General features: G+C 31.4%; 5 protein-coding genes across 11 annotated transcripts; 1 reads left to right on the forward strand and 4 right to left on the reverse strand.

Moving 5' to 3' along the window:
* Nucleotides 1-3,927: 3,927 nt before the first annotated feature.
* On the reverse strand, nucleotides 3,928-99,000 carry LOC108729104 (nucleolysin TIAR). Of its 2 annotated transcripts, none has more exons than XM_018458046.1 (4): nucleotides 98,809-99,000; nucleotides 96,894-96,990; nucleotides 5,267-5,362; nucleotides 3,928-3,977 (listed from the first exon to the last, which is right to left on the reverse strand). In XM_018458046.1, exons 1-4 carry the CDS (start codon nucleotides 98,832-98,834, stop codon nucleotides 3,945-3,947), a joined length of 252 nt encoding a protein of 83 aa, XP_018313548.1. In that variant the 5' UTR covers nucleotides 98,835-99,000; the 3' UTR covers nucleotides 3,928-3,944. The 2 variants fall into 2 exon arrangements, with proteins under 2 accessions (XP_018313548.1, XP_018313549.1); XM_018458047.1 differs by lacking the exon at nucleotides 3,928-3,977 and adding an exon at nucleotides 4,780-4,832.
* On the reverse strand, nucleotides 26,895-27,776 carry LOC108729103 (peritrophin-1). The gene is made up of 2 exons (XM_018458045.1): nucleotides 27,691-27,776; nucleotides 26,895-27,264 (listed from the first exon to the last, which is right to left on the reverse strand). The coding sequence occupies exons 1-2, from the start codon at nucleotides 27,695-27,697 to the stop codon at nucleotides 27,017-27,019; spliced, it is 255 nt and encodes an 84-aa protein (XP_018313547.1). The 5' UTR covers nucleotides 27,698-27,776; the 3' UTR covers nucleotides 26,895-27,016.
* On the reverse strand, nucleotides 53,646-61,915 carry LOC108729101 (uncharacterized). The gene is made up of 2 exons (XM_018458042.1): nucleotides 61,670-61,915; nucleotides 53,646-57,290 (listed from the first exon to the last, which is right to left on the reverse strand). Exons 1-2 carry the CDS (start codon nucleotides 61,682-61,684, stop codon nucleotides 53,862-53,864), a joined length of 3,444 nt encoding a protein of 1,147 aa, XP_018313544.1. The 5' UTR covers nucleotides 61,685-61,915; the 3' UTR covers nucleotides 53,646-53,861.
* A 2,342-nt stretch (nucleotides 99,001-101,342) lies between the features above and the next one.
* On the reverse strand, nucleotides 101,343-118,668 carry LOC108729118 (phospholipase DDHD2). 4 transcript variants are annotated; one of them, XM_018458077.1, is made up of 10 exons: nucleotides 118,585-118,668; nucleotides 109,780-109,782; nucleotides 108,586-109,029; nucleotides 106,766-107,949; nucleotides 105,476-105,961; nucleotides 103,605-103,782; nucleotides 103,090-103,511; nucleotides 102,604-102,970; nucleotides 102,057-102,384; nucleotides 101,343-101,974 (listed from the first exon to the last, which is right to left on the reverse strand). In XM_018458077.1, exons 1-10 carry the CDS (start codon nucleotides 118,598-118,600, stop codon nucleotides 101,716-101,718), a joined length of 3,687 nt encoding a protein of 1,228 aa, XP_018313579.1. In that variant the 5' UTR covers nucleotides 118,601-118,668; the 3' UTR covers nucleotides 101,343-101,715. The 4 variants fall into 4 exon arrangements, with proteins under 4 accessions (XP_018313579.1, XP_018313578.1, XP_018313576.1 ...); XM_018458076.1 differs by having other exon boundaries at nucleotides 103,605-103,755; nucleotides 106,169-107,949; nucleotides 118,585-118,667; XM_018458074.1 differs by having other exon boundaries at nucleotides 106,169-107,949; nucleotides 118,585-118,667.
* On the forward strand, nucleotides 112,637-118,200 carry LOC108729119 (uncharacterized). 3 transcript variants are annotated; one of them, XM_018458081.1, is made up of 7 exons: nucleotides 112,637-112,751; nucleotides 113,638-113,853; nucleotides 115,554-115,642; nucleotides 115,731-115,994; nucleotides 116,113-116,444; nucleotides 117,377-117,660; nucleotides 117,758-118,200. In XM_018458081.1, the coding sequence occupies exons 2-7, from the start codon at nucleotides 113,754-113,756 to the stop codon at nucleotides 118,120-118,122; spliced, it is 1,434 nt and encodes a 477-aa protein (XP_018313583.1). In that variant the 5' UTR covers nucleotides 112,637-112,751; nucleotides 113,638-113,753; the 3' UTR covers nucleotides 118,123-118,200. The 3 variants fall into 3 exon arrangements, with proteins under 3 accessions (XP_018313583.1, XP_018313582.1, XP_018313581.1); XM_018458080.1 differs by having other exon boundaries at nucleotides 112,695-112,755; XM_018458079.1 differs by lacking the exon at nucleotides 112,637-112,751 and having other exon boundaries at nucleotides 113,582-113,853.
* Nucleotides 118,669-122,058: the final 3,390 nt, after the last annotated feature.

The raw sequence follows: 122,058 nt of genomic DNA on the forward strand, positions 1-122,058 counted from the left end.
TCAATGTAATATTTTATTTTTGTAAAAGTGAAATTATGAAACTTAAAAGTTTACTGACTTACGTGTGTATGATATGTTGTCATATGCGAACCAACAAAAGAAAGACATGTTCGCAATGAAGATGAAGTAGTATGAAAGCAGGGCCTCATTGTGGGCAGAAGAATAGAATCTCAAGGGTTGGGTCCTGAGGGAAATCAAAAGGCAGTGGGCCTCCGGGATAAACCAGCCAGATCTCAGTGGAGGTTCGCCAAAGTAGCTTGTCAATAACTTAAATCTCAATCGTAACTTGGTACTCCCAACTGATTTCCGTTTCTGCGACTCGTATCTGCTTCTCGTCGATATTCATAGCTGACGTATCTTCCTATGCTCGGAAGAAGTAGTGCTTCTGGAAATTCATTCGTCCTCTGTGCTCTTTTTCTTCTATTTTCTTGTTTTATATTACTACTTATATGTCCCACGCATAGAGTGATAAAAGCTGTTCCGAAAAGACTTTATGTATCTTAAACTACGCCTTCTTTTCTAAATATAATACTAAAAGTATTTCCCAACAAACATGCTGATGTTATTTGTCGTTAAAAACATCATTTAACATCAAATTGACGACAAATGGCATCAGTCTTGCTTGGTTGTTAAAATGTTAATTTGTAAAAAGTTAATTTAGAATCTTTAGCTCCATTCTAATCTCATGTCACTATCTTATTTTACTTTATTGTATCTTAAAAATTTCTCCCATACTAAAATTCTTTACAACACTTCTTACACAGCATATTTTTTTATATTACTTCGATGGATCTTCTTTTTTATATTATTTCGATGAATTTTGTTTATATTTGGTAGCTTTCTCTGCGGTAGACGAAATATCATTTTGTCAGATTTCTATCGCTGTGTGAGTTGACCGAAGAATGGGGCTGAAAGATTTTCGAGGGCAACTGAGGAGACAAAACATCGCAGACACGACGCGCGGTACAATACCCATCCACCCGCAGAGAGATTGGCTTCTACCATTCATAACTTCGACACATTCTCTGTCAAAACGTTAGCACAGATTGTCAACCGTTACATCACCAGCCATCGAGTACAAAGAGCGTAACGCCAGTAAACACGCTTCTATCCTTCTTTTTGAACGCGTTGTTCCGAAAGAGTGAAGGCGGTACTATATCATAAATCGTTTCTTTCATCTAAGGCGTAATGTCGTTTTAACTTAAAGTCGAATAGAAATATTAATAGCAAGATAAAATACGAGGGCGGTTTGAAAAGTTCGTGCAAAGTCTAAAATATGACACTACCAGTACGTATCGAGATTATTTTTAGTATCCGGCAACTCTTGGAGGATCACACACCAAATTTCAGTGAGATAGATCCACTACTTTGTGTTTGGCGTTTATTTGAATCAATCAAGTACCGTGATTTGCGAAAAATGAATAAGAAAGAATTTTGTGTAGTGTGATCACAAAATTGTTCGATTTACGCTACGAAGTCCAAATTTGGAGAATAGGTAGGACTTCGAAAGGACTTCGTAGCGTAAATCGAACAATTTTGTGATCACACTACACGAAATTCTTTTTTATCTCGATATGTACTGGTGGTGCCATGTTTTAGATTTTACACAGACTTTTCAAACCGCCTTCGTATTACTTAAGTTTAATCACGTAACTATTATTATGTTCGTAACTAAATAAAAGATGTTAGTATATCGATATCCTTAAATAGAAGCTTTATTTTTATGAAGCAACATTTTACGATATTATGTTATATTTAATCAAATTTTTTTGAAATTTATTTGTTCAACTTTAACAAAGATACAGTAACATTTCATAATAACACTTATTGAAGTAGTAATTGATTACTGTTGCTAATGTTCCGCACATTTCATGAATATGTTTCTAAACTAGAGAAGATATCAACATCCGTTGCTGTATTCTCGATTGCTCTTGTTAAGAGATTGGTGCAATTGTCAACCAACCCGTGTACAGGCTTCTCGTTTAGGAAGCACACTGTATTATTCACAAACAAGACAACGATGATATCCATAAACAAGGTGGAGAGTAAAGCCGAGCTAAAGTTACGAGATCATATATACCTACTGTCCTCTCCTTACCATCTGCGTCCACGTTGTGAACATCAGAGAATGGAATTGAGAAGCTATTTGTTCATCATTTGATGCCAGTATTTCCTATATAGCTATAGTTAGTTAAGTAATGATACTATTATATGCGAATGCATTACAGCATCAATTCATACTAAAAACGCAAATAAAAAGTAATTGCATATATGTGAAAACATCATTTAAATTGATTTAATATTAATATTTATTGTATTTTACGCTAATAATAATTATAAATTAATAATAATAATTGATTATCTAAATTAAAGATATATATAATTATTCTTATTCTGGAACCATTACACTAGTTTTATGGTTTTATCAAACTTTTATATAATTAAATTATTTTAAAGCGATTTTATGGGATTAATATGGTAAAATTATAATTTCAGGATACATTTATCTTATATATTTCACATAATGAAGAAAGACTGATAATTCAAAGGAAGAAGCGGAAGCTATCAACGAACGATGCATCATTCAAAGCTGTGAGTGAAAATTAGAAACATCAGCGTGACAGCCAATAAGTTTCCACAAACAGCCAAGGGAGGATTTACATCTTCCTTACTTCCGTACTTGGAAGCTATTTACAGCCGGTACATTACGGTGTAAAGTTCCCGGGCAATCGACGTTTCGATACATTATCAGCAAGAAAGACAAATGTTTCACCCACGCGTTGGTAATTGATACTATCGGTATCGATTACCATTACCGCTGGAGCTAATTACCTCCGGCATCGTAATCGAATACAATGAGGTAAACAGCGGGCTATTCGCGTTGCAGCAATACAACCGTAATGTCGTTTACACAAAGGCCTGTACATTGGTCCGTTCGCTACGGTCACATCAGTTGAAATATCTAGCACTCTCTGATGCGCGGGTCAGTTGAAAATTAAACGCTGCATATTGAGAAACGAGGCGCACCATATTAATAACCCTGGCGGAGAATTACTCGCCACGCACGATCGCGCTCGTTATAGCGTTTCTGGCAAAGTCACGTGCAAGTATAATTCGAGCTAACGAGCGACGCAGAGACGGTACTGTATGAGGCTTGCGGAAGACGGGAGGAAACAGTAGCGGCAACGGTGGCGAAGGGGGTAAAATTCAGTGGTGTGGGACACGGGTAGGTAAGTAAAGTAAAGTCGGCGGCTGTATCGCGCTTAAACTTGGGGGTTAATTCCGCTCGTTACATAGCGAAATGCCGGCGCGCTTTCCTTAGCGATCGCACCGCTCGGCTGCACGCTTAGGACCGCAATGCGGAATAGGTATTCCGCTGCGCATAAGAAATTCTTCTTTTGGCCGAACTTCTGCTCCGACTTACTTCCGAATTCCTTTCAGCCAGGTTGCTGGCGAGGTTTGTAAGAATTTTATTCTCAACGACGCTAGAAATCTTGCGAGGTTCTAATGAGAAATAAAAAGTCTATTCGACACGAAAGGAGATTGTTCCCGCGATTATCGTCGCTGGGAAGCAAATCCTACGTTTTACTTAATTAAAGCTAATTTTATTCAGTTATTATGATCATGGCTATTATGATATTGTATAATTGCATGGTTATTATAATATTGTATAAATTATTAAAGTATTAATACTATTTTAGTTTGTAAGATTTCCAAAAAAAATTTTACACAAATGTATTTTAAAGAAGATTACTTTTTTGCAATAAATCTGTACATACGAACTAAAATGAGGAACTATAAGAAGCAACCATTTTTCAAAAAAGTTTAGTTAGCACGGCACGTTCTACTTACGTTTGCCGAAGTACGACATACGCAGAAACGTTATAGGATGGTGGATGAAGAACGAGGGGAGAATGACGAGCGAAGGGGGTTAGTCTGCTACATTAGTTGGCATATCCAAGTTCTAGGCATCCAATCTATTACGACCAGTTCGGCATTAGTAATGTGTCGGCGGTAATAGCGAACTCGACGGTTCTTTGGAGAAGACGGAGGCTCAAGAAAAAGTAAGATAGAAAGCGAATGGGAAAGAGGGGGACAGAATAAGATAGAGAGAAAGAGAAACAGAAATAGATACGTAGATAAATAGATAAATAGATAGATAATTAGATAGAGAGAAACCTGTAAGTAACCTAGCTAGTGAGTGACTCATGGAAGCACCAGAATCTCCGAAGAATATTCGTTGGCCAGGAGATAGGTGGTCGGAGAGGATCACGGGATAGGCGTGCACGACATCAAAACTTGCTTGAGCGAATCTAAACTAACCGAGTAACTCTCCGCGTTACGGGCTACGATATACATCGCGGTGGGATGGTGAATTGGAGGGTGTTGATGGTGGTGGTGTGTACGAAATGGAAGTCGCGAAGACCGCGAGCAAGAGAAGGAAGCGAGGTCAGGAAGGACCGTAGAGATGAGTAAGTGTGGTAGGCATGGGGATCGAAACGACGGAGAGACAGGGTAAGAGTAGGAGAAGAAGCAGCAGGAGGTGCATGGTAACAGGAGAGCAATGGAGGAGAATGAAGTAACTTGGCGTATATATCGTGTAGCATGTATAATTCTGACCACATCCCACCAAACTATGACATATTCGAACATTAGCTATTCCAGCCGGATCCCAATACCTTCTCCCAAACCTCGGAGCGGACCCCTTGAGCACGACCCCGCTTCACCCCCGACCGCAGACTTGTCCTTGCGCGCTACCATCGTTGATTCACTCGCAACCGCCGCCGACGTTCCCCGCGAACTGCTGGTAACCGTCAACCAGCGAACTTTAACTGCACATGGAATTCAAATATAATGCAGGAAGACGAAGGAGAACGTGAGAGGAAAGACCAAACGGCGAGAGAGAGACAGACAGAGAGAGAGAGAGAGAGAGAGAGAGAGAGAGAGAGAGAAAGAGAGAGAGAGAGGAGCACGGTCCAACACAGTTTATTATATTCTACATGTCAATTTACAATTATTGTGTTTATAAGTTATAATTTGAACTTTAGTAAATTTATACATTTGATTTCTGTTATTTTTAAATATTATCTCTCTCTCTCTCTCTCTCTCTCTCTCTCTCTCTCTCTCTAAATATTTAATAAAAAATAAAATAAAATTATTATTCTAAAAAAATAGTAAAATTTTAGTACAATTAAAATAAAGCATAAAAATGACAGCTAAAAGGATTGTTAAGATTTGCAGGATAAATGAAATAGCTGCCACATACCTTTTCTAGAAAAAGTCGCTGATTAAGAGTTGTTAGTGCCGCGGAAACTGTTATGTGATCTTCGAATTCCACGAACGCATAGGTATCACCTCCAAGCTGGAATAATAATTGATGTATTGTACTCTATATTGCATGCATAACATAATTTATGCAAATAAAAAGAGCATCAAAGAGAAGTGAGAAAAAAAGGAATAATAAAAAGATGTTATATTTAATTAATACTCATTACGCGATAAACGTAATTATAGTTGCTATGCAAAACTTTCTTTCTTTTATAATCCATACTAAATTATTTGCAATAATTTCACCGCTTTTTAATATATAAAGTATCTTTAAATATATTTCTGAACACACATTTATAAAAAAATATTTAGTATATACAATAATGTAGATTGTAATTATCTTAACTAATATTATTCGTTAATGATAGATAGCGTAGAACTATGCATGCATATAGAAGAATGCAGTATCAGTATAACTTTTACTATAAAGAAATATGATAAAAGCTTTTATATTGTAACTTTAATATCGTGAAAGGCGAAAGTTTAGCAATGCGCAATATATAAGAGAATTGCTAAACTTTCCGGAATTGCGAACAGAAATGTAAAATTATGTAGTGATTTAAAGTTATTCATCAAACATATGAATGGACAAATCCAGAGGGTCCTGCTTCCTTTTTTAAATTTTTTTATTCAGGTATAAAAAGGCAGAAGAATTACGATGACAAGTATAAAAAAATTGTACATAAAAAAATTTGTATCACGGTTAAATCTGAAGCTGTGTCCTACAGCTTCAGATTTAACCGCGATATACATTTTCTTTTTCCTTTCGTATCTGTTATCACTGCAAGATTAAACATGATATTATACTTTATTAAAAGTTTGTATTAAAAATTTTCGATAAATTCAATAAATGCAGGATAAGAATTCAGGAAGTGATCATGTTTCAATATGATGGCAAAATTAGTGATAAGAAGCTTTCAAAGTGAGACACAGCGGAAATTTCTTCCGTAAGTTAACTTCATACAAAACTTGTTGTCTATTCTATATAGGCGCGCCACAGATAAGATATATATATTCTCGTCGGAATGTACGTCGTAAACCTTATCTTGTACCAACGCTCTTACATTTATTTGCAAGGCACATAAAAGGATAGACATAAATGTAGAATATATGATGTGAAATAGCGCTTGTAGATAATTTATCTTTGTGTAGATAATTATGAATAAAATTTATTAAGTATAATATTGCGAATAAAATTTATTAAATTCGCCTAAATTAAATTCATCTTTATGTATATTTATATCTTATGTAATAAATCTCATGTATGATACATATTAATTATTATTGTTCTTATTGATGATAATTCTATCATTGTGAGAAATAATTATTTTTAAGTATTCTTTCTAACACTTCAGTTCTCTCTCTCTCTCCCCCTCTCTCCCTCTCCCCCTCCCCCTCCCTCTCTCTCTCTCTCCCTCTCCCTCTCTCTCTTTCTCTCTCTAAATATTATACATATATATTATAACAAGAGAAATTAATTATTAATTATCTTCTTGGACAATCAATAAGCTTTATAAGTCGCAATTTAAAGAAAAGAGATATTACATTAAATGCAACATTGTCCATTGTCACTAAATATTTCCACGTTTTCTGTTTAAAAGGGCAGAAAACGCAATTCTGCAGTCTATCTGCAGTCTACAACGATGCGGTCGAGAGAGTCTGGAATTTCATCTTTTTCAATTCTCTTTTTTCCGCTGTCCAACATAGTCAGCATCGTGCCAGAAACCGACGCTGGCTTAACATCGAAAAATAGGTGATAATGGGAAAACGCAGCTGCACGTAAGTTAATTATAAGCAAGTGCTTGCGGAGGTACTAATTACTTATTGTAACTTTTGCGTTAATTGCTCTCAGTAATTGCTCTCGGTGGTAATTGGCTGTCCTCCCATCTCATTTACTTAAGGCAACTCTAGTGGTCGCGAGGCGGACAGTAAAATTCTGTCATCGAAATCGCCACGTCGAAATTGTATTTACTTACACGAAACGATTAAGTTTTCTATAACTCTCTGTAATATCTTGAAACCGTTTGAAAGGGGCACGACGACTAGTATCGAGCTGGATGTCCAGTACGAGACGTCCAATTTCACAAGTTGGGAGATTGAAAATTACTTCTAACTTGTTTAACAAGACTGCAATTAGTTTTTAATTTCTTTAATAATGATGTCTTCGTTTATATTTGTCTGTTAAAAGCAACGAAGGTCGAGAAAAGTGAATACCGAAGCAGGAAAAATAAGTTGGTTCTAGTAAAAACATAGTATAGTTTTTCCTACAAGATTTAATATTGTTAGTATAGTTTTTATTCGTGATAAAGTTTTTTTAAATTGCACAAAAATACTTTTTTTATGCTTATAAATACTTTTAAGAATTTCTCAGCGTTGTGTTTACAGAGAATAATTTTATATTTAAAGTTTTAATAATGTGCAACTCCTACTAAACTTTTGAAAATACTGTAATATAATTAATTTTTTATGATTGTTTTTATATAAAAAATAGCTAGGAGTTGCTATAATTTATGGACGTTGCATATTATCTGGAAAATATGCGATATTTGGCGCCATTCGTTTGCAGCGTCCATTAATCTGGACAATGAAAATTGGCTTGCATTTCAAAAAGGTACCCTTTCCCTATATCCCCCGTTACTCCTATCTCAGCTTCATTGTCCGTCGGTTGAAATGCTGTTTCGAACTATAGCGTAATATATTTTTTTATTATAACTTGCGGATTACTCGATTCGCTTTGTAGGCAGTTCACGATAAAATGCTTTTCACTGCGGGTTACAAATTGCCATTTATAACAGCACATATTTATGAAAATAATTAACTAAAATGTTATATTGTATTTACGTACTGCACTTACATTTAAATGATAAACCAAAAATTAAATTTTCGCTCGTGGAATAATAGCCATAGACTAAATAATGTTAAATGTTAAGTATTTATTGGAACATTTACCGTACAAAATATTAAATCATTATTTATAAATTTATATAAATTAACTTTGTATATTAGTGAAATACAGAACACCTAATAATTTCAAATTTGCACCACTGCTTTTAAACATTATTAATCTTACCACACAGCTAAATTCTAATTTTTTATCTCGATAATTATTTCAATATGTAATGTTTACTGAAACATTATGTTATACATAAATACTGATATTTGTTGTCTAGTTTATTTAATTCCTTTTCTCTTATATATATATTATCTGTTTTTCTATTATTAAAATAGATAAACTACTATTTTTTATTAATTAAATAGAGTAAGTGAGAATAGAAAACTAGTATATCTACTATATTGGTTAATTTACAAAATAAAGTCTATACATTCTGCTTTCAAGTACCAAAGAACTACAAATAGGGATTAGCGTAAGTCAGTTTCATCTATAGGCTGTATAGGCAGCGGTAAATACAAACGGACTTGTAACGGCTATCAATATCGACAGGTATTGACAGACCGATGTAAGGTGCGATCGGGCAATCTACCTTTCAGCTTAGCAATGGTGCGTATTGGCTTCGATGTTTGTATTTGGAGAGAAGCGTTAGCCATTGTAATTAAGCACGACATATCATGCTTCGGCATCCAATCACAAGGTTTCGAATCTATATGGATCTATTCTCGAACTATTTATTCTGATATAAATTTTACTTTGTTTTTATAAGTCAGAATTCTACGTTTCTCTAACCGCAAATGAAGGATACGTGAGAATAATGGTTTATATTTTTCAATAAAATTCTCACATTATGCCGACGAAATATTTGTCGACATTATATAACTTATTTTGGGTTTTAATAAAATTTTAAATAAGTTGTTTCGTTCCTTTCTTTCTTTTTCTTCTTAAAACTTTTGTTAAATTAATATATAAATGATATTTAAAAAAGTCATTATAATGTTATTATCTCTTGAAAAATGTAAAATATTTAATACGTATATAATTATAAAAAATATATACATTTATTTATCTCAGATAATTTATCTCAGATAATTTTGAGTATTTATTAATTTCTAAGCTAGAAAAGGAAAACACTATTGAATCTCGCAATTCAATCAAGAAATTCTTAACGCATCTCTTATTCAATTTAATATAATATGAGACAATGCATGCGTTTGCTATATAATGATGCTAACTATACAATCCCGGATCAGGTATACACGTACATATATACAAGATTTGTACTAGTATTAAGGATGATGGTGTGGTGACGCGTGGAACCATGGCGTGGCTAGTATGGCGCTGTCTGAACGGTGGCAGAGAGTGCTCGGGGACCGTCGAGCTAAATCACTCCCTAATGGATCGAGCCGCTAATCTCTGATAGACTGCACGCTACCAGGGTTTCCCGTTCTGCTGTATTCTCCCTCTCGTATTCCCCTATGTCCACGTTACATCACTCCGCTTTGTATAGCGAACTATGCAGCGGAATCAAACACGCGCGCATTGAAGGGCGCGAAATTCCTAGCAATAAAGAAAAAATATTGTAGATAATTGTTATATATGATGTTCTATAGATCTTAATACGTCCAAGGTTTTTTTATTCAACGACGGTTGCAATTAATTAATTAACTTATTTATCAAGATATATATTTCATTATTCAGTTTACTGTGTGATGATGAATAATTCGTATTGCTATTTATTTGAAATGCAAATGAAGTATATTGTGAAAGAAATAATATTTGAGTATAAATATTATTTTTGTAATAATATCTTTTAGTTAGCATATTCTTTATAATTTAAGATTACTATAAAAATAACCTTAAAAAGTGTATACGACAAATGAATAAAATAAGAAGAAACTGGCTATCATGGTAAAAACTAAACGTCGAGGTATTTGAGTTTTGTGGAGCATAAGCCGCAAGCTTAAAAAGCTACCTCAGAGTACACGAAAATTTCAGAATAAAATACCTCCACGCCAACTACGTCACGCAACGTAACATTCCATAGAGACCTTTAGACGAGAAAGAAACTTTCACGCGCCTGGGGTACTGCCACACAATTTATTTATTTTTTTTGTCCCTTGCTGTAGATGTGACTACATGCGCGTCGAAACCATGTGTACTTTCATAGAATCCATGCAACGCATACGATGGCGTGTCGACGGACAGTAAATCCTCCCTCCATGTGCAAGACCTGCATAAAATTTTGCAAACAATCAATTAGTCAGGAGGAAGCTTCGATAATCCGTCCGGTCAATTTGAACGACGGTTGAATCTGAAATTTCCTCTCACGGAAGCAACCAGGAAGCTCTACTGTACTGTAGGGATAATAGGGTAATCTCTATCCTTATCGTATTTCCGATTCTTTGATTTACTCATTGAATATTAATAGCTATACAAAAATTGTTATGTATTGTATGACATTTCACAAGTTCAATTCAATGTAAAAATTACTCAACAGAAAAATATAATTAGAATATATATTAAAAATTAAATGGAGGATTAAATCGGTTCTTTAGTAATTCTATCGATAATGAAATTATATATACTCTTTATAAATTATACTGAAAGAACGATTTTGCTGAAGTATGTAAAATTTTAGCTAAATACAAATCTGAAAATAATTTCGTTGACCCATCAAAATAATTATGTAGGCACTAAAACTGATTGCTAAAATGTCAAAACTTTTTGCAGCATTGCTCATCATGCTTAGGATTCCTATAAAATTATTTTAATAGTCCAATGAAATTATTTTCATATATATATATATATATATCTAGCTAAATTTTTAAATACTTCAACAAAATTGTTCTTTTTGTGTACTCGTTAAATGGAAAGAGATCGTGCGAAATTGTATTGCTGGAGGAAATATTCAAGGAACGTTTAGTTGTTAATCAATGAAAGTCTAAAATTTACTGTAATACCATGACTTACGCCGGCGAAATGTGAGATAAAGTTTTATTCAGTGATACGGTTTGTGTGCCCCAGTTTCGCGTTCTGTTAGGTGCGAGAAGAGTGAAATCGCACTGTAAGATGGGCAAGGGTGGACGAACTGAGATCTGGCCAAGCGATCTTTACTACCGAAAATCCATTATTTTCCCCATTAGATCGTCCGTCCCGATCTTCCAGGGCAGGCATTTTCGTTTAGCAGTTTTTCTTCCGATTCACGTCGTTTATGACTAACCCCACCCCCTCAGGGACATCCAACATCCACCATTCCGTACCGCATACTCCGTACGTATCTCGCACCTTCAAAAGCATCGGTACGCTCTCGCGCACTTCAAGCTAGAGAATCTCGTCGATCTCGTTTCTACTTCCATCTCTTCGCTGGTTTTTATAGCTGACGCTTATAGTAGAACGTAAGCAAAACAGTCCGCCTACCTTCCTGTCACAACTTTTTTCCCATGTGTGTGTGTGTGTGTGTGTGTGTGTGTGTGTGTGTGTGTGTGTGTGTGTGTTGAGATTTTAAAGGAGATCACTTTGTTTAGTGTAGTGATGCACGGAAACTTTCAGTTTTTTATACTAATTTTCATCTTTTTATACTAAATAGATACTTAAAATATCAAATATGATAAACATGATATCGCTTTCTTTAAAAGTAACACATCTTAAAAAAGTGATTTTTTTAATTTGTGAAACAAAAATGACAAAAATGACATTTGATTTTGTTAAAAATTATTTTTCATCGATATTATTTGATTAGTCAGTAAATTCTATCAAGTTGAAAAATAATTTCTTCCCTTTTTTGGAAAACTTAATTATTGAATCGTATCACTTTTGAAGTAAGGGAACGGTATTTTAATTAAATATTAAGAAATTATGCTATTACAAATATCAATATTTGGAATATATAAAATCGCTTATTTAATTAATGAAATAAATAAATTGTAATAATAAAATATACATAAAATATATAACTTAATTTGTTATACAAAAATGTTTAATAAATTAAAAAGTAGATTACGTACATTTTTTACATATATACAATAATTTTAAACGCAAATTTTAGAAAAGTAACCTATATCATCACTGTTATCAATTCTGATAAAAATAAATACGTCGTGTCCCAAGCAAATTGAGTAAATAGATTTTGAGAGAACTGTTTGTTCATTCTCTTCTTTCCGCAGAAGATAAACGCGTTATCAATAAAATCATATAATAAATCGATCACTAATAAATCGTCATCGCTCAAGATTCATCGTTTCAAAATATAACTATAAGTGTATAGGTGTATAGGATAGAACATTCCATGAACATTCCAGATAACTATCACACTAGTACACGGAAATGCCTTATATGTTTGCCCAAATGCGCTACGCGACGTTGCGTTGTAATTTGCGTTTGCGTTGTTTAAACACGACGGATATCGCACTCGTAAAGATTCGCAGTCTGATATGACTGCACATTGCATTTTCCTTAATGGCTTCACAAATAAATTGGTGATTATAAAATATTTGTGCTCCAAATTATTCTGATATTACGGAAGGCTTTATACATAATGATATCTGCATATCGAAATCAGACACTTCAAATATTATGAGTTTTATGCATCTCAATGCATTAAATATCTGAAATATGTGAAAATATTACAATAATATTTCGAATCAACAATTTATATTAATGATAATATAAAATCTCGTAATGAATACTCGACATTAGCGTTTCTTTTACTCATAAATTTGTAATACACAATACTTAGGTATATGGTTGTATTAAATTTAAAAATAAATTATTTTACTTCATGTTTAGTTGATATAAAACTTTTTATTGTAATTTTTTGTTCCGCAAAATTTTTCTTAAAAAGTATACTTTTTAGTATATAATTTTATTATTAAACGCCTCTTGAGGTAACACATTAACGATAAAACGATGCAGAGCGCCGTTAAGAGCTCTCTTGTTAGCCGTAACGCAAACGATAAAAGCGTGAATTATGTCATCCTGCGATCTTTTTACTCTCTTGTTTCAATATAACCCAAAGTTAACAAATACGTGTATACATGGTAACAAGTTTTTCGCTTACTAGGCAAAATATATTAGAGTTCCAGAACAAAAGATCTCATTAAACAAACAATCGATGAATTGTGTAGGATTCTGCAGAATTTTGTAAAATAGAAAGAAAAATAGAAATATGACTTATAAAATTTTCAAGCTGAAGAAGTATGTCTAAACGCGCGTAAAGCTTCTTATTCCCCGTGTTTTAAAGATATTTATTTCGTAATGCAATATAAATATTTATATAAAATTAATATTAATATATAAATATTCATATAAAATTAAAGGTAATATATAAATATTTGTAAATAATAAAGTAATAATCGCTTCCTGTAATAAATAATACAATTTCCATATTGGCTTTTTAACTACATCAGCATTTCGCGCATAGGATACCTTGATGTACACAGTGACGACATGATACAACACACCAGTGTAAAATATTATGAAAATACATAATATCTGAGGATGGTTAAGCCGCGGATACGAGGCCGTCGTGCTGCTAGGTATTGCTGCCCGCCCGCCACCCACTAGGAAACAGGCTTTTATGGGGTTTTTATAACGTCATGTTACTGCGTAGATGATACGAGCTCGTGCATAACATTTGGCCCACCATGATCCCGGACCAAAGAGCAAAAAGTTGTAATAAAAAATGGCAGCACTGTGGTTTGAAATGCTTGCATTATGAACTGTATCTAAAATGGGTCTCTCGCCAGCGCCTGTCATTCACCTCGTTTTAGGGGTGCAAATACGTATACCGGCGCAGCGAGATAAAACGTACGTGACTTTTACATGAAAAGTGCACGCACATATCCTTTTTGAGGCTCGGTTCGTTTTTAAATTTATCCGAGTAATTCCGGTCGCAAGCGCTTCATTAGCTTACAGATATGTTAAACGCGTAAAATTATCATATACCATTTACCTTGACATTTTGTTTTTAAAGATAGAAATTACGGTGTACAAAAAATTGTGATTGGCACAGGTCCATCGTCAATCGAATTAATAATAAGTGCTAATGAGACATATATCTCGAAATAAATTGCATACGCGACTACAATCGATTATTAAAATGAAATTATACATCCAATAATAATTACAAATACCAAGTTTAACTGTACTAACAAGGAACTGATGTAATGTAAAACCATGCTGTTTATGAAATAATTCCTGTCATAACCAGTATCTTCATTTGATAGTATTGATCGCACCGCGCATTCTATGCAATTCAGCAAGGTGTGCTATTTGTTGCCCTGCAAACGTGCGCCAATTAAATTCCAAAGTAATGGCTCGCAACAAGCTATCCATACGGTTTTCGTATATGTTGGATACGACGCAAGCAAGACAATGCACGCGACACGATACGTTATATACCAATTAGAGGTCGGGGTAATTGCTTGCGAGAGATTGTGTGCTTTTTATGCACAAAACTATAGGCACGTACGATTGGATTTCATGTTGTAACGATACTAATGTATGAAATACACGAGGACGAAAATTACCGCAAGTCGAAACGCTGGAGGTGTTGGAACTGCAAAACCATAGCGATATTTGGAGAAAAGAATATAATTATTGCAGCCACAACGCGACTAAGCGAATCCGATACAAATCTAATTAAAATTTCCACAGTTTAACCTCATATGAGAATTCTATGCAAAATCCATAATTAGATTGCATCAATATAACTTATACAAAGATTTAATAATCCCAAAGCTCAGTAAAAATAGATGAATATATTATAATGTCGAAATAAAGTTAGACATTATTTTATTGTTCCCTTATTTCAAAAATGATACAATTTAAAAAAATTCAATTTTTCAGAAAAGGGGAAAAACTATTTTTCATCTTAATAGAAAATTATTTTCTAATCGATAATATTATCAAGAATATATTCTTAGAAACATAATCAAATTTTTGTCTTATTTTTCGTTTCACAACCCTTAAAAAAACAACTATTTTTAAATTGCGATGATTTTAATATCTTAAAAATCTTATAATAAATCCAGAATAATTCATCAAAAGTAACATAACTCGAAATATCACGAACAGTTTATATATATTATCTTGATTAGCCAAAAATAATTGACTAAATTAGAAATAAAACAATTTCTTTTATCAGACTTCGATCACCAAACTGTTTTAATTTTAAATATTCTCTTTAAACGATCTTTTTTTTATTTACAAAATGTAAAAATGTGTTACTTTTGTATAAGGCAATATGATCTCTTTAAAAATCTTAAAAACGACGTAAGTGAAATTTGACAGATGGATTGTGAATTGAAATTAAGTTAGCTTACCTTTGATGATCGATAAAGTAATTTTTACCTAATTTATTTATGGTAATAATTTGAAAATTATATTTTTTTGATTGTGTCACTTTTAAAGCAAGAGAACGATATATTAAATACATATCACATTTTATTCATTTAAAAATTTATCTGAGGCATTACACTCTTCTTATTGATTAAAATCGTGTCTCTTATGTTTCAAAGATTTTAAAAGTTCTTAAGAGGATCCTAAAGTCGTTTGTATTACTGACTAAATTGTAATTTTTGTATAACAATTACTTTTTTTCTCTTTTATAAATCCGAAAATTCTTATCCAGGATAAAGTATACGTATTAATATGTGTCTGTGAGGTGAAGTTTGTGCCGAGAATGACAAAAAATTTTTCTTAAGATATATATATATATATCAATTTCGAAATTTTTTGTTGTCTCGGCATAAATTCCACCTCACAGACACATATTAATACATAGGTATACTTTAATCTTAGAAAAGGATTTTCGAATCTGTAAAAGAGGAAAAAAGTAATTGTTATAATTACAATTTAATCGGTAATACAGACGACTTTAGAATCCCCTTAATCACTTTTATTATGTTGCCAAAACTATTAATTTTTATTACATTATTTTCTTAAAGTAATTTAAAAAGTAATTAAAAGTAATATACTGTAATTGACATGAAATAAGATTTCTAATTGTAAATTAAAAATATATTCACGTCTCCATTATTAAAAATAATTGTTTAATATATTTAGCTTTTGTGTAAAGTTGAATAAAAATCTAACTCTGCGCATAATGTAGAGATGCAAGTTCGTATATTTCGATCAAAGTAAAAATACTGTAAAGATCGAATCGTGGACGCTACAAAGCTGTTGGTATCGATAAAAGTATCGTCGTTTTTTCGCTCTATCTTTCCCTTACCCACACCTTCACGCTCGTCGATCCACGCAACATCTTCCTGCTGTTCCAGGAAGGCTCTGGAAACAACCCTATCCCCTGCCCGCTCTCCACTATCCTCGAAATCTAAATGATTCGGTTATTTCTGGAAGGTTGCTCGAGGCGCTTCTCTTCCATCGACCTCATTGCAAAGTGATTTTCCTCGTACCTGTAATCCTAAATTCGATCGATCGTGTTCCCCATGTCGAGATAAGTAGTGCGGAACGCAGAGAGAGAGAGAGAGAGAGAGAGAGAGAGAGAGAGAGAGAGGATACTTACAAAAAAAGTAAGAAAATGTTTCGATTGCATTCGTAAAACAACAAGAGTATGAATTAACGCGCTGTAAATCCATCAACGTTTGCAAGTTCTAATAGTTTTTAGTTCTAAATGTCTAAACAAGTTTTTCCTGTTAGCAATTAAATCGGTGAGACAATGTAAATAGTAAATAGCAAATATAAAAGATACTGTACGAATTAAATGTAAAAATGTTGCAATAAATAAATTTACGAAAAATTAAGTATTTGTGATAAGTAGTGCGGAACGAGAGAGAGAGAGAGAGAGAGAGAGAGAGAGAGAGAGAGAGAGAGAGAGAGAGAGGAGAGATAATTCAGAAAATTATATTACTAAGATGATGTGAAAAATTAATTTCTAATATATGTACAATTTTTTTTATGTCTAAATTAATTCTTGAACTATTGTATAATGTAATATGAATTTATTTAGAATATAATAATAATTTACATATAAATACATAATACACTTATTATATATGTATAATACATTTATTAATATAATGAATCCTGATCTTTCTCACAATCCCGCACCAGAAGTCTAAGTACAAGCCTTATGTTCTTGACGAATATATATATATATATATCTTGATCTGTATACTATATGTATATAAGTATATATATAAATCAAGCAACTATGTCCCGTATAAATTATATTTCCAAGCCCACAGCTGTCACAAACAGGAAAGGTCAATTATAAGAGAAATTCAAACTGTGAGAATGGAATAAAATAAAGAAGAGCATCAAGGAATAAGAATATTTATTTGTTTAACATTTAATTGCTACAGTCTTTAACACGCGGCATCGACGTCTAGTATCCTGAGTATAAAAAATGAATATCATTTGAGTTTTATTATGTCATTTGCCGTGCTCAGCCTACACCTACCCATCGTATCTATTGCCAGAAGTACAAATCGCAGGTGGATTGCGAAATCCTGATATATGTATGCATATGTGTATATATATATAGATATATATGCATTTTTTAGGCAGAGAGTCCAGTTAAATGCCTAGAATTGCCTCGCCTCTTCCATGTTGGTGTCCACTGCGATTCATTACCTCTCTATTCATCGACAGTACCGACGCAACATTCTGCCGGGCCCTCGAAAACCGACCTGTGTCTACTCCCGCTGCCTTTCGCCTCTCTTTGTCTTTTAACACCAGCCCTATATCACGTCCTTCAACATCACTTCTATCGCTTATATCATCTATTCAAATGCAGAGAGCTATTGACCTGTGGCAATATCCTTGAAACTTTACCTTGTTTCGTAAGTACTTAACTTTGAGAATAAACGATTTCAAAATAATTAACGTGAAGGCAACCGTCTCCTTTTTCTTTACGCGAAAATATTAATTAATCGATGATTGCATCTAAAATATATTAATTGAATATTTTTTTCAAACCGTGATTGCATCTAAAATATATTAATTGAATATTTTTCTCAAGTCGTGTAATATATATTCTCTAGATCATCGTTTTGCGTCTTTTAATTATTCCCTCGAGGCTGTCGAAATATATCACCAGCAATCATTCTGCGCTTACGGCGGAATAAAAGTACTAATCTTCCATCTCGTGAAAGAACGACCCTTTTAGCGAGAAACTTGAATAATAAGCAATTGTAAGCAAGGATATTTTTTGCTTCTCCTGCAATATCCTATACGGATCCATGTCTTTTTCGTCCTTGTCGAGACAATACAATAAACAAATATTAAAAACTATGAATTCATTCGTTTCTCTTCGCGGACTTTCTCTTTCTCTCTCTTTCTCTTTCTTTCTTTATTCGCTGCTTTTAATGAAATTCACACCAGTACGCAGCAGCTCGGCTGTCTACTACCCCCATAGCTCCTAACAACAATCCGCCCTTACTTACTTCCAAAAGCCTTTTCACGCAAATGAAAGTTTTTCGTCTCGAAATTACCTCGAATTATTCAGCGTTTAACCATACTCTCTCATTTATGCATTTATTCAGTGTTCTGATATGATTTACTTTGCGATGAATTTTGATATGCATTCCCTTTATTCGAACGCATGTCTTCCTTCCTTTTTGACACTTATAAAACGAACTTTATCTTTAGCAAATTTAATATTTATATAACCTTATTATCTTACAAAGAATTATCTGCTTAACAATATAAAAAGCATAATTTATGATATTCAATATGTCTCTCTTTCTCTCTCCCTCATTTTATTATAACAATCTATTATATTATTAAGTTACTATCAAGAAATATATATGTATATATTAATACAGATATTAATACATGCTACAATTTTCTAAGAGGTAATTTAATTAATATATACAGATATTAATACGTGCTACAATTTTCTAAGAGGTAATTTAATTTCAAAACGTGTGTTAACAGATTGTGTTAAAAAGATAATACGGCGGTCGCTTTCTACCGATTTAGACGATGGAATATGTCGGTGTCATATGATTATTTATCGTGTCTTTTTCATAAATGAAAATAGAAAATATGCTTAAAAGGGAGAAAACGAGAAGATGCGGAGGTAAACGTGTGCAATATACATACGTACTTGCGGTAGATATACTTAAAATCTCATTTATATTGCTTTCACTATCTGATAGTACATAAATTCCCCTATTCGAAGGGGATTTTATGTGTTATATGAATGCACCCGATCTATCTAAAGTGGTAGTAACGCAAAGAAGAGAGAAAAAGAGAGAGAAAGAGAAAAAGAAAGAGAAAGAGCATTCAAGCAGAAGAGAAAATTATTTACTTAATGAAATCATAAGTGAAAGATTTTAATCCAAATTAATATTTATTTATATATTTCATATATACAAAATTATAAAATATTTATCACATGTAAACTTACACAAAATGAGACTGCTTTTGCAGAAAGAAAAGCTACTTTTTTATTATAAATCGGAAAGGAAGGGATTTAAGGCATAAACTGTAATACAAAGTATCGAAATAAATAAAGGAAACCAATTCAACGCGCGTGTGGGGTAACGAGCCAGTCTGAGATAGTTTAAAACAAGGTTGGCTGCTTCGGGTTCAGGTGCTGTTGCAACTAATATCGTAAATCCAGATCGAGTTCGAGGAGAGAAGAGCTCCGTCGCTCTTTCCTTTACAGCCCTTGTGCTACTAGTTCCATCTTTTGCATCTGCGCAATATCTTTATAAAAGAAAAGCAATAGGATTATGAGCGCGGATTCCATGCGAATGGCAAAAGTGAAAACAGCCTCTGAATACTAAAGTGCTAACTTAATTCTAGAATATCGAAAGAAAATTTCAAGTATTCAGTACCAATCTTATTTGCAATGTTGATATGAAAATATCACTTTCATGGCGATTGAGCGTATTACGCGTATACAGCTGTTAAGCAATCATACTAATACAATGGTGAAGAAATTAATCAAGTGAAATAAAGTTTAAACTACTATATATATACGATATTAAAGACGTTAAAATACAGAGCAGAAACAAAAAAAAACGTAAAATTGCCAATTTATAATATTTTATTTTAGTTGAAATAAATATATTTAGGTCGCGAAATTTATAATCGTAAATAGTTTTCAATCTTTGATTGAGAGCGTAATTATTTACAGATTTATGTTTTGGATTACTATCTCTGTTTAACGAATCTGTATATGAAAAATTATTTTTTTATTTACAACTCATAATCTCTAATCTTCAATTACTAGCTCAAATAATTAAAGATTTGCCAAGTAAAAACCTTATAATTAACAAGAGTTATAATTAATAAGAGCTTTTCTGTTTAACATTTTTGTTAACACTTTAGAGAGAGAGAGAGAGAGAGAGAGAGAGAGAGAGAGATACAGTAATTATTTAAAAAATATTTATCCAAAATCAAATTATTTAATAATTTGTTATGAATGATTATATGTATGATTGAAGATCTATTAGGAGAAGGAAATAACAGGCTGAATGCTTATAAAATGCTTTATAATGCTAAATAAACAATGATTAAAATCTACCATTCATCAGTTTATTGTCAAAATAATAAATAATTCATTGTTTCATAAATTAAAGAATATTTGAAGATTATGTATCCTTGTAAAAATTAAATGTATATAGATTGATGAATAACCAGGAATTTATGAAACTGTAACGTTTTTGTCAAATAATAATTAATTATGAATACCGGACTCAATAATTGTTTATAAATAATTATATTTTCAGTTAATCATTTGTAATTATTTACAAAACTTGGTTAAGATAACAATGCTTATGTCATTTGTACGAAACGCGTAATATATAAAATTGTTTTGGAAGAACATATTAATATTCTGATATTATATCTGTCGATCAATCGTTGCGTGAGTTTCAATAATCTGCTGGATTATTATCAACACCGTACATAAATCGGAATATCACACGACGTACCGACGTTAACCGATCGAATTTTAATCGGGGTCTCCGCAAAATAGTTGACGTGTGATCTCCTCGAAAATTCCGAGTAAAATACGATATGCCAGAAATCAATTCCACAGACGTCATTATTAACTTTTGTCTCATAATACTAATTATATTGGTATTTATATAAGTAATAAAAACAAATTAGTAAACTAAGCACGATATTAGTTTGCCCTTATGTTCAAAAATGTTAGTAAAATAAGTAGTAGTATTATCAACTTTTATTTAATTATTTATTTTTAATATATTGTTACAATAAGAATAATCTATGAATTGATACTTGAAAACTCTCTTATATTTTAAATAATTAATATCAAGTTAACTTTAAATTCGGTATTCTTATACTCTTTAAATTTTTTAAAATAAAGATAATATTTCTAGAAGAATGTATTGAGCTGACCAACGTCGCTACGAGTTTACGCCGTGATCTTCAGACCGAGAAAATTGTTTTCGGTCAAACGAAACATTTATAAGCCATAAAAAGTCTGGCGTTGCATTGGGGCCGAACGATCTATTAAATTTTTATGAGCTTTTTGTCGGAAACCTCGCAGAGTGTCCGAGCAGCGTGCTGAGAACCACCGTTAGCTCTAGATTTCTAGCCATGCCTGCATATAAAGAGTGTTATATAAAAAGGCTGATACACGAAAGTCGTATAAAGTTAATCCCTATCTGATTGAAATAAAAGAGTCATTTTATATACAATTTCTCATCGTTCTCGGCAGTGATGAAATATCCCAATGCCGTAACGACAGCACATTAAGATATCAAAGGTCTGAATTAAAAGAAGATGTCCTACTATATAATTCAAGATCTTATCAAACCGAACCAACACTATCGTTAATTTAAAACATCACAGTTAAAAATCTGATTAGATAAAATTCGATTGATGATTTAAAGAATGACTTCATTCTCTTTATCTTAATAAATGGCAAAATGCGCGATGGCGGCGAGTATAAATAAAAATTTTTTTGTAACCAATAAAGTATATTAAGTAAATAGTTTTCCTGTAATTAGAATAAAATAATATCCAAGAAAGATAAATAAATATCTATTTATAATTTTAAATCATATTTTTAATTTCGAAAATTGCAACAGGTTTTTAGTAAAATTAGTAACTTATTATCGTTCTATAATATTTTCTGATGATTTATAATAAAGAGAAATACACAAATTATTCTTGTTATGAAATCGATAATACATGATAATAAAATTTCATGAAAGATACCTCAATTTTTATACAATAATCGAACAATGTATACTTCATAATCCGTTTCTTCATTCGCAACTTCATTCATGTCTTATAACGTGTATACTATGATTTGTATTGATGTTATCTATTATGCAATCGGATATTTGAGCATAACTATTGTACTCAATGAGAATTTATATTCACAAGAGAAAGGATTTTTGCATATTAATTGCTAAAATAAAAAATTCAATATTTACTTGCGTTGTAAGCAGAAGGATACCCTGTGGAACTAAGTCTATTTCGAAAATGTTTACTTGTGTTAGAGGAACGAGAAAGTAAAGACAAGAGGCAAAGAGCGAGAGGGAGAGGAGGAAAGAGGGTGAATGCATCCAACTCCGCTTGTAATGAACTTGTGAATATTTAGTGGGGTAATTGCCCTTCGTAGCGAGTCTCGCTTGCGTCTACCGCTGTAAGGGGTGTCCGCCAAATCCGGAAGCAAAACCAATATCAGTCGGCCACCTGTGCTCTCAGCTTGCACTTCGTCATATATACGTTACGTGTGCACATCGGTTCCACATATATCGATAATTTGATTTCCTCGGGGACACCGTAGGACGACTGCCAGCCGTTCAGCCGACTTTACTCTACTTTTTCATTCCGTAATATACCAAACAAAAAGATATCTGCACTTCCCATAAAGCTACAGCGACATTGCTGAAGAAACACACCAAATTTTCATAATCTTATATAGAGGCTTAAAACATAAGAGTGCTCGATGAAATCGATATTTTTCCCGATACATTATAAGACAATTTTTTTAATAATAGAACCGAAAAGAAATGAAAATTTATTATAATACGTGCTAGAGAAGTTATCCCGTATAGAACAGGAAAATAGAATTTCTTGTTATTTCCGTAAAATTGGATCTTTTAAAAAACAATATTTTTGACAAGTTTATTTTACTAAAGAATTCTAGAAAAGCGATCCTGTCACGGAAATTGCCTAGAAATTCCATCTACAAAACTCATATTTCAAAACTCATAGGAAACGATCGCTTATCTTAATAGTTTTAAACTGGTGTAAGTTGCTATATAACATTGTTGTCAGAAAGTTAAAAAAGATAGCTGTAAAATGTCCTATTTATATCATTTGCACAAACATACTATAGATATATAATCTAAACATAGATTGTGTTGTTAAAGTGTTATTTTATTTGAACAAATCTATGAAGTGATGTGTTAAATTTTCACATTGTTTTCAGTACATTCTTCTTTCAGAATATGTTACTTCGCAAAAGTCTAGATTTATGATATCGTTTTCTAACTTCTTTATGCTTCGTAAATTCTAGACGCATATACTAAAATAAAATGCGAATACGATCTTAACGGTACAAGTATGCATTATGTATTCTGATAATCGATTACTTTATGTTTCGTGCCAAATTGTTTCCGATATACTGCAGAAAATGATTTGTTATTATTTATCGAAGACTACGTCGCAGTTCTGTAATTGCGATTATCAGTATAATACGAAAATAATGGTTACGATTTTTAATTTTTTTATTTAATCATAATTTTTAATTCATTGCTTTTAATATTAGAAGATAAAAAAAGTAATGGTTGACATCAGCAATTTAATATCAGCAATTGAAAAGCGATAATTCTATTCAATAAAACATGCCAGTAACTCATGTAATAAATGTACAAGTCCAAAGAGAGACATGCAACAAGACTGTAATCTGCCGACGAAGCCTAAGCTTACTGCACGTCTCGTGCAAAAGAGGCTTCCGCGTTCTTTGCACGCCATCTGAACGTTTTATAATCACTGCTTCTCTCTTTCTCTTTCGTTATCCCTCCTTACTTTTGCATTCTCTATCTTCCTTACTTAGAAAAATGTCTGGCTATTAATTCACCCTCGCCTCCTGCCGCGCATAACGCCTTGACGGAACGTACCACCTGGTAAAACAAGCTACATAAATTAAATGGTGGATTATATATCCCAAATTTTCTTTATTTTCCGAACAGCGGAGAAGAACGGCGCAAATGAGTAAAGGTTAAATGCAGTTCGTGTTAAAATACAAAATTGTAATTATAAACTACATCTGCATTTTGTGAGAAAGATAAATACGATTTTATGAGAATTTATATTTAGCAGCTTTTTAAAAACATGATAATGATAAAGAAGTGTTTCAAAATTATTTTATACAGTAATAATTAATTTATCTTTTGACTTCTCAATTAATAATACTTTCGTGCGTTTAGCTAAACTAACAATTGATAACCACAAAAATAGTATATCTGCAGATATTTATTTTACATTTGTCAATACGATTAAAAAATAGTACCTTGGCAATTATAGGTTTTTTTTTGCCTCGGTAAAATTAACAAATGATGAAACGCTATCAGATCGATCATTGATACACACTTATCTCGCAGCGCATCTTATGACAACGACGGCAACCAATCGGTTTCCAATTTGATACAGAATAGAATCCATTAACGGCGTTCTCCACTGACGCTTCCACCGACCGGATACATTTCGGCGAGTGTCAAGGTGGGAAATGGCAGAAGTAAAGCGAGAAGCCGGTACGGAAGTGACGGAAGAAAAAAGGTATTGCGGACGAGAGAGCGCGACGAGGGTGCAAGAGAGAGAAACGAGGGATGAAAAGGAACATACGAGATGCGCGTAAGCGAGCTAGCTGGCAGCCGGTAGCTGACTCGTACCGATAAGAAGTCTCGATCCGCGTTCTCTCCCGCAGTTCTCTGTCCGACGCTTCGTTCGTACCTTTCCTTTCACGCGCTTCTTTCTCCAGTTCTCCTTTTTGCAAGGAGAATACGACATTAACTGACAGACGAAGAGCGACATCGGCGCGACATGATCTAGCACGGAGAGCAGTAGCGGCGTAGGCGATGAAGGCGACAAACCCTATCGGAGTATTGAGCTCAAAACGAAATAGGGAATTTAAGTGTAACTGTTCAATGATGAGATCTTTCCTAGTATCTATCCTCTCTCATTATTCTTCTTTTATCTTCAGTTTGTCATTTTTTATTTCTATTTACATTTGAATTATTTCAAGAATGTGTGTGACGTTTACTTAATTTATTTGACAATTCCTAATATATAAATTTTTATAAGAAAAATATTATATACATTAATAAATACGATTTAAACGATTAATAAATACGATTTAATGATTTATAATAGATTTATAAATCTATTTATATTGTGAACAATTCATATAAAGCATAAAGAATAGAAATGTAGAAATGATTTATGTTTTACGGATGTACGTGAAATAAAATACATGTTTTTTTTTCTAATAAGTCAAGACAAGATGAAGAAGTATTTAAAGGTTTTTAACCTATATAATTTAAGGTACTTATTTTTTAAATGATCATTGTTGCGTAGAAGATTTGTGCTTAATGTAGCAATTCCGGAAAAGTGTGATTAAGTAGTAAATTTTTCATGACTGACCTATTCTCATTTATATGGGCGCAATTACTATTCTAAGTTTATTTGCTACTGCCCGTTACATTTTCTGAACTTACATACCAGTGCCAGTTTGATAATGCAAACTACTATTAAACTGTTGATGTTAAAATACAGCGAAATGTTCACATAACGCGAAGATTTCCATCATTTGATATGAGATATGTATCTCGAACTAAACGCTTATCTTTGATTTCAAAATACGTTGAAATTACTTCTTTATTATACGATCGTATTACTTAGCATCTACATTCAATAAGTCTAACGTACTTCTACAATACGAAAATTATAGGTACTCTGAAAGTAAATTAACTCTTATGTTCAAGCACTTTTACAAGTTTTTTCGATAACGAGATACTCTTATTGTGATAACTACACTCATTTATGTTTACTATATGCGTAATAAATCTAATATTTTATAATTTATAATTCTATTTTACAATAAATAATTAGAAAAAATATAAGATAAAAGAGAAAATAAGAATCTGACACACTTACACACAGATGGAATAAAGAATATGAAAAACGTCAAAATATAATTTTAAAGCTTGAAAAAAAAAAGGTATAGTTTTAATTTTTTAAAAAAGAAAACATTAAAAAGTTACAATAGTCTGTATTTACATGATTAAATTTAAAGCAGAAAAAGTAAATTTAAGTAACTCAATATTTAAACTATGTTGAAAGAAGATAATAAATATCTCATAATTCGTAATATATTCTGATGTAACTCATATTTCATTTCTTTATAAATTTTCATGAATTTTGCATGAAAAATAATCTATGTATTAATAACGTAAATATTTGTTAATCTTTTATGTAGTAATAGATAATTTTATATCGTAATGTCAAACAAAATATGTCAGTTAGCTGAATTAGAACATGCAGACTTCGGGACTTACTGATCTATCACGAACACTTGTTATCATTATTTTATCGAGCAATCTTCATCAAGTGATACAGATATCGCCTGCTATTTACTAATTAATCGATTAAATTAAACAGACTCATATACACATGCAATATTAAGTAATGGATAATTTATTTATTATTTATTAGAAGATATGTACAACACAATGTCATATAAGCCGTGTAGTGATAATGTAATACAATAATTCACGGTAGCTGTCCATATATTGTTATATAGTTATATGCAATTAAGTCATTATAGATATAAACTGATTAAAGAGCCGTGCATTTAACATTGAATGGATAATCGCAGACCTGTTCCATGGGATTGAAGTGTAAGCCTTCAGGACATTTCATTACAATCGGTCGGCCATAGTCACAAACGAAGTAGTGATTGCAGTTGGTGGGATGAGGGATAAAAACGATATCATCTCCTTCTTTTGTCATTGGGCAATGAATTTCTTGTGCTTGGACATAAAATTCACCCAACAGGCACATCAAAAGTGCAATGGAGAATATGGCTAAAATATATTAAATCAATGAGAAAATGTAATGTAAGTAATCGTTTTATGAACTATCTTCAATTAATTACAATTTTGTACTAAGTGCAAAAATGAAAACGCGCGTGATATTAAATGTGTATAGTGATTATTGATGTTTTTATTATAATTTATATGGATTACGAAAAATGCATATCTGCAGGGAAGTAGTATAATAAGAATATCTTAGTCTAAATTATATATACACCTATAATTATTTAAATTCTAACTTTTTTCATGAAATTTGCTATATTATAAATATTCAATCCATTTACGATATTTATAAAAAAATATGTCCTACGTTTATTATGATACATTTTAAAATACTTTACACAATAATAATTATATTCACTCATGAATTGGAAACTCGTTAATCACATCTCACGTTAATCACTTGAACAAACTTACCTTTCATTTTGCTGCTTGTTATTCTTTATTTTACTCTTTATGCAAATCTTATTCTTACGCGAATCTACACCTGATTGTACATTCGACTATCTAAAGCCTCTTTATATACCTGATCAATAGATCCTTTTTATCAGTCTAGATCGCTCAATCGCTCCCTCTGAGATTCAAACCCTTATCAGATACGCGTGTAATGATATCATGATAAATCTGCGACTTAATATTTCACACAACGATCGTGAATAGCGACAGTTTCGTTAAATCACATCTAGGTTTGTTGTATATCATACCCAGTCAAAATGTTAAGAAGACGAAGGTCGAGATAAGCAAGTAAATGAGAAAAGAAGGGATTTATGAAGAGTGAAACGAAATGAACGAAATGTAGGATGAGTGCGAGAGAGTAACGGAGAATGAGAGGAAGCGAGAAAGGAGAAGGATGCTAGCTGACACTCGGACAATGCTGGCGTGGTGCTGTCGCGTTCGGTTCCTGGTTATGGCGGGTGCACAATGCCTATTGTCGGGCAACCCACCATACAAACGTGTGTGCTGACGCTTTCACACAACGGCCAGCTCTAGCTCTCTACCTCTATCTCCTCTATCTCGTCCGTTCGCTCTCTCTGTCACCGTACTTTCATTTCTGCCAAAGACGAACACAAAATCTTCCTCCTCGTCATTTCCTCATAAACTCGCGGCATTCGGCAAGACCAATAAGATATGTAAAGAATAATATACATTTTTTTTTTCAAATAACATCGTAGAAGTGGTGCAAAATGAGTTCAAGATGATAAAGTAAAAAGATGTGAAGGTTGGAAAATTATATTTGATAGTCGTCGCTTCCACGACATTGCATCTCTAAAATATCGTCGTAAAATTGCAGGTGACATATATTCCAGTTCTTACTGTTGCTATGATATAAAAATGTAAAAAATTACGAATTACTGTAAGTTATAAATAAATTTATAACTTTTTATTTTATTATTTAAAAAGTGCATTAATTAGCTATAAATAAATTTATGTACTGATAATATAATCTAATATATAAAATAAAAAAAAAAGTTTTCAAAATTTTTGAAAAAGTATTACAAATTTGTCATGATTGTTATATTGGAAATTATATTTTTATTAAACAACTTTTCCTTTCTAGCATAACTAAATTATTGATTTAATTTATACAAAATATCTGAATACGTATTGACAGGCTAAGATAACAATATCGATTAAACTGTGATATCGTTATCTTAATAACTAATGTCAATTTGATGTACAATATATCAATATATCTATATACCTATATAGAATAATCGCATTATCTCTCTCTCAATACTCTTACTCACTATGATTACTTTACTTACTTTAATTAAATTAGTTATATTTTTAAGATTATTTTCTATCTGACGCACATTCAAGTTTACAAATTCTTTTTTAAATACTAATACAATTTTAATAATTCATTATTATTGATTTAAATTAATAATTATCGACGTTTCATTTGCTGCAACATATTGCAGATACATATTGCTGTTATAATATATAAATATTAGATTGAATAACATGAGTTATATACAGAAAAATAACTCAAAAGTGAAGTTATAATTTCATCATAATGCTTCTGGGAATTAATAAAAAGTTTAATATAATTATATTTTGTTTTGTTTGTGTAGAAGTAGAGAATTTTCATAATAATAAATTGTTATATTTGTACGCTGAAATAATACGATATCCAAGAAATAAAGAAAAAAATCTTTTTGTACGACAAATAAGAAGAAGAGCGGACTTCCATTCTGTCACTTCGACGAGATGTCTATAATTTGAATTCAATCGTTTGCAAATCACGATCTCGTTCGCGTCTTATTCTCGATTGTTCGGAACTGCGCGGAAATTGGGTTTCCTTTAGGAAATGAAACATTTCAGTCGACACGGAGGAACGATTGTTCGAAAATGGTTGGACGCCTACAAACGAAAAATATATCGTTTTCTTGGAACGTGCGAAAATTTTGATCAACTCTCAGTCATAAAGCTAGTTTAACGTATAAAAATATATATTGCTTTGTTCGTGTTTCGACTTTAGATCAATTTTTATTGTTATTGAAAGAATAGTTATTGCAAACAATCTAATAAATGTATCTAATAAATATATATGATACAGCTGTCAATATTCATAAGTGTTAAAATAATTATAAGGTTATTAATCACTATGTTGCTGTCGATCATAATGTTTAAAAATATTATGGCATGTGAAAATGTTAGCGTTAATATTTCTATTCTCTATCGGCTGGGCAAAGAAGAAAGAAAGAGAAGAAGAGAACTTGGTCTCCCATACTCGCCATATTGGCATACACGCCGCCTGCGTTTTACGGCCATATTCAGCGATTTTGCATATCGAGGCCAGACCTATGTATGTGCGTACATTATAGGGCTGGGAAAAAAGGAAGAAGGGAGGAAGAGGAGAGACCCATCGCCATCCTTTCTTCTCCAACGCCATCAGAACTGCTGCAAGCCCATTCACCTTTTCCACATCGATTCACATATATACGGCAATCGCAGACCTTCTTGAGAGCTCAATTTATCGCGGAACGGCCTCCGCTGCCGCATCGGTACAAAGCATGCTGGTGTGCGGGACGTATACCCTCCTACGGATCAAATTGTCATAATTGAATAACCAAAGAGATAAGCGAGCTCCGCTTTGACTATAAGTGCGCTCACGTAACTTTGGCAACGACCTCATATACGGGTCGATTCATTTAACCCTGGAGTACTTCGAGTCCACTTGGTGTTCAATTCTAAATTCTCCCTCTCGTATCATGCCTACACGAATTCATTTTTACGATTGAGTCGATTAAACTGACTTATATGTTACAGTCGGCATTTCATTTATTTTGATGTATTGATACTTGATATATTGAAATTGATTATATAGGAATTTTTTAATATAATTTTAATTATTAGTGATATCTTACAATAGTTGAATGTGAAATTGCACATATTAAATATTAAACTAAAAGACTAATTAATATTTAAAATTTACCTACCAAAATTTTATCAATTATAATGTAAAACAATATTTAAAAGACTATTACAACTTTATATACAATATGTGTAACAAGAATATTCTCAGAGAGTAAAGGAGGGATAAGACAACTCTAAAATTGTGCGATTCATTCCAGCGATCAGAAAAGAAAGGCAGTATAAAAGAAACACTTGATGAAGCTGATGGAAAAGGTTGATACGAAATAAACGAGATCGGATGGAAGCGTAGGATGCGGATATCGGGGATAGCTTTAACGGTCTTTTGTTTAGCTGACTTCACCATTCGCTGGCATGTCGATAATTGCCACAATGTGGGGATGAAAAGCTAGGAAAAGTGCGGTGCAGCTGAAAATCGGAGAAAATGGTTAATCGAATGACGAGTTGATCACTAATTTTACTCTTGAGACTTGTATACCTACTCATTACACGCGGAGCAAAGTTGTGTACTTCATAATATCATTATTTTTATTTTCAATTACTTTCTCTAGAATGGTTATAGGTATACATAAAAAAGGAGGAGAATTTCATCAGAAACTTGATAATTTTCATTTTACCAGAGATATGAGTAATAATATGAATTATTTTCTCTATTGATAATTAGTCAATCAAAGATTCGAAATGGAACTAAGTACATATTGGCATTCGTATTAGACAACCAGTTAGAAACTTGTTGCTGTGATTTACAATCATGGAGCAGGCAAATTGGGGAGCAGTTGGGAATATGTCATAGATTTGTGCCTATGAGAAGTGGTATTGCGGACACAATTGCTTCTGGCGCGAGGAACGTAACATGTGGTCACGCAATACCATTTCGATTGCGCTCATTATGGATTTATTAGATTCCATCGTTCTCTCTTACTTAATGCAATATAAAAAGCAAAAATATTAAATCCATTTCGTAGTATATAAAGAAATTATACAATATTTATAAAATATATGCAATATACACAAAACTATTTTTAATGAATTATTCCATTTTTAAACAAATAAATTTTTTAGATTTTACAAAAAGTAAAATAAATTAGTTATAAATACATACTTTATTTAGAAAAGTTTCAATTATTATTACGACAAAAAAATATATTTGCAGATGAAACTTTTTTACAATTGTGAATAAATAATTACGCTTTTAATTTTATAAAAATATTTTTTGTTTTATGTTCGCATGTGAAATTAATTTCCCGTTTGCAATCTAGATCTTTTTAGCACAATTATGAATTTTCTCTAATTAGATTTTATTTTTTCGAAATGAAAAAGGTGAAATTAGCTTCCTCTTCTTAAAATATCTTGTCAGTAGTAGGTCTTACTTACATAATAGAGATGTTTAAAAGTAACATAAATTTTTTTTAAAGTGTAGAACAACAAAAAAAAACTCGGACTGAACAAAAAGGAATCAGATTACAGATGGAAGGAATAAAAATATGATTGTAAACGGAGGGTTAAATAACGCTAAAATTTTTATTTTAATTTCTATCTTTCAATTTTCTTTTTAGAAGATCAAAGACGGTAAAAGATTATAGCAATAGTATTTGATTCCGTAGAACATGGACTCTCTGTGGTCGTCTGATATTTACGAAGAAGCGTGAGTTACGAAGACCGCATCCAGTAAATTATAGAGTATATTTTGTATTATAGTATGGTACAATAAAATGTTTGTAATTTAAATCAGAGAGGAACAACAAAAGTGTGTATTTCTTTAACACTGTACGAAAATAAAAAGAAATAATAACGATATATAGATACAAAATCTACAAAAAATACGATCTACGATCGTAATTTTGAATTTCGAATACAGAAGATAGATATAATTTTAAATAATATTTATTAAGTTATTAAACGTATAATAATATAAACATGCAACGATATTGTAATTAGAATTTTCAAAATTTTTAATTTAAATGGTTTATCTTTGATGTTTTAATAGTTGAAAATATTATTATGATTACAATTTATGATGACAACAAGGTTACACATTGATACAAGACAAATATAGTCAAATATTAAAGGAAATTAATGTAGCAATGAACATTTTAATTCTATATCTACGATCGAGTTTTTATTGTATAATTAAAAATGTCACCGGCAGTGCTCTCCGCTCTTACAATCTCAAGTGGAGGAGGTCGCTCTTGAAATTTGCATAACTGCTTCAACGATAGGAGCTTGCTTGAAATATGGCGTTTTATTATTTTCAAGGCACTTCACTTGGTTAAATGTAGGCAACGGACTAAAAGGTGAACACAAAAGGATCGGAAACTATAAGAAGATAAGTTTGTTTAGAAATGCTGTAGTATATGCAATTAATTTAATAAAAATTAAATAACTCTAATTTTATCAAATTATATTGATTGATTTTTTACAGATTAATATTATTTGTTATATAAATACTAATATGGAATAAGTTCTTTTTATTTTGTGAATCTCTCTCTTAACATGTTACTTTTCCAAATTTTTATAGATAAAAGAATATATTTTAGATAATATTTAAGATAATAAGAAATAGTATTATTTATTAATATCATCAAGTAAATATTAAAAAACCGCTAAAGATTAAATATTGGTGCCTAATATAATATTTCTATGTAAATTTTAAATACGTCTTTTAATTATATATATTTAGTATATTATATAAAGTACTTAATTTCTTATTAAAAATGATAAAGCTTTAAATTTACGGAATATGCAAATTTATGAAAAATATTTTAAATAGTTAATCAAATAATTTTAAGATGTAAAATTTTACAATATATTTTATCTCATGAAAACACCAAACAATGTATCTAAATTTTATTATATTTTATTTTCTTAAGATTACTATGCACAAAAATGAACAATGGAAATTGAACGTACCAATATGCGAGATATTGGCTGACTAAGGTAGAAGGTACTACTGTTATACTAGTAGTGCTGCTGGTGCAGCAGATATAAAACAAGATTTTTGATAAAGCGACAGACGGACGACGTGACGTTTAGCGCACGTGTTCCACATGTCGGCATGATTTCGAAAAAATAGTGCCAATGTTTCTTATAAATCGTACTGTTTCTTATATATATATAAGAATATATACATTCTGTAAACGTCATCTCACGAAAACATTTATTTATAGAAATCATATTACTGCATTTCAAATGCCAATTAATATTTCGCGTAAAACATTATTTATTTTATCGGCAATGTAATTTAGGTAAATCTATTAATTACATTCAAATTATACACACTAACGTAATGCTAATTAATCACAGCAATCGGCAAATACATTAGTCAGGAAAAGTCACACACATTGAAGATTCTGGTCATGTTCGTGGCATTCATTTATTACACAAATATACCGTCGCGCAAGTAAGTGTAATTACACGAATAATTATTTCTTTGCCGTCTCGCGGAGGGAATTATCTCGTAAGAACGATGTGCGGTCGCATTCTCGTCGAGGTATACGCTAAATGTCAGTGCGAGCACTTTCTATGTCACAATGAGTTTTTTACGGCGTTAATAAATATTAAAACCATTTTATTGCATAGCAATTTATTAGTATTTATTCAGTCTTCAAGATTAATTTACGAATCACTCTTTGTTTTTTACTCTTCTCACCTGACAAATTTCCGCAATATTCTCGCTAATCATTATCGTGCACTCCGAAGTTTCAAAGAGAAATGAACTATTCATTGCGGTCGACCTTTACGACTCTCGTAACCTCTACATTTCTTACTTACTTATTCTCCTTTCTGCGTTACTGGAAGTGATCTCTCTCAATTCCAGAGTTATTGCCCTATTTCTCTTACTTACTGTTTCAATACCCGATTATGTTTGTTCTATATTATACTTTTAACCTTTTTATAATATTTCAAAAGAAGTAAATTTAATATATAATAGTGTTGTCTCTATATACTGTTTTTAAATGTATATAACTACGTTTGGTTACAATATTAAATAATTCAATTTAATTAACTTGCCTTTTGTTTTACGAGATTGGCTTTTGAATAGATGTAATATATCTATTATTTGTTATACTTTCTGCATTAAAATATGCAACTTATATTGTACATACAGTTATTATTAAATGATTTTAATTTCTTTATTTGTAATTCAATTGTTATTTTATAATAAACAAATTTTGCATAAAATAACAATAAAATTGTGAAAGGTGTTCTAAGAGTCAAACGCAGTTTATGATGCGAAAATATTTAATATATCAACATAAAATATTTATTTATCCATATAAATTCAAATGAAGATTCTATAAAAAATGAACATTTTATCTCTATTTCGGCTTATCTTTAGCATAAAACAACATGTATAGATTTAAAATTTTGCATATTACAATTTTATCTATCATTAATTATAATTACATTGATTAGATAATAAATTGATATTTAAAATCAATATCACAATAATAATTTTTTGTCACATTGTCAATATCTACTTTGTAAATTCTTCTTAATTATAAATTTAAATTCTTAAATTTTTATTTAAAATTATTAACATTTTTATTCTTTTTAATTACTTAACCAGACATTAATTTTATTCAATAATAAATATATAATAAATATTAATTATTTTTTATTAAAGTAGACATTAAAAAATTAAAGAAAAAATTCAAAATTGATACAAACTTTATATGATGCAAGAAACTTTGTAATGTATCTTAATAACAATTTAATAAATTTATTCAAAATATATCACGCGTTGTGTAAAGTTTTGAATTTAATGATGTATTTTCTGCTACACCGAAATTGATTCAATAATTACGACATACTGCATAACGAAGAGAACAATTATTGTACATTTCATTTGATTAATGATGATCTCTATAATAAAACTGGCGTATATTACATACGTATTTCAATAAAATAATAAAAAGTACAGGATGTAACTGAAATAACGCTCACTAATATCATATAGTGCTATTCCTAATAAAAAAACTGAGATGAAAAGTCCTCTACCATTTTGCAATTTTTGCAATATTTTTTTAATTACCCAATGAGCAAAATGTCTAAAATCGACGTATAAGACAGCTTTAAGATATCTTTAAGAGTTCTTTAAGAAAAATCTTCAAAATATTTCACAAAGAACACGGAAAGATGTCTAAAAATTGTCTTATATGTACATCAATTTTATTCGACAATATTTAGAAATTAATATCTCGTTAACTATTGCGAAAATTGTAAAATGGTAGAGGACTTTACGATTTAGTTCTTTATTAGGAACAGCATTGTATGATTAATGAATGTTATTTCAGTCAAATTACATCCTGTATATTAAACAAAATAATCTCATTTGCCATACGATGTAGTCAAAGTAAAAGAAATGTGCATTTTCTTCATCAACATTGATCAACAATTAAGATAAGAAGACATAAGATAATTAAGTGTGGAATGTGTCATATTAATTTACAACGAGCTACGCAATTAAGTTATAAATGTAAACTTGATTCTATTGCCTCTGTCATTACCTATCTATATACTAAATATAATAGATAAATGTGCTTGAATTTGTGTTATAAAATATATCCTAGTTATTATAAGTACTAAAACAATTAAGTACTAAAATAAAATTATTATTATTTTATAAATGTTCGAAAAAAATTTGTATAAATTACATATTGTGTTAATTATTGTATAATAAAACAACAGTATTAATTGTTTATTAAAATGATAATTTGAACACGTATCATTATAAACTTAATTTGCATACGCAGACACATTCTACAAAAACAATGAAATAATTGCAAAAGTTTTTGTATAAAATATTAAAAAGCTTTCTTTAAATTTAACTGATTTTTAAATATAATTAAACTGAAAAAAAGTTTACAATAGATAGATCGTTGATATTAATTCCAGATATTCAGACAATGACAATGGTATCCGGAGCTCCGGAAATCATCTGAGCTTTATTAGTGTTAGATATCGATCCTCATTATGATATCACGAAACCGTCACGATGCACATGGATCTACAAACTGGATCTGAACACCTGAGGAAGATTCATCGAGTTTCTCTATTTGCATCGGGCATGACCTATTTCCATAACATTATCGTAATACTAGCATAAGCGCTCCTGGATTGCATGATGTAGGAACGACATCGTCGTTTCTATGATCAGATCTGTTTCTAGTGTACAGAAATTACTGACGAATATGAGAGTTATGACAATTATGTTATTAAAAATATAGTTTATCGTTAAACTAAGAAGTGCAAGACATTCTGATTTTTTACACAGCTATTGTTTATCAATGAAGTATCTTGAGATTAGAGTATTTTTTATAAAGAAAAGGACAATATGTTATAAAAATAATAATTTAAACAAATAAACATTGTAATTACGCAAGTAATAATTACTAATATAAAAAATATATCATTGTGCTTTAGAAAGTTTATAATATTGATAAAGCTTATTATAAAAGTTAAATTAATATCATTTAAAATAATCAATTCACAAGCATATTTTTTTCTTATGAGATTTTTTCTAGATATGTACATTACCAAGTATCTCACAATTTTTTAATAATGTAATTATAATATAATATAATTTTATTTTTCAATGATGTAAATACAAAAAATTTATTGTAAGTGTGTGTGTAAATAATACGAGTAAATTTTTTTTTCAAAACGAAAATTATGTCTCGGAAAGATATTTATAAAAGATGACAATTAAAAAATGCTGATTTATAGCCATCTGCACTCTCCAACAAAATACATGTTTTACATGAATTTTTCTCGTCGAATGTTGAAATTTTACCTATCATTCCTGTCGCAGCCCTGCAGAAACTAAGTGGCAGCGTATTTTCCGGACCGGCCGCGAGGAGGAACAATGAAATGAGCAAATAACTAGATTCTCACGCGCAACGGAACAATAATGGCACCGGGGAAAATTTTTCACGGACCCGTGGGCAAAATAATTTGGCAACAGATGCGTCGCGTCGCGTTTTCCGAGCCACCCGACCAAGAATAACGGAGCAGAGCGGAGTGGAGCGGAAAGGGTGGAAGGGCGACATAAGCGACGGGGGTGCTTCGTGCACCGGGGACGCCACATCGAGGTGACACATTTTCGAGGTCTGCAATTGCAAAAATTCTTATTATCGCAAAAAAAACACGAGATAATATTAAAAGAACTAAAAAAATGTATGTTTCATTTTAAATAAAATTGTAAATTTGTAAAAGATTATTTTTTAAGAATTATGTTATGTACATATTTTCAATCAATTTAATGAAGAAATAACTCTTTTAGTGAGATTATAGTATATTTAGTGAGATTATATTACTTTTATAACGTGAATAATAAGATATTAATTCGGATACAGATAAAAATTTATATGGACAACTCATGTTATAAAAGAAAACAAAATATTTTGTTTTTTCTCATGCTGTAAAAATAAATGTCACAAATATTAGAAAGGATAGAACATTTTTTAACAATCTTAAAGCTTCTTAGTAAAATTCTAGATAGAATAATATTGGTCAAATATGTATTATAAAATTTAATATGCATCTTTAAGAATTTTCTTTTACACATAAAGTTTTTAGTTTTTAACTAATAGCATTTACCTTCACGAAGTATGGCGAAAAACGATTCGACCCTCGCAAGATTGAAGGCTGATACGTCGTGAGGATGGGAAAGACCACAGACGAAGGAATGGAAAGAAGCCAAGAAGGGAGATGGGATACAACTTAGAAATAACAAGGCCGAATGACAAGAAAACAGAGAAGAAGTTCAAGCTGGGTAGATGGAGGTTCCCCGTTCTGTTAGAGAAAGAAAATGCCTCGTGGCGGTATAAGGAGAGAAAGAGGGATAGGGGAAGAGAATCGCTCTGAGAACGCGGAGGAAAGGAGCAGAGGCAGGGTGTAAAGATAAGAGCGTTACGTGAGCGACTCATTAAGGGATGCAAATTAACCAGTGCCAACGACGTTACCTAGCTCTCTCGAAACTTCGGGCCTAGACCAACCACCGACACTACCTGCGGTAGTCGCAGTTTGTCAGAAGTGCAACGTGCTTCGAAGCCCTATTCGGACACATTTTCATGCATAGTGCCTATCATCCGCATGTTTGATGACATTTTCGCGAGTAGAAGCTGAACGAATGATACCGTGGCGGTGTTCGAAGCATCGTATCCGCAAAGAAACACAGATTTATCTAAGCGCAGGAAAGGGGAAAGACCTGTCAAATGGTTGTTGTCTCACGTTTTATCGTGCACCATGCTGCGCGCGACTGCGCATCCGTTTCACAACGCAGCGGCGATTCTCGGTGATACTCTGTTTCACAACGCAGCGGTAACAGAACGTATTATGAAAGTTATTTCGATATTTACTGTGTCATATTTTCAACGACAGCTTGCAACTTTTTTTTATCAAAAAAAATCTATTTCAAAAAATTATTTTTTATGAAATAAAACGTAGTTACGATTAACAATCATAGAATAATAATTATAGATAGATTATTTATAGAATAATAGTAATTAAAAAAGAAATTTATGTAACGTAGTATAAAAAAAAATAAATTTTTTAATAATTTCATTAAATAAACAGAAATCTGGCTGCAAAGGAAAGCTAGAGATTTTTTTAGTATCCAAGTTGCTGAAGTCATTTTCAGGTTATTTAGAAACAAAGAATAGGGAAAGGCAAAAGCAATACGTCACTCGTAACTTGATGAATCCGCAATCAACGCGTGTAAACAGCTTGCTTCTGTAGAATTCCGTAAAAAGTTAAAAGCAAGGAAACATAAAGTTTTAGTCGTAAAGAACAGAGTTTCTATTTGGCTCGCACTATCTTTTTCTCTTTTTTTTATACATATAGTATCTTTCCTATACTAAAACAACTAAATATAATTTTTAGATTAAATCATTTATCGGTTTGTTTTTACTTATTGAATGTATAGTATATTTAATGCATATTTCAAACATATTATATATGCTAATTCTCGAAAGTCCTAATTTTTAATCGTAATTTTGTCCATTCAAATCTTTTCATGGAGCTCTCTTTTTATCCGAGATAACTTCGAGAGTTCGAAAGGCTCCCTTATAAATGACTGTCCAGCTACCCTATGATTTATAACAGCTTTTAGCTTGCACGGTCGCAAAAAATTACGTCCGAGCAGAAATATACTCGCGAACGGAGGCAAACTTTTCATGAGAGACACGATATCTACCATTGCAAAAGAGAATACTAAATTGAAAGATTTTAACATTAGGGGCAGACTCCTGGACTGCAAATGTCGAGCAGTGAAAATCCATTTGCCGTCATCAACTACATAAATTTCATGCATTACGCATTGAACAAAATAAATTCTAATTGTTACATAAATGAAATGATTACACGTGTACAATAAAGCATGTATTCGTGAAATTATAATAATGCATACTGTATTGTATTATTATTTGAAGTGCTTACGCAGATAACAATTATTGGTTACTATTTGTTGTAATTACGTTTCAATCATTGTCATCATTATCATGAGTTATTAATAATCAATCCGTTTGTCATAATGTACATAAATTTATTTGCTTTAAATAGGATTTATTATCGCTAACATGTTCACTCAGTAAATTCTTAGATCGAAAAAACGATGTTTAGCTCAATCAATGAAATTAACTGTATTTGCAAATACAAGTAAATCACGTTTTCCAAGGAAGCCTAATCAAGAAGGAATGCATTCGATGTTAGTTTGCAGCACGAGTTGATGGGGAACTACGTTCCATTGCTGCTGCCAGGCGTTCTTAGGGAGTATTAGTGACCACTCTCGAGATCACCCAAGGGCCTACCCTACGAATTTCCTGTCTGAACTACTCAGTTCATTCTCCCAGTTCCCACCTCTCGTCGTTAATTCATCCCCAGTAGATTGACTAAAGATACGAGGGATTCGTCAACTAATGCGCGCGTTCGACTGTGTAAAGGGAAGGTAATTTACGTACATTTAGTAGCTCCATTGTCTATCGCCCGCCGACATGATAAACGTGACATCTCCTACATGAGAGATACCACGCAAGGAAACACGTGTACATCAAAAGTTTAGGATGTCAAAGTTTAAATTAGTTTAAATTACTACTCGTCTTAAATCTTACGAGGTCAACAAATATCAGAATAATACGAATCCTTCAATTCAAGTCTGTAAATAGAGCTAACTCTCTTCAGTTTGAGAAATATCAAAAAGAATATTATGTCGTTTGCTCTACAAAAAAAAACATTAATAACATTAAAAAATAATTTCCTCATCTACTTTTTTAACTCTGGAGATATTTTTTCTTTACTAAAACGACCAAGCAAATTAATTATTATGAAAATAAAGGAAATGACAAACTAAATATTTCATCAATATGAAAGACACAGTTATTAAAAAGTTAAAGAATTTCAAAATTTTTTTTGCACAAGAAATATAATATTAATGTATATATATATATATATATAAAGTAGAAATGGTCAATAATGACAGCTTGATACTTTTAATGTTAATAGTGTTAATACATTTTAAAATTTTACATAACAGGTGAGAATTCTTCTAAAAATATAGATCATTAAGTAGTACAAATGTTCCAAAGTTTCCCAGAGACAAGACTATTGGATCGTCAACGCGGCATCAGATCTCGCTAAAGGAGATCATTCGTCTGGTAAAGAACGCTGATGGAAAATGACATTATCTTTTGGTATAAGTCAGCCGAGTCACTGGGGGAACGATTCGTAATTGCTTAAGTTAAGGAATGCGCACCGCGCTTGGACGTATAGCGACGAAAGCGAGGCGAGATGAAGGGACGAGAGAAAAAGACAGGATGAGTGGAAGAGAGAAACGAGGATGAAAGTACAGACGGGTGGAAGAGTATGCCGAGGGTAAGTTCAAGACCGTGGGGTGGCTATGAATTTAAATTTCTCTAATTAGGACGCGCCGGAGACGCAGTGACGCTGTTGGTAGCTTTCCCTTCGGATACCTCACTTCCCTCTCTATCTCCGTTTCTTCTTCTTCGTCCGTCTTCTATCCTCTTATATTCTTGTTTCTTCGTCAAGTCCCTTATTCTCTCGCGCGCGCGCGATCCTTATCTCTGTCATTCTCTCGGTCCCTTCTTCGTATTCTCTTTCACTCTCAGAGTCTCGCCATAATACTATACTAGCCGCAAAACCCCCGCGCTGAAGTAACTCAAGTAAGAGGTGGCTCGCATTCGCCGCAGTTGACACCACCTGACTCAGATTTGTTGCTTCTCACGTTCTAACCGAAATTTATTTGAAGCCCGCTAGCGTGGGTTAATTAACTCCCCGGGGGTAGAGTTAGTCGGTCCGTGTCGGAGCGGCGTGCAAGAGGAAATCGCGAATGCATACAAAAGCGAAACAATCGAACATACCTGCGGTGTGTCGTGTGAGTAATTGAATGGCGAGTGGTATAACTCAGCGTATGAGCGACCGATGTCTGAATCGAGATTGCTTGTATAGTCCCGGCGCGACAGTTTCTCTTTTATCTTTCATGCTGTTTCATTCTATGGCCAAAAAAGCCACATTTACAGGAATTATTTATTTGTTTATGACATAAGTATTTCTTATATTAGCATGATATATCTTTATATTTATCCAAAATGGAAAATAAATTATGTTTAATAATTAATATTAGAAGCACAAAAATGCTACCTTATTTTTATGCAATTTTGCTATCTATTATAATTTTATATAATTCTGTTTATATAATAGTAAGCCATAATATGGTCAAGAAAAAGAAAAGAATACGAGAAAAGAAAAAGAGAGAGAGAGTAAGAGACAATTTCCAGAATAATTTCGATAGCAGAGGCCAATGCTCATCTTCTGTTATCCATCTGGGTGAATAACCTGAGCAGTAGTAAGAAATTTTCAGGGAATTTCAGCAACCATTAGCGAGAAAGGGACTAAGTCGACGATTTAAAAAAAGTTTCCCGTGATGCATACATTAATTCGCGTGAGTGTGCCCTCTTCAGTCGGTGTGTACGAATCTTAATTCTTTCTTTGTTATCTCCTTTTACTAATTCACGAAGAAGGAGAAACAACGAAGAAAAAAAAAGAAGGGAATGAAGTTAAAGCCACAGTAGCAGCCAACGCTTTTCATCGCCTTTGTCTTGAAAGATTAAAGGCTTAGAATGTTCACAATTATTCCGTGTAATTTACTATTGACTAGGCATTTGTTTTTCAACTATACTAATTATTTATTGAAAATCGTACCAACTGCACAGGATGTATATGTAATATCATTTCTGTGGATATTTACACTACAAACTCTTTATTAAAAAAGATTCCCCATAAACTTAATTTATAATCATGAATTGTGTGAATATTGTTAATAATAAAAAAATATAACGAGAAGCTAATAAATTATTATAAAATGTGATGCAGATTGACTTATATAATATAAATGATTGGCAATTATTGTTAGATAAATAAATCATAAAATATATCGAAATTAGTCAAAGCACGACCGAGACAGTCTGCCGATTTCAAATTCAATTAAAAGTTAGCTACAGTCGAATTCATAAAAATATGATAATTAAAAATATTGATTATCGGAAAGCGGGCGGTGCTATTGAGAGTAGTCCCGTACATCTGTTCATTAGATAATGAACTTATTAAATCAGAGAAGTGCGATGTGGCGGGGAATTTTACCCTACTATTCGTACCAGCTCCCTCGTTATTCGTTTAATTACCTGGAAACACTGCAAAGGTTAATTGTAATTGGAAATAATAACAAGTAGAGTTTTTTTCAGCGAACGCAATTACTCATCGATTAAAAAATGTATCATTTGAAATAACACTTACAATATGAAATGAACCGTTCTATTAATGTGCGCTTGATTGTTATTTGTATAAAGAAACAGGAATTTGTGAAATATATACAACCTATCATACAACGATGTAGTGTAAACATCGAGTTGCAAATGAGTGATTATTGTATAAACATTTGTCTGGCATAAGCAATTTATTATTCTTCTGCGTATAATAATGTGTTGAATTATTAGTTTATAAATGTGGTATTTTGATTGTGTGTTATGTGATGACAATTTTCAAGTGAAATGAACCGATTCTTTGATTATCTTGCTAAATTGATTGAGTTAATTAGATGCTTATATACAAGAGATAACGATTTGCCGAAATTGGAATTTCATAAGGTACGCGATTACCAACTAATTTATTAAAACTTTATTTATTAAACATAGATTTAGTTAATTTATATTAAAAACTTGTGTTGCAAACTGTGTCATGAGACTTTAATGAATAAATCTATATGTGTGTATTACTACTGAAAAAAACAAATTTATTTATTAATACATATTTAAATTTAATGTAATATGATTATTATTCCAATTTGAATCTAAACTAATAAAAAAGATTGATAGAATATGAGTAGATATCTGTTGATAGATCTCATTAAGATGATAATGTCAATAAATATTTTTATATTATACAAAAAAATATGAATTAATTTTGATAATGTTTGTTACATTAATAATCTACATAATAAGGTCAAATAATTTTTCCCAAATAATCTTTCCAAAATTCAGTTGGTGATTTCACCAGTTTCACGCCATAGTAGCAAAGAGATTCTTGAATATCTAACCCGCATAACCGAATTAACGCGGAGAAACGTTCGTGGTACAGGTTTACCTTACTACAGTTTAATCCCACGTTCCAAGTCGCCTCCAAAATGAAGCGATAGTGTTGGTGCACGCGAGGGTAAGGAATGACGTAAAATTTAAGAACCACCCGCATTAAAATCACTGCCTCTGCCAGTATTTCAGCAACTCCTTCTTCGTCGTTCCTTCTCGCAGGAGCTCCTTCTCTCGCTTCTACGCGTTCTCTTCAGTTTTCGCCAAGGAAGCAACGGAAGAGAGATAGAGAGAGACAGAGAAAGCGCAAGAGAGAGAAGGGTAGGTGGCAGCGGCAGTATATAAAGGGTTCGCAAAGTGACTCGAATTGCCGCACAGTCGACTTTACGAGACGGGGTATTGCTAATATCAGAGCATAAGGACCATCCCCGTTCTCTCCCTTTTGATCCGGCAACCACCTTCCTCTCGAGCCCTTTACTATCGACAAAAGCCGGCAGCACGACGGTTCTGCCGAGACTCCTTAACCATTCGACCCTCCGCGACATTTTTAGTGGCCATCAAAAACCGACGGCAGCTTAATTATTAGGGCAGGAGCGCAGGAACCGGCGCCCTACCTTCTCACCTCCATCTCACAACTGCTACTTTTGCCGTTTTATCGTGCCATTCGTTCATTCGTTTTTCGGCTACGTTCTTGATAGTCCTTCAAGACACAACTACGTGAACGGCTTAGTGAATCTTTTCTTCTTTAAAGGTCCTTTAAAAGTGTACAGAAACTCAGGAAACGAGAAGTAGAATACACGAAGAGTACTTTCAATTATTGGTATATTTTATGTTCTACCGAAGAATGTTCAATTGATAGTTTAAGCGCAATAAACCAGTCAAGTGCACTTTCTCAATCGTTATAGTGAAAAAAAATATTTATTTTAATACCTACCTTGTTAAATATTTTCCTTTACTTTAGTAATAAAATTAATGAATAATCAAAATACACTTTAACGATTACTTTAAATTTATTTATGTGTGTGTGTGTGTGTGTGTGTGTATACATATATAATTATTATAATTATATAAGAAAATATTTATTGCTACAAAATATGATTTAGAAATTAGAAAGGAAGTCTTTTTCGTGTGAAAAATTGCATTACTCAATTAATTAATAAATGCTAATATTAGTATTTTACATTTAATAAAGACATTAGCATTTTACATTTAATAAAGACATTAACGTGTAATTTACAGATAAACGAGTGTAATTTAAGAGATAATCTCGCTCTTGCAGTTGGAAAGTAACACAAACGAATAAGCAATTTGAGCGGAATGATTCCTCTTTAATTGCACATGGCGAGATCAGACATTAGCGCAATGCTTTCCTCTTTCGTTCTCTCTGAGTCCACACAAAGCTTTTCTGCCGTTGCGAAATCGGTTGTTCTGCATCATCATCCCACCCTCGGCACGAATTATAAAGGGGATCAACATCATGTAAAACATTACGATGACACCCTTCGGCAACCCTCTATTCTACGGATGGTCAATAAAAGAAGTTCCTGTACCAGGCTGTCCAAGCTGCCGATTAAACTGCCATTGCAATGAAACATCACTTAAAAACATGTACTTTTTTCAATTTCAAATTTTTCTCAACAAAAATTTGATCACGTGCTATTCTATTTTGCAACTGTTTAACATCGAGCTGTGAATATTTACGCTATTCAGACTTAAATTAAAATTCTTGTAGTTAAATTAAAATCTAATGAAAGAAAAAGTGTATTTTAAATTCCTTGCTCTTTTATGTATGTTGAAACTGATAGTAACAAACAGTTGGCTGTGTACAAAAATCAAGCAATTAGTTACCTTCTAACAAATAGACAATGGCAAAAGGACAAAGCGTTGAAAATAATGAATGACCCTTAGCGCGCGTTATACCATACCATGGCGTATAAAGCTTGCAAACGATGCAGGACCTCGGACGTGCTCTCAACACCACTGTAGAAACAAACGACTGAGCATACTCAAATGAAAGATCGTTTTTCAACTACTGAGGCTAATACGGCTATAGCGAAATTACGAGGAGTGTCGCTCTTGAGCGACGAGTTACGACAAGGGGAATTTTATCTACCATTTCGCAAATATATATATTGTACTGGACGCAATTTGTAGGGAAAAAAAAAGCGCCGGGCCTCGGAGTCGGAGGTAAGAGGCCGGGAAACGCTACTGGAACACTTGCGCACGCCCGCGTGCGTGCATATTGTGGGAAAAATAGCTTAGTTTCGTCGTAGGAGCGAAATTAGATTTCGTTCGAGAAGACGTTCCGAATGTTCGCTCTCTAATCTTCCTTTCTTTTTATCTGTCCTACGCCACCTCTCTCCTTGAGATACCCCGCCAACCACTCACTCTGCCTTCATTCTTTTGCGTCTCCCTCTTCACTCTAGATCGCCACGTTCTTCCTCCATCAGGTTTCCCCACTCTTCCTTCTTCCTTCATGCTGAGATTCCGGTTTCCCCGGAGACGTTCGACGACGTCGCGACGCTTCCCCACGTTCCGCGGTACTATGCATATTTCACCGATTTTTATGGAATTTCTCGTAGATTTCTCTTTCTGACTTCTCTTCTCTCTTCCTCTATTTCGATTATAAACAGTATTTCATTCTGTTTTTCAGTCGTTTAGTTTTTTCTCATTTTCATTTTTCCTTTATTTTCTTGTTGGTTTGCTTCGCACCTATAACTTCTTTGATAATCATTTGTAGACATGTAGTACACTATTTACAGCGTTTTTCACTGGCAGAACTGATGCGCACTCAGTGCATATTAAAGCCGTTGCACACTAACTTAATCTGAATGTAAAAGTAATATTTCAATTAATAAAATACCCAATATATATTTGATCAAATACCACATTAAAATGTATTGAAGATTTCGCGATTTAATTAGTTTCTATATTTTTATTAAACATACGTCTTTATGTCGATTAGTGTACAACGGTTTTAAAGTGCACTGAGTGCACATCAGCTCTGCCAATGAAAAACACTATATGTATCTTATCTATGTCACGATCTTGTTTAAAGTATCATAGGATCAGAGGAATTTCAAATAAAAATGTTCCTATATTATTTCCTTTAAACATGTAATTAAAACAAATACATTAAAAAAAGATCTTAATTCGAAGGAAACTTGTCTATATATATAATCTATATATAAATCTGCATTTTACGCGATAGAAAAAGTATTATCTTTGTTTGAATTAATAATTTATTTTAATGTAATTTAATCGCTATTTTGATTAATGAAAAATCTTGAAAGTTAAATGTTAAATGTTAAAAGTTAAATTGTATAAAATACGTTTACCATTACCAATACTTTGTTATATGTTGCAGTGATCATATATTAATTTCATTTTATAAAAGAATCTGATTGCATATATTGCCACTTAGCAAGATTTCAACATTTACGTATAAATCGCGTAGGCGTGGGTCGTTACCTTTTAAGTAGTGCTACGTGGAATACGTAATCACACATCATCCTTGTTCACTCTAACGCATAAAGGCTAATACGTCAATAAATTGATTATACAAACGAAACTGCATGTCACTAATCTGGCTAACCAAATTAGGAGATGTGCATATAGTATGGAAAGGCATTATTTTGTCATATCTATAAATATCTGTTATCTTTTGCAATCGCAAGCGATCATAGATGTGCCAATATAAATATGCCGATAAAGTATTTAATTAAAACTCTTTAATAAAAATTTTGAACCACTCGCGACATAGAAACTATATGCCTGTAAGCGTAAAATTTACAAAGACTATTATTCTATTCAACATTTTAATTTAAGAGAATCTACGCGTAAAATTGTTCTATTCTTTTATTTGTTAGTACTACTTTCTCCTTTTTGTTATGTATATGTTTATTTCTGATTTCCGGTATTAATAATGCGCATACCGGTATCATAACTTTAATCTTCAAATACAATCAACTTAGAAAAATATAAAGACAAAAGTTCAAGAAAAATATAAAGGCAAATATCTTGTTTGCTAATTAAATATAGATTCAATCATGTGCAGACTTTCACTGAAAACATATTAATATTGATAATGAAAGTACAATATTATTATTACTTTCTTAATTAAGATATAATATGATAATATCATTAATATATGAGACCTTTCTTCTCTTATTCATTTTATAAAGTAGAGTATTAAGCGTCTCTTCATTAGACTTTCTTTTTCTTATGCCAATGAAATTTCTTATGGAGAGAGGTCAAATCACTCGCAGGAGATCGTCCAAATCCGTTCGATACACATCGCCTGTCACCTTTCTCCGCTCACTATAAATTTATTACGCCCTCTTTCCATAAAATATGGGCTGTCAAATAGAAAATGCAATAAACATAAATACAGATATTGACACTCCATTTCATTTTTTTATATTTAGCGATTACATTTTTCAGTAAATATTAGTATTTACAGTTATTCTAATAAATAAAAATGATTTATTGGAATTGAATTAAGTTAAACAAAATATTAGTTAAGTTAAACAGTATAAAAAGAAGAAGTAATACATAAAATATTCTAGATCCGCCACGTTTCTTCTTGCTATACGAACTACGCGATTGCAAATAAAAAATAATCTTTTTAATTAAAATTTTTTAATTTTTATATTAAATTTTTTAAGTTTTACATTAAAAAAATGGTTTTTGCTGCATTATTAAAAAATTAACTATACTGAAAAAAATAATGTTATATCAACAGCATTATTTTAATTGAAAATAATTTTGTTAGTTCACAACAGATATTTATATTAATAAAACAAATTTTTAAATAAGAGCATGACGTATTTGTTTTGTTAATAATGTTATTTAATTAACAAAATTATGTTCATTTAAATTAATGCTGTTGGTATAACATTCTTTTTTCCAGTAGATATATATATATACAAATATAAAAATAATTTTATTTAAACCATCAAAATAATTATGTAGGATGATGAAACTGATTGCTAGAATGTTAATATCTTTTGCAGCATTACCATCAACGTTTAAGTGTTCTAATGGTCCAAATAATTTTAATGGTCCAACAAAATTATTCATAGATTTATATATATCTAGATATAATTTCTCTCTAGATTTAAATTTTTAGATACTTCTGCAATATTTTTTCTGTATTTTTTACTATTTTACTAATTTATAAATTAATTGCTAAAATATTGAAAAAAAATTTGTAATATTACAAGAAGTGACATATAATTTTTATACAATAAAAACTATAGAATGAAGTTATTTGCATATTTGTTTAAAAATAATTAAAAATTTTCTTAACAATAATTGTCTATGATATGATAACATTAACTGCATAATTATTTGTGATACTTACATCGTGTGCAAAAATTGTCCTAGAGACCCACTTCATCCAAATGCGGATACGGAAGAAAAACACATGAGAATGTTCTTAATTTGATGATTGTAATTACATGCTACGTATTGTTTTAAATCGCGACCACACATACGAAATCAGTACACGTACGAAATCACGTAAGTTTAATGAGTAAACGCAACTGTGTCTTCCGGCTTGACATGAAAAGGATTTTTATTTAGCGCTTACACAAAAGGTATTATTCTAATTAGGCCAAGCCGACGAAAAATTAAAGAAAATATCCTTAGAACAATAGAACAGTTTAAGAATCGTTATTTTTCAAACGTTCTCTAAAATCTCATGAAAGAAGATTTTCTTTTTTTGGGATCTCGCTCTCTCTCAGCATCTATTTGCTATTCACAGGAAAGACAATTTTGCCTTCGGCGATGGGGGCTATGCCGGGCATACCGGCAACGATACATCCGAGACTCCGCCTGTCGGCTTGCCTTATATTCCGTATATATCGCCCAAGAGGCAACAACGTGCCTCTTGAGATCAGTATGACTGTCGGTGTGTACGGATACGACGTCAGTATGGAAATAAAGCACTTCCGAGCTCCGCGAAAAATGCATACGTTCCCGCTGACTAACCCTTGAAACCTTCCTTCGAGATCCCTTCCAATCCCTCCTCGTCACCAGCTCGTCCCGAAAAACCGGTAACACCACGCGATATAACGTACGATTAGGACTACATGAGAAGGAAGTCGTTACGCGTCTTCGAGATCATTTAAAGGCTGATAAAATTCACTTCGTCTTTGTAGACATCAACTCTTTCCTCGTAGCAAATTCTAACGTCTCATGCGGGTTTGATGAATTTTAACGAGTTCGGGAAGTTATCATTAACCGTTAAATATATTCTTCCCTGTAATATCTGTTGTAATCTATCTATCTATTTAACTAAAAACGAGATAATTTTGTTAAAATTGTGATAATAATGTCTTTTTTTTAAATTTTATTATACAAATTTGATCTGTCATAAGATTGTGAAAAAATATTTCAATTTTTTAAAATGTATTGGCATAAAAATACGGCAATTATACATCTTTATTTCCTTTTTAATTAAATAACAATATAATTATTTTATTTGTTATGCAACTGTATAGAAAAAAAAATATATAATATTTTTTTTAAATTATGGGTAAATTGAAGCTATGTCTAATAATAATATATTATTCAAAGGCAGAAGATTGTTATTATAAACAAAAAAAATTTTCAAAGTTTAACAGTATATAATTATATTGAGATTTTGTAAAAGATATTAAAACGATATTAACATTTTAATATTTTAAACTTGCTATTAACGTAGTATTTTTAGAAGATTCAATGAAAGATTAAAATTATGTCTCTTACATTGGTATATCGTCAATTAGTTTACTCAACGACCTACTGGTTTAACGCGAACAAGCTCGTCTTTATATCAGAAAACGTGTGAATATTCTCATAGCTTCAGTTTCAGATTACACAGGAAGTTTCATGATCGTATTGTCTGGTAACACGAAACAGTAAGTAGTGGAAAACAAGAGAAGAAATGTACACGAAACAACGTAGATACTGAGAAAAGAAGCTGATAAGTACTGATGGCGAATGGATTCGCGTGGAAAATCTGCGAGTAACGATTTTAGCACGAAAATCTGGGTACTAACCATTCCTAACCGAAGACGAAGCGATAGCGTTTCATTTACATAACCGTAATTCTACTTAGTGGCGGATACCTAATTCCCTCATACGTTTCCGTGTCTCCACCGTGCCAGAATTCGTGGTATTTAGGCGACCGCCGATTTAGCTGAGTACTTTCTCGAGACAAACACTTTCAGATGTGCAAACTTGTAATCCACATTACGGCGGGCCAATCTCTGCAAATGGACTCGAAAACAACGTGTAATATCCTACACTGCTAATGCCAATATTTACGGCTGGTCTTGGTATAGCGCACAGCTGCAAATAGAGAGTAAATCACATAACACACTAATGACATAGAAAGAAAAAACCGTGTATTATATAAGAATTACCGTTGCAATTCTTATTATTACATTTATTATCTCATCATGTCTCATATAATAAAGAGTTAGAATAGGATAAAGATGAAAGAGGGAACAGAAATAAAAATTAAGCTCTATTTACAAAGTATTCATATATTTACATGAGGAGTGTATATTAAGAATACAGGCTAATAAAATCATTATATCCTGCGAGTAATCGCGTTGATTACTCATGGGATATAAAATTCTGCATATATAAAATATAAATTAAAATCCTAATAAAATGTATATAAATTAAGATTCTCTAAAAAAAAAGGTGGATATGGGTTAGGAGCAAGTGGATGCGTTTTATGGCTTGGCAGTATCGTCACTGCGTACTTTGTAACAATGAGCGTCTCTTAAAACTATACGCTCTACTTATTTTACGTATCTGCAATACACCAAGTTATGCATAATCGTTTGCCAGGCGAAAGGGCATAAAAATACAAGAACTTTAAGATTATGCCACACTCGGGATTTTAACGATGTGCTTTCACGACAGGCGCTCATTTTCAACTTACGCGCAGAACTGCGAATCCTGAGTCGCGTAAAAATTGTTAATACGCGAGCGGCGGAAGGAAGTAACGTACATCGCTTGCGTTCTCTCGTGCCCGATAGTAATCGACGTTTTGAGGTTGCTCCGCGTTTCCGTCGTATACGCGCCCTAAGCACGTGTACGGCATGAGTGTATTTCTTCGCATGCATCTAACAGCGGACTAGAAGATAGACGGTAATAGGTCCGCATCCACCGATTATCGTCACAAAGGCATGTAAAACCAAACATAACGCGCTTGCACGCCCGCAGAGACGAGCAAAGCGGTTCACTCGAAACGAGATTCTCACAGAGGAACTCGGTTCTTTTCCACCTGATCATTAAATGTGAGGTTCTGAACTTTCACCTCGATAAAGGCTAAAATTACGAAAGATATGAGGCCGTCGATCAATCCATCTGGCGAACGACCAAGTGACTTTACGCGGGTACACCATTTCGCTAGCTGTAGACTTCGCGAGAGAGGTGCCGTAACCCATTGACCTACATAAGTGTTAATAAACGTCGCGTAATGCTCGTCGTACCTCGTTTAACGTTTTCATGCATTGTGCGAGAGCAGCGAATGTCAGACTTTGCCACCTTTTTTGAATCGGACCGTCGTGGCATCGATTATCAATAATCCGACAAAAATCTTGTTCAATATTAAATAATTCCCTCGTACCTCGTTCTCGAAAGAACTATCGAGTCAACGAGATTTCCATGAACGAGGTAAGATAAGCCGCTGACGCGAGGACACGGAAAAGTCGGAGAGTTCTGGATCCTTGGTTGGATCTTAACAAACGTTTGATAAAAAGGATCAGCACTCATGGAAGTGAAATCTTCTCGCACGATAAAAATGCCATTGATACTCGCGTCTCTTCCTAACAATCGCTCCGATAATCTTGGTGAGAGGCGAAAGGTTCAAACGGATGATTCGTCTAACAGAACGTTATCGATACTGGCCAATAAATAATTATTACTTTCGCTTGCTTGGATGAAAATATAAAGATAAAAAGGATTGCATAAACTTTCGTTTTGTGCTCGTGCCTTTCATACCTTCTAATTCCGGTTTCCAGTCGATCAGATATTTTAAGTGTTTCTTGAGCATTCTCTACTATCACAATTACGCAATCTCATGTCTTCGCTCGAACAATTTTTAGAAATAAAGCAATCAAACGAGTTATTAGAAAGTTATTAGAAAGAATATTGAATTGCGAAAGATTAATTTATCGCAACTTAAAAAAAAAAACAGAAATCGCAATGTATTAATACATAGAAAAATAATCGTTTGTGGTTGTGGTCACACATTTAAAAGAAAAAATATCAAAGAATTTGTAATGCGAAAATATTATATGTTCTTATCAAGAAACGCGGCTGCGTTTCGCGTCAAGTATATTTTTTGTAACGTATTTAATATACAAGAAATATTTGAAATATTGTGTCGCAGATACACAATTTTAATAAAAGATCGATATTTTACTGATAGATTTTGATGATCACTTACAAGCAAAGAAAGTAAATGGCATCACGTTAGCAGCGGTATCTGTTTTCGCTCGTCGGAAGTGGAAATCGACAAATCTCTGCAGAAAATCAGGGCGATTGTGAGGCAATATTAAGAATACTATAAAATATTTTTACAAAGGCACACACTTATGAATTAATTTACGAGGATTTTGTTTTATTGTTGCTCTGCTTGTTTTCCCTCATGACTTGTGTCTCATTTTTCGACACCGACCTAATCTCTTTTTTCACTTGTCCGTATTTAGTATCAAAAAATAAAGCCACTGACGAATCTTTCCTATCTTTATCCCTATCGCTAACTTTTTCGCTTCGATCTTGTAGTCCGTTGTTTTGCGCTTGACTATCTACGGTGGTAAAGTGATTAGTAACACCAGTTTCTTGTGACAAATCAGGACCATAAACTTTATTTAATTGTTGAGCCTGAGGTAAACCTTGAAATTGTGTAGCGCTATTTTCCTCTATAGGCTGCTCTATGGCAGCTAGTATGTCCTGAAGAAGACCATTAGATAACACCTGATCGTGTCTGATGCTGCCATCCGAGTTCTCAGTGCCCAATCCTCCATCCGCTGGTTGTATTTGTAGTTTATAAGTACCTTTTGAACCGTGAATCTCAAATCCGTCGGCATTGTCAGCTGTCAATTTTTGGGCAAGAGACAATGCCTCACTACCCTCGCTTGTTTTCAGAAATTGACTAGCGTCCACCTCATTCGATCCGATATTTTTTTCTTGGTCAAAGCTTTGCGCGGTCAAACGTGCTACCAACGCTTCAGCTGAAAGTCCTGAACCATGTTCGAACAACGCTGTTGCGGAGTAGGTGTTACGAGACTGACTAGGCAAATGCGTGGAAAGCTCATTCGAAACATCTGCGATAGATGTTTGAACAGCTCTGGTATCACTCGCTTCGTTGGACGAATCGTAAGTTAGTCCTATAGGATTACCATAGCTGTCTTTTAAATTAATCTTCGGCTGTTCATTATTTTCTAAATCCAGCGTGCTCACTGGAGGCCCCCCCAGAAAATTATCAAGTGGTTTTGGATGTGGCAGTATATTATCTGCAAAAATGGAATTTTGATTGTTGACGTCGGATAAATCATTTCCCGTAAAAACTGGATTGTGACTGTCCACATTTCCAACGGGAGCTCCGGTATTTTCAAAACCAAGTTGTAGCTTACCGCTAGAATGCGCGGGTAATTCGCCACCTAATGATAGTCCCTCGCTCGAGAGCGCTCCACCACCTGAAGATAAGCCTCCACTCGAGTGTAGCTCTCCGCTGGAATGCAATTCTCCGCCTGAAGGTAAACTACCGCTTAAAGGTAGCTCTCCGGTTGCGGACGGTCCTCTACTTGAATACGCCCCGTTCACGGGCAAGAGTGGCTGCAAGGAATTGCAGTCGTAACTGCCACCGATTGATAATGGCGCGTTTACTACAGGTGTGCCGTACGTTGTCAGCGTATTACTAATTCCGTTGTAGAGGTTACTACCAAATCCGGAAGATGTTGAAACAAAAGAAGTCGATGGGCCAAAATTAGGTGCTCCATAAGTTAAGTGTGGTGCTGGTGTATTAAAATCGTTGAAAGATAATGGAGTTCCGTATTGAACATGAGGCGCAGCAATTGGTGAATTTAAATTGTGTACATTAAATGAACCAGACGATCCAAAAGAGCTTGAAAATAAATTGCTCGGTCCCGATGTGTGGCGGAAAGATACTGGCACATGAAGATTTGGTAATTGCTGCTTTGCAGGTGGTGGCAAATATCGATTAATATTTGACAATAATCCCGTTGGTATTGGTTCTCTGAATTTAATCGGTTCTCGATTTCGTGGTGGTATCAAAGAACCAACAGGAATTGGCGGTGGCCTGAATGGACCATGAAGTCGATGAGAATGCAAGCTCGGCTTATGGAAAGAGCCTCCAAATATTCCAAATGATGAAAACAATGAACCTCGTCCTCCATGCGCCACAGGGTAAAGACCATTAGGCGAGTAAGAAGATAGAGGTGGTGCACTATAAGAATTTAAAGGTGGAGGAGAAAGCAAAGGTACTCTTGATATATCATCAGGCTTTCCAAAAGTGGCAGATGTTAAAGGCGGGCCATAATCATTTGATGGCGTCTGCTGCGGAAGTTGCTGCAAGGATAGATCGTTCCCTATATTTCGAAATCCGTGAAAATCTCCGCCACTGCTTAGAGCATCAGCATGGAATCCGCCACTGTTTGCTGTTAATTCTAACCCCGAATGAAGTGGCGCAGAATTGGTATTGACCGAATTCGAGATGTGATTAAACGATGAGATATCAGAAGTACCACCTGATAATGATAAACCTAAGAGGTCCGTATTCAAAGCGCCAGTTGTAGGCAACAATTCAAATCCTACTGTCTTTACAATGGACAAAGGTTCGACATTCGGCGCTCCGTACTGCAAGTTTAATTGTTGTCGACCAAATTGATGATCGGATTGACTGGTTGTAGTAATGACACCCGGACCTTGATTGTTGTGCAGGGGTTCGTTTTGTGGCAACGGCGGCGGCGGTAATCCGTTACTCTCTGAGGAAGCCGAGGACTCGTGCACAGATGTCTTTAGATTTTGATCTTCGGGATTTTGTAATGGCACACCGTAAGAATCGCTGGGCACATTCGCATTCATTGAGGCGCTCAATGAAGCATGAGACAATTGCGATCCCGACGAACTTTCAGCATGATTATGCTTCGCCTCGAGAGGAGGGCCATATGTATCTGTCAGAAGACCACTTTGATTAGGGGTGGTAGCCGATCCTGCGATGGGCTGCCATCCATCGTACTTTATGTCAGGGGGTGTGGGTGGTGCTGGAACTCCTGGTGGAGGTGCTGGCGGTGGAGGTCCGTATAAATCACTAGCTGGTGAACCGTACTGCGGTTGCGGCACAGATACGGGAGGCGGCGGTGGTCCGTACTCGTCATTGGGCAGAGGATTAAACTGAATAGCTAATTTCGGAGGTGGTGGATCGTAAGTCTCGAGCGGTATAGGAATAGGTGGTCCGTGACCTGGCTTGGGCGGTATATATTGCTGACTCGATGTAGCGACGAGCTTCAATGGCGGACCGTACTGAGGTTTTGGTGATCTAAACGGTGGAAATGGAACCAACGGCGGCATGAAATGTTGTTTTGGCAGTCCATAATGAAATTTTGGCGGGCCATAAATAGGTTTAGAAAAAAGGGACGTTGCCAAACCGAAACTTTGTTTCGGCAGTCCATATTGCGGCTTGATATTTCGTGGTGGTCCGTAAGAAATGGCCAAAGAATCAAATGATACAGGTGGTGGTACTTCCGGAGGTGGCGGTGGATAAATAGGCGTCGGTCCAAGATTGCCGATTAATTCCGGCGGCCCATATACTGGCGCTGGTCCTTTAAAACCAGATCCCAACGGTGGCCCATATTCGTCAGACGGAGAATCAAAAGTATTCATTATTCGGTCTTCAGCTTTAACCTTGGATTTTTCTTCTTCCTTAGTTAACGTCACTTGCGAGGTCGCCTTGTTGACTACCGCTTGTACATGATGTCCAATTAACAGGACGCAGAACACCACGAATAGCATCTAAAAGCAGAACGAGATGACTAGAATCGGAGAAAGTGAATCGGCTTCACGGCTATTGCAATTAATATTGTTTTTCTTTATTTTCCACACTGATTATGTATGATTATACTGGAAATAAAGTCATAGGATAAAATCAACTTGTGTAAAGATAATAATATATTATGCTTAAGATCTTGGAAGTTTTAACTGTAGAGTAGAAATATTTTGTAATAAAGCTAACATAATTTTACATATTTCATTTTTTTAATTTCTCATACTTATTTAAACGGCTTTACTCTATATTTTACTGTAGAATATATATATATGCATATATGTAAATTAATTAAATAATAATGATTGATTTAATGCTATAAACATTGCAATTTATAAAAATTTAATTATTGCAACTCTTAAGTCAATACTAAATCAAAATTATTAATTTTTACTTTTATACATTTTTCCGCTTTTTATTTTTTTACGTATCTATAATCAATGCTACGTAGATAAGCACTATATTTTATAAACACTATATTCCTTTGTGTAAACGCTATATAAATACTATATTTGTATAAACATTGTTTTCCTTTGTATTATTATCGAAAATGAAAGGGAAATAATTACGTCTTGCACGTATTCATTCAAACATCTGAAACACTGTATTATACGTGTTCTAATTAGTTCGTTGGACGCTTAAGAATAGTTTCGCAGAACATGAAGATCACCCATGCTCGCTATTGTACAGTAGCCATATTGGAGGCCGTGAGAACTCGTTATTCGCTTAAGCCCGGGAAGTCATCTCAACGTATGTGAAAATTATGTAAAGCCACATTTACACATTCTGGATATTAGGGAAGCGTGCACGTGAGTGAATAATTACGTCAATTGTAAGCGGAATAGCAGGTGTTGCATGAAGAGGAATTACGAAAAATGAATAAATAAGATTTCTTTTGAGGTGCTAACTTTGCTTATTTTTAATACAAAGCGGCAATTTTTAGAACAAAGAACTGTTATACATATGTTAATAATTTAGAAAAAAGGTACATAATTACATACCCAGATAGCACACGACATTAATAGAAAGTATATGAACGTTCTAAGAATATTTGTACATTCTTAAAATGTTCTATGAACGTCTTTAGAAGTTTGCTGTATGGGTATGTTTTACAAAAAAAAGTATTCTACAAAAAAATCATTTAAATCATTTCTCTTGATCTCAATTGTTATTGTTAAAATGATTACTTAAGTATTCTTTCCATGACACATAAAACTAGAACGCGCAAAATTTGCATATATTTTCGTCATAAATATCTGTTGCAAAAGAAACTATTATTTATGCTATGTATTATGTGAAGTAATCGGCATTAGATTACTACTATACTAGTAAATATATGTGCTACAATAATTTCGAAGCTCCTAATTCTATTGCAGTATATGTATAGAAAAAATTAACTGAATATTAGGTAACATTATGTACATATATTTTTAAACTATGCTTATAAAAATACTATACTTGCAATTACATTTTATACAATTAATTATCGCATAGTAGCATTTTGCTCTAATGACAATATTATGACAAATTATATATAATACAATTCTCTACAACAATTATAATAGTTAATACCATTTCTATGTTTCTTTTATAAAATATTAGGCCGATATAAGAAGAAGCGGTGAGAACATACAAGCTCACCGTCTGTCAATGCCGGTAAGAAACCATTGGCTTCTTTTAAGTGGCACGATGGCCGAGATGCAAGGCTAACATAATCAACCGTACTTTCTCCAAAGACCACGGGAAATGTTTGCAATCCGGCAATGTATTGCAATGATTGCCGCTTCAAATAATTGCGTTTTTGAAGATACTACTACAGTCTTATTTCTTATTATGATATTTTATTATTTATTCGTAAAACGCTTGTGTTCCAAGTCAACTCTCAAAATTTAAGGATTAGTGGCTAAAAAAAGAGTATAAGAAAATTGAAATATTATACATATAAATAATTATACTTTTCAATATACTTGCAATTTTATCAAGTTTTTTAGATTAATTATTATGATTTTTCTTATATTCGATTGTAATATAATTATTTATTTAATACAAAAATTATAATAATTATAATTGATATGTGTTACATGCAACTAATTTTTCATGCAACTTGTATCCTGCCGATTAAATTTATTTATCAATAATTTTTCTAGAGACCCATAAAAATAAATAAAATAAATTTAATTAATAACAATAATGCAAATTATTTTGTAAAAATTTATTAATTGCTTACCCTTAATATTCATGAATGTTATTAAAAGAATTTTTGTTTCCTGAACATACATAATCTTGAGAAATAATCTGATCATATAATAAGTTTAAATACACAAACTTAATCCAGTTATGAGACAATGCTAATAATTACAACTAAACTTCTCTTTTCACTTTCTACAATCCAATTTACAATCATCAAAATAAATCAAAATAATATTGTTTGATTAGGCCAATACAGTAAGAATAGGACTTACAAGACGGGTACACACGCAATCCATCAATGTAAACGAGGTCAACAAAAGAAAGTTCAATCAACCGGGATATGTTTGTCCGAAATATGTATGTATATTTTCACATTTCTTGAATTATATCATACAAATGGGATAAAACATTTTTTAGTCATTAGCTATATAAAGTACAAAATTAATGACGCAGCAATATTTTGAAAAAAATTTTACTCGTTCTTATATTATATTTTGCTTTTTCATAGATTACATTGTTGTTGAATACTTGACAAAGTGATTCGATAGCATACGTTGCATGCAGCACGCGTAAATAGGAAGTAATGACATCTATGAATAAATCGAATCTGAATTTACATTGAAATTCAAATATGTGCCATAATCACGAACATCGATTACACGTACGTAATTAATGAAAACGTGTTATCTTCATAATATAAAAGAAATTGACATTTGTTTTATTTTCTTTCGTGGTTGTAAATAGCCACTTTCATACTGGATTACTTTTGCATAAGAGGATGCACTTTTTATTGCCCGTATGAAAACGCGTGTATCTCACGTGAACTCTCGTTTTCACGCACATTGTGATGCACATAGGTGCAATGACCTATATACTTTAGCCAGTATATAATTAACTTTTATTTAATTCTTCCTTATATTTTTACACTTTCTATGCATAATATATGCAAAAAATTCTCGAGGATTTAAAGTAGAAAGACTAACTTATTTAACATAAAAATAAATTAAAAATAAATTCTATCTGCACTTTAGATTAGCCGATAAGAAACCGCCAATTACTTAATTTCTAGTTGGAAATAGTCTCAGTAGAATTATCGATAATGCGTACGCCTAAGACCCCTATCGTGCACTCCTTCTATAATGCATGCGCCCTCCCTTATTAGTACGGAAATTTATTCACATCGAGGGTGCAACACTATTTTAATCGTAGAGATTTCTGAGTACTAAAGTGTGTGTTCTGTTCTTTCTTTCATTCCTTGATAAGACTGACGTAATACGTATATATACATATTTAAAAAATCGATTAATTAAAACACGGAAATCAATAACGTCTATTTTATGAAGATATATTGTATATACGAATAATTAAATCAGTGCGTAAAATGAAATAATTATAAACTTAAATTACAACATTTAATTTTATTAAATCAAATCAAATGTTCAATAAAATTTAATTTAAATTAATTATAAAAAATTACTATTTATGAAAAATTCATTTTCATTATATATTTGAAAATAAAAATTTTTAGCTAAAGTAACAAATGACACTTAAGGTTTTAGTTAATAATGATCACAATTAAAATAATTTATTACAATTCATTAGAAAATATTACTTAAATAAGTATAAGTAAAACAATAATGACTTTATAATTGATCGACAAATGAAATTAATATTTATGAATAATTTTATATAAGATCAAAATGAATGCAAATATTATTAATTAAAATATTAAGAGCATTATATACAATATAAAAAATGCAGTTCTATTAATAAAAATTGCTATTAGATTATACACAATAGTATCTCGAGAAAATTTGTTATTTGGTGAAATCAATATTTTTAAATTTCTCTTTCTAAATTGTTATATATTAAAAATAACAATGAATTTTTAAATAAGTAGCTTTAGTTTAAAAAGGGAATGTATAAATTAAGTTAAGCTAATAAAACGCTTTGCAACATATTAAAAACTTCCAAATCTTCCAAGAGAGAAATGACGTATTCTAATATAAATAAGAATTAATAGTTAAAAAAAATATTATGCAAAATTAAAACACTTTATTGTTTAGTAAAGATATATTTATTAATTACATTTCCATTAATTTCTTGAGGATAAACACTCTGACTAAACAAAGCACAATTCAGACTCGCTGCGACCTACCTTGAATTTAACCATGATACACGCACGTAAACCGCAATCTTGGCACTTGTACACACAGATTATCCGACACTACGTAGATCTCCTTACTCTGGAAGCGTTTCTTCAGCTTTTTTCGCTACCGCACTTTAAGTCGCGCCTAACCGGAGCTTGTCGTATGCGATTTAACGATGGCTTTTCGTGTCACACATCGCGCGCAACATACTGACGTTCGTCAGCCCGCAGCCTTTTTGACAAGCGAGCACCACGACTCGCAATACTAACAAAAAATGTTCAGTCTCGTATGAAGACTCCGCTTATATAGACTCCGAGAAGACTACCAGTTGGAGGAGTTGTCGACTGAAGTTGCCGGGTGAATCGTGGAAAGGAGACCCGGGAAGAGGAGAGAGTGAGTGCGCCTAAGGGTACAGAGGGAAGAGAGAGGAATATGAGAGAGAGAGGGCGTACAGAGAGATGATGTGGGGAAGAGCGCGAAAAGAGGCAGCCCTCCTCATACGCCGTTTAAAAATTCTCTTTGTAGAGAAAGTAGGCTAGCATTGCATTGCCGAAGAAGACGAAGATGCGCCGTCGTACGTGTAATCCCCGATCCCCAGTGACTACAACATCCGTTGCGTGAAATTGGTTATAAATCTTTCCGCTCAGAAGATGGTTCGGAAGGATTGGTCAATCGAATCCTTCACCCTGTATTCGACAATAAGAACCGATGTGAATTATTGATAATGCGTCTACTCACGTCTAGCGGAAACTGAAAAAGTGCAGTAAGATCATGATTTGCATAAAAATTGCAAGAAATTTATGCTAAATTGTCTATATTTTATGTAAAAGACATTTATTTTGGCAGGTCCAGTTGATATTGATCAATAACTGAACGCCAACAGATATACGCAGCATTTGAGATTCATTACGACTTTTATATTAGCCGGCGCTTAATTTAAGGATTGATCAAGAATTAGAAATACATGTATACATGATCGTTAAGTCTTGAAGGATGTCCATCAAGAGAATTGCATTGCATGCATAAGAAATCTTACGCAACGCAATGTAATTATTGTAGATTGATGTAATCTTCAATCGTACTAATTAATTATCGCAATATGATATCGATGACTTTAATGCAATACAGGAAAACAGGTTGCTCTTTACTAAATAAGACCTGTCTTTCACTAGAAATATCATAAGTATTGCTCGTATCTTTATGGAATTAGTTTATAAAGAAAAACGACTGTTAAGTAATTATACGTGCTCAAAAGCGAAAGGAGTTTGTTAATAATAAAATAAAGTTAATGTTGAAATTATTGTTGTATTTTTGTAACCTTTTTGGTATTTATATAAATAATTTATATAAATAATGTGTTATTCAATGGATTAGCTTCTTAATAATTTATAAATAATTCAAATTGTAATTTAAAATTTTAGAAACTAGAAAGCGACATATAAAGATTTATCATAGAGAAAAGTTTAATCGTTTTCATTAACTTGATAAATGCATTGGTTGGATAGAAAAAGCACATCTTCAAAAATAAAAAAAGAAACAACCAAATATCTCTACATATTTTTATATATTATATATACCTACATATATAGGGTGTCTGGTAAGTTTTGACAAAGCGCTCGTGTGTAGACTAAACTGAGTCGAAAAGTCCTTTACCATTTTGCAATTTTCGCAATAGTTAATGAGATATTAATTACTAAAAATTGCCGAATATTGGTCTTCGATAATTTTTTTCTTAAATACTATCAACTTTACAGAAAAATTGCAAGAGACAAAAATTGTTTACTTTCTTCTCATAGAACACTAAGAATTTTTTATCAACTTTTTAATACTGCATTTTCTTATTTTTACCAACATGAGAAAATACGGTAACAAAAAATTCTGAAAAAATTTTTAAAAAATTCTCAGAGCTTTGTGAGAAGAAAATAAACAATTTTTGTCTCTTACTATTTTTCTGTAAAGTTGATAATTTTTTAGTAAAAAATTATTTAAGACCAAAATTCAATGATTTTTAGTTAATTAATATCTTGTTAACTATTGCGAAAATTTCAAAATGGTACAGGACTCAGTTTAGTCCGCTCTATCTACACACGAGCGCTTTGTCAAAACTTACCAGACACCCTGTATATATGTACTTTTACGTTATATTATAAGTACTTTTATGTTTACGCAAAATACTGTTAGAACATTTTAAAACTTTTAATCATGCTCAAGATTTTATTCTAATGTGAAATAAGAAGACGGGAAATAACAGTTTATATACCTGTGCATATCAGATGCACACTGACATATGATATATACACACATGCCATGTCCTATTGAGATCCATTACGTTATCATCAATAATTCAGTGGAAAAGTGCCGCCCCTCGTGGTTTGGCTTTGCTTGTCTGTCGGCAGTACCATCTATCGCTGATACTGTTACTGCCGCAAAAATCTCGGAATAACGAGAGACCCGCAAACAAAATTGTTTCATCCAAAAGTCTGTGTGGCCCAGAGGAACGGTGAAGGTAACTAGTTGCGGTACGCGCTGGAATTAATTGTCCAACGACACCGTTCATCGGAATTTTTTCCAACCTCTCTTTATTCACCGATTTCTGCGCTCGAGTTTCTACCACATCGTTAAAACGACCACCAGTGTATCGTCATCATAGGAATTTATTCTAAAACTTTCAAGTTTATCTTTTTATTTAGACATATTTATAGTATATTAATTAAATAGTAGAAAATCGTTTTGTTACGCTGCTCTATAAATATTGTATTACTTTAATATAATATTAATAATATAACTTGTATTACTTTAATATAATATTAATTTGTACTCAATGTATATAATATTAATAATAATTATCGTACTATATTGTCAATATTTCTTAATATAATTTAACGTTAATAATCGATTTAGAACAATATTATATTGCTGTTTATAATATACATGTTACTTCGGTAAAATATATTAAATTTAAAATATATTAAATATTTTTTGTAATTTTATATATCTTAATATAACACATTTTACTAACTATTATTAGTTTAGTTATAAATTATGATAATCAATTGCAAAGTGAATTTGGGTTACGCTACCTAAATTTATGAATTTGACATTTATACACATACTATACAAGATAATATAAAATAATTTTGTCGCATACCTTCATTTCCGATTATTGTAACTCGTCATTCAACGAGATATTTTAGCCAGAATATATAGGTCATCTGTAGTCGAATCAGCAGATATTCCTTGTTGAATATATCCAATTCTTCGGAAAATCATAATTTGTGACGATGATGTCAGAGAAATTGGTAGTGTTAACTTTGTCTTTAATCTCGTCTTTTACGCGCTTGGCTGACGTTTATATCATAAATAATGTGCGCACTCACAGAGAATTTTCTGATCTGATTAAACTATCAAACTTGTATTACTAAAGTTTTAGTTTCATACATTACACCCGTTTCTCCTCTTACGTAAATTCTTGTGTGTATTTTATAAAATGAGTGGTATATTTATGAAATTATGTAATATATAAAGACATTTTTAAATAAAATTTTAATATAGTAAAATTTTAATAAAATAAATTTTAATAAAATTTACTTTAAAATTAATATATGTATTATTTTATATCTATAAATGTAAAATTTAATATAATTAAACAAATTTTCTCTGTTATACTATACTAAAAATAATTCTCTAAAACATTTTTGATAAGACAATTCTAATAAATTATTTCAGAAAATGTTTCAAAAGATGGATTTTTGAGTGTAGATGCACAAATCTGCAAGAATTGCAATGTTTTGCTCATTTCAAATCAAGTGTCATATTAATCTGGTAGCTGACTTTGTTTTTATGCAACAAATAGTTAACCATGAAAGGGAAGCTATATCAGTTACAGCAGGATACATGGTCAAGGTGAATGGTCAACAGGCATTGAAGTTTTAGGGTCACGTCAACTGGAATGCGCGCAGGTGCGGCAACATCTCGTATTGCCAGGTAAGACTTTCTTCTTTCTTTCACTCGAGGTCATCGTAGTGAGATACGTTGAGAGAAATCAACGATCGAAACGCTCTTCAACATTTCTAAACTACGAATATTTTTGAAATAGAATTTTTTATTAGCTTTAGTTACTATGTTAGAAGTAAAAGTGTACTTTCTTCGTTATACAAATACTGATACCTAAACACTATTAACGCGGCAATTCTGTTAAAAGCAGAATTTTAACACTTCTAATGTCTTTGGTATAATTCAAACTAATCAAACTTTTAAAGCTTTCTCGTATCAAATTAAATATTTTCTATTCACAAGTACAGAAATTATCATACTCTACATTTATTTGAGTAATGATTTTTTTATTTGTATTCTTTTGTACAAATCAAATTTATTTTTTTATTTAATCTATTATTTAATCTATTATTTAATCTATTATAATCATATATACTTAATTTTATTTGAATTCAAAATTATAAAGAAATATATAAGAATTCATAATATGTAAATTTATGAAGTAATTGCTCAAACGAGTTAAATGATAAAGAGTAGTACGAAGCATTAAACGCAAGCATGATACTAGCTCCTTCAATGACTATTCCAATGTTCACTTCATATATTAAGGGTTAATACCCATAGGCAAATGGTAACAATATTGGAAAATCTAGTAAGTGTCGATCCGTACAATTTATCAGCCCCAACTGGCTTGTCACACCTGATCTCCTGCTAAATTGTCTGCACATCCGGCAATCTGCATATAGCACAGCTGGTTCGATTTGCAACGAACAACCAGAAGTGACTCAATAAATTAATATTTGGTGTATATATATATATATTTGCTCATAAAAGAATAAACAAATCAATTTGTAATAACAAATTTATATCTTTTATAACCATTTAATAATTTAATTTTATAATTTAATTTAATTTTATAAAATGCACATAATGCATTTTATAATTTAAATTAAAATGTTTGTGTAACTGTTTGATTATTATGTCAAAGAAATCAAACTTTATTCATATACAGCATTATGATTTCATAGTAACGCTATATAATAACAAATATAATTACAAAAATCGAATTACCTTAAGAATATATGCAAAGAAAGAACGTAAAAGTGTCTATCAGCTATTCAAAGAATAATCGGTCCTTTGAAATAAGTTTATTCAAATGAATGCAAGACGAGAATGTACAGAATGGGCTTTCCTTTCAATCCACTGATGACTCCTTTTCCAATCGATGAACTGACTTTACAAACCTTACTTATATAATTAAAGACGTTTTCAATGCAAAATTCTCGACCCTCCATTCTTACAATATGTAGATGTTGTTTCACCAATGACACCTATTATATTGTGACAAACGTTTTCACTAATACATAGTAATCGTGACGAACTGACGCCAATCTTCCGCACGCATCTCCTGTGACGAAACTTAGTACTTATTCAAGCTACAAGACATGTCTCAATATACATGTTACACGTTTAATTGCACCAACTATGTTTTCATCATCGATGTAAATTACATATCTTTATATTGTCATAAATGTAACAAAAATTTAAGTGCGTTTAAATTTCCATATCAACAAATTATCATATTCTTTTGAGAATAAACGTTTTCAAAAATTTATAAAATAATTGAGTAAAAATGTTTACTATTATAAAAATTATTATAATCTGTTTGAAAATTTATCGTTATACGGTCAAAATTATACAGGGTGTTTGTAAGTAAAATTCGATAGAATGGACATCGTTTTTAGCAATTTATAAAGTAATAAAATTTATCATACGTAAATACTCTATTTTTATTGCGTATTCTCGATTACAATAATAAAAACGATATGAGCAGAGATAATAATCTAAAATGGGATCCATTAAATCAAAACATAATTAAGTGCACGTGCCTGATGAATATTTAAAATTAATTTTCTCGAAAACAAAGAAAAAATAAGACAAAATTTTACGTTTTTTATTAATTGTTTTCATGTAGAATTACCTCTCTCCTAGTTGTACCATCAATATAATGCTTTATTTATTACTAACAACCTGTGAATATCGTATTTTTATTTATTATTTTATATATATATTTTTTTTTTCTTTAAAATTTTATATTAAAATTAAAAAATGATAATTCTTGACAATTGTACATTAATAATTATTAACCGCAGATCAATGAAAATTTCTTAGTTATATAAATATAAACAAACTTATAATCAGAAAATTAAATAGTCAAAAACACACGAAATAAATAAAAGCACGTGCACGTATTGCTTTGCTGAACGAGTGAATACGAATAGGAAGTCATGCTCTTACGTTGAATAAGAAAGAAAACACACACGTCAGACATTTTTCTCCCATAAATCCGTCGTCATAAAAAGGAATGAGCGAATTTTCGTAATACGGTTGCTTCCGTAACTGGTCGGTGAAACGAAGCGCGCGCGAACATCATAATACAACGCTGAGAATTCGGTACTTCGAGTGCTTGCTTTTTATCTCGCATTTTACTTGCGCTGATCTTGGCGTGTCGTAAGCCTGACAAATACTAGGAAGCCGCTTACGCACGTTCGAACAATTCATTTGCGGGCATATGAGTATTCCATCCGCATCCTCGAGAAAACGAAAATATAGGAACTCTTCCTTTCCTAGAACTGCCTGATTACAATCACTTAATTATAAAAAAAAAAACCAATTGATTAGAAATATTGGCGAGTAGCATCCGATGTGAAGAACGGTATTTGCAGCACGAGGAACGTCCAACCGTGACGAGAAATCAAAAAATTTCTACCGCAAAAGTTTGGCCGGTTTCTCGCGGTGTGTCGTAATTGCATTTTCCCTTACAAAGTCATCCCACCGAATCGATGACTAGAAGCTTACCTTCTCGCCGCGTTCTCGACTCTTTTTCTGTCCCCTCACCGTCGCCAACGGTATATCAGGTAATGACGCGGGCGCGAAATTGGTTTGATGTCGGCCATTATCGGAGAAAGTTTACAGCGTTCGTGTTTTACCGGAGTTTATCATCTCAGTTTCTCCCCCTTCTACGTGGGGCTATCACCGTCTACTTGCTTCGGCTCAGGTAGTCGCGAATTAGGATACTCCTGCGCGCCGAAATGTTCCTCGATCATCAAAATTTATCTACCTTCTAGTTTACAGCATGTAGTTCCATGCCAAAAAATTGTAATACTTCATGTTTCAGCTTATTCATTCTTGCATTTAATTGTTGCCACAATAATATTATTCCTCCACATATTAGATCTATTAAATGAGAAATGTGTAAGATGTGTTTTAAAAATTTTTTTAGAGACATTTTTTCTACATTAAAATAGACTTTATAAATAAATATATTATTACATAAAACTTAATATAATTGGAAAGAGATATTGAAACATTGATTATATTGATATTTCGGAAAAATGTTTTATTAATATGTTATCTTGCGATATAATAAACAATTTTTATAATTCTTAATTGCATTGGAAAGTTGCTATCTACTTTTGATGTTGTTAAAATCGTGTAATAAGATACGCATTTGAAAATATTGAGATTGAGACATATTTTTCCTGTTTATAACATATTAATTTAATTTTAATCTAAACTTAATTGTTCTTTTGTAACTTATAAAGATAAAGCAAATAATTAGATAAATTACATTTAAAATGGTAATAATTACTAAAATAGTCATTCGAACGATATAAAGTAGGACACTGCGGAGGAATTGAACTACAATGAATTCGTCAATGCATGCGAAAGACCTATTTGTTTATTTTACGCATCATAATAGCAGCCGACGAATGCACGAATCATTCGTTTCTCGTGCTGTTAACCAATAATAGAACTCATGCTGCCGCTTGTTGAAAACGAGTCTGTAATCAGGTTTCACTGTATATATAACTTTGCTTCCACCTATCAGAACCTCATTCTTCTGATTACAGGTATCACGAAAATCGTCGTTCCCAGCAATAATACCAGAATCGCACTCATTATTCTTCTCGAAGTCCCGGCAATCAAGTGTCGCATGAGATCGGTACATTTTCTAGTTCTATGTAAATAAAAAGTTCTATGTCACATACCTTTAATTATATTATAAAAAATATTTAAATGTATTTTTCTCAAAATATTACAGTATTATCGATAACTCTTAATCTTTATAAGAATATAGATATATTTCTATCTATAAATATATTTTTAACTATTATAATACATACTAATATATGTATTATAATATATTATACGTATAGTATATATACAAATATAGTATGTATTATATGCAACTTTCTATAAATCTCTTGTAACTGGTTAAAAAATCTTAGGAAGATATATGTTATTACGTAATTTCCTAACTACAGAATTTTAGTTCTGATGAAAATAGTGAGGAAGGAATTAACAGACGTAAATATTACTCTCACTTAAACATACATTTCTTGGAGAAATTACCGCGATTACTATGTTAACAGTCTTTTTAGTCCATCATCTTCGACGCCTGTTGTCGACGTAATATGCATCATGTAATAAGTGATCGTTGCAACGGAACTGTAACTGCAGCGAATTGTTACTCACGCCATTCACATTGAATATGTCCCAAGGGGAACTTTCCTTATATAAATATCAATTTGACAGATCGATTAATATAAAGAGATTTCATGACAAATATAAATCTTGTAAATCATGCGCGGTCAATTTGGTGTCATACATCGATGTCATTGCGTATCACGTTGTGCAGTTCTTATCCGACGGTTGTGGGTCAGATCCTTAATCGGATGTGCATACAGAATGGGCAGAATCGGAATCTGCAATTTAAACGGAGTACGTCAGAGTTTTCACTCGGATGAATCACCAAGTGAAATCACGTATCTCCGCGTTCCGACGGCGCTACGTACTTAGAGACTCCAAAAATACGTAACATATGAAAATCCTGCTTTCATTCTTGCTATCTATAGACCCGAATGAATCTCGAAAATTCATACATTACTTTATGACAGAATTAAAAATCTCTTTCCGTTGAATTAGACTTACATCACCGAATAAATTCAAATTTGTCAAATTTCATTTGAAAAATGGAAAAAAAGAAATAGATATCCTAATTTTTTAAATAACAAAATTGCTTTTAATAATTTGAGAAATTAATTTTGAAATGCCCAGCGTGATAGATTAATTGGAAGCTAAATGTAGTTTAATTCGTTATCAGAGGGCCATTGTACAATAAATGCCTATCATATATCTCAGAAGATATTCTCTTAAAAATTCCTTCATTTTTAAGGAATCTCTATAAAATTCCGAACATGGCACGACATACGTTGACGAAGCATATCCGTCATGCTCTTCCTATACTTTTACGAAGCGACCATTCACAGCAGGTCATTAACATACATTCCTGTGGGTAGGCTTAATTCATCTTCAGGGCTGTTGGATCTGTACTTTCTCCTGAGACAAAATTTCGAACGTGGGATTTCGGGTCGACCACTTTAAATCCGTTTCTTCATGCATGGCCGCACAAAAGGAGTACAAATGCTATTAATCTTCTTTGATCGTTAATTTCGTGATTGTTAACGAAATGTGCTTCTCACATTACGACGCGTTTCAAAGCATGGAAATAGGATTTCGCAAAGTCACGATAGAAGACAACAGAGAGAATGGAAAGTGAATTAATGAATATTCTGTCCTATTCATACAATCTGTTGCAAAAACAATTACCATATACTAAATCATAACTGTGAAGACAATATCATGTACAAATATATTTAAACTGTATCATTTTTTGTACAATTTGTTCAGTTTTGCGCGTATTTGTGTTTGAATATAAGTGTTTTATAGATATTACGCAGTTATATAAATTAATCTGAACTATTTATGCTTTAATCTGAATGATAAACGAGCGAAATTACAGATATTGATAATACATATTTATATATCTGACCATGATAATTGCTTCAAATAATTAAATTTAGAATATCCACATTTATTTAAATGTGAAATACATTAAGCTTTTCATTGTAATAATAGAACGTGACTCCGTCATGTGAATGTGTTTCATGCAGCCACTAAAGAGTAGAAGACTGTGACACACTAACATAAAGTTGCTGAGGCCGTCAGAGTCTCGTGAAAGCGTCCTTGCCGCTTGAACTTGTGTAGCACCTGTTATGCACCATGCTCGATGATTATTATCGAAATGAAGCAATAATGTATCACTCATCAATACATGACTAAATTGAAATTCAACAAAATATTTCTTGTCCCCAGAATAAATACTTTATTTGTTAAATTATATAAGACATCAACAAATAATTTTTTTACTTACACTTCTACTTATGTAACCAAATGTCCCATGAATAAAACATAATATTCAAATTGCAATAATGTATTCAAATAATAAACCTCACATACACAAAGCTTTAAATTTTTTATTATTAGAGGAAAAGATGATAGTGGATTTCGTTTTGTTTCCTTATAATTATAATTTTTTATATTTTAATTATTTTTAAGTCAAAGTAAACGATATCGCAAACGATAATTTATTAATCTAATAGTGAATTCGACAGACCGCACTAGTGCGCACTGAGTGTGAACTTTTTCAGTGCCACGTATTCGGCTTGTACGCACTGTATCAGTGCGTTAAGATTATCGTATTCGGCAAATGAAAACTGACCCAGTGTAGTACTGAATTTATATTCGGATCAACCGAATGAACTGAACAAGTTCAAAAAATGTTGCACTGACGTTTCTAACAGTGCAATTTGGCATAGCACTAAAGTAGTTCTGCACTCGCACCATGTCAGGGCAGCATTAGAACGGAGTCAGTGCATGTGTGCCGAATTCGCTATAAGTTTAATATAAAACACATTTAAGACGAATAAGCCAATTCACAAAATAGGAAAAATTATTTAAATAAAAAGAAACATTATGATATGACTATCTAAACATGATACTAAAATAGGTCCCTCCTATATTTTTATAAAATATAATTTCTTTAGGTTTATTTGAACTTGTCATGAAGTCCAAATAACTTGAACACATGGAAAATTCTGAATGTTGAGATATTATCAAATTCAGAAATTTCTTTTCATGAATACATTCTCCTTGCGTTGATCCTGTCTTTGTGAATGTTTGCCACTAATTTCCTGCCTTGCAAATACTTCCAGAGGCTTCTTAAAATCATTTTAAAATTATAACCAGAAAGACTTTTTAATGAAAAACAACTCTCTGCAATGTTTTTCATTAAAAATTTTAGACTCACATTATTTACTTGTTAGGAGGCCCGATATAGAAATATTAACAAAATTGATATTTAATGATGTCTCAATGAAAATATTAATAAGTTATTCACTTATCTTCTCAAAGGGCAGAGTAACACTTTAAGAATTACTTTAAGATATAAATTCGTTAGTTATAAATTTTGAACAACTTTAAACTTGACATTGAAAAGCATATGAAAAAACTTTAATATTTTTGTAATATAATAGTTAAACATCAATTATCAACAAAGAGGTCATGACAATAGTTGTTTCACAACCTTGATATCCATCTAATTGTAAGAACAAGTTAAAAACTGTTTGGAAGATGGTGCTAATTATAATATAACAGAATTTTAAGTAAGGCCCATATTAGCAAAGCAAGCTTCATATTAACACCTTTTCCTCTACATTTTTATTTCACTTATTTTTTACTTTTTATGAATTTCTGTTTCTTTGTTCTTAAAAAAGCCTTTTCCTTGGCGATTGGTATAGACACTTCCATACTGACTTTTGACATTCCCTTCGTGGTAAAGCAACTTTGCCATCATACGACATTTCGCGATAACGTGAACAGTGTCAACGATCCTCAAAGCCCACGGCAATATTTCCTAACCAACCGTAACTATCGACAAGAAATATCATTGCATAAGCCTTTCGTAGAAACGAGCTGTAACGAGAAATCTAGAAGGCCAGACGTGCAAAGAAGGGCGCAACTTCCGTCAGAAGTGGGCAGGAACGATGGAGCGCGATACGTCGACGTGTCAACTTGTCGCGAGGGCGATCTGTGCCGCCAAGTGGAAAAAGAAGTCAGACTGCGAGAGTGCGGTTGCACTTTCTAAGGCAGGCGCGTGGTAAATCTCTGATCGGTAAATCGCCGAGTGATTACGAGGCGTGGAAGCCGTCGCGGCGAGCTCACGGTGCGCTGCGTGCAGGAGGCGATTCGTTCCGGTTCGTAGACGAAGGCGCCGGTAGTAGCAGTTCCCTTCTCCGGAAAATCCGGTCGCCCGACAATTGTGACCTCTCGTCGCGGGAAGGAAACCCTAAACGAGGAGGCAAGAAGAACAGAGTGAGAAGGAAGGAAGAAGAGGAGAAAGGTCGAGAGACAGTACCCGAGAATACTACTTGTTCCGATACCACGAATCTTCTCTAACGTGCATTTGGGACTAGCTGCGTTAATTCGGAATATAAATTAGTCTGCCGTGTAGTACTGGAAATTATGTCGTTTCTCCGTAAAGGAACATATACGTTAATTAGTATGTTACTGAGAAAGTAGCAAATAAGAATTGCGATTTTTAATCCGCTTAATACTATAACTTTATTAGTATAAAAACATATGTTAATGCATTGAAACCGAACATAAATATTTTATCATTTATATTTTTTAAATTATAAAGAATAAAAATGTTGCAGTTTATAAATTTAAGAGTTAATTATGTATACACATTAAAAAAAATTATGTATATAATATTATATTTTTATAATTTAAAATTTTATTTTTATGTTATATTTTGAGAAAATGCGAATTCAAATTTACAATATCGATAATCAAATATAATGGACTAATTCTATGATATTAAATTTTATTGTCGTATCATGCGAGATCGACGAGAGTGATTCAAGATACCTAAGAAGAATTAACATTCACCATAAACGACTAAGCGCCATTCAAATTGCTTAAGCTGTTCAAATTAAGTTATGCAATTAATCATTGCGAGAGTAAGATGGTAGGATATCATGTAAATAAATGTAAATTGGTTAGCACGCGACTACAATTGCATAGCATAAGTCTGCAAGATTTGATCATAGATTAAATGAAATTCTTATTAAGATGAAAGGATATTTTAGCAAAGCGCTCGAAGATCACAATAATTAGTATGAATAATGATTCGGCAGGTTACGTATATCAGATAGAGTTTATCTCAGTGGTCGTGATAAAAATGCATATATATGTGCAACATCGTTGAAGAATCTGGTTATCTGGTAATACGAGTACTCGTCACGAAAAGGAAATGCCGACGAATGAGCAGATACGAAAGGGAAGACGGAAGAATGGGTAGTCACCTCGATAAGATAGACCTGCAGGTTCGTCCTTCTAGTCGCAAACTTGTTTGAATGCATTGCTTCCGAATGCAAATTGCAATTTGCCGCTGACGAGAAGAGAAACGGAAGTAACCCGGTGACGCAAAAGCGAAGAACGTTTCTTTAGGCGGTTTATGGTGTTCATTAGAGTTTGAGATCGCAGAACTTAATTTTATCGCTAGTTGTTTGATCATGGTTAGCAATGTTGATTACAGTTTATCATCCATTCACAGCTAATTTTTTTTACTTTAACGAAGAAAAGATGTACCATTTTGCTTTCTTAAGTAGCAAAAAAGACACCTTTTTGCAAGCAGTGTGTTAATTTTATTTCAGCAAAAATAAATCTAATTAAGTTATTGTAAAATTATTAAACTATAAACTTATAACGTAAACATAATTTAAATATTTATGTATTATAAACACTAGCCGCGAAAGAAGGCATTACAAAAATTGCGAAAGTGTAATAGTAAAACGACAAAAGAAATAATACAACCATCTGGATAGAGGAAACCTCTACTTTTGCCCGTAGGGAAAACCTTCATTGTTTCCTTTGCTCCATCTCTCTTGAATACATTCTTGAATACATCGATTTCCGCTACATATCTTGATTTATTGGCAACGAAACGCGAAAGAAGACTACTTTATCCATTTAAAGAATTGATTTTAGATATTTTATTTTTTTTCTAAAACATCAGAAAATTATTTTATATAAGAAATTCTATTATTTATTACTTATCGTCTATTATATACATATTGTCTATTATATTATTATTACATATATTTTCTATTATATTATCAATTATAATTTTATTTTATTTATTTATTATCTATTATAGTTGCATATAATAAATTATAATGTAACATAAATATAATAAAATATAAATTAGAATGTAATTATGATTTAATATATAAATTATAGACCACCCCATGTATCAAATTATCTCTCGATCGTAACAAGTGTCAGGACGTGGCAAGTGTAGTCGTTTCCTTCGAACTTTTGAAGAGTTTGTCAGTTTAGATGATTAATTGATTCCTGACTAACGATTCGTAAGCATGTCAAGGTAACGGATATTTATTGAAATAAACATTTCGCATAATTTATTCATTTAAAACAGGCATTAATGCAATACTCGAAGTTTTTTCAACGCACATATATCACAAGTTTAAGTAAAAAGGGATAAGAAAATAAGTAAAAAAGAATAAGAAATATTTCACACCATACAGCACATTTCAACTAATTTAACCAATTAATTAATGATATTTTTGTTCTCTTATAATTCATCTATTTTATCTAGACTATTTATCTATATTTATTGATGACTTATAACTTTTATCACTTAAAGCAAGAAAAAGGACATGTGAAATATAATGAATATTTCTTCACTCTAATTGGTTTTAAAAAACTTAATATTAACGCATATTAGAGAATATATATTAATAACTTTTACTTTCATTTAAATATGATATTGTGACACATTTGACGTAAAATTGCACGAATATTGCAACCATTAATCTGATATAAGTCAAAAGAACAAACATAATAATATCGACACTATCTGTCGCAATTTCGACGATGAAGTCAACATAGTGCGAAACGAACATAACTTATTAGCGTCTGACGCGTGCATGCATTCGTACACATTAGAATTGCGTAGAACATTAGAATAACTGGCGCATCCATGGAATTTGGTATCAGAGAAATTCTGCCGATCGATGACAGGAGCGCGATGCGCGCTAGTCGAACTTTCGTTTCAACTAGTTCTCTATCCCTCGTTGAATCGGCAATATCTTCCTGAATTATACGACTGTGCATTGCTATGCATTCTGTGCGGCCATTGATGCAACGCCAGTGTGAGAATGCACGAGAAGGCGCGTAGGGCGTGTATTTCGTAGCGATTGAATCGTCTCGTTGACGCCAAATAATAAGACCGTTCTGAATTTTCTATGAAATTGCAGACTAGATATTAACGTAACTTGTATGAAAATCAGAAAGAATAATAAAAATTACACCGAATTAATTATTTGATTATTAAATAGTAAAATAACAAATCAAATACTTACATTACAAAAAAAAACATATAATTAAAAATATCTCTAAAAATAATAAAATTATTGTAATGACAATATTAATGACAGTATTAATGACATTTTATTCATGCATTTAATATTTTATAAAGATAATAGAATGATAGAAAGTATGCATATGTAGAAGGTTAAAAAATTTATTGTAATTATAATGTATTCAAGCGCAATATGGGAAAAGAATAATCGAAAACATAATTACATCACATATAATTAACCTAGATATAATATAATCACGAGATACTTTAAAATAATTTTATTGCTTTGAATTAAAGCAGGTAATGTGTATACCTGACGTATTTGAATAATTAATGCACAAAAAATCTTTTTTGACCATTTACATAAATAAAAAAGATCCAGATCTTAAATTATATCTTTCACGAATGTACATGTCAAAATTAAATGGAGACGTTATCTTATTCTGTTGTGAATGAATGAACTTTCTTCACTTGCAGAGGCCTTTGCTTCGTGAGAAGCGAAATTTCTGACACACTCCTCGAGGCCTTTAATATCCGATTTACATATGCAATCAGAATCTCAATCCATTTTGTTATAAATCAAGTATAATATTAATAACAATTGCGAATAAATAATCATATTATATTATTTCCAACATTGTTTAATAAAATGTGATCCACATTTTATGATAAATTAAATTAAAATTTATGTAATTTTCAAATTTATATCAAGTATAATATTAACATATTATTAAAATATTAAATTATGAATAAATATAGACAATTTTTATTGAAAAAAGAAATATTAATAACAATTGAGTATTTAAGTTATGTATTTTTGATAAGTGTAGGTATATGTATTTATAAAACAACAATTTCTTTGCAAGCAAGATATTTATACATTAATAAATACCTCAAATATTAAAAAATATTCTTGCTACTTTAAATAAATGTTATAATTTTTATAACTACGAATATAATTAGTACAATATTGGATGTAAGTTCTATATTTAGGATCATGATACATCCTTAAAAATTTATACTATATACAGATCCATTTTTATCATTATAATGAAGATTTCCTTGACGAATCTATTCGCTAAGCAAATCGATTTGAACGTGATCTACGAATGTTACAGTCACGTAACGAGATGACAGTATAGAAGGCCAAGGTGTCGGCTGTCTCATGTGGTTGAAAGCTTAACTGAACGTAACCGTAACCAGACAGTCCAGATTCCTATACCCTTCCGATATGAGATGATACGAAGCGTGAAATCGAGTTTGCGTCGTTGTAACGACAAGATCAACGCACGACAAAGAGATCAGTTCAATGACCTGAGCCAACATAACAAGCTTTTATTTATGCTTATTTACTATCGATATTCACGTCATAAAGTGAATAAAGAAATAGCTGGTCAATAGACAGACAATATTCTTGCTCTTTTCTATATGTGTCCGTTTATGTGTATAGATAAAATAATCATCTTATATTGTACAATACACAAATAAGTGTCTTTTCTTAAACACGCATCTTTTCTTTAAACACGTGTCTCTTCTTAAATTGTACAATTAAACATTTTTTTAACTTACTAATTTTAACAAAACGTATATATTAAAAAAAATATCTTTTAACACGCAAAATTATAAATCTATACAGATGGAAATTTAAGAATTGAACAAATGCTTTAAAACATTTATTAGAGACACGTACAAACAATTGTTCGTATGATATACAGTCTACTATACATGCTTTATCGCACGCAGATAAAGATGTATGATTGTAAAAGTAACGATGACGAAATTTCTTTAGAAAGTTACGGTTGTCACGTAAGTGAAGATATCTAGAGAGAAAAGTTAAATTTGTGTGGGACGATGGAGTGTTTTGAAGGAGAAAATCAGCAGCAAATGGTCCGAACAATATTGTAATGATAGGTATTCAACATGGTAGAGAAGCGACTGTGTATTCACGCAATGTACGCTCCTTTATTTCATTTCATAGATTTTCCGCTGGTAAATGCCTGACGCGCACAACTAAACTTTATATTTTATATAAAGTATACTAGGATAAAAGAAAATAACCATTGTGATACTCTTTTGAATTTTATTTATATTTACACTACAGCTTCTAACATGTTCGATATTCTCAAAATATTAACTATACGTGTTTCAATCAATTTTATTTCGTTCCGAAAAATCCTCATATAATTTCCTTAATTTCCAGATTTGCACAATTATGCAAATGTAGTTATTTTGAAAATGATTGTAGATTACACATTGAGAAACACGCCGCCGCGACTAGAACTGTTCCCGGAACAGTTCAATATAATAGACTTTCAAGAAGAAAAGAGAGGCAAGTTTAATATAATCAACGGTATACAGTATACTGAGCAAAAAAAAGTACGATACCACAATCGACAGTATCTCATAAATTTGCATTGTACAATATTTCTTCCATTATTGTACTTATGCGTAAATTAAGTTTGTAAATAAAAGAGTAAACATTGCAGTTAGTTATTATTCTTTGACCACAAATCGCTTACTTTGTGCTGGCTTTCCGGCTCGAGAAGTAGAAGATTTCATGAAATTCGAAATTCAACAACTGGAGAAAGTGTCTTATCGCCCTGAGCGATATTTCATGCTTACAAAACTACAAATACGAAGTTTCGCAAACTGTACGTTTGCATATTATAGAAACATTTATGTCATTCAATCACATGGAGAAATATTAGAACAAGAGGATGTTTATATGCTATAACATATAGTGATATTTGTAGAAACTGTTAATCGCTGTTGAAAATGTTGTACATGTTTGGAAGCAGAAATGAGAATTAGATCATGCTACACTTTTCTCATCGCTTCATGGATCAAGAGATACGATACAATACTGTTACTCTAGTCACGCGCAATCGGCACGCTACGCGCCAAAAATACGTTCGTAGACAATTTGAACTAATCATTGACGTAAAGTAAACCAATGGCCTGAAATAAGAAAAATGAGAAATCTGTACCAATTGCTTTCTTTAAAAGAGACATTCTAATTAAATTATAGAATAAGATAGCGATTTGTCAATAAAATATCGATACTTTTATATTCTTTAATTGTGATATCGTATTAAGAGCACAAATTTATAGATTAAAATTTAATCACTCTAGAAAAGAAAAAATTCAGTATTCGGTTAAAGCGGATCTTAGTGCTTAATCATATTCATATGTAAATTTTCAAATACGTTTTTTCAGTTCTATAAACTGCGCGCCGATTAGGTTTGTCGAACTTGAAATGCAATCATAAACTGAAACTAAAAATAATATTACAAATCACATTGATTGTCAATTCAATTATGTGTGTTATTCATTTATCAGTCTATTTTTCATTTATTATTGTTAATACACTTTACACATATCAAAAAATAAAAAAATTTTAAATAATCCTTTTGTTTTATCGATTTTATAATAAAGTTAAGTTAAAAAAGGATTATAATAAAGTAACAATATTATATATTGTAAATTTATAAACTCTATGCAAAATAAATAGTTAAGCAATGAGAAAAAGTTTACGTTAATGGCTTATATTAAATGGAGCATTTCATCTAAATATTATTATCTTGTGTAAGGATCTCATAATAATTAGAATTTCTCTATTCTGATGATAAATTGTAGTACGTACTTATTATACGGATCACTCATTACGTATAATCTGCATTTTTCTAAAAGATAAACTTGTCTATCTTATAATAAACATATGTTATACAAAGGAGTAATTAGTAATTTACAGTAGTAAATAAAACTGTTCGAATTAATTACATACATTTCACAGCTATTATCATTACTTTTACTTAATTATAATATATGTTTAATACACATTTCAGTTCTGTTCACATAAATATTTATGTAATAAGATATTTTCTTGGATAATTTTAATGTAAACATGAGTTGCAAATTATCTATTTTGAGCAAATAAAGTATTATATTACATATATTTACTCATATGTGAGATAGGATAATGTATAAATAAATTTGTTTTACGACATGGTAAATCACTGATTCTAAGTGAAATAGGAAATGATCATTTATTTGTCGGACACATTTTACTTTCTACACATATCGACATGCATGCAGAGCATGCATCATCAAACGTTATATCTGGTTAGCTCGTCTTACATATCAACCGTAACTGGTTGTTAGATGTAATCTAGATGAAAGTGAATGCTGTAATTTGATCAATAAACGAGCAATTGTCGGATATAACAGATAGCTTGAATTATGTGCTGTTGACCCGCAAACTAATTTAAATCATCATTTCAATCACTTATTAAATGACGTAAATTATTATATTCTATTTTAATTTAATTTTTATTTATTAATGCCTTTATAATATAATAAAATATTTTGAGTTAGATTAACATAAAATGTAATATCTAAAAATAAAAATACATAAATTTAAACTCAAAAAAACTTGTCAAATTACATCACGCTATTTTTAATAATAAAAAGAAAGAATCAATATTTATAAATGATTAATTTTCTGCATCTGACTGTACTCGATCGACTTTTCTTGCCCTCTTTCATATATCGAGGTCACACGTGACCTTGTTTTAAGTGTAATGGAATGTAAATTTCTCGACTGCAGATGAGACATGGTGCCGATTTCCTGGAGAAAATTAGCAATGAATTAACTTTTCTATTATCGCACAGAAGAGTAATCAATGTGCTGCACCGCAGTTGCTAACGATCGCGATGAGAACAGCTGCATTAGTACTTACATAACAGATTACCTATTCTATATAATAGGTTATCTAGGAATTTATTTAAAGGAAATAAAATTATGTTTTCTTTATAAATTTATGAAACATTAATCAATATTTTCTTTATTTTTAAATTTTACTTGTAAAATTTAAAAATCTATTTAGACTAACAAAAATTGTAAAATATATATAAAAGTAAAAAAATATTTAAATTAAAACTCACACAAAACGATAAAATTTAACATTCTCTTTACGCGTATATTTTCAAAGCTTAGTTATATAGTAAGAATAGTTTTTATTTCATGCATTAGCATTAAATCTAGAGAAAGTAATTCATGTAATGCTACTTTACTTTTTCACCTTTTTAAAAATATAAAATTTTAATATGGAAATTCTTCTCATGTGTGCAAATCTTAGAATTTTTGGTACTACGTAAATTAACATTGTAAAAAATACAGGGCAATAAACTTAAAAACTTTGAATTTATCGTTTTGGGATAGTCGGTGTTCACGATGTGAAACAACACAAATTTATTTGCAAGTTCCCAACAAGTATATTTAAAAAACTAATAAAAGGATTTTTATTTTTATGTATCAATTTAACTAAAACGTCAAAAAATTTAAGGCAAAGTATCTATTTGCTTATTAACATTTATTAAATTTTATTAGTTTTAATAAGAATTATGTAGTTAAATAAATTTTATAAAAAATTTTTTAAGTATTATTTACTATGTGGAAGTAGTTGCTTGCAATCTTATTATAGTAAGAAATAATTTAATATTAATCAATGATCATTATGAATTGCACTTTTACATACTTCGGTCTCACCATAATCATTAGTATTATTATCAGAAATGAAAAGAATCGTACATCAAGACGAAGAAATAGTCTTTTCACAACAAAAAGATTTTCTCCGTTGCATATGTCGCATAATTAACCTTAATTGAGACTTATAAATGATAATTTCTTCATTCTTTTCTTCCTTTCTAGAAGAATATCAGAGTTCATGGCTTTGATATCGACCAAATGAATCCTGATCATCAAATAATATTTCCGTCTCTCTGTATATATATTCATATACAATTAATATAATTCATATATAATTAATCTTTATACATAATTGTACGTATGACATGCATATACTAACTTAAAATATATTTTACTTTTTTTGTACTACCTAAAACTATTATAGTAAAAACAGTAACGAGTAAATAATAATTATTTCCAGTGCTAATTTGCTTAGTAATCTAATAATTACTAAATGTTTAATATATTCGCATTTGTAATTTAATAGCCGGTACCCTATTTAATTAAAATTCATGCTTTTTTCCGTAATATCTCGTATCTCTTCTCGTAAATTTTTTCCATATGTTTTAGCGTCTTCACTCTCATATCCGTTATGATCGTTGTGTTATACAAATTCTTAAAGATACTCGCAACACACATGCCGCCTCTCGCTTAGAATGATGAAAAAGCTCAGCCGACGAGTCAATACCTGTCGGAGATCCAAGCCAAGAATGAGTTCTCATTCGGGCTGCACATATTTCTCAGGTCGTTTCCTCGTCATAAAATGAAATTATTACTTTATCAGTTTTCTCCTCGTATCCCTGTCCGAATCGAAGTTCCACATTTCCTCATTTGTCTTTTCGTTTTCTTACTTCTCTGTCCATTTCGTGCGTTGGCGGCTCTTCTCGCGTGTCTTAACCAAAGCTCACGAGACTGCCACGAGGATCGGAGGGAACAAGACTGTATACAGGAGAGCTGTACAGCCGTTGGCTGCTGGGATACCAAAGATTCCTTCAGAGATTGCGGACGGAATTTCGCTGCAGTGACGGACGAACTCCTCTCCACGTCTTGTCTTATCTTACCCCTGCCGGTATTACAGCCTCGTCCCCTTATACCCCTTCTAAGACGGAGGTATCCTACGCCAGACAGATAAAATTCCAGGAAAAGCGAAAAGGGCCTTCTCCAACTCCTTTTTCCTCTGGAAACCTTCACGGGAGCGAAACTACGCTGCCGTATCCCATATCCTGCGACGTCGGAAAGAGACTCTAAATCGAAAGATCCCAGTTTAGATGGATCCTGGATGCTCAAGGTGCTAGATCTCCCGTCATTCGAAATCGATTCGGCATGTCGGCAAACACTTTCCGCTACCGAACCGCTCCCCGCATGCCAAGCGGATAAAATCAGTTTTTATGTACGCAGGAATCGCGTCACGGACTAAAATAATAATCAATAACACTACATATATATTTCTTTTTCTATACATTTCTTTATAGATATTGTAATGGATTTAAACCAGACATGTTTTAACAGAGGATATATATTTTATAGAAGGTAGACATTTTTTAAGAAAAAGTATTGTAAAAAGTATATTAGCAATTTCTAATTCTAAGATAAATCTAAAAAATTCTATAAAATAGATTCAAAGGACTATTTGATAAGAAGACATCGTGATTTAATATATGAAAATGCTTTGTCTGTTAAAATCGAAATCATTTACTTTAAAAAATGGGCTAATAATTTCATTCATTAAACAATCGTGTAACCGTTATTCTTTATGTAGAAAGTTTGCTAAATGGCTTTGCAAACTCAGAAATTTATGCGTACCTAGGATGTCAAAAGAGTAAGTAGAACGAGTGAAAGTTAAGGGATTATTGCATTTTAGTGAAGCAGAATTCACAAACTTACGCAAAATTGCGAATATGAGATGTACCCCCTCAAACTGTTACGAAAATATGATAGAGTAAAACACAATACCACATGTTACAACAAGTTCTCGTTGTAATAATGTTCCATTATATCAACCCTACTTCTACTGTTTCATGAATATTCATTCTTTTACATCATCATTATTATCTTTTTTATAAAAATTTTTACACAATTACACTACACTGATATAAAACATTTACATTTAGATACAATCTTTATTGCATTATTCATTGAGCCACGTAATTACTGATATTATTATTCAAGTATATATATATATATATATATAGTAACACATAAAGAACAATTGATCGATAATGACAGTAAATAATTGGAATAAGAGATAAGATCAATTGAAATAAACAAGGAAGTTACATTGGTTTCTAGATCATGGTCAGAGTTCTCAAGGTCAAACACCCTTCATCGACAAAACCTGTTTGGAACACGAGAAGAAAGTCGTGGCCCAAACCTGATTGTCGATCGCCTCGGTGTCTGAACTTTCGTAGTGGCCTCCTTTTCAAATATCCTCGATCTCCTGCTTCCATCTCGTTTTACGTTTATCTCTTTCTGGAAGCTGCACGACAATTTATCGTCGTACCCATTCGCTCTCACAATTTCGCTTAAAATTCAAACGATACATAAATGCGAGCGCCTCGCTTCAATCTTACTATGACGTCTCTTATCTGATACACGAAATTAAAAACAGAGATCAAAGATATATACATATATATAGAAATAATTTTTGAGTGACGGTGAATGGAATAATTAGGAAGACTATATCAAAACACGTGTCATTCGTTTAGCTCGTATTAGAAATCTTTAATTAAAATTTTAAATAAATAGAAAAAGGAAACTAAAAAATATTTATCAAATTATATTGCCATAATTATACTTCATTATAGAATCTCGCTCAAAATAGAAATTATGAAAAACTGAGGACATGTAATTAATTAATTCTAATCGCGTCAGCATGCACAGCTTGCAAACGGCAACGACAAACCAAGTTATTACGCCGTGATACGTGCTGGTGGAATCTGGCAATAAAATTTGCATTAATCGTTCTCGACCGGCGGAGAGCACAGGAAACGGAAACGTAGAAAAGTAGGATATGTAATAATGTATGACATGTATATCAGAGAGGAGAAAAAGAAGATATTAATCCGGCAATTAATTCTCCATTTTTCGTATGTTTAACAAAGTATCAAACAATATATCAGTTAATAGTGAAAGCAAAACATTTTGTAAACTGCACTTTCTCCTTATTAGTAATAATTAACTAACAGCGACAAATTTTACTAAGATGCTGACTTTTGGTGAATCTCAGCGTTCACTGGAATCAAATTAAACGTCTCGATATTATTGATGTGGAGGCATGTAAAAAGACTTAAAAATTTATAAGAAAATAAAAGAAAGATAGTTTAGTATTGAAACAAGAACAAAGATGGAACAAAAATGGAATATAGCCCTTAGATAGAGAATCACGAATTCGAGTTAAAATGCCGCGAAGATTATTACATATGAACTATTTGCCATCGCGTGATTTATGGCGCGAATCATTGTTAACTACGTATGTAGATTTAGATGACGGCTGGTACAAGAAAGTCAAGGCAGCATATGAAGAAAGAACCGATGAGGAAAATTGTATGGGCCGTAGTAACGCATAGTGAAAAGAAAAAAAAAATAAAGAAGCAAAAAAAAGTAGAAGCAACCGAAGAGGCAACCACGAAGGCCACAAAGGCTCACCCAGTGACTGCTTGTTACTCTGGCACGTCTCCAAGTCTACTCTACAAGCTTTTTCTATTTTACCCCTTAGTTTTCCGTTCTTCTGATTTATTATTATATTGCGCGTCACAATTTAGCCGCTCAACAGCCGCCACTATTCGTGACAGAAATCGGATTTCATGACGTATCGATTCTTTAAGTAGAACAGAGATCTTAAATTTATTGATTTGTGACAAAAATTGTATCAATTTTTACTGTTATTGTCCAGAAAAAAATGTTTTAATTAAAGAAACTGTAAAAACACACACACATAATGTATTGTTATAACGAATGTTTTTATTTCTATTCAATCTTAAGGCGATCCTAAAGCCGTCTGTATTACGTACGAGTATACCAACTAAATCGTAATTTTTGTATAACAATTACTTTTTTCTTCATTTACAGATTTGAAAATCCTTTTTCAGGATTAAAGTATATGCATTAATACGTGTCTGTGAAATGGAGTTTATGTCGACAAGGCTGGGCATGTATTTAAAATACTTTCATTTGAAAAACAGTATTGATAAGACAATTATATTTTGTACTTTGTGTTTGTTAGGAGTACATGAAAATATTTTGTATTTCGTGTTTCATGGAAGCATATAAAAGTATTTTGTATTTTGTATTTCAGTATTAATAACAAAAGATTGAAAGTATTTTATATTTCAAATACTAACATTGACAATCAGTCTTATTATTCGAATTACAAAATATAAAATGTTTTCAATCTTTCGATTCTAAATACAAAATACGTAATACTTTTATGTGATCCGCTGAAATAAAAAATACAAAATATGCTTGTACTACAAATAGTGTGTGTTAAATAAAGATATTTCAAATATAATACATGCCTAGCCCGGTCGACAACGATAAAAAATTTTTTAATTGAGGTTTTTATCATTTCTTAATCCAATATGGCGCCCTACAGCTGTCATGTCATAGCAACATTTGCTTCATAAAAGTTGTGCAATTTGTATTTACTAAATATATGTGCTTGAAATATTGATGTAGTAGTATGTAGTGATGTGTCAATGACGTAAATTGTCTGTGTAAGTTCTACTTACATTATGACTAATCGCCTTTTATAGAATCCCCTTAAAATTTTTTTTATTTTTTTGTCGTCCGCCGACACGATAGATTTTAAAAGTACAGTTAACTTTTAATTGTAAATTCTGATAGATAAACTTAGATCTTTAAAAAAAGTAAATAAAATACAATCCAACTTCTGTGATAGTAAAAATTTGTTAAAACTTTCGCAAATGGGTAACAATTTTTCATTTAATCTAGAAAAATATAAAAATCTGCACTGAAGTTTGAAAACTCAAGGACAAAGGATGAAAATTTCGCATTGTTGACAAATAGTTAAATATAATAGGAAAAAGTAAAAGAGATACTGAGTTATCGTAATTTATGCGCAAATCTTTCAACATATAATAAATTAATAATTACGTAAATTGTTCACAAACAAATCATAAAAAGATTAAGAGCTGTACGCGTTTCGACTTACTTTAAGATCATTATCAACATAAGAATATGAATAATACAAAATAGTTTTACACATTCAATTATATGCGAGTGTGCAGTAACAATCGATTTGAAACATAGCTATTTTGTAGGTTTGAATACAGTTATATGCTTATTTGTATATAGAAGTGATTCAAGTGATTTTTATTAATATTAACACAATTCGATTTCTAATCTTCTTATAAAAACTTGCTATCTGAACACAATGTACTTTTTAATCATAAAATTTTAATGTAGAAATAAAATTTTTAACATAAAATCATAAAAAGCTAAAAGAATGGTATTTGTACTGGAGTATTTTGTATTCTCGTTATGTACATTTTACAGGTGTTTTAGCAATTAGCAGATGAATTAATGGATTGCGTACGAGACGGAACTTGCACATAGATTACGCGTAACGCGCCCATTATTAAGTCGCATGTTTGTCCGTAACGATGCTTTGCAAATGACCGAGACAGTTTCAGGAGCGTCCATCATCCACGGAAATAGTTGAAATTCTCCGGGTAGCCGCCGGAAACGTGAAAGTATATATCGCGCGCGTACAAAACGCGAACGAGTGTGAGTCTCCGGATGCCGTATATCTTTGTAATAAACTCAGGCGACCCCAGCCCATTTGGCTACGTGCTACCCTTATGACCCGTCGACGTTAATTACCAGAATAATTGCCTAGGATGGAAATCCAAGCCTTATGTAGGCGTGCTTTGTGGTGTTAGTCGGACAGGTCAGGCGGCACGCATGATCCTTTCAACACGACGTCCTATGTCATGCGAATAATACAATTTTTATTTTTAGAAATGGAATATATCATTTTCAAACAATATTTATTTAATTATTCAAACTGATTAGCTTTTAAGAAAGTAGAAGAGACTCTACATGTCTTTGCAAGAAATATGAATAAGTTGGAAATCTTATCTAGAAAAAAATATGATAGAAAAAAATATGATATCCTATGAATTATATAGACGAGTAATTTACATAAATTAATTTTAATTTATGTAAATTATATATAATTCATAGGTAAATTAAATTAATTTATGTAAACAGTTTGCACAATAAAATATAAGCGTAATTTATTTTATATCTATTAGTTACTGTTTTTCTCTAAAAATATAATTATCTATTAATAAAGAAATATTTATCAATTTTAATTTATCTAGAGAGAAAGTAAATAAATTTTTTCTACACAAAAGATTTATTTTCGAAGCAATGAACAATGAAGACAATCTCGACTTTGTATTTCGTGATCATACTTTTCACTAACGATCAAGCCTTTTACCCTGACACCCGCGGATAATTCAGGCGACGATTGTCGCTCACGAAACGAACAAGGAAGAGACTTGCCTCCTTGGAAATTCGCCAAAATCGTGGCACGGATTCTCAATTTACTAGCTAGTTTGACTTTCTACGTATCCGAAGTACACATACCTTCATTTTTTCAAACCAAGGAAAACATTTATATGTGCCACTATTGACGTATCTGTCCTACAGATTTGCCAATGGAAATTCAAAAGATTTAAGTTTTTATAATAGTTCAGTAAAATATATAACTGATAAAAATTCTTTGATGTTCGTAAATGACCTTGATTTTTCAAATCTAGGAAAGACTTCTTATAAATTGTTTCTAAAATTGTGAAAATAATTATGATAACATACAGGTACGCAATTATATAAACTAAATCGTTTTAAAATTCAACACAATATTCCTTTATAAAAAAACGTAAATTTTACATTATTAGATGCTAATTATATGATATTTAAATTACCATCTATTAAAAACTATATATGTTATTAAATTACACTAACATAAGAATAGATAAAATTTTGAAAACAAGTTTGCCTATCGCTGCTTATAAAATCATGATATGCTGTGTTTTTAAATAATACCTCACTCGCAATAGATATTAATCGGAATTATCGAATAGATTCTTTTAAATCAGAACCAAAAATAAAGTTCAGACTTTTTCTTCTTTTTATTCTACAGTTTGCAGTTATATAGTACTATATATGTATCGCCATGGATAAATAGTACATATGCATATGTATGCACGCCTGACAATAAGTCCAATCCTTGTCTCTTCCTTATTACGAGCATACATCTGCACACGAAACTACAACGGGTTCGATATCCGCACAAGAGCAGAAGTTACTTAGAAAATTGGAGACAAATTCTCTTTTTTCTTCCCCGTCCGTCACGCTTAACCACAAGATACATCCTGTACTGCGATTCTTTTCGCAATAGGTAAAAGACAAAGATCTATGCAGAAGAAAGAAGGAAAAAAGAAAGAAGGAAGAAGGAATGGAAGTATAAAAGAAGGAAGAGAAGAAGAAATAAGCGAAAAGAGTGAAGGCGATGTGCTCTCGCATAAAATTCTCGTTACCCTACGTACTATGTATCGAGCAGCTCTCGAAACGACACGCTGATCCTCACTTCTTCTCATCTTCTTCTTAAACCATTCCCCTTCCGTGTTCTGCCTTCAAACCCCGACATACCGCCGCTCGTCCTCGAAATTGCATTTCGCTCGACTGTCGCGGCTCGTTTGCTCGAATGCGCCAAGAGCTTCTCGGAAATATAGGCTGCCTTTAACTTCGAGGCTGGCAGTGGTGATGACGACGATGACGGCGATGGCGACGACGATGATGCACAGTTCTATTAATTCAAATTACGGAAATGGACTTTGCACCACACGTCGCAAATACGTGCAATGTCTGTTTAACTGCGATCTCGCCTAGTTAGTATGTTGAAGCTAACGCGCACGAGCCTCTCACATCCGTGGAGTATGTCGAACATTTGGCAGAACGAAAATATCGATATGCATGCTACAGGCAATCGTTGATGTGTCTTGGATGATTCAAGTACCTCTCATAAACTTTCAAATATAGCAGCATCGTAAACTTTTCAATATTTCTTCAAAATATTGTAAATATATTGAAAAATAAAGAGTATGATAGAAAAAATATATATAATCCATTTACACATAAACTCCGTACATATAAAACATTATTACACAATAATTTTGTTAATATAACAAATTTTATTTATTTTTATGTAAATTTCCTTTTGAATTTTTTTACGAGAACAATATTACAATATTATTATTTTACAGAAAAATTCGATAGTATATTATTTCATATAACGTACACATTATCCACCATAGAATATTAAGAAATAAAATAACTTCGCATTCTGTTCGTACAAAGTGTCACGAATCCAAATATATATATTTGCAAAAATTATAAAACATATTTTATACAAATATATATTGAATTATTACTTTGTAACAAATTTAGACATATTAATAAGATATACAAGTAATTTTAATAGAAATCTGAATTACAATCAATTCTGTAATCTTTGCAACGATTGAGATAGGCTTTGGAACGCGTTACATGCATGCACGATTCTGCAAAATAAAGTTTTCCAAAATAAAATTTACCGCAGACTTTGCAACCGTCGCGAAACTTTGATAAATGGGATTCTTAAAAGTTTCCATCTCTCTAGCATTAAGTAAAATTTCCATATCGCTATCATATTTATGCGTACAAGAGAACTTACATTGCACAACGATCAATTGTGCCGAAAGCAACGGCACTTTATGTTTTTGCTAGAGCGTCGCGAAGAAAATAGTTTGAAAGCATTCTCAGAATCTACTTCCTGTGACGTTTTCCATGTTCTCTGTATCCGACTGTACGCTGTATGGAATGATGAACGATCCTTTCTGCATCCTATATGAACGCTGAGCGCATACAATGTCAATTTTAGCCGCATGTATCAAATTTGGTGAGGGAGACGCATTGCTGTCGTTTCAAACAAACTGATATTAGATATATGTATATATTTGTGATTCTAAATACGAGATTATTTTATTTCTTAATGTTCCATGGTAGATAGTGTATATACTATATGAAATAATATAATATCGAATTTTTCTGTAAAATAATAATTTTGTAATATTGTTCTTGTAAAAAAATTTAAAAGAAAATTCACTTAAAAGTTGATTTAAAATTCAAAAGTCTTTTGCTATTTAATATAATTTTTTTATAGAATAAATATAACGTCTTACGGATATAATCAGAGATCTCAACATTGTTTCTTCGCATGTGTATTCATGAATTATGTCTTGTTACACTAAATATAGATACGCTAGCTTAATATTATCCTGTCGCACATCCAAATACACCTTTCATTTAGCCACGTGTAAATTAACGGATAGCGGAATACACAGCATCACAAATAACAGAGCAAAATGGCGTAGTTGCATTATCCCTACGTCATATAATGGCAGAACCCACCTGAGCATTCCGTTTAAATTCAATTAAGAAGAACGAAGCTTATCCCAAATATCTTATTAAAACATTTGAGGAATATTTCTCTGTTGAAAGCCATGATTAAAAATGGAGAAATTTTAAAAAAGGAAATTTTGCTGATACACACAAACACACATACGCACACATACACACAACGGTGAAAATCTAGAGACACAGATTTTAACTAACTAAACTAAATTTAAAAAATTAAACTTGAAATCGTGCTTTTCTTATATTTAATCTAAAGAACGGATTAATTTTCTTATAATCCGAGATAAATTAATTAGTTTAAATTGACTTGTACTTTCTTGTTATAAAACAAATAAAAGAAAATTACGAAATTAAGTTAACGATACGAGGTAAGTTTTTGACAATTATTTCATTAAATGTGCAAATATCAACCCCTTATAGAAATTTAATACTGGAAGGTAGTGGTTAATTACTTATTTCGAGTATTAAAAGCATTATTATTCAGTGCTTTAAATACTTAAAATAAGTAAATATCAGCATTAAATTGGCCAGTATGAAATTGGATTTCTATAAAAGACGTGTATAGTCGGATGTTGAAGCACGTTCAGCACTTTTCCACGACAATACATATAATGCACAAAGCTTCGTCTTCGGACCGTCATTTTCTCGGAAAGTGCACGGTTCATAAATCCGTCCCGCAGCGGCGAACCCCACCTGCAGAGAGTTTATAGCTAATAAACGCAAATACCTACCGCGCTGCTTATGCGGAATACATAAAATATTGATACACATTAACTATCAAAACTGGTGTAGGATGATAACAATGGCGATTCGACGTAAATGAAACTTTTTTGTATACAAAAAGGAATTATAATATAAAAAATTTTCCATTAAAGATTTTTTTTTAATAATTAAATCGTATAATTATATAATCTAATATATAAAATCTAATTTATAAAATTGATTTTCAATCTCTTAATTTTTTGTTTAATAAAAGAAAATAAAATTTTGTAATCGTTTTAGTAGAGAAAGAAAGAGAAGCAGTGTTTCTAAAGATAAGTTAATTAATTATGAATTGAAAATTAATTTTTGAATAATTTGCATTACCTTTTTAGCTGATGGTTGACAAAAATAAGTATAGTGCGTTTTATTTTATGGTATTTATCAGCAAATATTTTAAGCAGACGTTATGCCAACAAAGCACATTTCCGCGTAGTCGATATCGAAGATATCGAAAAGATACTCTTTTCGACTCTTTTATTTGACAGATCGTGACAGATATGTGCAACACCAGCATTCAGCATTGAGCCAAATTGAAGAACAAAATATGAAAAATGCTATAAACATTTTCTTTATGTTAAGTGTCATATTACGATTCCAGATAGGTGTATTGAGATTTAATTTAATTGGCTGAATCGCGGAAGTGAATAATCCGTTAACATCATTCACACTAGTAATTAGCATTGTGTTACGTATGATTATATGAGAAAAAGTGAAAGCTTAAATTCTTCCTTTTCGTCACGTAAATCAGGAAGTAAAATTATCTTTTATATGCCAGTAGTAGAAAATTTTGCGGACTTTGACCGCTAAGTTTTTTTACTATTTATGGATTCTCATTAAAACGTAGTCAGTGATCATCCTAGAGAAGATGCAATATAATCTTATTATATATTAAATCTAATCTGTTACTTCCTAAAAAATTATTATCAAAATAATCATTAGGATTATTTGATAAATTAAGAGCAGTAATATTATCTTTAACATAATTTACAGACAAGTTATGTTAATTATTTAGAATAATTACAGAAATAATATTTTTTACTTTAGAAGAAAAGCATTAAATAAATTAAATATTAATCCTGCCATATGTTTATTGCAACAATTGTCTCAACAATATAATTACATTAAACTTGATTTTAACAGAAAATTTATTTTTCTATATATAATATTGTATATACCTATATGGAACTTTTTATCTTTCTGATCTGAAATATATTGTATTGTTTGAGCACTAATCTCCTTGATACTTTTACAATCTCGCGTTTTATAATAGGATGAAAATAAATCTTATTTTAATGAGTACAGGTATAAGTAAAATTTGGACAATGCTAGTCGACTTTATTATTAATAATCGTTTAGTAACTGAGAACAAATTTTTCAATCAACTAGTTTATGATATTTGCCAGTTAGTATTAAAGGAAAGAATTAATAGCTATTTCAATTTTTTCAATATTTAATTGGCGAAAATTCTTTTGAGGTCAACAAAATCAACAATTTGGTTTTATTGGCAATATTTATTTATTCAACTGAGAAAAAGCTTGCATGTGAAATTCATCTGCATTTTGATTAAATTTTTGTGTTCTATATCAATATTTGTATACACATACATGTATAGGTACATATATATACGTACATATACATATATATATATATCTATACGCAGATATATAATTATTATTTTGAATTAATAATAAGGATCGCATAATGTACAGTTAAATAATTTTTAAGTGTAAATCTTATAAAATATATAATAAGCACAGAAAATGAATTATGTAATTAAATATTTTTAATTCAAAATATATTGATTAATATATTATGTGCAGATAAAATATAAAGGTACCTATAAAAATATAAAACAAATTTTAAAGGCATAAAGTTACTAAAACATACAGCTTAAAACTTTTTGAGAAATGTTTAATTGGTAACGTGATAAAGAAACAAATAAAATAATATTAATCTGTTTCTTTATGTATCATGTAAATCTGAACTGTATTTATATAAAATAACAATAGAATACATACTATATTATATAACAAGCATGTATGTATCCTAGTATATAGCATGTGCGTTAATTTTTCGTAGAAACTTAGATTAATTACTTATATCAATAAGCACATACATATTTCTTTCCAAAGTACTGATTGAAATTTAGTCGAAACTTGAGAGATTATTAGGAAAATATTAAACATGAAAAATAAAACTTTAGTTTTTTAAATTTCTCTTATCTATTCTCTACAAATTGCTCTTTTAGTATCTTTAATCACAAACATGTACGAAAAAATGAGTCTGACGTATCTTGCTAATATTACTTCCTGAGCTACATAATATCTTCCGTGATAGGCAGCACACCGCTTATATACTTGCTGCTTAATGAAGGAAGAAAAAAAAGAACGGTGGGAAACAAGGGAAGAACAGTGACGATGAGGAAAAAAAACTTTGTGTGACGTATACACGAAGGTGGATGATGAACAAGTGTTACGTCGCACGAAACCACATCGTGCAACGAGCGTATATCTCGTTGGTACATGCAACCGACCAGTATAGAAGGAAAATAATATATAACGAGCTGAGTGAGATGGAGAGAAATAAGTGAGAGGTTAAATCTTACAAGAATCAAGGAGAAAAGTGTATAAACTTGATGCCCTCGTACATCTATTATGTCTACACACTGCAGCACTGTTTTGTAATTACATTCGTGGGCGTTTACATTTCTATCTGACTTGTCTTCACATAGACTCATGTAAGCGCATATATGTGGATGCATGCTTCTGCAAAGTGTTATTGTTTCTTCGAGTAAAGTATTATAGCTTGCTAAAAAATTCTCCCTTTGTTGACAGATCGTTAAACCTTAATTTTATTCAAGGATTTATTAATCTTTATTTAGTGTGATATTAATGTCTTTTTCGAATAATTAATGTTATTTGTTGGTTATGCTTTTTTTGTTATTACTATTATTATTATTATTATTATTATTATTTAATTATAATGTTATAAATCTAAAAGAAATACGTAAAAAATGTATCTCGTAAGGAATTTTTAACAATAATAAGAACAAAAAACGTATGTATGTAATATTTACTGATTGATTTCGTGTGTGATTTGAAATTTAAAACATAGTAAATATTGTGATAATACCTTAATGAAAATTCATTAATTTATATTTTTGTTGCAAAATATTTTCATAATTTCGTTACATTTTCTTAACTTCATATTATAACTTCACATTTTCATATAACTTTATATTTTTTTTTAAACCATATTTAACTGTCGGAAACGTAATATTGATCTGTGAGATTATTAATAAAAAAACATTTCAAAATACATCTTAGTTTTCTTATTTCATTTACAATAATTAATAATTTACTTATTGAAAATATTATTCTTTAATATTTTCTAACTAACAACATGCATATTTTTATATATTAAAAAATTAGAATTAAAGTAAAAATTATTAATTACTTTTACATAAAAAAATAACTAAAAAATAAATTAACGTTTCATCTGATTTGTTTCAGACTGATATATTCTAACGAATGAAGAGATCATATTTTACGTTCCGAGAGCTAAGCGACTATTAATGCGTTGAGTAAAATATATTCATCTGCAACTAGCGACTATCGATATAACGATAGAACAACTTGCTTTAATGGAGGCTTTCGTGCAAACGATATGATCTTTGAGGGTGGAGCTCGCAGATCACAAGAGAGAAACTGGCTTGTCTCGATCTCCTTCAACCTCCATCATAACATGTCATGTGAATGGCTACAATCATCCGCAGGTGAAACTTTCATGGATCAAAATCGATTGTACCGTTACAAATAGGAAGTGTTCAATATTATTGCAAAAAATCTGTAACATGCTATTATAACTCCATATACAACACAAGCATCCAAGAGACATTCTAAAAACATTCAGAAGATATTCCTATGTTCTAAAAGCTTTTCTAGAACGTTCATCGGATAAAGTGTATAGTACATTACTTTATTTGATGTTTGTTCATAGCAACTAATCCACAATATTTCAAGATATTTTGTATTTAATTGGAAAAAATTGTTTAAAAAAAATTTTTAATATTTTACGTACTAAATATCTGCACTATTGTATTGTAGAAGAAACTTACCTCTCTGATGATCTCACAACTTCTGACGCTGCCCATGTTCGAAAACAAAGCACACAATAAATCTTCCGACACAACATGATCCAAGTTGCCCACATATCTAAACCAACATAACAATAAGTAATTAATTACTATAAATTCATTCGCAGTGGCGTAGAGTGTAAAGCGGCTATTTTCTATGCCGAAGATTCAGAGTTCCAAATCCATCCAGTACACAAAAATTTAATTTGATCGTCATCTCTCGAAAGACAATGGCAAACCACCAAGAGTATATTTGCCACCGCCGTTTGGAGCCGACGTTAAAAACAACAGGTCCCATATATCAATAGATATATGCATCGATCTTCCAAATTGGACACTAGGCTAAAAAAATTACCTAATTCCGGAAAAATCATTGTTTCGAAATCTCCAGAGATGACTTGGATCCAATTTGAACGATAGTACGATTGAATGAATGAATGATGAAATTCATTTGTAAAAATAAGAATTTTGCGATGTATCTTCATCAATAATAATATGCTATACTATTAATTTTTTTTTATCTTATATCATATTTAAGAAAATATAATTTCTTTAATCAGTTTTTTTTGAAAAAATGTAAATGAGAACAATTTTTAGGTTCTTTTAAAACATCTTCATAATGATATAATACGTATAAACTAAACCATAGACATAGTATTCAGAGTATTCTATACATACATATATCTACGAACTAAACATAAACATGACAATAGTCTTAATTATACATGTTAAGTATTATTAACTCCTATTTTTTGAATTTAAATGAAAACTAACAAATCCCACTGTATTTTTATACAATCTACGTAATTAACATAAGATATAACGGAAAGCTAAGTGTTAGACGGGATTAATTTGAAATTCGAATTTGATCGCCAAATCTTGATGATAGCACAGTCACGAAGCGGCGAGTTGTTCTAGAAAATAGCAGGGAATGGATACATGCCAGAAACCCATATGTTCGACAGTCGAATTAGAGCGGAAATAGGCAAAAATCCAAATTTCCGAATATACCATACATGGCGCACGACGGTACATATCGCACGATAAATTCTAAACTCGTAGCCAGAGCTCGATTTCCGTAATGGAAGAACAATGAAGAGTGCTTCAGGAAACAATACGATAATACGAGCGACTGTTACGTGAGCGGAGCAGGAATAGAGCAGTAGTAAATGTCATCGGAGCCGCGCATAAAGTTGCCATTAACTCGTTATACGTATCGCGGAATAAAATGCACCGCAATACGGACATACATAAACTAAGCTCGGATGACCATAATATTTCTTCATTTAATCACAGGAAAAGAACTTCATGTACGAGACTAAACATTAAAGGGCCAAATTGTCTATATAACGTTTTAAGTTGAAGAACACAGATATCAGCCTAGAATTTTCTTTTTTATCGCATGTTACATATGTGTGTTATAAATTAGTATTCTACTTTAAATTATCCGTTCTGTGTTAACTATACATAAACAGAAAAGTAAAGTTATAAAGAATGATAAAGCAACAAAAATATCGCGAATTCAAAAAGTAAAAAACATACATATATATTTACATTACATATAAACATAAACATATATATATTTAACTTAAAATTACATATTTAAAGATTAAAAAGAGAATAAGTAAAGAGACATATTCCATAAAATTCATGTAATATATATACTAACAAATGTATAATATTTCAGAGTTTAAATACGTACTTTAAGAAATAGAATTATTTTAAATTAATTCTAAAAACTTGTCTTCGAAGTAAACTTAAATAAAATTTTTTTAAATAAGATGCAAACGTAAATAGATAAATTTATAAAAAAAATATATAAGCATGTATGTAAGCACAAATAGACTTGAATTAATTGAGAATCAGAATAATGATTGCAAGAAGGAATAATACTTACAAAGTTTTTGGCGAATCATCTGGCATATCGATATCCGAGAATTGTTTCACGACGAGCTGCTAAACACAGCAACTTTTCGCGTACTTACACATTAAAATCAACTAATTTTACTTAAATGCATGCTAACTAGAGCATAGAATGTCTAAAATCTCCTAATAATGGAATTGCAAGCTCTTAGCGCGTGCGTGGATCTTACAGACAAATAGCATGCCAAAATGAAGAATAAGTGGCAAATTCTAATTTTGAACTACAATTGTATTCTAAATAAAGAAAATAGTTAATAAATTTACTATATGTATGCTCATATTTCACGATGAGTAAAAACTAACAACACATTTATCTCCACAATTTTATTGCGGCGTTTTGAATAACGTTCAAAATCATTTCATGTTTGATTGTAAGTGTAGTTTTAAATGTATTGTATAAATTTTTTTTCTTCTTTTACTATTATGACTTTTTTTACACAGTAATCTTAAAATAAAAATATTAATATTATTTCTACATTTTTACACATTAAAAGAATATAAAACATTTTAACTTACAATAAACTTTATTTAAACTAATTATATCATAAAAAGAGAACACGCAAGCTTTTTTAAATATTAATAACTCACCATTGTTGGCTTAAGCTTTCCGTTGTGCTTTTAATTTAATAGCTAAAATTTATCTAAATACATATCCAATGTTTTAACTACTTCATCATGATCTGAACGATCTCTTCAGAAAAACAAAGAAAAATACATGTGAAATTCATCCTACCAGGCCAGATGCTATAAATAATTTGTGAGTAGCTATCGTAAATGTCGTGGAGTTTTTCCGAGGTGTAAATCACTCTTAGGGCTTGTTGTAAAATCTTACCCTTACCCCATTTTATGTTACCGCCGTTGAGCGTAAATGTCTATCTCGCAATGTACGAGTATTTGCATGTTGAAAAGAGAAATGTGGCTACGCATCATGCACACACAGTGTAGTAACCAAAGCATATCGAATTGTCGGACAGCCAGATTTGAATGGCATTGTATACGAAAATAATAATGTAGAATAGCATATTCGAGAATAGCCATTCCTAACATAACAAATTTTATGGAAAACTCAAGAAAAATACATTTTTATATAAAAGAACATATTCGTATGTTAATATTTTTTCCCAGATTTTATATCCTGTAAAAATAAAAAGTATCTGATGCAGTAAGAAACTTATAAAATTTCTAATACCAAGTTCTCGAAAAACTGCTAAATATATTCTGAAAACAATCTAGGGTATTTTTTTGCGATACAATTTGACACAAAGAATTTATATAGATTTAATTATATAGAATATATAGATAATTATTTAACATTGAAGTTTATATGCATCTTAGATTACAGTTATATTAATATTATATTGTAGTAAGAAGAAGCTTATAAATTTTATTCAATGTCTATACAGTTTCTCGATTCTTGTTATAATTTGACAAAATTAAGAAAAAATTGATATACAACATAACTTTCCGTGTGCATGATTATTCGCGTGACAATATAGGTTCAGCCGTACGTATTAAACGCCGTCACGTAAAAGCCGGCACTTAATTTCCCCGCAATTATAGCGTATGCGGGTCACCGTGAAACGTGCCAACCGAAAACTCCACATCGAAAGATTTGAAGGAAACATATTTCAAAGTCAGTCCGACTAGATGGTGAGGATATAAAATAGCAGTCGATCAGAGACGTCAACTTTACGGATCGTGCCCACACCGGCCACAGTTGCATGTCGAAAGCGTCGGCCGTGCCTTTCGGAACCGCTGAGAAGCCACGAAGTACCGCGAAAAACTTAGTTTTGCGAGGACGATAAATCATCTTGAAATTCGCCGGGGCTGACAGGCATGTAGTTTTACGAGGGCCTGCACGCAAAATGCAAAGCAGTCTCGAACCTGGTGGGCTTGCACCGCAATTAATTAGCGTTTCGTGATAGCCGTGCATGTGCCGAAGCGTTCTCTTTTTTTTCTAGCCCTGCTAAAGCTGCTTGCGCGATAAGGTGACGCCATTCGCTGATCCGATTGAACATGTAACACCATTTTAAAGAACATATCAGCACTGCCTGACTGCACGATGTTGAGATTGCTAAAGTTGAAGTTCTCCATAATTTTGTCACGTGTCGTTATACACATAATTGACATGAACTTGAAAGTAATATTATTAATATCAATTACAAATAGTGATATTTGACAGCACAAGTGCAAATCTGTAATCAAATTATGTGAGGAAATATAGATAATTAATAATAATGTAAAAGAATACAGTAATTTATTAAAATACGCGCATACATAAGAATCAAAATTGGTATGTTCATAATTCGTTCAAGCAGATTATAAAAAAGTTTATATAATCTACTATATCTTTATCCAACTAAATTATATATTTACACATTATTTCATTTACACATTCTCATTTCCATATCTTTCTTCTCTAGATAACGCTTCATATAAATTTTCAATCATACAGTCACAATTATACATAGTCTAAATATCAATAATATAATATAAACAAATATGCACCAGATATGCAAATAATAAATTTCAATCAAAAATTACTGATTATTTCAGCATACCAATCAATCGAATCATTATTTACATCCTTTACCTACCTAACAACTAATTTGCTATAAACTAAAGTTTATTTGAAGAGTTGATTACGTAGGCCAATTTTGTGCAATTAATATTTGATGTTTGTATATAATTAAATAGTGCTAAAATTTACAGATAATCGAAAGACACTGTAAAGTACAAAGTTTGATTGTTCTGCATTTCACTTTTTTTAACTTCAACCTAATCGCTCCATTTTTTAAATATTAATTAGAAATAAGATTAATTTCTGTTCCAATACAATTTAATCTCGTAGCATATAATTATGGGAAAAATATTCCATCGATCAGGATTTCGGTACAAAGCCAGTCTTAGGTGGTGGACCGACAGGTTTACTGGACATAGGCACTGTAGGATCTACGCCCATAACAAGTGACGTTCCTATATTACTTTTACTGGGTAACGAGGCAGATGCTAAATTCAAAGATGGAGAAGGAGACATTCTCTCAATTGACATTGATTGTTGAGGAAGTTGCGTGTCGGTCTGAATACCTTTAGACCCATATATTTCTTTCAATATCAAAAGCATAGTATCTTCAGACTCCCTAAAATCAAATTATAAATAGTATATTGTATATATAATTATACATAACGCAAAGTGTTTCTCATAAGAAGTATACTACGTACCAGTAACAGATATGACTTGTAAGAGCAAAAATATATTCATTAATATATTCAAAAGGCGCTTCTTGAAGAACGTAATCTATTCTGCGACCACCATTAAGTTTTCCTATTTTTAAATTGGCACCATTATCATCGTTGTTATGTTGATCTGGTACGCTTGGTGGTTTGTGTAATTGCTCTTCGACTACTTTATCAATTTCGCGTTCAAGAATTTGGTTGTCTGGCTTATGAAATAAGGCTAGTTGATAGAAAGAGTTCCATGTTTGTCTTACGGAATCAATTAATTTTTGTTTCAAATCTGCTCCGACACGTGCCATCGTCTCCTTTAATTCTGTAAATAATAAATATTAGTAAGGACATATCCATACAACACAAAAGTTTACAGCAACAATGCTGCATGATTGCAATATTATTACAATATTACTGAAACGTTGCAACGTTACTGTAACGTTACTTGCTGAAATAATTTGTGCTATATAGGTAAGTTCAACCTAGGTCATAATTTATTATTAGAAATCGTCACATGCATATTTTAACAATAAGTACTCACCTAAATGCATTCTCTTCCTGCCTTTGTGATGTGGTATCAGCATAGGTCGGAAATTGCTGGCTTCAGGATTAATTAAGGACTCTACTCGATAAGCTACCGGATCAAACGGATGAAAGATATTGAAGAAAGCTGGACAAGTAGGCAGAGTAAAATTTTCTCCTAGAGTATCGATGCCTCGGACCGTTACGAACATGCCAATCGGACTGCCGAGAGCAAAAAAGGCACGCGGGCGATAAATGAGTTGCGGGTAATGTATATAAGGCTGGCCTGTTCCTGCAGCTCCCATTACATAGCTAACTTTTCTACTAAGACGTCTCTTGATGACAGCTGCAGGCATTGGCTGAATGGGCCCAATACTGTCACCTTCCTGCAATTGCAATAAATATTTTAGAGCCTAAATATAAAACATGTGAAAGCATTTAAATTATAAAATTGAAAATAAAATACATAAACTTTTTTTTATTTATATTTTTTATTACTACTCACTTCCTCATTGTCCATATCTTCATCTTCTTTCTCAGGTGTTTGATGGCACAATAGATCGAACATGATCAAACTACCTAATGAATGACCGCCTAAGAATACTTCTCCATCAAAGGTAGGATTTCTTTCTTTGAATAGTGAGTACAATCTGTTCAGCTCACTTCCGACTGTTTGCATAATAGTTTGACAATATATAGGACTAGTATAGAAAAGTATATCAAGTAAAGTATCGTTAGTAAAATGTCGCAGTTTCGGAATACTCTCCAACGTGATAGCTTGTAGTCGTTTATCAATTCCCGTATCTGAATGAAGCGTTGTATGCCAGGAGATCGGTAAAACTTCTATTCTATTTACGACTCCTTGCTCGCATGCAGTACGATAATGTGACTGCACCAATTGAAATGATATACTTCGGAATTCATCAACTAAAAAATGACGTTAATATTACAATTTGAGTTTTATAAATAACTATAATAATTATTTTATTTCAAATTAATATTATATTTTTCACAACTTACCAACTTCTTCTACAGTGCGAAACTTCAGATCGCAAACACTACCAATACCGTGTACAAGAAACAGAAGGTGATCCACTTTCTCAGGCTCACCCTCATCTATATTGAATTCATCGACTCCTCTTTTAACAGTTTTTGGTCTACTTGCAGAACCCTGTAAATATGCACTGTCCTCTGAAGCCTGTAGAAATTAGGATCGACCATATCAAACAGAACCATGCGTGCAATATTATAAAACTCTTTACACGTTTTAAATAATAAAAGTAATTTATACAAAAATAAATTATGATAAGGATAAAATAATTAATAAAAAAGTATTTCAAATAGCAACAAATAAGCTCTACAAAATTAAATTAAATAAGTGCGAAATAGTAGAATATTTATGATATTATATATTTTTGTGTGCTGTTATTTTTAATTACAACATATATATAAATCAAAAGGTTATACATATAAAGCTAAATATAATTGAAAGTATAATGTAGTGTTACTTAACAAAACTGAAAGCTTAACTGTAAAGCAAAACATTTTTCGTATTAAATTGCATTATAAGACAAATTTGTAATAGCAATTTGTTGTAGCAATTAAAATGTTTAAAGAAATAATGAAAAAATAATGTCATATAATATTTGCGCAATTAAACATTATACTGTAAATTAGAAGAGCACCTTAACAATTATACTTTAATTTCTTATATAGATACTGTATTTAATTTCTTTATTATTTTATTTTCTAAATAAAGCTTTCATAATCAAGTTTTAATTCAATATTTTATGCAAAATATTATACACTCCATTTATTATCAAACTTTATTCGATGTTTAATTTATTATATACAGGATGTATCTGAAATAACGTACACTAATCATACAGGGTTATTCCTAATAAAAAACTTAGTCGAAAAGTCCTCTTTGCAATTTTCGCAATAGTTAACAAGATATTAATTACTAAAAGTCGCCGAATATTGGTTTTCAATAATTTTTTACTCAAATACTATCAACTTTACAGAAAAACTGCAACAGACAAAAATCATTTATTTTCTTCTCATAAAACTCTAAGAATTTTTTCAAAATTTTTTATCAACTTTTTAGTATTGCATTTTCTTATTTTTACCAATATGAGAAAATAAGATATTAAAAAATTCTGAAAAAATTCTAAAAAAATTCTCATAACTTTATGAGAAGAAAATTAACAATTTTTGTCTCTAGTGGTTTTTCTATAAAGTTGATAGTATTTGAATAAAAAATTATTGAAAACCAACATTTATATATAGCGATTTTTAGTAATTAATATCTTAAAAGAAATTGGAAAGAATAAGGGCAATTGCCCTTATTCTTTCCAATTTCTTTCGATTTATAAAGAGTCTTTGTTAGTTTGATTTGTTATACGAATTAATATCTTATTAAGGGGATTCTAAAGCCGTCTGTATTACCGGCTAAATCGTAATTTTTGTATAACAAATATTTTTTTCCTCTTTCACAGATTCAAAAATCCTTTTCCAGGATTAAAGTATACACATTAATACGTATTGACGAAGTGGAGTTTATGCCGAGAACGACCAAAAATTTTTCTTAAGATTTCAATTTCGAAATTTTTTGTCGTTTTCGGCATGAATTCCACCTCACAAACACGTATTCATGTGTATACTTTAATTCTGGAAAAGGATTTTCAAATCTATGAAAGAGAAAAAAGTATTTGTTATACAAAAATTATGATTTAATCAGTAATAGAGACGGCTTTAGAATCCCCTTAACTATTGCGAAAATTGCAAAATGGTAAAGGACTTTTCGACTCAGTTTTTTATTAGGAATAGCACTATATACTGATTAGTGTACATTATTTTAGATACACTCTGTATATAATTGATCTACTTACAGCGTTATTTCCCCAAGATCCTACCACATCGGGAGAAGCCGATTGTAGGTAATGAACCTGCACTGTAGCGCTATGGAAGACAATATATTCTCCATTATTTAATTCAATTCTTCGATTCCAGTTGTTCGAGAGGCACGCCAACTTATATTCATCCTCAAGTTTGACAGCAGTGCTTTCATTGTAAGGAACATATCTCGGTTCAGCTGCTCCCTTGAAAAACCAAGAACATCGCCTAACTTCGTTAGATGTTCCAGTCCAATAGACAGGTGCTCTTTCACGACGTAAAATATCAACATCATAGCGACCGCCATCAGTAGCTACAGTAGTTTCGGGCGTGATATCGCTTGAATTATGAACTTCTTCTAGCTTTAAGCTGTCCTGCATGGAGAATGGTAGCCATAACGTTTTATTCTCCACTTCCTTACGGTAAAACCAATGATGATATACCGGTCTGTATTGCATTCGTTTGTCGGAAGGTCCAGAAGCCTAAAAAATATTAATATTCTCTGTGTAATCACTCACTGTTATGTTTTGGATAATTAAAAATAAATAAATCAGTAGTCCGGTCCAAAGTAATTTTTTGCTGTAAACTAGTGTTATTAATTATTAATAATTGGCATTAATGACAAATTTTTGGAATATTTTTGTTTAATTTTATAAATAAAATAAAAACTTAAATTGTGATATCCTTACCCAATTTTGAAAACTTGGTGAAACGGTATCTGGTGTGGTGCGATTGGTTGGCGAATTAATCGACATTTGAACAGGACTAAGTGTGGCTGATCCCGTTGGTTCAGGTACTGATGTTATCATCGATACAGAGGGCGAAGAATAAGCGGTATTATTTTCAGCAATAGCGTAGGATTGCTGCAGTCCAGTGTTACTTCCGTAAAACGACGGATTTTGAAATGATTGTTGTTGAGAAGAACGTTGGTCGTATGAATGTGGAAAAATCGGTTGCTTAGGAGGTTCATTCGCAAATTGGGCAGGATTATAGAATGCTGGTTGTTGAATGGGAGCAGTGTATACCGGTTGGTTAGACGTTGTATATGTCGGCTGGGCGGATGCAGCGCTTAACACCTGCGATTGAGAAGCTTGATCGACATTCCAAAATGGTACATCAGCTGTGGAATCGGTCGCTTTAGAACTAAACGCGGAATTTTCTTGAGTTTGCGGCAGATTATTTGTTGCATTAACTACTGGTTGTGCAAATGGAGAATTTGTATTTCTTTCCTGCGACGAAAAACTTGGAAATCGATTTGGTTTCGCTGATTCAAAGAACACACTTGCCGACTGTTCCGTTGGTTTTGATACGTTGTAGAAATCGACGGAAGAAGAAGTTTGCTGAGGAAGTTGGATAGGTGATACGTAATTTAAGCTGGATTTTTGTTCTGCGGGCTCATCTGTATAAAAGGTAGAGCTTGACATAGATATTGATTGCACTTGGTAATGCTGTTGAGGCGGATGTGCGTTCGACTTAGCTGATTGGGGAGTTATTGCAATCAGACCGTTATCAGCAGTGTGTATTTCCGGGAAGATCACTGATTGCGTCGTTGACTCTTGCCCAAGAAACACGTCACTCCATGTGTCACTTCCAGATTGAATTGCTTTCTCTTGTACATCATTCAACTTCGCCTCGTGTGATTTATTGATTATCTCATTTGTAGCCTTTAGCGTGTCGCTTTGCGATTCGAAAGATTTCGTTAATTCAGTAGTAACGCTGGACGTTTTGTCAACTTCTGTAAGAGTTTCGGGAGTCGCTACGGAAGAATTTTCCTGCTGTTCCGCAAGTAAATGTTCTAATTTCTCTGTTACCTTGGCTGCTGATATTGGTGTGAATGTCGCATCGGTTTCCCCCGATATTAATGTCGGTTTATATGTAGATTCTATGGTCGTCTTGAGAGTGCTACCTTTCGAAAATTCCGGCGGTGAATTTAGCTGATTAGAGTTCTTAATCACAGCTACCTCTTTGTCGGAATTAGATGTTGGCGGTAGATCCTGGTTTACGTAAGGAGCAAAACCAGGAAAAGAAATGTTCGCCGGAGTGTTCTGTGGCGTTGTAGGCTCTAATACCCGTGTAGGTATCGGTCTAGACAACGACGAAGGAAATTGCGCAGACAGGGAAGAACTTTCAAAAAATGGATTCTGATTTGTAGATGTTACAGATGAATTATACTGCGTTCCGATTGGACTGGAACGAAACGAGCTGTGGAGAGAGCTATTTCGTGATAGCTGCTCAGACGTTGGAAGTTGTTCGGGCAAACAGCTAGTCTGTTGTACGCTAGAATTGTTACCCTGCGCCAATCCCTCCGATTCATATGGATTCAAAATAGTTGGTGGTGCAGAAACATTTTGAGTCGACAAGAACGTCTGTAATGCTGGATTTGGATATGGCTTTGCAGTGTTAGACGTTAGATCAGGCGGTGGTGCATACTTTAAGCGGCGTTGATTACCAAGTCGATAAGAAACGGGCGCTTTAACAAGAAATAATAATTGTTTCTGATTAGATATGCTCTCCAGCAAACAGAAAGTTACATGTAACGTACCTGTTAGTGTATTATATTACAATTATATTGTTGACTAGAAAATTATAACTAACAAGTACGCTACATATAACTTTGTATTTGCTGGGACAATAAATAATATATTCAATAAAAATTCATTAAATATACATATATAAACAACATGTAAAAATAAATTAAAATTAAAATTAATCTTGAAGTTCTTATAGCGAATTCAATTGGACGCACTAGTGCATATTAAAGTCGTTATACACTAATTTAATCTGTAAAATGCCAATATATCGAATTATAAAATACAGATTTTACTTAACCGTACAATAAAATGTATTGAGGATTTCATGATTTAATCCGCCTTTATATTAAACACATTTTTATATTAATTTGTGTATAACGGCTTTAATGTGCACCAATGCGCATTGAGTGTATCCAATAGAATTTGTTATTAGAATTGCATTATGTTATGTCTATCAAATTACATATGTATAAATAGTAAATATTTAAAATTTGTTATAAAGAAAATTGTATTAATATTTATTAAAGTTTTATTATTATAATTATAAATTTTTATTCATAAATTCAAGCATTTACCGTAGCCGGGTTGAGATATACTGGGTGGAGCTGCCGGCTGAGGAGGATTGGATACAGTACCAGAAGGAAAAGCAGCAAATCCTGACAAGTTTGTACTTCGAGAATCCTGAGGATTAATTGCTAAGAATCCTGGTGTTTCCGACGGAAAACCATGATATCCTTGCGACGTTATGTAAGGATTAGGTTCATGCGTTGTTCCGCTGGTGTTCTCGGGTATCTGACTTATTTGCGGTCCCGAGGAATCGGATTTAATCGATAACGACAGATTCGGCAGAGAAGAAAGAATCGATGTAAGATATCCAGATTTTCCTGGCTGATTCGCGATATCCTTGTATTCTTTTGGCTGAGAAGATACATTGGTGGAAGAATCCTCGTTCGTTCGTAATGGAGATTGAGATTGGATATTGACTGGCTCTTGTCCTATGAAATTGTCCAACTCAGTATCTAAAAAAAGATGACAGCTTACTTATTTAATCTAAAAAAGTCAGATAATAATATTTTATATTATCTTATATTAATATATTTTTGTATCTTCCATTTAAAAGTGTTGCTTATGGTAGAAATATTGTATAATAAATATAATTTTTTAATACATTTGTTTGGCGTACTTAAAATGAATTCATACTTCTACTGTAAACATTTTACAATAATATATATTTATACAAAGATAAAAAAACATTAAAAATGAAATGACAAAAATATTTATGTAATATAGCTTTAACATTAACATTATTTTCTACAAAATAAATATTTTTTTAGAAATTTAAGCAAAATTTTCAAAAGTTACTACGGCATTTAATAATTCTTAGTACATCCATTTAATAATTCTTAAGTAATCAGATATAACGATGTGTTCATAAAAAAATCCCTTTCGACTAAATTCTCCAACAGATTATTCACAAACTGTCAATATTGAACAGGATGCAATGAACGTAAGAACCAGTGACGAAGATAATACGAGCCAACATGGACTATTCTTACATTTTTACGTAGTTGATTACCAGCAGTTTAATACACATTGAATTACCAATTTTTTTGTAATGACACATGTCTTAATATTTATGAGTTACCCATATCATCACGTGTGAGAATAATTTATAATAATTATAATAATGTCTGTTGCATAAAAAAATTCATTTCAGTGGTTTGTTAACATTTCCATACTTGCTTTATTCGATACTAATCTCCATGCACATGCTAGTAATTAATTATACAAGCATATGCGATTTACGCTTCAATAAAATTTTTTTATTTGTATTTGTAAGAATAGGTAAGAAACGATATTGCTTTATCAACATCACATAACTTTAACAATTACAATAAATGCTTGATTCAAAGCGTTCAAAATATTAAATGCAAGAATCAAGATATTAAATGTAATAATTCATTAAATACAACGTATAGTATTTATAAGTTCATCAAAACATCATATATCAAAGTTTGCTCATAACGAGACACCTTCGATTGTGCAACAACGCGCGTTAACACCCAAATTTACTTTTGCGTTCACGTTATCGTCAATGTAACTGAAGACACGTTACCCTTTTGTAAACTTACGCGAACGAAACTTTATAAGTATGCCGCACATTTTTGTGTCGACTCTTTCGTTCGAGATTTCCGTTGCAGTCACGGTATGGAATTACGTGTGTTCCTGCTTTTTGTGACGTGCTGTGTGACTTATATTCTATGCAAAAATGCAGTCGGTGGATCAACGCTCACTAAAGTTTTCCCGTCAATTAATAATGCTTCTCAATCGGATGCGAGAATATCTGAGATAGGTACAAGAACTGAACGATCAATTGAAATGAAAACGAGATCAGATGGGATAACTTTGAAGGATTATTGGTCTAAGCCTGAAACTCTTCCACGAGAATCTCTGTTTATCGAAGATTTATTAATGAAGACGAGGATTTTCAACGACTTTAAAAAAACAAAATGTTCTAGGTTTGTTATTAATTCATATAATAAAAATATTTATGTAAGAATAATAGTAAACATTTCAATATAATTTTTATCCTGTTTTATTCGCTTGCGGATACATTTGTAATATATAAACGCAAATAGAAAATCATATTTAAAAAATAGTATTTCTAAGAAATCAATATTTTTCTAAAATAACCGTAAAAAATATTTCTGTTAAAAGGTACTGTATGCAACAATTGGGAATTAGCAAAGGTTTTGAAGATATTAAACTTATTTTATCATTTGCCAATCAGAATGGAGATGGTAATAATTTTCATATAACATGAATAATATAGTGCAATCTAACATAAATGAACTTTTTTTAAATTATCATTGTTGTCGACATTGTTTATCATGTTCGATTAAATATTGACGTAAGTAAATGATACGAATTGTGCTGATATTGATAATTACTAAGTTCTAACTGCATATAATGATAATTGATGACGCATAATTAAAAATTATCTGAAATTTTCGAGATAAGGCTATGAATAATATGACGTACATTAATAACATCAATCAATACCTTATTATAAGACATATATTGAATAACTATATATTCTCTGGATATCGATTTAAAAAGTCAATTTATAAGCTAAGAGATATGATCATCAATATATTGAAGTATGCTTACTCATCTTATGTACACTGTTAAATCTATAGTATCAAATTTAACTTAACGTTAGTCACCACTGCTCCTATTCAATCATATCGTTATTTTATACTAAAACAATGGTTACATTCGATACTATACAGTGTCAATTTGATACTATGTAGTGTCAAATTGACACGATATAAAGTCAAATTTAATTATCGTTTTGGTAAAAAATAATGATATATCTAGTAAGAGCAGTGACGACTCATGTTAGGTTAAATTTGACACTATAGATTTAACAGTGTAAGATATTTTATTAAAAAAGTAATGTATATGAGATATATAATGCTTTTTAAAAAACATGAACTAGTGTTCTCGATGAATACAAAAATTTGTAATTGAGCTAGAAATTATATTTATTTAAAAATTGAAAAATGTATTCGTAAATTCATTCAAAACTGTGAGTTTCCAAAAACATTTATTCATGAAAAAATAATTATTTTATGAGTATTCATATTTATTCAAAATATTCAAACAAGATATAATGTAAAAAAAGAAAACTTCAATAAACAACCGGTGTCTTTAGTCAACACTTTGATGATTCTATAACGAAAGAAAAATGAATAGTATTTATTTTCATTTATAATACTCAGTGATGGGGCAAAAATTTAGAAATTAAAAAGAATATTTTAAAAGATAATACATTCTATTTGTCCATCTAAACTATTTTTACAGATTTTATGCTTGTAAACTATGTACAGATAATGCAAAGTAGATGTGAATGCGAAATCGGAAATATTCATAATTATATTCACAAAAATATTTCTTTGAATCGAATGAGAAATATTTATTCATTTCTTGATGAATACAGAAAGATATATTCAAACTCGTATATTCATATTCATTATTTATTCAATTATTCGAATATTGTGTATTTTCCTTATATTAAATCATGAACAGAAAATTAACGACAATATTAAATCGAATATTTTTCAGTTTTATTATATTTAAATAAATATTTCGTACGTATAAAATAGATCTAACACAAATTATAAAAATAATATTGTAAGCAAGCTGTATATAATTATTTTATATATCATTTCAGATTATTTTTCAATAGAAAATAATTTAAATTTCAAGATATTAAAACATTTATCTATCGATAATAAAAGTTCAACAATCTTTGATTATTGCCAAGTAAGTTAATTTTGTAAAAACCGTGAAAATCTCGATAAATATATTATTACATATTTAACATTTGTAGATCTATCTTAATTTGAACTGTGACATCGTAAACATGGAAAGAAATTTAGTTATAAAAAACAATGAATTTTACTCGAAAGCAAAATTTAATCGACAAAACATTGAGATATTTAAAAATTGTTTTACAAATATCCCAGAATTTTTGGTAAGACTAAAATTAATATGTCCGTATGAAAAAAGAAAAAAATAATTAATAAAATATATATATCTTAGAAAAAATTAGAACACAAAATTAATTTGAGTGGATATACCGAAACGAATTTTCAAACTAATGCCAATGTAACCGGAATTGCAATCAACATTTTGGGAAATCTTACGCGTGCAGTTTTGACAATAGCTAGTAATAGTGAGTAATTCTTCATTTACTTTTAAATATAACAAGAATCTGTTTTATTTAAAAATATTTCTACCCAAACTATTTTCTGCAAACAAGATTTAACGACTAATTTTATATATGATATGCTCAGTTTCTCATATTTTGACATTCGAACGTTTAAGATACCTGTAAAGTCGCAATAAATAAATAAAGTAATGATCGAAAGCGAATATCACGTTTAATATGTTTCTGAACATATCTATAGCGATAGTTACGACGCGACGTATACATAGATAAAAAAATATAATTTTTCATAGTACATGATAACTAAATTAATTAATATAACGTAAAAATACTAAATGTATTCTTATTATTCTTATTAATATATGAAAATAAATTTGAAACATTTTATATTATAACCCCTTGTACTTAAAAAAGTACTTGTTATATAAAAAAAAATTATTTTACAATACGAAACAGATTGCAGATTGTATCAAATTATCACATGTGATGTTTCTGTCATTTATATGAGCTTTTTTCCTGTTATTAGAGGCAGTAAATCATATATAGAATTGTCGTATATCCGGTTTCGTTTAACCTCTCTACATCAAGGGCAGAATCGATCTGGTGGTTACTTTCTATGTATTCATTGTATCACACTAATAATTACGTCATACAAGAATTAGTTTTTTGCATTTTTATCTATTTATAAGATTTTTCTAATTTTAACCACAGTATATTTTACACAGTATACTTCACACACAACTCTTACAATCAATAAATAAGTTCCAAACGATGCAAAAGAACAGAATATTGGAATTCTAATTCTTTTATGGCAAACAATTTGTCTTACCCTCAAAACCAATGCAATGTTTAATTCAAGACAAATTTTCACTTCCAACATGCACTTTAACAGACAAAACGATACAGAGACCAGAAATAGTAATATCATTGGCAAGTATATATGACACGAAAGGGGTGGCTATCGGCGCGCGCAACCTTCCGGATAGATTGTGCGTGAAGCTAACGGGGATGGAAAATTCAAAGTACAACATGGACGTAATTGCTTATTATGGAGCAAATAAGAAAAATAACATGAGAGGTGATATTATCAACATTAATTCTATAAGTGGTAAGCAAAATTTCAATCTGTGGTGTTAATCATGCAACAGCGTACAAAAAAATAAAAGCTATTTTTTATATATAAATGCATTATAAAAAAATATATTTAAAATATTACTCGCATTTATTTTTATATTTATAGAATGCCATATAAATCCCCAACATGAATTGCTGCACAGATATTCTGCTGACATTTAGACGTACATATATGTACTGATATTGATTCATGAAGCTTCAATCATGAAGCTCCTGATATAAAATAATTAACTGTATTGTACATTACAAGATGTCACACTTTATCTTTTATTTTATAATCTTTTATTATATATATATATATAAAATAACCAAATAAATCTTAAAATAACATTATGATAATTTGGAGGTATTATTGAGCTGTCTATAAACATAAAGTTTACACGGATATAATAGTTTCAACAAAAATTTGTCGAATACAATATAACAACTTTGAAGAATATAATACTATTTCAGTATGGAAAATAAATCGAAATTATAACATTATATTATTGCAAATATAAAATAAAGTAAATTTTATAATGCAGAAACAATTGTGATTTAAGTGGAAGAAATAAATGTAGAATCATGGATACGTCAAAAGGAATATACGTCGCAGCTTTATCACCAGTTATGCACTATGATCGGATATTTATATATTATTATATATATATATGAATCACATATCATACAATGCTTTCATTTTCTCGTAACAATAAAAGGGAAATCACTCACTCTTATCTTCGCTCAAATAAACCGCGACCTAACAGTCGGCAAAACGCGCGAGATGTATTCGTGCACTCTTATGCAACTTCCAACTTCCTCTTAACACGGCAGCCGCCTGACAACTACCAATCCGTTAACTTCTGGCTCGCGGATACGCGAGATTGTGCAATTCACTGATTGCCCTTTGGCCACATCTCTCTCTCTCTCTCTCTTTCTCTTTTATGTTTACTTGATTTACTCTGATGCTCATTAATTCGCACAAGAAGTAAGCTAGAAAAATTCCTTGTTTTTTTTCTCATCATAATATGCAAGATAAAACTGGCTAGGAAAAATGAATACTTCCAATTACAAAGAAATGTGTAATCAAATATTTCTTGGGACAGAGATTCAAATAACTACTCTCTTACGACTATTAAGTTTCTCTAAACGATGCCAAAACTATTATTATCTACAATTCTATTTCTAATCGATCTGCCTGTAGTATACCTGTTTTTCTTATCATGCATTTTAGTTAAAGTAATTTAAAAAATGGTCCATATTATTAATTTTTTTAAGTATTTATTTCTTTTACATGGATTTTCGTTCTGTCTGCAGTTACAATAACTTTGTGATTTCATTTTTTTTAAATTACTCTTTGCTTTTTATATTTTTGATAAATATATGATTATATTCCAGCGTAATAAAAATCTATTATTTTCAGTTTTAGTGGCATAGAAATTTAAAGTCTTTGCAATCAGAAATTTTATATACGCTTCTGAATAATGTGAATAATGAAATTGAAAAACCTTGTGGAATAATATTACCTGTGCTGTTTGACAAACCAAAATTTTAAGAATTAATTATACATATATAATGTATACATATATCCTTTATGTGATAGAATATAAAAAAATAAAATAATATGCTATGACATATTAAAATATATATTACTGGAAATTTATATTTATTTCCTTCTTCTCTTTTTCTCTCTAGAGGTTAATAAAAAAAAGGATTTTTTCTCTCTAAATGAGATATTAGATAAAATACATATCACACGAGCCAAAACATCAACTGTAATTGAAGTAAGTTAAATAAAATTGATCAATTACATTATTTTATATAATATGCATATATTATTAAAATATTTTTAATCATTAAATTATTTTATAGGAAACTAACAAGAACGCTGCCAATATATATAATTTACCAAATTCTATTATAAATAAAAAGCGAAAATTTGAGAGATCAGCAGAAATTATGGACCCAAGAAGAAATAATGATGAAATAACAGATAATTTTTCTGATATATCACTCTCCAAGCGTGAATCTACTGCAGGAATTGATAAAAATAATATTAATCATTTCGTACTACGTAACAATTCTTTGATAAGTTATGGTGAATTTAAGATTTTATCAAATTTCTCAAATATCAAGGTATTTAAAGAATATATTTTTATTGAGACTATGAATATTTTTTATGAATTTATAGTACTGACTTTCTTATTAACTGTTTATTAAAATTTTATAATAAATAAGATTTTACACTTTGCAGGAGCAACAGCAGAAAATTCAAGCGCGATCGTCGGAAATCGCATCATTAAATGAAGATATTGATGCAAAGATGAAATCACCTGGTGGGGGGGAGATCGTATCGATGCAAATGGATAGTGACCAAAGCCAGAAACTTTCAACGCAAATTAATGAGAATTCTTTCGAAAGAAGAAAGCTACTGTTAGATGTGAATGCAAACAGCAAACTGATTGCTACACCAGGAACAACACATAGAGTGATTTTTGATGCGACAAATAACTGCGTCCTTCCAGTTAGATATGCAATTCGAGCGAGAAGCTCCCCATTTAGAATTTATAATATTCAACCAGTATAGTAAGTAAATTACTTTAATTAAAATAATTCAAAAATTATTTAAAGTAATTAATAAAATAAAGATTAGTTTCTTTTAGAAATTTTAAAGGAAACTATAAAAGTCGATGAATCAAACTGGTAAATTACAGTGTATATAAGTCAATGAAAAAAAAAAAAAGACAAATGTGGTATTTACAGTGAACAATTATTTATAATATTAGTCATAAATATTTACAAGTAAATATTAATTTATGATTAATTAAATAGCACTTTTAATTTTGATTCTTACTTAGGTTTCTCTTTACCGTGAGATTGTTGAATAAAAATGCGCGTATTTATGTAACTGCTACATTACACTACCAAGTAACCTCAACATTTCAGCAACGACAAACAACAGGTCGGTATTCATAGTCAATTTTTATATTTAAGATCGTCTTAAGTTCAGTCTTGAGGTGTCACGAATCAGAGGGCCGCATTAGCGTCTTAAGACATTATTTAAGATGATCTTGAAATAAGAACCGACTATGAATACTAGCCTTAGTCCCAGATATAACCATATATAAATATTGTTTATTTACTTTTTATACAAAGAGTTTCTAGAACCATCCACGTGAACACACATCTTGTTGTGTTATTCACTTTTATTTAAATATATTGATAGTTAATCATTTTAGTAAGAATTAAAGGTTATAAAAACATCTCATTTATTATACAGCAATATCTTTATATACATTAATTAAAGACATTTCAAATAAAAGGCTAATATCACTATTTACTGTGATGTTAGCAGTAAAATCAATATTTTAAAAATTTATCACAATCATAGAGCATAATTATATTGAAACATTAAATGTTTAATACAGCTTATGTGTGTGTGAAGTAAAACTTTGTATCTGACGAATATATCTATTTTTTCTAAAAATTTGTTATCTTTATAAATTTGTATCCAACAGTATGTGGTTGTATCCGGGACAGACAGATCAGGTAGCTGTAGATATTCTTGTACCAACGGGAACCCAAGAAACTGTCAATACGCTTACACTATTTATCGTTGGTACTGAAATATTGGAGAAATCAGTACAGGTTTTTGTTTACAATGAGCTTTCGAAAAACATTGACAATGTAAAACCAACAATTGAATATTGGTTCAATAGCAACTGTGCCGGTAAACTGGACAAAGATCGTTGCGAAAAAACATTTTGGAGTGCTGATATTACTGTCCAAGATAATGATTCAGGTAATTAATAAATTATGTAATAGTGTATATAGTGTGTATATAAATGATAATAATAAAAACTGTTGTATAATCGAATCACTTTCTTTTTTTTATACAGGTTTAAAAAGTGTAATAGCAATACCAAATGGGTTATACCCACGCACTAAATATATAAGTGGCACAAAAGATCGAGTTACATTTTACTACTTATCTACTTGCTGTACACCAACAGCTACAATTACAGCGATAGATATATCGGAAAATCAGTACACTCGTAATATTGATGTAACAGCGTGGGACAATCTATCACAAGGAGAAATAGCAGCTGTCGTACTCGGTGCGCTATTACTTCTTTTACTTATAGTATGTGTCATTATTGCAATAGTGTATTGTGTTCGTAAAAGGAATAGTCATGATCTACCTTACACAAAAAGATATGGCTCTAGATCACAGCCTGCTCGAACCGAAAGAACCAGTTTCTAACAATACTTATAAGAATCAACTGTAATATCGTTATCATGATCAATTATATCATAAAAACTGTAAATGAAACTTCGAAAATATTATTCAGAGTGTATATAAATAAAGTATTTAATTAATTCCTATGTTGTGTGTGTAAATCAAATTGATACCATAAGCATGATGGAGTAATGCATATGATTTATCTATATACGTCCACATATATAAATTAAACTCACAAGATACGAAAAACTTAGCACTTCCTCTATTTCCAGTCAAATCACTCAATTAATTATTAAAGAACATAACATATTTTCTACACTAGACACCTGTTTGATGGATTTTTCAGTATGAATGCAATATACACTTTGCTCTTGCAAGTCCATCCATGCAATTCTGTTTGGAAAAACTTTTATGATTTAAAACCTCTATCTATTACAGTTAAAAGCACGTCGCAAAAACGCACACGCAAAGAAATCATCTTACATGCCTGTTGCGTCATTGTGACTTCTGTGCATATATTTTATAAACTTTATAAAAACTGTCTAGGTTGGCCTAGATAAATGTGAACGTTCCACGCTGGAGTCAGGGACTTTCATCACACGGCCTTTTTCACTGTAATGCCGACAGAGTAAAAGATGACTGAATACAGATGTTAGCCTACGAATGCATTCCAGTAGTCCAGTACATGACCATACATGACAGAGGTGTGATGCTGAAGAAGTTAAACACATCGAAGTGGAATAAACGGAGCAGAGGCTGCTCCCTTTTGAATTTTGTTTCGACCACTAACTAATTCTCTGAAGCTATACCATCAGATTGAATAATACGCTAAATTTTCAGACTGCTGAGCCCCGCCCACACAGCTGGTGTCGCAGGTGTGACTGGCACCAGCAATGTGTTTTCCGCATAATTATCGAAGGGAAAGTCCGGACCAGCAGCGGACAATAATGGATTTTTCATTTTCCGCGACATGTCGTTCATGTTCACTGCGATGTCGAAGCAAACGCGGTTTGCACTGACATTAGAGGGTATTTACCCTTTACAATAAAACAAGCACGTGAACTGTTTTTTCAAATTCTTCTACGAAATACAAACTTGCACGACTTATCCACGTAAGCACATGTGCCTGTCGCAGTAATTTGACAGTGAGTACGTTGCGCCTGTTCCATGCGCTTATGGAACGTAACTTTCTCGAGACATCATCGACATAGGAAGTTTCGTGCGTCCCAATTTTATATTGGTATTATGACTTGAACATGTATCAAAGATGGCGCTAAAATCGGCGATATTTCCACAAAACAAAAGAAAAGGAATATAGTATATATTGTTCAATTTAATACTATTGAAAATAAACCCTTATCAAACAATAAACATAAATAATTTAAAAAGTATTTAATATTGCTTTAATCAGATTTGATATTAATAATAATAATAATAATAATTTTTAGTTGCTTGCGTGGAATAAGTTTATTTTACAATAATCTTCTACCTACCTATGCAATCAAATAAATTCATTTTACTGACCATTTCAAACATTAATTTTATTTACAGAAATTATCTGAAAACTCAGTGGATAATTCCTTCTTTTTTATCTACATCTTTTCATGTTATGTGTGTGTGATTATTAATTATAGCTTCTTATTTATTTATTTATTATTTTTATTTACGTACAATTTTGTTATTTAAATAAATTTCATCAAACGATTCATTTTGCACGTTGTCTTTTTTTCTATTAATGAATTTTCGCGCTTCGCAATATTACGATTTAGATTTACTCATGGCTTTACTGACTATTCTTTATACTTTATATTATAGGAGAAAGAGAAATAACTGAAGGGAAATAGTTATTTTTAATTCTGTGCTCATATTCTGTACCCCTTACTGATGTGTCGGTATTATATTTTTGTTGCGCAGCTCTTTACCGAAAAAATTGCGCAACGATAAATGTAACAATACCGACACATCGCGTTATCGAAAGGATATATAGAATATGGACCTAAAGAAAGGGGAATGTGCACGAGTGAAATGGAAAAGGTGATCTGATTAGTTAAACCATGTTGTAATCACCCCATTAAACAAGTGAGAACGTACTTTACTCTAAAGTCTAGGGTTAATGTGTTTACACACAAGAGTAAATAAAATTATTTTATATTACAATATTTAAAAAATTCTTTATAAATTCTTCAAATTTTGTGATGCTTTCATTATAAATGAAATACAATAAAAATTTTATATGTTAATAGTTAATACAAAAAGTATGCCATGTTTTAATGTTTATAATTACCCTTCAATTTGTCCAAAATTCAACAATTCCTATTACAACAATTATTGTAATAACTCTTTAGTCATTCCTTATTTTCATGGTAATAAGTATAATATTAAAATATAATATAATATTAAAAACATGAAACTGAAATATTGTAATTATTAAAAAGTTACATAATCATTTATAAAAATACAATATTTTTACTACAAAACTTATGTAATTGCCAACCGCTAAATTTATAAATATTAATATAAAATAATACTAAATTTTTAGAAAATAATTTCTAAATAATATCTTTAATATTTTCTATCGATTATATACATATGTAGCTAAAATCACTCAAAGCAATATATCATTAAAAATTTATTAAACGTAGCTAAATAGATAGAACTTATCAACCATTGATAATTACATCTCTATTTCATCGGTAGTTAGTCTTGAAGAAAACTTTAGCTTTCAATATCTACACTTGAAGAATATAATCATTTTACTCACAATTTTTCGTTTATAATAACGTTAATTTCCTCTCATTAAAAAACATTAAATCAAAAATTTCTATTTTTTACAAATTTAGAATTAATAATTTATATACAAACAATTAAATAAATTATAATATCTTTTAAAAACTACTTTATATAATAATTACATGATACTTTAAAATGATTTTTTTTATAAAAATAATAATGTTTGTGTCTATATAGAAAATGTATTAAGAGAGATAAATAACTATTCTGATTACATTATATTATTATACCAATATTATTTGCAAAAATTATATTGTTTGCAAGAAGGTGATTATATTGTATTATTATTATAATTATACTTATTATACTATAATATGTTATTTGAAACATCTTGTATAACTATAAAATGTTTTATAATATTTTGAATTACGTAAGAAGCATCATTATTTACTTTGAAACATATTGGATACCTAATTTATATTCGACTTACAATTAGTTATCTCATTTCTTTATTAAATACAGATGTGGTAATTACATCTATAATATTAGAAAAATAATTAGATTTGTATATAATTTCGATGACATAAAAGCAATTAAGAAAAAACTGTGAAAATACAGTATAACTCATATATGAAGAACTTTTAATAGTTGCAGTCTTATACTTCCATCTAATATATTCGATAATATGTCAAAATGTTAGTTATGTCTCTATTGTATAGGTCCTCATTAATCGAGAATTATTTTAATCAACGTGCTTTGACTTCCATAGGCTCATATTGCGAAAGATTAAACACCAGAATCCGATTTCCGATTTAATCCTTTTTGGCAAGAGCTTACGCAAAGATGAAGGCATTAAAACTTCAAAGCGTGGCGTAATTAGTAGCATGTGATACAAATACTAAAGATTTGCTTGTCCCTTATATGTGCTAAGCGAAACTTTAACCCTTTGTGCATGCTCTCCCTAATGATCCGAGTTTATCAACAGGTTAATCTTTGATCGTCTTTTAAGTATGATTCGCGTAGAAAATACAGTGTGTAAATTTATTTATTATTCTTTAAAGCAGTTTACAAAACAATTTTTTTTAATAATTTATCATTACTTTTATGCATATTAATTTCATTTAAAAATAATTTTTTAATGATGTGTATAAAAAATTTTACAGACATTATATATACACTGAGAAAAATATCCAGGCTTTTTCCGATCATTAATGATCGGATTGTCCG

This window comes from Mycetomoellerius zeteki, unplaced genomic scaffold, assembly GCF_001594055.1.
Source record: "Mycetomoellerius zeteki isolate Tzet28-1 unplaced genomic scaffold, Tzet1.0 scaffold70, whole genome shotgun sequence".
Lineage (NCBI taxonomy): Eukaryota > Metazoa > Arthropoda > Insecta > Hymenoptera > Formicidae > Mycetomoellerius > Mycetomoellerius zeteki.

Bases quoted from the DNA above. Each gene is read 5' to 3' on its own strand.
- LOC108729118 (XM_018458074.1), bottom strand. The intron at 107,950-108,585 runs GTAAATGCTTGA...TTCTTGTTAAAG, and splicing joins TATATCTCAACCCGGCTACG to CGCCCGTTTCTTATCGACTT. The intron at 101,975-102,056 runs GTACGTAGTATA...ATTTGATTTTAG, and splicing joins ACAAGTCATATCTGTTACTG to GGAGTCTGAAGATACTATGC.
- LOC108729104 (XM_018458046.1), bottom strand. From the start codon at position 98,834: ATGCCAGATGATTCGCCAAAAACTTT. The intron at 96,991-98,808 runs GTAAGTATTATT...ATGTTGGTTTAG, and splicing joins GATGATTCGCCAAAAACTTT to ATATGTGGGCAACTTGGATC. The intron at 3,978-5,266 runs GTATGTGGCAGC...TGGTCGTAATAG, and splicing joins AGCGACTTTTTCTAGAAAAG to ATTGGATGCCTAGAACTTGG.
- LOC108729119 (XM_018458079.1), top strand. From the start codon at position 113,586: ATGCAATGTTTAATTCAAGACAAATTTTCACTTCCAACATGCACTTTA. The intron at 115,643-115,730 runs GTAAGTTAAATA...ATTATTTTATAG, and splicing joins AAACATCAACTGTAATTGAA to GAAACTAACAAGAACGCTGC. The intron at 117,661-117,757 runs GTAATTAATAAA...TTTTTTATACAG, and splicing joins TGTCCAAGATAATGATTCAG to GTTTAAAAAGTGTAATAGCA.